This window comes from Triturus cristatus, chromosome 10 (assembly GCF_964204655.1).
Source record: "Triturus cristatus chromosome 10, aTriCri1.1, whole genome shotgun sequence".
Taxonomy (NCBI): Eukaryota; Metazoa; Chordata; class Amphibia; order Caudata; family Salamandridae; genus Triturus; species Triturus cristatus.
In genome coordinates this window covers 1,090,641,124-1,090,785,302 of record NC_140593.1, presented here as the reverse complement: position 1 = coordinate 1,090,785,302, position 144,179 = coordinate 1,090,641,124, and positions in this window count along the sequence as shown.

The window sequence follows — 144,179 nt, the reverse complement described above, 5'->3', positions numbered from 1 at the left end:
TTTCAAAAAATATGTAAGAAGCAAGGAAGAAAGATTATAATAATACAAACAAGAACACAGACTGAGGTAATATACTGTCAAAGTTTATGTTAAATCTTTAATATATTGATATGTGAAGCTCTTTCCTACTTTGTCACTCTTCGGTGTTAGACGCCTTCTGCAATTCTAGGAGCCTTCAGTTCCAAAACCAGTCCCCTGTAATCCTTCTCACTTTGTTTTTTTGAAATATATGTATTGTATTGCCAATACTAAAGGCGGTTTGGGCTTTCCCTGACTTTACTTTTTATGTTTTGTGACACTACGGCACAAATAATGTTTTGCTTAATTACGGAAGCACCTTCTGGCCGCTCTCTACCAGTATTTCAGATGACTCTTGTACAGACTGCCAATGGGTATTTAGTGAAACACTTTGAACTAATAACTTGAAATGGTTCGTTTCAAGGTGATAGGTGCTCTTAGACACAGCTGGAAGATGTGGTGAAGTTTGTTTGAGATTTTACCTATCAAAAAAGTACACTGCACTCTGAGGTCAGTTTTCTTCTTCTTATATATTTAATGACAGCACATCTAATAAAAGGACATGTCTTGAATTGAGGAATGTAGGTCAGCTTTTGTCAGAGGGTGGATTTTAGAACATTTGGTGACCTACAAGAAGAATTCACTATTCCAATACATAATGTTTTTTAAATATCTGCCAGTGAGATACTTTTTTGCAAGAGGAGTACCAATAAATTGTGATGAATACCATAGTAATAATAGATCTAGTTCTTCTGACAGATACAGGTATTAAGAACAGAGATGTCTATATGTGTTTCTGGACATTCTGTATGATGATATAATTCACCTGGCAAATAAATAGACTGAAATTCAGGTACTGATTCACAGGCACAAGAGATACAAAACGATATATATGACAATTTAAAGTGCTAAAGATGTTATATTATACCCCTCAAAATGCATACATGGGACGGTAGGGCCAACTCTAACTGCCCAAGATATTGATTGGGGAGTGCAAGTGATGTACAAAGTGTGTTTCTTGCACTAATTTGGCTCACTTCTAAACAGAGGTGGCAATAACAGTACCTCCTCATACTCAACAGGATGTGTAGTGAGGATATGGACACACCAACGGACATTGCTAAGTTAGCATATGTTAGTATATGCTTGCCCGCCATTTTACTGCTTTTGCTCATGTTACTACATGGCACATTTCTAGTAAACACTTTCACCGCTTGCTTTCACATGAGAACTGTCTGTATTTCATATTTAGTTGAACACTCTGCTCCTCATCTGCACAGAGTGTTCAAGGTCAAAAAACAATGAGCTCTGTTAAATTGCTTTGGTCAGTCTCACGTCCCTAGCCATAACATAGAACACAGCTGCAACCCTGGAAATCTGGTGCTTTTAATATTGTCTTGCATGCATGTTAACACACTTGGAGAAAACGCTTTCCAGGATAGAAGAGCTGTGCTTGTCCGGAGATGTAAATTCCTGCATCTGAACTCGGAAGTATGGGGTCCCCCTGACAAAGCCTGGAGGTCTTCTATAATTATAATAAACTAGCTTCTAGCATGGGGAGGGTGGCAAGGCGCTATAGTCCTGTTTCCACTATCATTATAATATGATTTCCCCTTTTGTTCTATATGGAATTGTAACTATACTGATTTGTTTGATCTTATGCATTTTTGCTGTTAGTATTGGCTCGTGTACTGCATTATAGAGCACGTTAGTTAAAATTAGGGGTGGGCGGAATATGCGAAATCCATTTTCGCAAATTATCGCGAAAATGTTAAAAATTATCGCAAACACGCGGAAATATCGCGAAGATGCGGAAGTTTTTTCCCCGCATGTTCGCGAGATTTTCTGCATGGTTGCGGCTCGCCAATTTACCCATGTGATTGCTCGCGGGCGCGGCCATCTTGTTTTCAGTTGTCTCGCGGTGCATGATTGCGAGAAGAAAGACGTGATCGCGCGACGCATGACGTCACTGCGGGCGCGAACTGTCGCGAGACAGCGCAAATGGCTAAAAACAATACAACATCTCATGGAGAACGCGACCGGATCAAGAAAACTTGTCGGCGAACGCAGGGATTCAGGTAAGACGATCGCGCGCGCGCGAGAATGTATTATTTTACAGCGCGAGCAAGACACAAACTATCGCCAAGCTGCGGAATGCGGAAATTTTGACATTTTCGCGCTCTCCGCGGAACGCGAAAATGTCAAACTATCGCAATTTCCGCAAACGGAATGAAATTTTCGCCCAGGCCTAGTTAAAATAAACATTTTAAACTATACTTCGACTCTATTTACTCATGTTGTGGACAAGTACGAGAGTTTGAACGAAAGAGTGTTCCTGTTCCCACGTATCCTGAGAGGAATGGAGTAGCATGTTCTAGGATGTCTAATCATTGGTAGCTTTGCTGTAGCACGAAGAACGAATGAGACACTATAGCTAGTCGGATAGGGGATCTGGGTACCGAGGTGGGTATATTGGTACACCACTACACACTGAGGTCCTGGTTTCCTGCGCATAGTTCTGTATATGTGCAGAATCCCTGCAACATGGTGCCCAACGTGCAGACAAGGGGCAGAGTGTTCAACTAAATATATGTAATACAGACAGTTCTCATGTGAAAGCAAGCGAGCCAATTGTTTACTAGAAATGTGTCATGTAGTAACGTGTGCAAAAGCGGCAAAATGGTGGCCAAGCATATACTAACTTATGCTAACTTAGCAATGTCCGCTGGTGTGTCCATATCCTCAATACAGATGTATTACTTTCCGCTTAGGGCATCATGCTGGGATCCGATTGAAATACACTTTATGAGGATTCCCCATTTATTTTCACTGGTACAATCATCACTTGTCTTATGATTGGATCATCTTTGCAATACCGAATTTTGAAAAATTATGGTACGATTCATGCACTTTTTTTTAACTTGAAGTGACAGTCCAAAAGGTCAGGGGAACAGGTAGCAGAAAACGATTTATGAGTACATGGGGACCAGTAATGGAAAACTGAAGTATAAGCTAGGATAATTTGGTCGAAATTATAATGATTGATAAGTATATATATATCATAGGTAGAGTGCTTTAATATAATGATCTGTGCTTATGTATTTATATGCATTTATGCATGTTTCCGTACAAAAATAAATTTACAAAGAAATATAGGCTGTATAGACAATGAACAGGAGATGAAAGGGAAGGAGATATAGTATTACAGGAATTTTGGAATGCAGAAATGTGATTGCAGAATTTTGAATCTTCCAATGACAATATTGCATAATATAAAGTGCATGTCTCTTAAATGACTGTGCCTGTTCTTTTAACATGGCTTGTTAGCTAGTCTTTGTTACCTATTTCACCCTATCAATACATTACTTCTATAAACAATGTCCAGTAAATCTGTGCAGTTAGTTTAAAGTAATATCGTTTTAAGACAGCACAGATAAATGTAACAAGTCTTTTATTCTGAAGAAGGTTTGCCTGCATGGTCTCATGGATGTTGGCTGGTAGTTGGGTTCAGGGCGCAAGTCCTAAAAAAAGAAGTGGGGGGACTAACCTAATTAATCAGTATGCAAGTGGCATCACGGCGTATGACATCACAACGCGTGACATCACAGGAAGTGGCATCACAAGAAGTGACATCAGATCTTAAGCCCTCACATATATGTTTAGCAGGTCTATCTTGAGTACATTTGAGCACATTTCGAGTATACTTGCAAACCCTCCTGATTTAGGCAGAAGATTCACACTTTTCTAAGGTTCACATAAACCAATGTTGCCTTTTGTCAGCGTAAAGCTTCCTCTACCCACAGTGCTTTAAAAGAAAAAATAGTGATATTTAAATCATTACAACGCCTCCTTAGGGGTAGTAAGCACTCTGTAAATGTTATTTATTTTGTGAAAATACTGGGAAAGATCAACAAACCTGACGTCGTCCTTACAGGCATGCATATCTCCTAAACAGAGCCTGAACAAAGTGAAAAGCTGCCTCTCTTAAAGTATATGTGAAGTGCTAACAAGGTGTGAGCCTTTGTTTCCCCTCTGCTGCATTTGCTTCTAGGTGTGAGGGTCCTGACTGCTGACAGCCAGGAGACCCGAACAAAAGGAGGCCTGATGCCCCCTCAGATTCGGCCTTTGTTATGGGCCCAGCAGGAGTCTAAAATAAGAGAGCCCCGTCCCCGCCTGCACGTTGTTGCTGATCGAAAGCACATAATGCGCAGGTGCTGCTGAAAGTGTCCAGGTGTTTGGAAATTACACCGGGACGAATTCAGCATCTTTTGCAGAGGGGCCTAACTTCTTGGCAGGGTGGACGGCATCCACCCTGTGAAAAATGTGGGTGGAGGCCATTCACCCGAGTACATCCCCGACTCGTGGCCTGGTTTGGGTTAATAGGCCAGTACGTTTGGAATATGCTGACCTCCACATATTCAACAAGAGATGATGGCAACTAAACAGTTTCACTACAATCACAGAGTTTCTTGAAGTACACCTAAACTACTTTGAGGGAAGGTCTGGCAGGTCTTTTACAGTTTGCATTATTACTCCGCATGTTCCAAATGGAGACTTCCCCATATTAAAATGAACCATTTCATAAAGCTGGGTTTCCTCCAACCCTTATTTATGAGTCTGTCCATATAAGAAATTGGGTTACTGGTTGAAAAGGGTGAAAACCTACTCAAGCAGTAACCACAATCCTTGTCAGGGTGAAGTCACAAGCATATTCTAAATTAACCTGTTCTCAACCCTCGGGTAGCTTGACACAGAGCAGTCAGGATTAACTCAAAGACAATGTGTAAAGTATGTGTGTAACACTTCAAACAGTAACACAGTGAAAACACACCACAAATGGAACCCACACCAGTTCAGAAAAATAGAGTACTTTAAAATAAAATAAAAAGACCAAAACAACAAAAATCCAATCAGTAGAACTGGAGATATTAAACTATAAATATTTCAGTAAAATAGCGCCAAAAAGCACAAAGCGTCAAATGTGGATAGCTGGTCACACCAGACTGGAACAAAGTCACAAGATCAGGGCAACCGCAATGGAGCTGGGGCCGGCTCCAGGGACTCAATTAGGCCAGCTGAACAAAGTACCTTAAATTCTGGTTTGCGGAGGAGGGCGAGGGTCAGCGCCGAAGTCGAATGCGGTGCATCAGTTCCGAGATGCTGCGAAGAGATGTCCTGCACAATCATCAAGGATCTCATTGACAAGGGCTTTCGGTGAGAAGTATGGTGTCGGGAATGCATCAAGTGGTCGGGCGATGTTTCAGTTCCGAGGAACTGAGAGGCTGTGATGGGGAGTCTAGCGTTATTGTCAAGGCTGCCGTCGACGAGAGATGCAAGAGTCTGTGCAGAGATTGTGTCGTGCAGAAGCATTTCCAATGAGGCGATGAGCTGTGATGCGATGCGGGTCTTTGCGATGGAGATGATCCATGCAGCAGAGGCGATGCATCAGTTCTTCTTGGGTTGTGCCTCAGGGCAGAGGAGATGTGGTGGTTCTGCTGGATTTGACTGTGAATGGTCTGATGCACACCCTATTTTAACTCCAAGTTCGTTTTCAACACTTGTGGCAGAAGTATGCATTGTAAAGTTCCCAAAAATTAGTGGTGTACCATATCGCGTCAACTGTAAGCCTACTAGGCTGTGCAACTAGCAGTTGACGCGATATGGCGCGCCACTAATTTCTAGGTTCTGCTGGATTCACAGAGGCTGGCAGAAAACCTTGGGCCCACTTCCAAGGGTCCAGGACTGGGGTAGCTCCACTTGGCAGGGTAGACTCAAGATGGCAGAGTCCAGGTGCAAGGTTGTTGGAGCCTTCTGTCCCTGAGGCTCAAGTCAGGAGGACAGCAAACTAGCCCTTGTAGTCACTCTGCTGGTCCTGGGTTCAACAGATGTGGATCCAGTTCTTCTCACATAGGCCGGAGGGCAGCCAGCAGCAGGTTAGCAGGGCAGAAGTCCAGCAGAGTGGCAGTCCTTTCAGCAGCACAGGAGTCCTTATTTCTGGCCGAGTATCCCCACGTTCAGAAGTGCACTGAAGAGTTGGTGTCTGAGGTCTAATATTTATACAGTGTTCTGCCTTTAGGAAGTGGGAGAAGCTTCTGGAGGTTCCCCTTTGAAATGCACAGGTGTCCTGCCTACCTAGCCCTGGCGCAGACTAACTACAGGAGGTATGCAATCCTTTGTGTGGAGGCAGGATACAATTCAAGTGTAAGGACTATTCAAGCGTAAGTAGGGCTGTGCGCCAAGCCTCTTCCTCCCATCCTGCCAGGGATGGCCAATCTAGACACACTTAAGCACTCTATTGTATGTGGCGGTCTAGGAAGAATACACAAAACTCAACTGTCTCCTACATCCAGTCATGTGACCCAGAGACAGGCCCCAAGGCAGGAAAATGACAAATTTCTAAAAGTGGCATTTTCAAAATCGTAATCAATAATCCGACTTTACCATAAGAGAGGATTTTTCATTACAATTCTAAAGACAAAATATATGAACTGGTTACCTATTCCACTTTGAAAGTTATTGCGTATTAAAGGTAATAAGGTAACTTCAATGTTATCCTATGGGAAAAGTAGGACTTGTAGTAGTGAAAGACGATTTTAAGAGTTTTTCACTATCAGGATATATGCAACTTTAAAGTATATGTCCTACTTTTTAAATACACTGCACCATGCTTGTAGGGGTGACTTATATGTATTAAAAAGGAAGGTTTGGGACTGGCAAATGGTTTATTTTGTCATGTCAACATGGCAGTTTAAAATTGCACACACAGGCTGCAGTGGCAGGCCTGAGACATGTTTGAGAGGGCTACCTAAGTGGGTGGCCCATTCAGTGCTGCAGGCCCACTGGTAGCATTTAATTTACATACCCTGGGTCCATATAGTACCACTTTACTAGGGACTAAGTAACTAAAATATGCCGATTGGGTATTGACATATCTACAATGTTTTAAGGAGGGAGCACAAGCACTTTAGCACTGGTCAGCAGTGGTAAAATGCACAGAGTCCTAAGGCCAGCGAAAACGAGATCAGCTATAATCCCTTCACTTCCATCAGCTTCTCCAGTTTTATAATAAATTCCTCCAGCTGGTCAGTTTTTCACAGAATTTCAGAGCAGCTTATAAATACTAGACCAATAAATGTGGAATGTTCCTATTATCAGCTCTTTTTTTTGTTTAAGAAGTTTTTATTGAATTTTCAGAAAAAAAGAAAAAGAAAAACAAATGATACAATAAACAAATATTCCAATATAGCGCCATAATGAGATAGTATATAAACGATGTTGGTTTACAATAACTGGGCAGACAAAAAAGGATCAATAATAGGGCAATTTAAGGAAAAGGCACTGATAAATGGGATAGGAGGAAAAAAGGGGGGGAGAAAAGAGAAAAGACCAAAGAGAGGAGAGGGAAAGAGAAAAGGGAAAGCCAGAGAGAGAAGAAAATGAAAAGAAAATGAATTATCACATAGGAGGGTGCGAGGAGAGATAAGTAGTAAGAGGGAGCCAAAGAAGATCAGCTTTGATTTTTTGGGAAACAGAAGAGGAGGAAACGGAAGCAATCCTATGTTCGTCACAAATAAAATTCCACCAAGTAATTGACGACAGTTTAGAATTGTCTTTCCATGCAGACAGGATCACTTTAAATGCTAATGCAATAAAAAGATCAAATAACCTAGAACTAGGTAAAACAGTTTCCATATCAGGAGCTAAAGAACCTAAAAAGATATTTACAAAAGTTAAGGTTGCATTAAAGTTGAAAACTGACATGCATACATTCCAAATTGAATTCCAAAAAGATAGAACAGATGCACATTCATATAACTGATGAACTAATGTACCAGTTTCGGTAGAGCAGGACCAGCAGAGGGGAGAGGATGTAGGGGAAAACTTACAAACAGCAACAGGAGTAATAATGGCTCTATGATACAGAAAAAACAGAGATTGGGTTATCCTGGCAGCAGCCGAAACTTTAAATAATTTCGACCATAATTTGTCCCAACTATCAATAGAAAGAGAGATGGATAGGTCCATTTCCCATGTACTTTCAATGTTGGATTTGGAGCGAACATTGGCATTAGATAACAATAACTTATAAACAGTGGCAGCCTTAAGTTTATGCGCCGGGAATAGAGAATATAACGGTGAAGAGGGTATTAAAGGGGGCGAAACTAATGGGAGAGAGTAAGTAGCTAATTGGGTTTGTATAGCATTAGAGATAATAATGTATTCCTTGCAAAAGGAGTCAGGGAGCTGATAACGTGTCTGTAGTTCTTGGAAGGGGATGATAGAAAACCCATTCAAAAGCTGATACACAAAAAAGATCTCCTTTTCCTTCCAGTATTTGTAATAGAAAGATCTACCTTTATATTTAAGAAATTTGTTATACCATAGGGTGGAGATTAAAAAACATTGGATAGGAGATAGATCTTTAAGAAATGTATTGTAGAGTAATTCACGGGGGTATTTTAGTACAGGACTTTTAGACAAAAAGGTGCAGTTGGACATAAATGTAACATGCTGAAACTGAAACTCTTTTAGAAGCGACCGCTCAAAGATAATCCAACGAGGAATAGGCGTATCCCCGAAATCGAAGGCCAATGAGAAAGATTGTTTAATCAAGAAAGCAGAGTGGTATACTTTAAAATTAGGGAAGCGCACTCCCCCCTCTTCTTTGGGGCGAATAAGTTTGTTTAAAGCAATGCGGGAGTGCTTATTGTTCCATAAAAATTTAATACATAGAGAGTTTAATTGGGAAAAGAATGCGTTAGGGATTTTGACAGGGAGCATAGAGAGTGTAAAGGATATGAGGAGTGACCATCATCTTAATAGTATCTAGTCTACCCCACCATGATAAAAATAAGGGGGACCACACGAGGAGAAGAGATTTCAATTTATTCATTAGTGCGTTAAAAGTAAATTTGATAGTATCCGCTATATTAGAGGCAAACCAAATGCCAAGGTATTTAATTTTGGAGGGACACCATGCAAAGGCAGTATCCGCAAACATAAATTGATAACATATCGAATTCAAAGGGAGAACCTCTGTTTTAGATAGGTTAAGTTTGTACCCAGAAATGGAAGAGTAAAGGCGGACTTCCTCTAAAAAAGGGGGAAGGGATTCACTAGGATTGGACATGTATACCAATATATCATCCGCGTAGGCAGATAATTTAGTTTCAACAGAAGCAGAGGCAAAACCTTTAATTTTGGAGTTGGTTCTAATACGTTCAAGGAAGGGTTCCAAGCACAGGATAAAAAGTAATGGGGAGAGAGGACAACCTTGTCTGGTGCCTCTAGATAGGGGAAAAAATTGAGAAAATTGGTTATTAACAAAAATACTAGCCCTCGGACAAGAGTATAACAGTTTGATAAAAGAAATAAAATTAGGGCCAAACCCAAACCATTGTAGTGTATGAAACATAAACTGCCAATTTATACGATCGAATGCTTTTTCAGCGTCCAGAGACAAAGCAGCCAGAGGATCTTTGTAATTTTTACCATGTGACAGGATGTTCATGAACATTCTAGCATTATCGGAAGCCAATCTACCTTTGACAAAACCCACCTGGTCAGTCTTAATCAGAAGGGGTATGATAGAATCAAGCCGAGACGCAATAATCTTAGCGAAGATCTTGCAGTCGTAATTGATTAGGGAGATTGGGCGAAAATTTTTACAAAAAGAGTGGTCCTTATCAGGCTTAGGGATAATGACGATCAAGGCAGCCATAAAGGAGCCAGATGCTTTCGCATCAGTAATGAAGGAATTAAACAGTTGCAATAATTTAGGGGCAAACAAAGATTTGAAAGTACAATAAAACTCTACCGGTAATCCGTCCGGACCAGGGGCTTTTGACTTCTTTAAAGCTTGTAGGGCAGTAAGTATCTCTTGTAAAGTAATATCCGCCTCTAAAGCGGAAAACTCAGCATTCAGAGACGGGGGAGCAGGGAGTCCAGAAAAAAACTTATCAAGGTTGTGGGAGGAGGGGAATGTGTCATCTGAATAAAGAGAACGATAATAGTCATGAAAGACCGCTGCAATTTCTTCATCAGAGGACACCAGATTATTGGTGGATTCATCCATGATCGGACCAATGGTCTTACGTTCAGAGCGAATTTTTAAGTAATTCGCTAGCATTTTACCTGCTTTATTTTGCCCTCCATGAAATTTAGATTTAATTCTAAGTAAAACATTGCAGGCATCAACAGTCGCAATTTTGTTAAGGTTGGTTTTGGCTGTAATTAAATTCTTAAGTGAGTCAGCATTTTTGGAGGAGAAATAGTCATGTTCTAATTTTTTGAGCTGTTGTAATTGGTCCTCATACTTTTTCACATTGGCCTTCTTTTTCCGGGACACAAAGGAAATAGTAAAAGCACGGAGAGCCGCCTTAAAAGCATCCCAATTGTTAGAAGTGGAAGTGTCTGATGGGTTGTTAAAGGTAAAAAATTCGTTAATAAAGGAGGTGGCTTCTTTAAGATAAACTGTATCCGATAGCAGGTGGGTGTTGAACTTCCAGCGATTAAATTTGGTGGAGGTAAGTGAAAGGTCAAAAACAGCATAGACAGGGGCATGATCTGAGATAAAGATAGAGCCAATTTCAGATTTTTGGATAGATGGAAGAAGGGATTTGCTAACTAAGATATAATCAATTCTGGATCGGGTTTGGTGTACATTAGAAAAGAACGTATATTCCAACAAATCAGGGTTACAGGTTCTCCAGACATCATACATTGGGCGAGAGGCAATGGCCGATTGAAAGGATTTATGGGTCTTATCCGGTTGAAATTTGTACTTTGATGAGCGGTCCGAAAAAGGATCCAACCACTGATTAAAGTCGCCTGCTAAAATAATATTAGGACAGTCAGCAGTGGAGAGGAGAATTTTGATATCATTCCAGAATTTTGGATCCGGTTTCACAGGGCCATAAATGTTTAACAAAACTAGCGTTTTATTGTATAAAACAATCTTGGCCATTACCCATCGACCTGCATCATCATTTTGAGAAGAAATAATTTGCACAGATAAAGCTTTGTGGAACAATATGGCAACCCCCCCTTTTTTGTTGACAGCAGGAGAAAAAACAACTTGGCCTACCCACTGCCTTTTTAGTTTCAGCGACTCGACATCATTACAATGAGTTTCTTGAAGAAAGGAAATTTGAGAGTTAAGTTTAGATAAATGAGAAATTAGCTTTTGTCTTTTAACAGGGTTTCCAAGACCACGGACGTTCCACGTAACAAAATTACACATACGCGAGGGTCAGGGGAATGAGATACACATGATGAGGAAAAACTTCAAGGACAAAACGACACTGGAAGACAAAGTGCGCATAGAGGTTACAAAAGGCAGCAACAGAACATAAAACCACGTTACTAAGAAAAATCAACAAGCCTTTAGCAATGTAATAAATAAGGAGAAGTCTAAAAGCGTCACAACCGAGGAGAAATGAAGGGAAAAAAGCAAAGAGGAAACATGGGAAATCTCGAAAGAGGAAAGGAGTGACGCACCAACCAAAGGAAGACTGAAGTAAGAAAGTGTGAGAAAGAACAGGGGAAGGAAAGAAGGTAAGCAAACTTAGAGAGTATAGGAAAGCAGAGAAAGAAAACAGGTCAAGGAAAAGAGTCCAGACCTGAAAGACATCAATAAAAAAGTGAAGTTGGAGCGTGATGAGACCGGAGAGAAGACAGCGGTATAAACCACATGGATAAGATTGGAAGCAGGAATAAACCTGGTACTTGTAAGAAAAGAGCAAGGAAAAGACGATATGAGGGAAAGAAGAAAGAATTGAACAGGAAGAGCCAATAACGAAGAAGAAGAAACGTGATTAACAAACATACAATACGTAATAGAGCATATGGAAAGCTATATATACGAGGTATCTAAGGTAACCAGAAAAAAAGCTGTTGCGAACACCACACAAAAGCAGCAATAAGAAGAAGCACTCAATGATTAGTGTCCATATTCCGAGAGGAGATGTTATTAAGAAACAGTTTCAATTTTCCCGGGTCATCAAAGGATCTTGTCTGGCCGTCGTGGGTGATCTTGCAGATGGAGGGATGGAGAATGCCATACTGGACGTTCAAGTGTCTCATTTGTGGACGCAGTGCAAGGAATTCCTTGCGTCGAGCGTTGGTCGCATTGGAGACATCTTGTGAGATAAAGATATTGTGACCAGACCACGATAGGTGACGTTTAAGTTTAGCTGCTTTAAGAACAGTCATAAGTTCTGTGAACTCCAGAAAAAGCATGATAATACCACGGGGTTTGGTGGAATTCGGTTGAAGGCGACCTAAGCGGTGAGCTCTCTGTATATTCAAGGGTGTAGATGACTGAAGGCCCAAGAGCTCATGAAGGAATTTTCGAAGGAAAAGCACCATATCAGGACCCTCAATATTCTCTGGCAAGCCAAAAAGACGGAGGTTATTCCTTCGATTACTATTCTCCAAGTCCTCAGTATGGAGCTTTAGTTTGTGAATCTCTTGTTCCAATAACGGAATTTTTGTGGCAACATCCTGAACGTCACTGACGCGCTGTTCTAACTCAGTCACCCTACCTTCCATGACAATCCATCGGTCCTCTATTTGTTGCAATTTTTCATTCGTGGCAGCCATAAAGGGTTGAAGACCACGCACTTCCTCCAGTATATTATCTAGAACTGGACTTTGTGACGAAAGAATAGGTGAAGGCGGGTCATTCTTCTGCCTTTTGGGCTTTGCGCCAGAAAAAGACGGTTTACTTGGAGGATGGGAGTCACTAGACATCTTGGCAATTTGACTAGACACCTTCTTGGCGGGAAAAAATATGCGGTATTCTCTCATACACTATAAAATTTGACGAAGAGACTCATAAAGCCATTACAGCATCACCTTAGAACAAATAAAATAAATAAAGCTGAATCGCATCCAGCCTGTCGCTCTGAAAATACCAGAACATAGGGGTTAATCACGGCTCCTCTGAAGAAAAGACAAAATTATGAGACCTTCTCCTGAGAGAAAAACGGAACAGAAGAAGCATGGCCAGGGGATATTGGCAACTGTTGAACTTAGAACAGACTCCCTCTTGGAGAAAAATGAGGCAATGGAGCATCAAAGCATGACTGGATCCAGAAAATGCGTGCGCGGTGCTGCAGAGATAAGATACGGGCGCCTCGATACAAAATGGCCGCCGTCGAGGATTACCTCAGGAATTCAGACCGCCACGTTACGGGTGATAGAAATGATGAAAACAGCCGACGAAGGGCAATTCCGACTCACAACATGTTCCGATGACAGATTCTTCTGGAGACAGCAACCGCAGCTCGCTGGGAAGCCTTCCACACAGCTACATAGCACCGCGTCCAAGCGGAGCTAACGGAGATCCGCCATCTTCCCTCGGCGTCCAAGCCACGCCCCAATCCTATTATCAGCTCTAAGTAAAACAATCTACACATCTCTCTCAACCTCAGTATTGACACAGGGCAACCCCATACCTGTCAACAGACCTGATAACGGCAGGTTACTTCCGATTTCTGAAGCCAAAAATGTTGTCTTAACTGTCTCCTGCCTAAAGTTTAGTCTGCTTCAGTATAAGTGAATTTGGAAAATACACTCCTCCGATTTTTGTAAAGCGTACATTCACCCAAGGGCTTCTTGGCATGGAATAACAGATGTTTTTTGTTACCCAACTCAATGGTACTCATTTTATCGACCTCAGAAGGATGAAAGGCTGAGCGGACCCACCAGATTTTGAACCTGTGACCATGAGGTAGAACACAAGCCTATAGTGGATGCATTAGTCCACTGAGGCACCAGACCCAGCAATGATTTCTGTATGGATTAACTGCATGTATATTTCTGTCATTCAGATATTCTGGTAATCTAGTTTTATAAATCAGATCATCCAAAAGTGGATAACAGGTGCTGTATTATGAAAGTGCCCTGGGGGTGCAACGGGCTTTTGCGCCCGCTTTGCGCGCCCCCAGGCACTTTGGTATTATAGAAGGAGCTGCAGATGCTTGTATGGCCCCTTCTGTAATACTAATAGCGCTGGCGCACTTAAAGCGCCAGCGCTACCTTCAGAGAGAGTTCCCTCATTTGCATGGGGGCATGCTCCATGCAAATGAGAGAATCCCTTTGCCTCTGTGCCAGCGCCGTATTACAGACACAGGCGCAGAGGCAAAGAATTTGTCAGGAGACGCACTGACAGTGTGCCCCCTGAGAGCAGTTATCTGGAGGGGGAAAGAGGGTCCTATGGACCCCACAGACATCCCCTTGCAGGTGGGTATAGTCACTCATGGCACCCGCCTGCAAGGGGATCTCCAATCCCCTTTAAAAGTGCAGGCGGGTTGCCACCTACACAGTAAAACACAGAGCAGCTGCTTTAAAGCCGCTCCGTATTTCACATAAATGCGCTGCCCCCAGGGCAGCACAAGTTAGTAGCTGCCCTGGGGGCAGCGCATTCTATGTAATCGGGCGTACTTTCTCTGTTTGCTCCCGGCACACCTGTTTTAAGGTGCATCGGGCGCAAACAGGGAAAGTGCACCCTAATACATAATATGGCCCCAGGTTTCTCAGCCTGATTTCTGACCTCCAACTAGGTGGTTTGGTGGAGAGCTGCAAAGTGAATCATCCAAGAATGAAGGCAAGAGCCATAACATGAATCCTGGTTCCTTAAGAGTGCCTAAATCATGATAGCTAAGACAGGATTCATACAAGAGTCGATGACAGCCATCATAGCAAAAGTGCTGGTTCTTTATCAGGGGTTTAGTGGGAGGGTTTATGTAATGAATCATCCCATCTTGGGTGACAGGAAGTCCTGGCCTCTCTATGGGCGTTTAAGAGAAGGATCCTATTCAACGAATTGTTCAAGAGTGATGGCAGACATGATAGCATGAATCCTGGGTCCATATGGATGGTGAAGTGAAGTAGCTATGAATTGTCTAAAAGTTGTGTTAGTAAGATTTAGTTGTTTTGTTTAAAATTCTTATGATAAGCTATATGTTGATACAGTGCTTACTGGGCAGAATACCATGTTCCAGGATGTCTCCTGTCAGAGCTCCATGAAAATTAGTTATGGATAACGGGGGATGTTTTCTCTTCACACCGTAACAAAATGAAAGCAGGAATGATAATGGGTATTTTTCCAGGTAAACAAGTGACAAGTTGTGACAAAGGTTGTATGATAATATTTCACCATAGTATGATTTGCACCACTATGTCATGATCGTGCGGAATGCTTAACCCAACGATGTACTGTATTACAATCCTCCAATAAAATTGTCTAAAAGTTGTTGCCTCGCTTCAGAGACCAAATCCTGGTTCCGTATGGGTTGCTAAGTGGGAGAGTCTATGATGTTAATCATCGAAGCGTGGATGACATGTCTTGTAGCCCAAATCCTGGTCTCCAAATTGATGGCTTATTGGGGAAGCTATTAAATAAGTCATCCAGGATTGGGCAACTGACTTTATATCCTGAACTCCCTTCGCGTTAGTGGCTAGTGAGAGAATAGTCTTGATTACCCAAGACGTCGCACCTTGTATTCTGGAAAATGCCAACATGCCCTTATTATGGGTAGGTAGGACAATAACACAGGTGATCTCAGATTTCAGCTAGCCACACAGTGGTGTAGCTAGACCTTGTGCCGCCCGTGGCGGTCACTGCGTTTGCCGCATGTTAGAGGGGGGGGGAGGCCGACGCCCCCAAAACACATGCTGCGGAGGGCGCCCCGCCGCCCCCTTGCTACGCCAGTGTAGCTTCACCTTTACTGTTGAATCCCAACATTCATCACGCTCTCTTTTGCCAATTTCAATTCTTTAGGCTTCATAAAGGCTGTGTAATGCTGCCAGTTTTGTAAACAACTGAAAGAGAAACTGGTCCAGCTCTGAGTGGCTGCTAATGAACCGCATCTGGTGTTGTGTATTAGCCCCTGTGCATCAGAGCAGACCCTGCTATGCCCGAGATGGCTATCAGGGTGGAACACACGTTGAGCTATTGAGAAGAAAGCCCAGTGGCGACACATCAGCATCCTCTCATTTACACGTGAATGCCTTCGGAGAAGAAGGTCCAGGAATAATTGAGTTTTGGAAGGTGTAATTTTCCGTCCGCGCGAGTTCACTTTGCGAAACAGGAAATTAAAAACAGCTCTCCTGCCTGCTTCCCACTTCGCCTTTTGTTGCTAAAGTCATTATTCCAGGCATGGAGGAAATGTCTTGCAGCTGGAAGTATTTCCGAGGTGACGGGCTCTGCCTGCAAGGGGGGATCCTGGCTGCGCCCCATTGAAGCCCCACCTGGCTCTTTCACGGAGGGCTGGTCGCATGCGGTGCTGCAGGCAGCTGCATGCTGCTTCCTTCCTGGCTGGAGTCTTGGAAGGGCAGCTGCTCCTAAGGAGAGTCAGATTTCCAGCCAGACACCCTCGTGTGTGTTTGGAAAGGGGGATTGTATCTGGGGATGCATGTTTAAAACGCATTGCCAATATCAATGGAGCTAGAGCGATTTTTAGAGGGGGTGTCGAAAAAAATACCTGTGCAGGTGAGTGAGCTTGTGCAGCAAGTCAGCCAGTCTGTCCTCTGTGAGAGAGTGAGGGGAGGGGGTAGGAGCCCAAACACACAAACAAACTGACTCAAGTGGTTCCTTTTGGAGAGCATATTCCATGATATATGGAAACATTAAACATATGGCATAGGAGTGTAATAATAGTGTCTCTTTATGGTGGACACATTCCCCTTTTAATCAGCACTCAGCCACCAATAAGTTACCAGAAACGACTACTGTGCAGCTTGGTCTTAATTCATTATGGCAAATTATAATGGTCTGTTTTAAAGACGGGTCTGAAAGCACCTTGTGAAGTCATCTAATGTAAAACCATGTTTTCAATAGTGGCATCTGGTAACCAGTTGGAACCGTGAATAGACTTCAGAAAATGTTTGTCAAACTGGGTCCATCTGAAACAGGCATAGCTCAAGTAAAACCCTTCCAAAATATGATGCCAAGAGAAATATTGGGCATCCGAGTATACTGTTTTATGCATAAAAAAAACTAATGATGACTCGGACATCTGACAAACTATGCCTCCAGGAGCAATAATGCCCAAAGTAACAATGCTTTGTAGACTGAGAACACTTAATACCACTGCTATGGAATGGGCCTAAGGGCACAGGACCACATGTACGAAGCTTTTTTGCATTTGCAAATGACCCGATTCGCAATGATCTACCTCATTAATATTCATGAGGTAGGTCATTTGCGACCCACTGGGAATCGCAGAAAGTAATCAGCATACTTTTGGACATGTGATTTTGTGATTTACTAATTGCGAAAAACAAGGATTCGTATTTAGGGAATCACAAAACGGTTTCTTAGTACATCTGGCCTCCGATGTACGAAGCTTTTTGGACAGATTCTGCGCATCGGTCTGCTTGCAACCAGAAAACTGCTTTTTCAAATGTACAAAGTGCAAAATGGGATTTGGTAATTTGTTATTGAATCGCATTTTGCATTTGCGATTCGGTATTTGGAAGGGGCGTGTTGAGGGTGTCTCTTCCAAATACAAAATTGGTCTGGTATGAAATACTGTTTTGTGGCCAAATTCCTGTTGCAAAACAGTAATACTTTACCACCAGTTTAAAACTGGTAGTAACCCATTCACAAAGAGGAAGAGATCCCCCAGGGACCCCCTCCTCAGAATGTAATAATCATATATTTAGGGGCAGGTTTCATTATTTTCTATTTATAAGCATCCCATTTTCCATTAAGGAAAATGGTCTGCGTTTTTTAAAAAAGATTGCTTTATTAAAAAGCAATCACATACATGGTGGTCTACTGACCTCAGCAGGCCACCATCCATGTGATGTCCTTGATTCCTAATGGGTCGCAAACTGCAATCTGCCTCATTAATATTCATGACGTAGGTCAATTTTCAACCCACATGGAATCCCTAAATGAAACTTAATGAGTTTCATATATTAAGAATACTAATTTCCTAATTGCAATTCAAACAGAATCGCAATTTGAAAATCATTATTCCTAATGTTGTTACATCTGGCCCAAAGTTACTTGAAATATTGGATGAAGACCATGCCATTGTTCTTGGGGGTCAAGATATGTCATGGTAGAGAAAAACACTCAAGCTAAATGCAGACACTTGTATGACCGCATTTTCAACACATATCTCAACAGGCAATCACTGGTAACTACGAGAAAATATAGTTAAATTGAAGGCTGCTCTATTATGGGTAGATTTTACCTGTTTGTTTTAGCTATGAAGGCTCAGAAATTATTACCTGATGGTGCATGTATGATGTGCTGTTCTTCTCGCTTGCTAAAAATTAAGCTGTCTAATCTCTGAATTCAGAATACCCATCCAAGAGCAAACATTGCAATACTTAACCACATGCAGTGCTCTACTCTAAACATCAAAGGGTAGATTTACTAACAGGTTGCAAGAGGTTTTGATCGCAAACGTTTTTCAAACTGGAGCAAATTGTAAAACTGGTAAGACTTCTTTTGTGCTGGAAAGTAGTCCTAAAGGTTTGCAAAGTATCACTTTTGTAACTTTGTGCTACTTTGTGACAAGGAGGCATACCATGGATGGTAGATAGGCATTCCCATGCAAGCTTCCTTGGATTTTGACACAAAGCTGTTTCTACTAAAAAATGGTAGATAGGGCTTTGCACCAAAAATGAACACCTTGTCTAGGCAGGCGTAACGTTGGGAAAAAGTTTTCTTTTCTTCAGACGTTTCGAACTGAAGTTGCATGTGTGCTCGTAGGAAATTAGGTTACCGGTTGAGGGTGGGAGTGAAACCCGACTCAAGAAGCAACCACAATTCTTGTCAGGGTGAAACACAAGCAAACCCCAAATTAATCTGTGTTCAGCCCTCTGGTAGCTTGGCACAACAGCAGTCAGGGTTCACTTAGAGGCAATGTGTAAAGTATTTATGCTGCATACAAACAGTAACAAAGTAAAAAAAAAAAAGAAAAGAAAAATCAAACAGACATTTAGAAAAATAGAGTAAAATTGCATACATTATTTGAGAGCAGAATGACTAAAATCCAATCAGTAGAAATGGTGATCTGTAAAGTTAAAGATTTAGATAAAAATAGCACCAAAAGGCGCACAGCACCAACTGAAGGTATCTGGTCACATTGGAATGAGACAAAGTCACAAGTTCAAGCTGACATGCCGGAGCGCAGGCTGGGCACAGGACCAAGTTTGACCCACTGAGTATTGTACCTTAGGTCCCTGGTGCGCGGTCTGCATGGCAATGCTTTGCCAGGCTTTGCATCGTCCGGTGTCCGTTTGTGTGAAGCTGAAGACTTTGCGGGGCTTTTGTGCTGCTCTGCATCAGTTCCGATGAGCTGTGCCGCAAGGCTTTGGGGAGCTTCATGTCACTACATGTTGGATTTGATGGGACTTTCATTTAGACCAGGAGGACCTTTCCTTGATACCAACCAAGGGCCGAGAACCTGGGAAGGCACCACTTGGGACTCAGGAACTCACCCCAGCAAAGGCCAGCAGGGCTTAGGCAGGTACAGTTGCAAGTTCAGGTAGGTCCAGTGCACCATGTCAGCTGGGCAGTTGCAGGGAGGCCTCTGGAGATTTTTATGTCTCTGCAGATCACACAGGTCGTCAGCCAGCTGGTTATTGGAGTTACTCAGCCTGGGATTAAGGGAGCAGGCCCAGTCTCTCTTCTCATCAAGAAGGGCAGTTCTCAAGCAGCAGAGCAGAAGGATGTCCTTTATCTGTAGTATCAACAGGCCAGGAGTGTACTGAAGAGTTGAGGCTGAGGGTTTAATATTTATACTTTTACCAGCTTTGAAGTGGGAGAAGCTGCTAGGGTCCTCCCTCACAGAGCAGTCTGGAATTTCCTTCATCCTTCCCCTGGCCCAAGGCTGCAGTCATCAAATAGTTGGGACAAGAAAATGTCAACTTTCTAAAACTGGCATTTTTAGAATTGCGACTAAAAACCCAACTTTACTATTAAACAGTGTCCTAAATTACAGATCTTTGGAGACCAAACTTGATATTCCTACCTACTCCCAATTGGAATGTATCGCTTGTTAAATATAATAAGGCAACCCAATGGTATCCTATGGGAGAGGTAGGGCTAACATTAGTGAAAAACCAAGTTAGGAGTTTTTCACTACTAGGGCATGCAAAATGTAAAAGTACATGCCCAAGTTCACCTTTTTACATACACTGCGCCCCACCTTATGGGCTCTTGAAGGCCTATACTAGGGGTGACTTATATGCATTGAAAATAAAGGTCTAGGCCTAGGAAATGGTTTATTTTGCCATGTCAAAATGGTAGTTTAAAACTGTACCAACAGGCTGCAGTGGCAGGCCTGAGACATGTTTAAAAGGGCCACTTAATTGAGCGCCCACGTCAACAGGGCTTGTAATGTGATGTCCAGCGTCAAGGATGCGGCATGGAGTCAGATTGAGGTGTAGCTTCTGAAGAGCTGTGAGGCTGTGATGTGGAGTCCGGCATCGTCATCAAGGCGGCCGTCAGCGAGGGATGCGAGGGCCTGCGCCAAGGAATCGTTGCTCAGTTTGTTGATGCGATGGTTCCGAAGAGCTGCGATGAGGGTCTTTGCGACAGGCCCAATCCACACAGCAGCGTTGATGCATCGGTTCTGTTCAGGTTTGCACTGCACAGCAGAGGAGATGCATTGATTAAGTTGAATCCACAGAAGCTGGTAACGCACCTAAAGCCAACTTCCAAGGGTCCAGGATTGGGGTGACACCGCTTGGCAGGGTAGACTCTCAGATAGCAGAGTCCAGGTGCAGATGCAAGGTTGTTGGGAGCCTGTTGTGTCCCTGAGGCTTTAGATCAGGAGGCCAGCCAACTATCCGTTGGAGTCACTTTGGGTTCATGAGATGCAGGTCCAGTCATTCTCACCTAGGCAGAGGGCAGCAGTCCAGCACAACAGGGCAGCAGTTCTTTCAGAGCAGCAGTCCAGCAGAGTGTCAGTCTCTGTAGAAGCAGAGCAGTCCTTCTTCTTGGCAGAGTATCCACAAGTCCAGAAGTGTACTGAATAGTTGGTGCCTGAGGTCCTTCTTTTATACACAGTTGTGCCTTTGAAGTGGGGAGAAGCTTTTAGAGACATGCCTTTAAAGTGCACAGATACCCTGGCTTCCTGGCCCTGGCTTCAGACTTGCTACATGTGGTTATGCAGACAGGACACAGCCTATTCATGTGTAAGTGAGACTCGACCCAGCTCCTCCCTTTCATCCTGCCAGTGATGGCCCATCCAGTCACACCTAAGCTCCCATTGTGTGTAGCCGTCTAGGAGGAATGCACAAAGCCCAACTGCCAACTACACCCAGACATGTGCTCAGAGACGGAATGTAGGCACCAAATGGCTAAGGCAAGAAAATGCCAACTTTCTAAAAGTGGCATTTTCAGAACTGAAATTTAATATCCAACTTCACCATAAGTTAGTATTTTAAAATGTGATTCCAGAGACACCTAACGTGACCTATGCCTCTCCTCACATTTGGAAATTACAGTTATAAAATGCAATAAGGTAACTCTAATGTTATCCTACGGGAGAGATGGGCCTTGCAGTAGTACAGAAATTAATTTAGGAATTTTTCAATACCAGGACATGTAAACCTTAATAGTACATGTCCAACTTTCTATTTACACTGCACCCTACTGTAGGGCCAGCACTATGGGTAACATATATATTTGAAAAGAAGGTTTGGGCCAGGTAAAAGGTTTATTTTGCCAGGTCAAAAAGGCAGTTTAAAACTGTACACACAGGCTCTGCAATGGCAGCCCTGAGACATATTTAAAGGGCTGCTTAAGTAGGTGGCACAACCGGTGCTGCAGGCCCACTGGTAGCATTTAATTTACAGGCCCTAGGCTCATGTACTGCCACTTTACCGGGATCTTGCAAGTAAATTAAATATGCCAATTGGTTATGTGTTTTCTGTCTGCATTTACTTTTAAAAGTGGATAAATAAATAAAATTGTGCTTCTTTTAAGTGACTCTCTGTGCTGTCTTTCATGAATTATAGACCGGCAGTTGAGCAGATGAACAGCATGGGAAATTACAAAACAGATTGATATTTCTTTAAATAACGGCACATGTCAACATTCATTTATGGTATGATGCTAGTATTTACCAGTGGATGTATTGTTATGTAATATTTGGCACCTTAAATAGCTAAAACATGACAGACATCAAAGTATGAATGCCTGTCTATCAGTTAAATAGCTATGGAAATATACAGTTTTACAACTTAATGATATCCGCAAAACACAGATTAAATATGGATAAATACAGCTACAATGGGCAAAAAATAAATATGATAAATACAGACGGAAATGGTAAAAAAATAAATACCCTAGTTATAATCCGATGTTACTGTGTTTTAGGAAAAGAGCACAAGCACTTTAGCACAGGCCAGCAAAACAAAGGTAGCACAAACAAGAGGTCTGAGGGGGAAAAGGGGGAAACCACAGCAAGGATGCTGGGTCTAACATGCATATTATCAAATAAATGAAACAAGTTAGTAATGAGGCATAAAAGGACAGGCGCTGAAAGAACGTGGACTTTTACAGATGAAAAGACTGAATAGAGTTTAAGTAGAAATTATAATAATTGACACGGTTTGCCAGTAAGATAATTAACCTGACCATGCTATAGAAAAACCAATGTTTTTTTGTTGATCTGTGAAAGACATGTCATCTAAAAATAAAGATATCTACAAAAAGTAAGTCACTCTGACATTACCCTCTTGTGCTTCACAGAAAGTAAGATTAACATGCCATGGTTTGTTTTTTGACATAGCTTTCAATATGTGATCCCCCACATCAAAGAATTAAAAGGTACTGCACCTCTTATCTACCTCCAGTCGTGTATTTTAAAATAACAATCAAGTGAAAAAAAGCTTGCTACCACTTATATATAGCGTTAAGATTGCCTTTCACTCCTGCCTCAAGAAAAAGAAAATAAAATTGTTTAGAAACCCTCAACCACTAACCTGGTTAGTGGCAGCTTTATCATTGGGTTACCACGCAAGACACCTAGTGTATCTCGGGTGTGCTGCGACGCCTGCATATCTGCCTCCAGGTGATCCATCTCTTAGGTTAAAAATTGGTGATAGTGGACACGATGTGAGATTATAATGGTCTCGCATGACCTAGAATGTGGGATACCATTGTGATCTCATTTCACATCCACTATCATGAATTTTAACTCTACCCAAAGTATTCCTGATTAAAACATCCTTACAGGACGGATCAACTTGAGGCAATTTCAACACACTCACAACTCAAGAAGTCGTTAAAAAAAAAACTCTCCAGTAATTCAGGCATCGCAATACACCTGAGATGCACTAGGTGTCTTGGGTGGGAAACCCAGTGATGAACAATCATGCCACTAACTAGGTTAGCAGGTGAGACCTGTCTGGTTTTTTTTCCTCTTGAGACATGAGTGAAAGGCATTCTTTTTTTTTTTTAAAACCTTTATTACAATTCCGAAAAGATACAAGTATGGGCCTACAACCAACAGGCCGGCCGCTAAACGCAGTGTAAACATAGGCACGACTTAACATGCACATCAATGAAGCAGCAAAAGAGTTACTAAAGTGCTAATCATCGCAGTCAGCCACAGCCGCAGTCCCTAAACAAACAGGAAAGGTTTCATATTTTTGAAAAACAGAAAACATCAAACTCACAAGGCAGAGGAGGTTAATGGCAGAAACATGTGCTCCTCGTATCGAGGGAGTAAACCAACCTGGGTAGACAGAGGGGGGGGGGGAGGGGGGCAAGGCAGAAGCGACAAAGTCGCATGTCGCAGGAGCATACAGGAATGCGGGGGCTAGGGAGACAGAGCGGCGTCCATCCCACGCGTCTGGGGCGGGGCGCAAATACCTCCACGATAGGAGTTCCAGGGACCCCACACCTTAATCCACTTCCCAGGCTTGCCTCTCGCCACATACACCGTTTTCTCTCTAAACATACACCAGTCCATGTGTTCCTTCCACTCGGAGACCGTTGGCGGCCTCTGGGAGCCCCACAGTTGTGCGATGTCACGCTTTGCTATCATGTAGCCTAGGGTCACCCATTGCGTCTGCGTCACATTGTAATCAGTCGGCTCCCAGACATTCAGCAAGCATCTACGTGCCTCCGGTAACAAGGCAACATGCGTGACTTCTTCTAACACCGCATGCACTCTGCACCAAAACCGAGTCACCTCCGGACACTCCCACAAGATATGGAGAAAAGTCCCCAGTAGCCCACAGCCTCGCTTACACAAACCATCCACCGAATACCCCATACGCATCAGGCCGGGCCCCGTGACGAACACTCTATGCAGTATCTTAAGCTGGACGAACTGCAATCGGGCCGGGATAGCCACCTCTTTCGGGGAGGCCACCGCTGACACCCAATCCTCGTCGTCCAGTTCTATACCGTCTGCAATCCATGTCTCCCGCAATGAGGCCAGCAAACCCATTCGATCATTGATAAGCTTTTTATAAATCAACGAAATGGTACTATCCGGCACATAGCCGTCCAATATTCTGTCTTCCAACGGGGAATGCTCCGGAATAGCCGCCACGTCTGCGAACACGGAACACAAGGCATGATGAACTTGAACATACCGATAGTATTCCCTATCATTCAACTGGTATTCCGTTTTCAGCATGTCGAACGTCTTGAATTTACCTTTCGTCCAGAGATCCCCTACCGTGCTGATACCAATCGTATCCCACTTCTCGAAGCCTTTCGTAGTATACAGACAACCCAAACGCTGGGACGCGTACAATGGCGTAGCCCGAGTCAAGCGATCCCTCCATCCCATCGCCGCATTTGCTGCATGCCACACCTGCACTGCGACCCGCGTCGGGCCCGTCAACCGCGCATCAAGGGACCCCGAGTATAGTGCTCGATTATAGTCTCCGCCTGGCAGTAGCAATTTGTCCATCTCAAAAGCCGGGTTCAAAGCAGGGCCATACATCCCGTGATTGACGGCAGCCAACTGGGAGGCCCAGTAATATCGCTTAATGTCAGGGAGGGCGACCCCCCCGTCATACCACGGTAGGGTCAGTTTAGCAAGAGCAATCCGCGGCCGCCCATCCCAAAATAATCGACGCTGGAGACACTCCACCTCCCGAAAATAACGGGCCGGCACTACGTCCATAGTATTCTGCAGGGCGTACAAAAAACGTGGTAGCGACATCATTTTGAACAATGCTGCCCGGCCGAGCGGCGAGAGCGGCAGCCGCCGCCAACCCGCCACATCTGCCCTTAGGCGCTGAAGGGGGGGGGGGAGAAGATTCCGTTCATACCGGGCCACCGGATCCAGGGTTATAAAGATACCCAAATACGTGAACCCCGACTCCGCAATCTGGATAGGGCACCCCCGCGGAAGGGGGGGGCCTTCCCGGAGAGAACGTATACACAAGACTTAGCCCAGTTAATTACCAATCCGGAGTTGCGACCAAAGGAGCTCAACACATCCACCAATACAATGAGCGATTTACGCGGAGATGCAAGATACAAGAGGATATCGTCCGCATATAGGGAAACACGATCCTCGTATTCCGGCGTCCATCTAAGGCCACGTATCGAGGGGTGCCACCGCAACCATTCCGCAAGGGGCTCCAAGCAAAGCGCAAAGAGAAGAGGCGATAGTGGACATCCCTGTCGGGTGCCCCTACCCAAAACAAAGGGAGCCGACACCCGTCCGTTGACCACTACCTGTGCCAGTGGGTTGTCATAAAGCAATTTCACCCAACCGATAAACCCCGGGCCGAACCCAAACTTCGCCAACGCCGCCCAAATGTATGGCCATTCCAAGGTGTCGAACGCCATGGTAGCGTCCAAGGACGCCAAGATGGCCGGCTCACGAATGAATGGGGCGCGAGCAAGGACGCCATGCAGTCGCCGCAGGTTCAAAGCGGTATTGCGATGGGGTATAAAACCGGATTGATCCTGATGAATCAGGTCGCCCACAACCCGGATCAGACGATTGGCCAGTACCTTGGCGAGGATTTTGGGCTCCGTGTTTAACAAAGAGATAGGCCTGTAAGAAGTACACCGATCCCGCGGCTTCCCTTCCTTGTGGATAGCAACAATAGTAGCAAGACGTTGGTCAGAAGGGAGGGAGCCCGCCGCCCGAGCCTCAAGGAACATGTCCCGGAGATACGGGGCAATCGCATCTGGGCGCAGCTTATACAGTTCGATGGGAAGTCCGTTAGGACCCATGGCCTTACCCGAGGCAATGGAACGAATGGCCAACGCAATCTCATCTGGCGACAGGGCCGCATCCATCAATACTTTATCCTCATCAGATAGGGAAGGCAGAGTGATGTCTCGAAGCAGCAGTCGAGAGTCTTCCTCCGGTCGCTCTGAGACCGGAGAGTAGACCCCGTGAAAATACTCCGCAAAGCAATCAACAATGTCACCGGGGTCCGTCACACGCACACCATCCACCCTCTCAATCTCTGGCACCACTCGACTCGCTCTTTCCTTCTTATCTAACCAGGCAATCAACTTCCCGGCCTTATCACCCATATCGTACAATCGCCCCTGTTGCTCCCTGCTCATACTCCTAGCAGATTCAGTAACCAGCGCCTTATAGTCGGCCTGCTTAAGCTCCAGCACATGCAATCTATCATCCGTAACACCTTGCTCCAGCTCACTCTCCAACTCGGTGATCTAATTTTCTAGCCGAACAACCTCCTGCGCCTCGCATTTTTTGGTATGGGAAATGAGAGATAGGGCCTGGCCCCGGAGCACCGTCTTAAAGGCCTCCCAAATGGAGATGGCGGAAGACACCGACCCCACGTTATCATTAAAATAGTGTTCCAAAGACTTAACCAGGTCTGCACGGATCGTGGGGTTTTGTAGGTACCAGGGGTTGATCGGCGCCACCCTCCCCTCCGCCCCCAAGGCGATATCTAGGTGTAGCAAAAGAGGGGAGTGATCAGATATACCGCGTGCCAAGTGTCGCACTTCCCCGATCATACCAGCTTGGGCCGCAGGCACTAGCATATAGTCAAGCCTCGAAAGACTACCGTGGGCCCCAGAGTGGAAGGTATACTGCGCCTGTCCAGGGTGTTTCAACCGCCAGCAGTCTATCAGTCCCAGGGTATCCAAAAAGCCCCCCAGCCAGTTCTGGGCCCGAGGGAGGTCCCTAGGGGGGTGTCGATCTTCAACTCCGGAAACCACTGCGTTAAAATCCCCCCCCCAAGACCAAAACCCCCCCCGGAAGCCCAAGTAGCAGGCACCCCAAATCTGCAAAGGTGGCCGTCTGCAGGCCCGGCGGCACGTAGATCGCGACCAGCGAAATCAATCTACCCTCCCACCTCCCCACCAGCGCAGTGTAGCGCCCTCTGTCGTCGTGGAGCACCTCATCCACCACCAGCGGGAGAGAGGTCCTGACTAAAATGCCCACTCCCCTCGAGCCAGAGGTGAAACCAGAATGGGCCAGGAGGCGATATCCTCGTCTGTTCATGGCATGAAAAGAGTTCCCTATGAGGTGCGTTTCCTGCAAGAACACAATGTCAGGCGAAATACGTTTCAAGAACTGCAGGACTACCCCCCGCTTTATCCTGTCCCCCAGCCCATTCACATTCCAGGAAAGAAGTCTCAGTCCCCTACCCCCCATCCCTCCCAGCACAAAATATCCCCCTCCCGGGGAGCACAATCATAATAGCACAGCGAAAAATATTACCCCGCCTTGCGAAACAAACAAACAAACCCCAACCCCCCCCATCAACCCCAACAAAACTCCCCCCTCCCTGCACCCCTGCGTGAGCCCGAACAGCCCCCCCAACATGCAGTGTGCCTGTCGCCCCAATATGGAAAAAGGACAAGAAAAAACCCCAGAAGGAGGAAAGGGCCCCAGCAAGCCTCCCGCAACCTCCAAATACCACGGGGCAAATCGTTACAAACTGGAGTCCAGTGCAGCCACAGGTGCAAAACGTTACCAATACAGTCCATCACCAGGATCACAGTTCCATTCCTACTCCGTCAAACCCGCTCCGCTCTCCGCCATCCGACCCTTCCGATCCCGACTCTTTGGCAGGGCATCCAGCCACTCTCCCACCGCCTCTGGCCGGTCGAAGAAGTGGGAGCGACCATTCAACTCGACCCGCAGCCTAGCCGGGAACAGCATTGCATACTTGAACTCCATGTCTCTCAAGCGCCGTTTGATGGCCGAGAATCCCATCCGTTGCTTTTGAACCGCTTGTGTAAAGTCTGGGTAAAAGCTAACATTAGAGTTCTCAAATCGTAATGGCCCAGCCACCCTCGACGCCTGCAGGATAGCGTCTCTATCCCGAAAATTAAAAAGTCGGGCAATGATAGGCCGCGGGGGGGCACCCACCTTGGGCGCACCCCCCGGGATCCTGTGGGCCCGTTCCACAGCGAAGAACTTGCTCTGCCCTTTGGGTGCTAGATGAGTCACCACTAGATCCTCCACAAAAAGATCCACAGCAGACTCCTCCGACCGTTCGGGCACGCCAATAATGCGGACGTTGTTCCGTCTGGCCCTGCCTTTGGAGTCCTCAAGGCGACGCTCGGTCAGGTCACTGGCGAGCTGCAACCTCCGCACCGTCGTCTGCAAGGCGGCCACATCTACCGTTAGGCTAGACGCTGCTTGGGTCAATGAGTCGACCCGGTCATTGGTTTTCGACAGGTCCGCTCTGACCAAGGTGACATCAATCAGCACCGAGTCCAATTTGTTAGCCAGAGTATCCAATTGCTGGTTCACAGTCACCTTCATCTCCTCAATGGCCCCCATGACATCCAACAGGGTCAATTCGGATGATGCGCCCGAGGCCTCCTTGGGCGGCTCAGGCGATTTACGCGATCCACTAGGGGATCCCTTTGGCTGTGCGTAGCGGTCCATATTGTTGGCCTGGGAATAAGCTCCCCTCCGGGTAGATTTGGGTTTCAGTTTGTCGCCGTCCACTCTCGTCGTCATCGTCAGCGATCAGCAAGGTCAGCACCCTCCAGCACCCGGAGGAAGGCCAGGAGATCCGGGCCGCCAACTGAAAGTGGCCTGTTTACAGTTCAAGACTAGGCCTTGCACTCCGTACTCCGCGCAGCTCTCCCAATGTCCCACGCATCAGTCTCAGTAGCTTAACTCGAAACCGAAAGTGAAAGCACTGGGTCCGGGGCAGGCCCAGCCTGGCATGCCGCTGTTGTTCAATTCGCAGCCGGGCACCTCACCAACCCGAGTTCGGCACCAAGGCCGGAGAAGGCCGCAAACTTCAGATCGCCAAAAAACACGTTCCCGGAGTCCAATTTCGATTTGGAAAACGAGTGGCACCTTAGCGCAAGATCATAAACAAAAGCCCATCGAAAAAATCCGGATTATGTCAGGATAGACGTGGGAGGTTGCGGAGGCCCCCGGGAGCCACAAGCCTACGCGGCCATCTTGGTTGCGCGCTAGGCTCCTCCCCCCGTGAAAGGCATTCTTGATACTGAATTGAGTGGTAGCAAGCTTGTTTTCATTTGATTGTTATGTTTGCAAAGGGAAGAGAAACAAGTTTATCTCAACTTCTCAACTTCTCACTCTCTTGTTTTGTTTTCTTGTATTTTAAACTAAAACAAGATGTTTTCCGCTTGCAGACAAATCTGAAGACATCTGATAATGGAATTACCACTAGTTAATTATTATTTTTTTTTTTACAAACACAGGTTCCCTGTTTTTTTATAAACACTTGTTCCTGGATTTAGCTCTTTTTAAATATATGGAGGCATATTATTTAGAGTCTGCGATAAATATCGCAAAGCGCGCTTAGCGCAATTTTAATCATCGCCGGCTATCGCTGGATTTCATCGCGGTGGTGTATTAGCAACGCTTAGCTGACAGGCGATGTGAAATCCTGCGATAATAAACATTAGCGTGTGAAATCCTGCGATGATTTCACAGCGCTAATGTCAAGCTTGGTAATAGGGGAGTGTGGTCATAACCATACAATCCACCTCCCATAGGCTTTAATGACAAGTCAGGTTTTATTATGGCGTTATGATCCGGCAATAATGGGGGCTTAGCGCGCCTTTTCTCTTTGCTTCGCTGTTCAGGGTCAGCGTTGGTAATAGCGCGATGTTGGTTTAGCGAGCATTACACATGTTGTCCTAGGAGGGAACGCCCACCTTGCATCTCATTAGCAATGTATATCGCTAAGATGCGCGGCGTTAGGAATTCGGCTGCTTACATGCGCTAATGCATGTTAGCGCCTCCTTCCTAATAGGGCGATCAGAATATGGCCGCTTTAGCGGCAAAAAGTGCCGCTAAAGCGGCGATATTGCCCTTTATAATATGCCCCGAAGTGTACAAAAAAGTGATGGATGGAATTGTTGAATTATTCTCAACCTCTGGTAATTATCACAGGAAAATTTATTTTGCACGCAATGCCACCTCAGTTTGACCCTAGCCATATGTAAATCAGTCTTAGGGCCTGATTTAGATCTTGGCGGATGGGCTACTCCGTCACAACGGTAACGGATATCCCGTTCACCAAAATATAAATCCCATCGGATATAATGGGTTTCATATTTCGGCCGTTATGATATCCATCGCTGTTGTGATGGAGTAACCCATCCACCAAGATCTAATTCAGGCCCGTAATACTTCGCCAATTGGCACAATACAGCCCAAACTACAAGGTCAGGTCCTCCCAGAACGGGAACACAAGCAACCCAAGGCAGGTTTCGCCCTATTTAGGGTTCATCCGTCAGTATAGCTTGGTTCCAGTGGAGAAGTGTGCATGGGACCCACGTCCACTCAGTGCGGCACACTGAAGCATTCTACGTAGTTCGAAACCATTCTGGGGTCGTTTGTGGTCCATTCTGGAGAGGGCCTCTTCTGGCAGATCAGGAAAGACTGTGCCCAAGAGGAGCAGAGTCAGTTTTGATTTGCATAAAGTAGGCCTTTGTCTAGAGAGGCATGGTAGGCAAAAACCAATGGACTTGAATGGAGTCATCAGAGATTGCCAGAGGACGAGATTAATTAATCAAACATCCCATCCATCACCTTGTTGTTGTTGCAGTTCTTACTAAATATGAGCAACACACTAAAAATAAAAGACGTTACTTGACCTCATTATTACCCATTAGGCACCTGTGGCATCCCTACGTGCAGGTTCACTCAAGAATATCCTACTATCAAAATATTGGTAGCAGCCCAAGAGCCAGCATCCTAGTTACTTGTATAGGCCATCTCACCATTGGCCACTTCGAGCCTGATCTAGGTTTTGGTGGTATTTACTCTGTCCCTCAGGGTGGCAGAGGACTGTCAGTCCAGCGGTGATTCCTGAAACTTTAATGAACTGCTGTCATGTCTCAGAGCTTCCTCTGAAGATACCAATAGTTTGGTGGATGGCCACCATTGGTTTAGATGGCCAGCCACCAACTTTTATTTTTTTTTAGAAATAAACTCCCAAAGTAGGAGTTTGTTTTTGAAAAACAAATAACTAATGCTCCCCACACGCAGGAAGTTTTTCCCTGGGCTTGAAGGTCATTTGAAGTTTAAAGTTTTTCCCTGGGTTTGAAGGTCATTATTTACATTTTCTCAAACAGAAAAAAAGGACATGAGACCCCCCACCCTGAAAAGAGTGGGTGATGTGATGCCTTTACTCTGACGGACAGCACTCTGTCAAGCCTCCAGAGCAAGCTTTCCATCAGTGTAGCCAATAGGAACACCGCTGACAGAAAGTTGTCAGTTCACCTGACTTGCAATAAGGTGGGCAAACCAAGGCTTGGTGTACAGAGTACCCTGTCACATATATCATGAAGTACCCTGTCTGCCAAACTGTAAGTCAGGCCCTTAATTCAGGGCAGGTAATGAAAGCTATAGCTCCAGGTAGTGCAGAATTCAGTGGCCCGCCTCCTGTTGGATCTCCCCAGAAGGAGTTGCGTGCGCCTCCATATGCGCTCCCTGCATTGGCTTCCAATGGAGGTGCGGATTAAATTTAAAATCTTGTCGATTGCCCATAGTGCCCTGTACGGCCGGGGGCCCAGTTACCTACAGAGGTTCTCCTTTTATGTCACAGCGAGACAGCTGCGTTCCTCCTCCCAATTACTGGCTTAGACCCCCCGGTTCTTTCGTCAAAGGCTTGGCGGATGCTCCCTTGTCAGGAAAGCTGCTCTGGCGTGGAACGCATTGCCATTGGCTCTTCGCAGCATCTAAGATCCCCGGACCTTTAAGAAAAATCTGAAAACCTTCTTGTTTTAAACACTGGCATATGATCCTCTCAGGTTTTGCGCCGCGACACTCTCTGGAGTAGCCGAGTGCGCTACAAATGCATATAACATAACATAACAGATCTGTTTACTTTCACCCAGAAATTCCAGCTGCTAAAATCCAACAATATCTACATGTGAAAGTCTTAGGCAAAGTGAGGCATTACTGGAGGAATCTGACCTGGAAGTACTGACCTCCCTGCTCATACTCATCGTTTCTTGGGGGACCTTTGGTTTCCACCTGTGATCTCTGGTAACTCTACCCCTCCTAGAAGTACCTTCTGCATTGGTAAGTGCGGAGGGAGCAGACCTAACTGGGCCAAATCTGTAGACCGCGTAATCAGGCTCTTGGAGAGGACAACAGTGAATGTGTGAATTTTTGTAACTCTATGGATCTCTTTATGGGAAGAGAATTGGATTAAATGTGTTATTTTAACATATTAGGTCTCATTATGCAGTCTCAAGATTTGACCATGTTAAATCCACCCTCCTAAGTTACCAATAACAGTGGTACCGATAACTCGAGACATCACCCTCGTGGAAAATGGCTTTAGAAGTCATGGAAAATTCTTCTTCCCATCAACGTTACACAGACTAGCATGGCAGATAACATGCGTGTCAAGTCATGCACGCCCAAAGAATACCATAGAAGACAAAATGGCTTCCATGACTCAGCTAGCGTGGCAGATAAAATGTATGTCAAGTCATGCACACCCAAAGAATACCATAGAAGACAAAATGGCTACCATGCCTCAGCACAGAACTGGGTGTTGGCAAGCATTCAGCCTCATCCATGTCCCTGCTTGCTGTCTCGTGCAAAAACACAGCAAAAATCAAACACTTCCAGAGGCGTCAATATTCACAGCAATTAAAAAAAGGTCCCATAATTGAAAGAAAAGCAGGGAGCACACGCTCTCTTTAATAGCTCCTCTGACTCAGAACATTGACGACAAAAGTGGGCCAGACAATCACAAAAACACATGGAGCAGCCCACCCTAGTACATATGTTCCTAGAGCCATATCACCCACTGCACCAAAGGCACAGAAAATTGATATGAAAAAACCGGAAGCATCCCACATCCTTACCCCCAGTACCCACACTCATAACACCCACAGAACAGAAACCTAGAAAAACTAACAAAAGAATGGAGGCTTCTGAACTATTTTACATGCGCATGGAATCATGGCAGCCACAACAAACAAAAAACTGAGAGAAAATCAGTGAGCTTCCAAACCGCTTGTCCAGGCTCATAGTCGTCATGGCCAAAAGGTCCAGAAAATCGAGGAAACACCTGACCCCTCACAAGTCACACACAAATAATGCACAGTAGTCAACATGTCTGCAAGTCTAGGCATACACAAAGAATGCCATGGTAGACACAATAGCTGCCAGGATCCGCAAGCAGAAAGAATACCTTGGCCGGTAAAGCGGCTTTCAGCCAGTGCTTAATTTGCAAAAAAATATAAGTTCCAGGGCTCTCATCAGGGGGCCACTGCAGCTAGCACCATACATTACACCTGCCATGCTGCCAATGACAGCAACAACACAATTACCAACCATCACACTCCTACAAGTGTGACAATCCGGACAATTCCTGACGTCCGAAGCTATAAGGATGGCTTTGGCGACAAGTACATTATTTTTAATGTGTAATGAATTAATAATTGACTGCTGTTGTGGCAATCTCTAAATTAGCCAGACTGCGCCACCATGTGGCAGCCTGCCACAAGCGTCGGTGTTGACAAGTAAGTTCCGGTGCCGAGCACCGGAAACTACTGGCTCAAATTAAGCACTGCTTCCAGCCACAAGCATAGGCCTGCTTCTGTGCTTGATTCCAATGTAGGGGCATTTGCTGGTGCTGCCCCATGCAACAAACATCAAATGACAACATTTTGAGGACAAACCTGGAACTGGGAGCATCTACCTCCCATGTAAAAGCCCCAGAATCATAGCACCCGCAGGAAAAAGCCCAGAAAATCAAGGCAAAAACAGGAAGCGTTACACACCTTTCAACCGACTCATGGAACTCATAGAAAAAGAAGCCAGGAAAGGAAAGGAACTTCAGTGGATATCCCATACTCTTCACATGGTACTAAACCCATAGCAGATGATCCGTCAGCTGCTCGCACCAAATTAAACCTGGCCTGGGAAGGCAGCCCAATTCCACCAAATACTACTAAAAACCGTATTGAAGAAACAAGTCAAACTCCTCTGTAGGCAAGAATACAATAACACACAAGTGTCCAAATCTAACATTTAGGCAATTATAGACTCATATAGAGAAAACCCAATCCAGCATTACTTGAATAGTGCACTAAGGAAGAAAACACTAAAGCATATTCTTCATGCTAGATTAATGCCCCTACCAATAAAAGAGCTACATGCAAGCTGGAAATTAGGCTCCCAGCCGGACCAATGCAGACTCTCATCTAAGAAAAGAAACTTAACGCACAAAGCACTTTACTAAAACCACTATTCTTAGCGTATGGGGCAAGTACATGTAATGAAGCTAAAGAGCTGATCTGTCATCTTTTAACCCCAGCACATCTGGCAAATTTTGAAAAATATATGGCTGCAACCCAGGGCCATCTTAACAACATTATAAGCCCCTGGGCAAAGCAGGGCACTGAGCCCTGCCCATGCAACTACTCTCAGGAATACAAATGTTTAACAGAACTTAGTGTTAAATTCTGGTCTGTATTGGCCCCTTATGCTCATGATGAAGAAGAGCTGCCTGAAACTCAACTCAGAGAAAACAGAAGTCCTCATCCTTGACTCCACCCCCACCACATGGGACAACACCTGGTGGCCCCCTTCCCTTGGAAACTCCCCCGTCCCGACAGACCACGCACAAAACCTCAGCATCATGCTAGACTCATCGCTCACGATGAACTACCAGATCAACGCCGTATCCTTGGCCTTCTCCAACAAGCGCCGCATACTCTGAAAAAGGTTCAGATGGATCCCATCCGAATCCAGAAAAACAGTCAAGTCCGCCCTCATCAGTAGCAGATTGGACTACAACAACACTCTCTATGCCAGAATCAAAATAGAAACATCTTTGCAAGCTCCAGACTGACCAGAACCTGAAGCCATACTGATCCCAAACATCCCCCGTCACAACCACATCACCCAACACCTTCGCGATCTCCACTGGCTCCCCTTCGAAAGAAGAATAACCTTCAAGCTCCTCACTCACGCATACAAGGCCCTCCACAACATCAGACCAACATACCTGAACAACCGCCTCTCCTTCCACGCACCCAAAAGACACCTCCAATCAGCTGACCTCTCTCTGGTCGCCATACCACGCATCTACAAAACCAGAACAGGAGGAAAGTCCGTCTTCTACCTCGCAGCCAAGGCCTGGAACGACCTCCCTCTCCATTTCTGGCAAATCCCTACACTGCTCCAGTTCAGGAAGGGCCTCCAGACCTGGCTCTTTGGATGACTCCATCACTCAACGGAGCCGCCCCCCCCCCCCAGTGCCTTGAGACCCTCGCAGGTGCATAGCGGTGCTTTACAGAGCCCTGATTCCTTGATTGATGGAGCCCCTTGGCAATTGTTTAGCTTGCCCATGCGTTAGGACGGCATTGCTGCAACCCGGGCTTTGCTAAAAAAGCCAAATTGCAGCCGCTGCTGGGGCAATGCCTTGGCATCATCATGCATCATCATGCATTCTGCAAGGCATAGCTTAGCCGGAACACATAGCTACTATTTTCTCTCACACAGCAGAGCCCTCACATGGCACTGGAGGCACCCATCTGGCCAGCCCTCGGCTACAGAGAGCACAGCGAAAGGACCAAAAGGACACTGGCTGCATAGGTGGTAGGAAGGGCTCCAAATGAAAAGGGCTTGTGTATTAATGGCTGCATGGAGAGTGCGTGAAGGGGCATTAAGGACTGAAGTTTACTAGTGGCAGGATTGCTTCAACAATTGTTGGGCATGCGGATTATGGGGCGGGATATTAGCCGACCCAAGAACAACTTACTGCATAACGCGAACAAATGCTGCTAGCCCTGCACGTCTCTTTTTTATGCTTTTATTTATTTTGTGTTTTGTATAAAGGTAAACTTTTGATCAGACTATCGAGAAGCCAATGAATTTTAAATCTGAGTTTTATGCTTATGTGAGATGAGGCCTCTTTTTATAACAATTTGAATTCATTGAACAAATAAAGTTACGACTACTACTTCTACTATTACTACTACTACCATAATACCCACAGCAAATAGGCTAAAAAAATGTGTAAGCTTCTTTACACTCTTCCATGCATCTCCCCCACCCGACTCATAACCCACACAACGAAAAAAAATTAAAAAAACCAACAGGGAAGAATCTGCTAACATCACTAGCTTCTAGACTCATACCAATAACAGCAAAAAAGGCCCAGAAAATCAAGCAAAAATCTAAGACCTGACTAGCCCTTTCATATGCTTCATATGCTTCCAAACTCTTACCATTCATGGTAAAAAAGTTTAAAAAATCAAACATAACTCTCGAACTATGGGGCATATCAGCAACAACCGGCGATTATTATCGCTAAGCGCACTTAGCGCTAGGATAATTATCGCCGGCTAGCGTGGATTTTTATCGCTGAGATAGCGTGCTATTAGCAACGCTTATCTCAAAAGCGATACAAATCCTAGCGCTAACTGCCTAACGTGAGATTATCGCTGGAAACCCAGCGATAATCTCACAAAATGTGGCGTTAGCTTGTTGATAGGGACTCACACACTTAGCTATGATATCCACCTTCCATAGGATATAATGGCTAGGTCAGTCCTGAGTCACTTAGCGACATTTCTCCTGTCATGTCAGGTCAGGAACGCCCACTTTGCATCTCATTAGAGATGCAAAGCTGGGCGTTAAGAATAGGTGCGCTAATGCAAGGTTTCACGCGTTAGCGTGACCTTGCTAATTAGGCGATAAAATTATCGCCGCTTTTCGGCCGAAAACGGTGGCAAAAGCGGCGATAATTTTCTTTTGCCGCCTTGTAAATATGCCCCCAAATTACTTTTTTGTGAGACTTCTATTGCAGTGGGGTCACAGTGAAGCAGATGCAAACATCTAAGGCTTTCTACCTCCCAACGCATAGCACCTGCAGCACAAAAGACCAGAGGCGGAGGGCGGGAATGCGTCATATGTTGGTAAATATGGTGCATTACTGCCCTCTCCCTTTTATGCAGTGTGGTGCCATAAGCTGTCTTGCTGCGTTGGGTTGCGTGAAATAATTAATAATCTGGACCATAGTGTGTAGTGCACTTACGGGTGGTGGCTGGTTGGAATGGGCAATGTGTTCGGCATTTGTGCACCGCAGTGTCGGAGTGTGGATAGAACGTCTCCAGCACTGCACATATTCTGCTGCACCTGTGCACTGCAGGGTCTTGCCCTGTCCTCACTCCTCGCCTCAGCTGTGCTTCTGTGTGCAGAGGTGATGCACTCTGAAGCAGGGTGAGATTCACTCCTCCACAGAGCAGTGGTGAGTCTGGGTGCAAGAGCACTGGAGCAGGATGTGCTATTTGCAGTGCTCAGCTGGCAGTGAAGGCAAGACATGTTCCCACAGCAGCAGAGCTCTCACCTCTCCTATATATTCCATTAGCAGCTTATCCAATCTAGATTTGTATCGTTGCATTCTGGTATCTGCTATTCTCTTAATGCCATTATTAATTCAGGACTACATTTACCACAATGCCGAGAAAAACAATAGACAGGATAATCTACTTAGCATGGAATCAGGGAACTTGAGAGGTCTGCTGTAACTGAGGGTGAAGACTGCTCTTTCAGTCCAGGGCAAACCTGGGATTGTTAAATGGGGGGGTTCTGGTATCAAAGCTAATGATGTCAAACTTTGGGAGTGGTTTCATTCGATTTGGTTTGATTTGCCTGATAGAGAATGAGGACATAAAACTTCCACGTTTAAACCAACAAAACCATAATATGTCTAAGGCTATATAGTTTCTTAAAGATGTGGCTTTACATTGGAAAGATATGTCTCAGGTGCTACAGAGCCCAGGCCATGGGGAGCAAATCTATGTCACAGTCTTAGGCTTCAGACAGCAGAGCTATTTCTCAGGTTACAAAGATTTGACATCCAAAGTCTTAAACACTAGGGAGGCCATCGGCCGAGGCATGGCGGGGCGTGGTTAAAACGTGGGGGCCTCAGAGGAGGAGGTGCTAAGATCGGAAGAAATCCAAGGCACATGCAAGCATCACATTTCCATGCAATGGGCGACACTGCTCCATGCCTTCAAACAGGTAGGAACGGTTGAACCACCCACGCAGGCCACTATATCCCCGATACAGGAGGCACACCAGGAGGGCACACAGGATACTCCCCCCGAAATGGTACACTCAGAGTAATGCGACTCCCAGTATGACCCCGGAAAGCAGCCGCCGCCCCCTACATAGCCTTGCACAAGCCGCACCCTGCACTACAGAACCGAGCGACCGACGTCATCCATTGGATCACCTAGCCCTCATAGACACACAAACACCACTACACAGTGAATCCCAGTTTAAGTTACCCACTTTGAAGAGTTATGTTCATATTACAAGAAAACACAATAGACGGTGTTACCCAACACCAGTATAACAGGTCCACACATGTGTAATAGTACATCCTATAGAGAATAACCTATGTTTGCACGGGCTGTACAAGTGCATCGCCCCTAGATACTAAGATGAAAGTTGTGTAATACCTCATGTTTCCAGTCAATGCTATAAAACCCGGGAACAGAAATGTAATAACCACTTGTACTGTTGATATCATAAAGTATGGACCATGTACAATAACGAAATGCTAATAAAAAGATTTTGCAAAGTCTTAAACACTAGAGCTGCCTTTTAGGTTACACTGCTCCTATTTCTAGGCTAGTTAAACATAACACAGATGAACTCAATGAGAGGCCCAAGAGCCCAATGGGGACCTACAAGGACCCTCACCTAAAGCTCAGCCCTTGAGTCCCCTGTGCACTCTTTGTTCTCCGATGGATGCTGAAGCAGAAGTGCAGAGGTATTTAGAGGTCACTTGGATCATTTTGCCTACTTTTATTTGCTTCAGTTGTGCAGAAAATGTGGCTCTCGCACATTGCCTATACAGCAGGATCACTTACATTTTGTGACTGTTTAGTACCAAATTATGAAAAAAGTATTGCATAAATTATGCTTCCAGGAAACACAAATTTGTGGCATAAATAGGTAAATTATTTATAATAATAATTGCATTTATATAGTGCTTACTACCACTGATGAGGCGTCTTATGAGGTATTTTATGTAATTAATGGCAAATGATTGACTAGTTATTTTGAAATGGTTTCAAACTTTCAGAATGTTGTACTAAGCCCACATTTACGACTTTTCGTACTAAAAGGTGTACCACATCAATTTCCCATCTGTGTTGGGTGCTTCAACCTGTCACATTTCCCATGTGATTGCACTAAAGAGTCTCTGAAAACACCTTTTTTTCTATTAGGAAACAACTCAACAGAACATTAACTACCTTTTATATTTTTTATGCACACATCTGGATAGAAATGAGTTCTAGGACACCTTAAAATGAGATGGAGCATCTTTAGCTGTATTTTAAAAATGTAAGCGTCTTTTTAAAACTTTATCTCAAACAGATAATGATGTTCCCTTAGGGCACGAGTTATAGTTACCGGAACTAAATATAACTTGTGAATTCCAGTGTTTTTGTACATTAAAAGCGTTGCATTGGCACTGCAATTTTCTCCTAACTATAACATCAATTTAACCTTTGGTATTTCAGCAAATTGTGAAATTTTTTTTAATGTAATGTAAAATATAATAACTATTCCTATCTATAACATTATTTTAACCTTTTGTTCGGTGAGTTTAAAAAAAAAAACTTAAAGTAATATTTTGTTGCCATACATAATGCCAACCTCCCGCCGTGCACAGCCTTCAGCCCTGTGACCTACCCACTCTGAGGCTGCCAACCCCACACCACACATGGCCTTTGGTCATCCTCGGCGTGGGGTTGGCCACCAGGCCTGACTACCAACCCCCCCTCCACAGACAGCCGACCCCATTTCACACACTGCCTTTTGACGTGTGCTGCGGGGTTTGTCACAGGGCCTGTCCGCACCCCCCGCAGGCAGCAAACCCCCAGCTTAACATGGCTGCGTCCAACCTCCTGAAGAGAGCCAACCTCATGCCCTGCAAGGCCAAAGGCCAGGCCCTGCGGTGAACACCCAGCAGGCTGCCAACCGCACTCAACCACACCCCATGCTGTGCATTTACAGCATAGTGTTGTCTACTGGCCGCATAGCCCCCCTCCCTGAGCCACTTTGGGCCCTGGAGACCCCATCCCCTGGGGCCTTTAAGGGAAGAGGGGTGCACGGTCCTCCTCCCAGAACCAAATCGTGGCCCTGAGGATCCCGTCCTCTAGAGCCAAAACATATATATTAAGGGGAGGGCTCGACCAACCTTAATAGGCCCCAAGGATCCAATCCCCCAGGGACACATTCTAATAAAAAGTGGAAGGGGCCATGAAGCACCCTACCCGAGAATTAATAGGCCCCGGTTGACATCACCCCCTTGGGCTGAATGGCAATAAAAATGGGAGGGGGACCTCAGGGCACCCCTCCACAAGCCTATTGTGGCCTCGAGGACTCCCCCCGGGCCTCTCTAAATTTTAAATGGGTGCCCTGGCTCCCACCCGGGGCACCCACCAAGCTATACATACATACATATATATATATATATATATATATATATATATATATATATATATATATATATATATTACCTACTGGCGGTCGCCAGTAGGTAGTTATAGTTAGGACCACGTTTCCATAGGAAAACCTCAACATTCTATTTTGAATAACTTTGGCGCCGGTCGACGAATCCTCGCGAATTTCTCAAAATAGGTGGGGCGCTACGCTCCGCTCCTACCCTGAAAGTCTCGGGGGGATCCGTCAAGCGGGGGCTGAGATAAAAGGGGGGTCCCAAAACGCGTTTTTCCCATGCATTTTTCCATAGGACCTTTAGAACGAGCTACAGCCCGAACGGCTGAACAGAATTACTCAAAATTTGGCAGAGAGGTAGTCCCTAGGTCAAGGAAGTGCCTTTTGTAGGTTTGGTGTAAATCTGTTCAGTAGATTCTGAGAAAATAGCCTTTAAATCAATATATATATCTGAGCCCGCTTACGGTACGCTTACCGTACGCTTACGGTAAGCGTACGGTGGCGTGCGCGAGCGCGATTCTGATTGGCTCTTAGATCTTAGTAAACATTCGAATCGGCCGAAACCAGGAAGCGGCGGCCGCCATTTTGTGTATTTCACTCAGAAAAAAAAGAGTGAAAACAAGGAAAGGGGGCAATGAGGAGAGTTACAGACCCCCTTACATTTGTGAGGGGGTCAAAGAAGGACTGTAAAGTACAAAGAAAACATTTATTGATTTTAAAAAAAATCACGGGGTACGCGTACGGTAAGCTTACGGTAAGCGTACGGTAGAAAAAAAAAAAAAAAAAAATGAAAATCAGATTTAAGTGTTTAGATATTAGGGGGCTCTAAAAAGAGCCGTTGTGTTTATGAAATGATTTTTTAGTGGTACCTACAAGTAAGTACCGATGCAGAGTCTAAGGTTCAAGAGGAAGACTCTGTTCCCTTCATCATTGAAACGCAAGTTGTTGTGGTAAATGGCACCCATACCATAGTCACGGAGGAAAGCAGAAACAGATTTGTTGACGTGCTTTCTTGCTTTATCATCGCACCGCGTGCCCACCGTGCGTGCACGGCACTAACTGCGTAAAGTGGGCGCGCGGTGCGCGAAGCGCACCGCGTGCTCACTGTGCGCGCACGGTGCGCGAAGCGCACCGTGCGCGCACGGAACGAACTGCGTTAAGTGGGCGCGCACGCCACGAATGGCGTGAAGTAACTTAGCATTTAAAAAACCGTACAAATTCACTGAAAAAACCATAGGTTTCACACACGTTATAGTTAGGAATTAGCATTTAAAAAACCTTGCAAATTCACTGAAAAAACCATAGGTTTCACACATGTTATAGTTAGCGGAAATTTTACTGATAAAAAAACCAATGAAATTCCCCCGTTATAGTTAGTGCAGGCAACTATAACTCACGCGACCGCAATCTTCTGCTGATGACATATGTGTCTTTATGAAAAAAAAATATTTGTAACCTATGTATAGCTAAAAATTTATGGAAGAAGACATGGGCAAATAAGTGTCTAAATACAGTATTAGCATCAGCAGAGGATTGCGGTCGCGTGAGTTATAGTTGCCTGCACTAACTATAACGGGGGAATTTCATTGGTTTTTTATCAGTAAAATTTCCGCTAACTATAACATGTGTGAAACCTATGGTTTTTTCAGTGAATATATATATATATATATATATATATATATATATATATATTATCTACTGGCGGTCGCCAGTAGATAGTTATAGTTAGGACCGTGTTTCCTTAGGAAATCCGCAACATTCTATTTGGAATATGTGATCAAGGCTCAAGGGGAGCCGAAACGTTATGGCGACATCAAGCAGTTGAGCGAATAAATTCCTTGCACTAAAGAAGGTGGTCCGTGTTTGTGTTGTTGCGCGGGGGTCACGAGGAGGCTGCCCTGCCAGGAATGCAACTGAACTGATATATATATATATATATATATATATATATATATATATATATATATATATATATATATTATCTACTGGCGGTCGCCAGTAGATAGTTATAGTTAGGACCGTGTTTCCTTAGGAAATCCGCAACATTCTATTTGGAATAACTTTTGCGCCGATTGATGAATCCTCGCGAACTTTTCAAAATAGGTGGGGCGCTCCGCTCCGCTCCTACCCTGAAAGTCTCGGGGGGATTCGTCAAGCGGGGGCTGAGAAAAAAGGGGGGTCCCAAAACACGTTTTTCCCATGCAATTTTCCATAGGGACCTTTAGTCCAAGGTACAGCTCAAACGGCTGAACAGAATTACTTGAAATTTGGCAGAGAGGTAGTCCTCAGGTCAGGGATGTGCCTTTTGCAGGTCTGGTGTAAAACTGTTCAGTAGTTCCTGAGAAAATTGCAGTTAAAAGTACATATATATCTATAAGCGCGCACCGTGCGTGAGCGTAATTCTGATTGGTTGTTAGATGCCAGTAAACATTCGAATCGGTCGAAATCAGGAAGTGTCGGCCGCCATTTTGTCTCTCGCAGTCTGAGGCAGTGAAAAAAAAAGGTGGAAAATGTGAAAAGGGGGCAGGATGGACAGTTCCTGACCCCCTAGCCTTTGTCAGGGGGTCACTGAAGGACCCCCAAGGGTAAAAAAAATAATTTATTTTTTCGAAAAATACATAACTTAGCATTTAAAAAAACGTACAAATTCACTTAAAAAACCATAGGTTTCACACACGTTATAGTTAGGAATTAGCATTTAAAAAACCTTGCAAATTCACTTAAAAAACCATAGGTTTCACACATGTTATAGTTAGCTGGACATTTCCCTCGTAAAAAACCATTGAAATTCCCCCGTTATAGTTAGCGCAGGCAACTATAACTCACGCGACCGCAATCCTCTGCTGATGACGTCAGATATTACATCACTGATAACATAGGTGTCTTTCTGAAAAATAAATATTTGTAATATATGTATAGCTAAAGATGAATGGAAGAAGACATGGGTAAATAGGTGTCTAAATACAGTGATGTAATATCTGACGTCATCAGCAGAGGATTGCGGTTGCGTGAGTTATAGTTGCCTGCGCTAACTATAACGGGGGAATTTCAATGGTTTTTTACGAGGAAAATGTCCAGCTAACTATAACATGTGTGAAACCTATGGTTTTTTAAGTGAATTTGCAAGGTTTTTTAAATGCTAATTCCTAACTATAACGTGTGTGAAACCTATGGTTTTTTCAGTGAATATATATATATATATATATTGCCACATTGACGCAGGCACTCTAACCAAGCGGTGCGTTTTTTCCGGCAGGGCCACGCCGGTTTCAATGAACAAGATCAAATCTCCTACCTAACGACAGTCTGATTCTGTTTAGAAAAACGCACTCACTCGTGTTTTCAGAAGTTTAAGGCGGCTTTATTTCAAATCGTTGCCGTACCCAACGCGTTTCACCATTCCTCAAGGCTTGATCACGGGATACTGCACCCTTGAAACAGACGTCTTTTATTTCTAATAGCACCCAGTTACTTCCTGTTTTGAATGTGGTGCATTGTGGTTAGTGTAGTTAACTTTTACAAAAACTTACAAAAATTTGAGTTTATAAATAAAATTTAAAGTGCTCATATTTCTAAGTGCTTAATTAAATAAATTATTTAACTTGGCCACATATGCTTTATGTCCCGTTTTGTAACAATGTTCCTTCAGTTCATGCTCTCTGGTGAGCATTCGTATCCTTGTTCACAATTCACGAGTTATTTAAGTTGCATTCTCTCAGAATTGCAATAGCCTTTTTGTTGCACTATTTCTTTATGTCCCTTCTTTTTCCTTCTCTGGTGAGTTTTTAGGTATTTTATTCTTGTGTAACTATATGTTTTTGTTGTACCAATTGGTATATTCTTTCTTTTTGATTATAGGTGTACATAAAGTTCCTCACTTTGATTGAGTCCTCTGGGGTCAAGAGTTCTAAATGTTACAATGTGTTGTGATTCTTTTTGTCTGAGGACCTTTGTGCGATCCCCTCCTCTCTCTGATTGCGGGATTTGTTCCAGGGCACAATATCTTAATGACTCCCATTTGCCTTAATTATATTTTTCCATGTGCTTTGCGATGGCATTGGACCGATCTTTATGTGTTGTGGCCCGAACATGTTCCAGGATTCTTTTTTCTTTCTTTTTTTTTCACTTCAAAGATTGTACTCCCAATATAGTGCATTTTACATGGGCACTCTACCATGTAGACTACATAGGTGCTTTTGCAAGTTAGATGCTGTCTGATCTTCGTTTTTTTGCCCTTTTTGATGTCAATTTCTTTTGTTGATGCTTCGATTTTGTATACCTTGCATTGTTTACAGGGCCAAAAGCCTTCTCTTTGAAGCCAAGTCGTTATGGGTGCTTCCTGGAAATGACTATGAACAATTTTGTCTCCTATGTTCTTCGCTCGACGGTATGTTATGTTGGGATGGTCACCAATAAGTTTTGACAAAGTTGGATCTAATTTCAGAATTCCCCAATGCTTTTTAAATATTTTTGTCAATTTTTTATTCTCTGCACTGTGAGTTATTATCAATCTTATTGTTGTTCTATCCGATTCGTTTGTCTTTGTAGGTTTCTGTAGAATGTCTTTTCGATTGCAACTCATTACTTTTTGCAGACTTTTTTCAAGGCCTTTTTTCGGATATTTGCGTTTAAGAAATCGATCTCCTGCTTGTTGACTATGTTTTGAGAATTCTGTGTCCTCTGAGCAGTTCCTTCTGAGTCTTAAAAACTCCCCATATGGGATGCTCGACTTTAGAGATTCACTGTGGAAGCTTTCTCCATGTAATGTTGCGTTCGTCGCTGTTTTCTTTCTATGCAAAGTTGTTTGAAGGGAGTTATTTTCAACGTAAATTTCTGTGTCTAGGAATACTACTCGCTTGGGGCTGATCTCATAGGTAAATTTCAAATTCATTGAGCGGTTGTTCAATTTGTCAAAGTAGGTATTAAATTCAATTTCGGTGCCATCCCAAATGATTAAGAGATTGTCTATGAATCGGAGCCATAGAACGATCTTTCACGAAATTCATAGTTTTCTGTGTTCCATGCCACTTTTTGCTCAAACCATCCCATGGTTAAATTCGCATAGTTGGGAGAGAATGAAAAGCCCATGGCACATCCTTTTATTTGTTTGAATATTTGTTTGTTAAATAAAAAAATGTTATTATTTAAGCATAGGGAGCTCATTTCATTCAACATGATGTTATGTTCCTTATATTGTATATTTCTCTTTCCCAGGAAAAACTTGCAAGCATGAGTTCCGATGGAATGTTCAATGTTGGTATATAATGAAACTACATCCATCGTTACCAGTTTGTAGGTCTACTGCCATGTAATTTTTTCCAGATTTTTTAAAAGATCTGTTGTACCTTTTAGATATGAGCTTAGATGTTTTACCAGAGGTGTTAGAAAGTGGTCAACGTAGTCTGAAATAGTTTCCAATAGTGAGTTGTTAGCAGACACTATCGGTCTTCCAGGTGGATTCTCTCTATTTTTATGAATGTTTGGAGACAATAGAAAGTGGCTAGAGTTGGATGTATTTTGTTCAAGTATCGATGTTCATCTTCATCAATCAACCCATTCTGAAGCCACTGCTGTAGATGTGCCATCAACTTATCTTGGATTTCTTTTGTTGGGTCCCTGATCAATTGTTGATAGCATTCCTGGTCCATCAGCTGTCTTCTTGCTTCCGCTAATCTTTTTTGTCAATGATGAGGATATTACCGCCTTTGTCCACGGGTTTTATTTGAATTTGAATTTTTAAAAGTTTATAGAGCGCACGTTCACTATGCAGTTTCATGGCGCTGGAGGGATTCCTGGGCGGGGAAGGGCCCGGGGAGGCTAGGGGGCTAAAGACTAAAAGCTTGCTGGAACAATAGGGTCTTAAGGGCCTTGCGGAACTCCATATAGGAGGGGGAGAGTCGGAGGGTGAGCGGGAGGGTGTTCCAGAAAGTGGGCGCGAGGACCGAAAATTTCTGGCCTCCCGATCTTTGTTTCTTGAAAAGGGGAATGACAAGTAGGGATTTGGTGGATGAGCGTAAGTCTCTAGAAGGACAGTAATTGGTGATGGCAGAGTTGATAAAAGCAGGAGCTGTGCCCGCCCAAGCTTGAAAAGTAAGGCAACCAAGTTTTAAAAGGGCCCGTTGTTTGATGGGGAGTGTAGCGATGGTGTATCGCTTTAAGCAGGCTCGTGAGTAGGAATAGAACCTACACCTGTAATAGGAATGTTATGGGATGAGTGTGTATTCTAACTCAGTGTCCGTTGTACTGGATGAGCTGCTGGTCTCTGGTTGTACTCAGTAACTTGGAATAAACATTGGAGCTGTCACCCTAATCCTCGCATGATTCCTCTTTGCCTGAATGACGTGTAGAATGTCACTACACAATTTTGGCGACGTTTTGGGATCTTTCTTAAAAAAAATTTAAAGCTGGAGGAAGGAAAAAGAAGCAAGCAAACGGCATAAACGACTGTATCCTCGAGTTGAGTGGAAGAAAAAGTAAGCGATAATAACGGATGTATCCTGGAGTCGATCGACTGGTGCATCGTGATCAACAGAGGAGGTTGAACGAACATATTTTTTTTTCTCTCGCATTTCAACTTGGGGAACGTGGAGTTCTATGCGTTTCATTTTTGCCTGGATGTCATCCCCTGACGACCTCTTATGCTGCGGTAGGCTTATTTTACAAGTTTGGAGACTGTTAAATAAATCAAAGACTCAACTCACATTTGAATGTCGCTACTAACGTTTGTGAGCTCCGCGAGTCCATTTCCTCGCGCTCGATCTGCATCCGCATCTTGACGTGTGACTGGCAAAGCGTACGTCACCACGTTACGTGGTTAAATGCTCACAGGACACCGTCGGCAAGCGAGTCTGTTGCCATGACAGCGTCTCACGAACGGAGTTAGACAACGCAGTGAAGCGTACAGCTTAAGGAATTATTTTGACGAGGAGTTTATGTCGCAAGCACTTCGAGGTGAGCAAGAGGGGATAAATTCATTTAAAACTAAAGCAAATAGTAACGAGTTTATCCTCGTGAACACAGGGGATGTGAACCTATTTTGTTGACATTTAAGCAGCTCATTTTTTTTTGTGTTCTTTTCGCTGAGTACACCAGGGAGCTTTATTGAAGTGATGATTTACTAAGTCACAGCATTGACAACTTGATGTGGTGTTTTTTTTCTTCTGAAAATACCAGAGGAACAGTCTGGAAGTTGTGTAGAGTCACAAGCTTACGGGATTTGGGAGTTCATTCATTTACATTTTGCGATTTGTTGTTGCCTTACCTTTCAACAAAATGCCGACCGACACATCATCTTCGGACACAAGAAATGCCGCTTCTGGCGATGGAATTTTCGCAAACCCACACATAAATTCGCCAAAAGAATTTTTACCAACTCCAGGCGAACCAGTAGTAACATGGTTAGTTTGGAAGGAGTACTTCATCAACTATATTGCGAATCTAGAGGACATTAGCGGTACATTTTCTCCTGAAAGGAAGAAAAGGATGTTGATGTATTCATTAGGCCCCGAAGGTTTACGGATTTTTTATGAAATGGTTAAGGTTGAAAGATCAGAGGGGGACGCAGATGTTTTTAAATCGGCCATATTAGATCTGGATGATTATTTTTCTCCTTCTGTATGCATTGCTGTTACTAGACATGCTTTCTTCCACAGGAAACAAGACAAACTGGAAACTATAGAGGAATATGTTTCTGCGCTAAGGAAATTAGCGAGTAAGTGCAGGTTTGCTCAACTGCATGATGAGCTTATCCGTGACCAGGTTGTAATGTACACTAAGAATAAGTCACTACAAGATAAATTGTGGATTGAAGGAGAAAGTTGTCTTAAAGACATAATTGCTATTGTTAAGAAAGGTGAACTTTCAGAGAGGTGTGCGAAAGCCACGCTCTCGAATGACAAAGCGACCACTAGTGAGGTCGTGGGAAAAGTAAGTGAAAAGAAAAATGTGTACAAAAATAACGGTAACACACGGTTTGATAAAGGCAAATCAGACTTCACTACAAAAAAAAACGGATAATGTTGATAATAGAAGGTTGGGAAGTCTGATTTGTTATAGATGTGGAAGTTATTCACACTCTGCAGGCTATGAGAAGTGTCCTGCAAAGTTGGCTAAGTGCTTAGAGTGCGGGCTAATTGGTCATTTCTCTAGAGTTTGCAGACGCAAAAAAAAATGAACACTAAAAATAAGGTGAAATGTGTTCAAGAAGAGGATGATGATAGTTCGTCAACTGCCAGTGATGCAGATATTCAAGTGAATTGCATCCAAAGAAAGAAAGTGGTACTGAATATAACGGGTAGTTCATCTTCTAAACCGTTATGTATGATTTCGTTGGGGGGCATTGTAGTACAACTTGCTGCTGATTCGGGATCTCCATTCACCATAATTTCACAAGAAATATGGAACAACGTGTTTATTGGAAAAATTGGGGAGTGGTTGGAACCTAATGATGTCTCTGCTGAGAGCTTTACAGGGGACAAAATAGACATATTGGGTTTTAGAACATTAATCTTCAGGTTCAAAGAGAGAGAAGCAGTTGGTAAACTATATGTAGCTAAAGAAGGCCCACCAGTGTTGGGATGGAAAGATCAGAAGTCGTTACACATCATCCTGAATCCAAATAGCAAGGAACAAGTTCTAGTCTCGTGTGATGGGGAAGACACTAAGAAGTGGGTTTTACAAGAGTTTCCAGAAGTTTTCACAAATACCATGGGCAAGTTAAAGGGATTTACCCATCGTATTCACTTAAAAGAAGCAGCTATTCCCAAAATTCACAAGGCTAGGAACATCCCTTTCATTGTAAGAGATGAGGTGAAAGGAGAGTTACAGAAAATGTTAGAAAACAATGTCATCGAAACGGTAGAAGCTGCAGAATGGGTTTCTCCATTAGTCGTAGCACGCAAATCGAACGGCAAAGCCCGTTTATGCGTGGATTTGAGATACCTCAACGATAACATACTGGTGGACCAGTTTCCTCTTCCGAGGATTGATGAAATGCTGTCTGTGACTAGGAATGCAAAGTGGTTCTCCACTTTGGACCTGTCAGCAGCTTATCATCAAGTTGTCTTGGAGAAGAGCAGCAGGCACCTTACCACTTTCTGCACCCCTTTTGGGTGTTACAGATTTAAACGCATGCCGTTTGGACTGGCATCAGCCGCTGCAGTATTTCAGAGGCTCATGACAAACCTTTTTAACCACATACAAGAAGTGGCAGTCTTCCAAGATGACATCTTAATCATGGGGAAGGATAGAGCATACCACGACATGATTTTAAGGGAGGTATTGTCCATTCTCCGTGAAAATGGCTTGGAGGCTGAAGGCAGCAAGTGTAGGTTCGCTGAGAAGTCAGTTACGTATTTAGGCCATGAGATTAGTTGTTCGGGTATAAAGCCCAAATGCAGTTTGGTTGAAGCCATTCTTAATGCACCTCCACCTAAATCAAAGGACGAACTTCGTTCTTTTCTTGGTTTGACGGAATTTTATTCCAAATTTGTTTATAATTTTGCGAAAAAAACATATGAAATGCGAAATTTGTTAAAGAATAAGGTTGTGTTTAATTGGACGCCTGCTTGTCAGAGCGCGTTCGTCAGCATAAGAGAAGCAATTGCTCATGCTCCCATATTACAGGGTTTTGATCCACAGGCGTTCTCTGTTGTCACGACTGATGCTAGCGGTACTGGTCTTGGGGGAGTATTGTCTCAAGTATCGGATGATGGTAAAGAAGTGATTATAGCATTTGCGTCTCGTTCGCTTTCTCCTACAGAAGAGAAGTATTCTGTAATAGAACGCAAAGCTTTAGCCTGTGTTTGGGCAATGGAACACTTTAGGAAGTTCATATGGGGTAAGAAATTTTTGTTGCGCTCCGACCATAAACCGCTGATGAAGCTATTGACAACAGAGGGTTTGTCTAGAGCCTCAGCGAGAATCGCAAGGATGTCTATGCGACTCCAAGATTTTGTTTATGAGGTGAAGTATGTACCTGGCGCTAAGAATACCATAGCGGATTTCTTGAGTAGACTTCCGTTACCCATGAAAGAAATTGATCTAGATCCCTGGTGTGAATTCTCGGTGGCAGGTGTATTCGACGACACGACAGGTTTGCGTAAAGATGATTGGCACTTGTAGTGTAGCAAGGACAAAACGTTGGAAACGGTAAGAAATAGAGTCATCCAAGGTTGGTCTAATGAGTGCAAGCAGGACTTGGCACTGAGAGCTTTTTGGGAGGTGCGCGATGAATTAAGCCTTGATGGGGAATTTGTATGTAGAGGAGGGAAAGTTATACCTCCGCATGGTATGAGAAATAAAATTATTGTGATTGGGCACGAAGGACACCCAGGCGTTTCTCGTACTAAGAGGAACATTAAAGCATTATATTGGTGGCCTAGAATTGACTTGGAAATTGAACGGTTTGTAAGGGAGTGTATCAATTGTGAATCTTCGGATAAAGCACAGAGAACACTCAATCCCCCGATGTCTTCAATGTCTTGTCCAGAGTTGCCTTGGGAAGAAGTTGCTTTAGACATTATGGGTCCCGTAGAATGGCAAGATGGTGTTACCAAGTACCTGGTGGTGCTGGTGGACATGTTTTCGAGGTGGATTGAGGTGGAAGTGGTGACGAAGGTGAACACAGAGACAGTTATTTGTTTTTTACAGAAATGCTTTCTTAGAGAAGGTCTTCCTGCACGCATCCTTACTGACAATGGCGTTCAATTCAAGTCTGACTTAATGAGAAAATTCATGGAGAACACTGGTATTCAGCAAAAATTCACAGCATTGTATCACCCAAGAGGTAATTCAGTGGTAGAAAGGGTTAACAGAGTTTTGAAAGGCGTTTTGCAATTGGCGAAGAAAGGTAATAAGAATTGGGATGATGAACTCGACAAGTTGATTTGGTCATATAGGATCACACCACATGACACAATTGGGGAGAGTCCGTTTGGGTTAATGCGTGGAAGATTCCCACATTGTAAAATTAATCCTGGGTGGATAGGTAGAAGTAGGAAGTATGACTGGGATGCTGAACGTGTAAAAGAAGCTATGAAGGCTTCACAAGAGAAGAATAAAACGTATTTTGACAAAAAACATGGTACAAAAGAACCATGTGTCCGTATTGGACAATGGGTAAGGGTTAAGCTTGCAAAAAAATCTAGCAAGTTGCAACCCAGATTTTCGGAACCAAAAACCATCATAAAGGTCATGAGCAACACAGTGCAGCTCGATGATGGCAGTGTCCATCACATGAGCCGCATTGCTATGTAAAATGATCAAGGTGTAGCAAAAAATTGTGTTTCAAAGGGGAGAAGAGACTATTGGTGGATGGATGTTTTCCCGTCGTTGGGAGAATGTGATGAAAGACGAGGGGATATAGATCTTGGCATGAGTGCACAGTCTACAGACCCTTTGGGTTTTCAGACGGAGCAAAGTGGAGCAGGTGAAGTTGTCTCCGATGATCGTGATGACATTGGTGGGCAAATCCCTGAAGGTATTGTGTTAAAGGATGGTCAAGTTCTGGGTAAAAGTGGTGAAGTGGGAACACAGAGTAAAGAGCCTATCAATGAATGTACTACTGGGAGCAGGGTAAGCAGGTTTGGTAGGAGTATTACAGCTCCCAGGAAACTTGAAGGTTTTGTTGTTTTTAAGTAATGTATTATGTAAATTCTGTTGTTTTTATTTGTAACAATGTTGCCTGTGAGTTTCTGTGAAAGTATATTTGTGAACAATGTTTAATTAAGAAGGGAGATGTGTAGCGATGGTGTATCGCTTTAAGCAGGCTCGTGAGTAGGATTAGAACCTACACCTTTAATAGGAATGTTATGGGATGAGTGTGTATTCTAACTCAGTGTCCGTTGTACTGGATGAGCTGCTGGTCTCTGGTTGTACTCAGTAACTTGGAATAAATATTGGAGCTGTCACCCTAATCCTCGCATGATTCCTCTTTGCCTGAATGACGTGTAGAATGTCACTACAGGGAGCCAATGAAGGGCAGTGAGGAGGGGAGAGGAGTGGTGAGATTTGGATAGGCCGTGTACCAGGCGAGCTGCCTGGTTCTGCACCAGTTGAAGGCGTTGAAGTGCATAGGCGGGAACACCATTATAAATAATGTTTCCGTAGTCGATCTTAGATAAGACCATGGCCATTACAATCAATTTGAGTGCAGAGGGAGAGAAAAACCGGGATACTTTCCTAATGATACGCAAGGAGAGGAAACAAGAAGAAACAACAGAACTAATGTGGGAATGAAGTGTCAAATGATGATGGAGTGTGATACCAAGGGTCTTGACTGAATGAGAAGGGGTAGGAGGTAAACCAAGAGAGGAGGGCCAAAATAAGGGAGACCAAGGGTTACCACTGCCGCCAGTCAGTACCAGCTCTGTTTTATCCGGGTTGAGTTTGAGATGGTTCGCATTCATCCAGTCCCGGATAAACAGCATGACGGACTGGAAGCTAGTGATACCTAATGAGGGGGAGGAGAAATAAAAAATAAGTTGGAGGTCATCGGCATAGTTATAGACTGTGACCTCCATTTGTTGCAGTGCAAAAATAAGGGGGAAAATGTAAAGGTTAAATAAGAGGGGGGAAAGAGAGGAACCTTGAGGGACAACACATTGCACTCTACGAGGCGGGGCAGAGAATTCGGCCAGGTGGACAGCCTGGGTGCGGTCTGCCAGGAAGGAGCCTATCCAGGCCAGCACCTGTCCCCCTATGCCCGCCGCCCTGACACGGGACAAGAGGATGGAATGGTCCATCGTGTCAAAAGCGGCGGACAGATCCAGGAGGACAAGGGCCTGGGGGGTGTTGGAATCAAGTTCCTCCCTGAGTTGGTCCATGACTGAAATGATCACCTTCTCAGTGGAGTGGCGGGGGCGAAAGCCCGCCTGGCAGAGTGCAAGGTAGTTACTGTCCTCTATGAAGGAGCTGAGTGCCTGGGTGACATGGGACTCAGCTACCTTTCCCAAATAAGGGAGAAGGGATATAGGGCGGTAGTTTGCCGGGGAAGCAGGGTCCGCTCCGGGTTTTTTTAATATGGGGACGATTATGGCAGCCTTAAAGGGGGCAGGGACAAGGCCATATGTGAAAAAATCATTCAGAAGAGTGAGGACAGGGGATGGGCACTCAGCAAAGATCTGACGGAGAGTGTGTGCCGGACAGATGTCGGCTGGAGAGCCCGACTTGACATGCCTAAGTAGGGGGGACAGAGTTTCTCTAGTCAGTGCGGGAATAGAGGTGAGGGACAAATTATTACCAGGTGCTTGGGGGTGGGTAAAAGTGGGCGAAGGGGAGGGAATGTTGGCTTTAATGCAAACTATTTTTTCAATGAAAAACTCGTTAAGCGAGTCGCATAGGGCCTGAGAGGGGGGGATCTTGGGCAGAGTTCTGTCCGATGATGCCAGCTCGTGGACGATGGCAAAAATCTCGCGTGGCTGGCTTTCTGCAGCTAGAATACGCCCCGAAAAATATTCTGTCTTGGCTGCCAAGATGGCTTGTTTATATTCACTAAATGTAATAACATAATGTAGCCTCTGGGTCGGGCAGTATGCTCTTCTCCAAGCTCGTTCAGTCTGCCGAACCTCCAGTTTCTTGGCTTTAAGGCCAGGGCTGAACCACTTGTTGGCATTGTGGGTGCGGTTGATGGTAATCCGCTTCGGAGGGGCCACTAGGTCGCAGGCTTTGGCAAGCCAGCGATCTAGGATGGTAGTCTGAAGGTGTGGAGCCGAGCCCGATAAATCCGGGCAGGTGGCAGTTAGCGAGTTGCACAAGGATGGAATGTCGACTCGATTCCAATTCCTTGCCCGGATGTTATTGGGGAAGGAAGGTGTTAATTTATGGCTCAGATCCAGGGAAAAGGCGAGCACGGAGTGGTCAGACCATGGACAGGGCGAGATAGTTGGAACGGAAGTCGGGATGTTTAGTGTCCATATCTGATCGAGGATGTGGGTAGGACCATGAACGTGCTGAGTGAAGTTGAGGCTAAGAAGCAATTGAGTAAAATTTTTGGATATGGTATCCTCGGCAGGATCAGTGGGCCAAAAATTAAAATCTCCCAGAATGAGGACAGAGGCGCTATTGACTGCTAGGGTGGCCAATAAGTCCTGAAAGGCCGAGAGAAAGCCGGGGGATGGCTGGGGTGGTCGATATGTTAATACACAGGTGATTGGGATCTTAAAAGAAGTGGAGTGTACTACGAGGCAATCAGCTGCTGGTATCGTGGGCGAAGCGAGTGTCTGAAAATGAAGTCCATTGCGGGCAATCAAGGCTACCCCGCCACCCGCTCTCTCCTCCAGTCGATCTGCACGGAGCATAGAGTAGTGTGGCGGGAGGGCCGTCAGGACGCTCGGCAAGGAGTCAGGCCGGTACCATGTTTCAGTTAAAAACAGTAGGTCTGGAGAGTTAGAATCTAAGAGATCAAATATTTCGGTCTGATGCTTGACAGCGGACCTCGCATTCAAAAGGAGGGCAGCAATAGGGAGAGGGGGGGGACGAGCGTAACAGATTTGGGCGAGGCAATGCCAAGGTCTTGGACGTGAGACAATGTTACAGAGTTGAGAGGCCAATCTTTGTTGAGGGAGCACAGTTGTTCGGTAGTATATGTTAAAAAACGCGCATAGTGGTGTGTCCCTTGACCCGGTCGGCCGCGGACGGGCGCAGACGGGCTTCCCTCGGCGCGCCTTCGGCGCGCCAACGGCGCGCCCGCTGCGCTCGTCCGCTGCGCTCGTCCGCTGCGCGTACGAGGTATGCACATGCTTATAGGGGAAAAGGGCGTGGCCTCGCGGCCGTGGGCGTGTTCTGTGGGCCAGTGGGGAATGGCGGCGGGTGTATATTCAAGCCTCGGCAGTGCTAAGGTCCGCTGCACGAAGAGCTGCCACAGCTGGTGTCAAGGGGGAATGCCCAGAAGGAAGGGTGCAAGTAAGTTAAAAACGACAATAGTTTCCAATTTTAAAAGAAATTTAATTTTTCAATTGTTTTGTCTTCTTGTAAAGTTTTAAGAGCGTCTATTTGTTTTTTGGATAGATTAATGGCAAAAATAATTGAATAAGAAATTGACAAAAATAATTAAAAAGTATTGGGGAATTCTGAAATTAGATCCAACTTTGTCAAAACTTATTGGTGACCATACCAACATAACATACCGTAGAGCGAAGAACATAGGAGACAAAATTGTTCATAGTCATTTCCAGGAAGTACCCATAACGACATGGCTTCAAAGAGAAGGCTTTTGGCCCTGTAAACAATGCAAAGTATGCAAAATCGCAGCACCAACAAAAGAAATTGACATCAAAAAGGGCAAAAAATCGAAGATCAGACAGCATCTAACTTGCAAAAGCACCTATGTAGTCTACATGGTAGAGTGCCCATGTAAAATGCACTATATTGGGAGTACAATCTTTGAAGTGAAGAAAAGAATCCTGGAACATGTTTGGGCCACAACACATAAAGATCGGTCAAATACCATCGCAAAGCACATGGAAAAATATCATAAAGGCAAATGGGAGTCATTAAGATATTGTGCCCTGGAACAAATCCCGCAATCAGAGAGCGGAGGGGATCGCGCAAAGGTCCTCAGACAAAAAGAATCACGACACATTGTAACGTTTAGAACTCTTGACCCCAGAGGACACAATCAAAATGAGGAACTTTATGTACACCTATAATCAAAAAGAAGGAATATACCAATTGGTACAACAAAAACATATAGTTACACAAGAATAAAATAACTAAAAACTCACCAGAGAAGGAAAAATAAGGGACATAAAGAAATAGTGCAACAAAAAGGCTATTGAACAAGGATACGAATGCTCACCAGAGAGCATGAACTGAAGGAACATTGTTACAAAACGGGACATAAACCATATGTGGCCAAGTTAATAATTTATTTAGTTAAGCACTTAGAAATATGAGCACTTTAAATTTTATTTATAAACTCACATGTTTGTAAGTTTTTGTAAAAGTTAACTACACTAACCACAATGCACCACATTCAAAACAGGAAGTAACTGGGTGCTATTAGAAATAAAAGATGTCTGTTTCAAGGATGCAGTATCCCGTGATCAAGCCTTGAGGAAAGGTGAAACGCGTTGGGTACGGCAACGATTTGAAATAAAGCCGCCTTAAACTTCTGAAAACACAAGAGTGCGTTTTTCTAAACAGAATCAGACTGTAGTGAGGCAGGAGATTTGATCTTGTTCATATATATATATATATATATATATATATATATATATATATATATATATATATATATATATATATATATATACACCGACCAGACCAAGACAGAATCAATCCCGTTTTCACGAGGAATTTCAACTGCTCAGGCAAAAGTGGCAACGCGGGGGAGGGCAAACCACCAGATCGCAAAGCCCAAGAAAGAGACGCAAACCGAGGAGAGGAGGCTACAACAAGCAAAGGAATAGCCTCAAACACCAGGATCAAAAGGGGAACGAAGAAACTCCAATAAATAATGAACTTACAATTATTAATCTGACACCTAGAGCACTGACAAAAGAAGAGGCATCTGCGTTAAAGATGGGAATGTCATTCTGTCCCTCAAAGAATTTTGAATACACGCAAACACGGATCGATCTTTTTCATCTAACGAGGAAACTGAAATTGCATAAGTTCTTTAGAATTAAAGGAGCCGGTCAACAACATGTACCCGCAAGCACAGGAGAGATTACAGATGTGCTCACTGGTCAGGATTTAGAAATTTTAACAGTCCTGGATACCCTCAAAGAAGCCCCACAAGAGGAAATAAACAGAGGCATGCCATCACGTCCACTAACTACACTCTGCTGGGAGACCTCAACTTCCACCTGGACAACCAACTGGACACCTGCACCGCATCCCTCCTGGACAACCTCCACAACATCGGACTCCGCCAGATTGTGACCGAACCCACGCACTCAGCAGGACACACCCTCGACCCTCTATTCACAACAGGAAACTCCATCACCTTCAGCCACACCACCGAACTCCCATGGAATGACCATCGATGCGTCCACTTCACCTTCAGAACACCCACCATCCACAGACACCAGCACCTGCTCCAACGAAGAAACTGGACCAGAATCACCAACGACCAGCTAACCTCCTCACTCAACAACTCCACCCCCACCACCACGGAAAATTACGAGCCCAACACCGCAGCCCAAACCCTGCACAGATGGATCGCCGACAGCGCCAACACCATAGCCCCCCTCAAGAAAAACAACAATACCCATGCCAAGAAAGTCAGATGGTTTACCACCGAACTTCGAGAGTCCAGACGCACTTGCCGCCGCCTCGATAAGGCCTGGAGGAACACCAAATCCACAGAAGCCAACAACAACTTCAGAGCCGCCGCCAACGCCCACCACCAACTCATCTGAGAAACAAGAAAAAAAGCGATTGAAGACAGAATCTCCACTCATGCACACAACAGCAAACAACTCTTCAACATCATCAAGGAGTGCGCCCAACCCACCAGCGAGTCCACCGACATCCCTCCCTCACAAGACCTCTGCGACAAACTCAGCACCTTTTTCCACCACAAACTCAAGAGCATTTACGGCAACTTCAACGAAGACAACCAACATACTGAACCCTCACTGACAACCCCCGACACCCTGAAGCCAACGGTCGACAACTGGACAGCCTTCACCACCAAAAACACTCTGAAGACGATGAAGTCAATCCGCTCCGGAGCCCCCACGGACCCCTGCTCCTACCACAACTTCAACAGAGCCGCCAACACCATCGCACCCATGTTCTGCCACACCATCAACCGCTCCCTGGTGACCGTCTCTTTCCCTGATGACTGGAAACACGCAGAAATCAACCTCCTCCTGAAGAAACCCTCGGCGGACCCCCCCCCCGACCTCAAAAACTACAAACCCAGCTCCCTGCTCCCGTTCCCAGCCAAAGTCATCGAGAAAGCCATCAACAACCAACTTGCCACATTCATCGAAGAGCACAACATCCTCGACTCCTCTCAATCCGGCTTCAGAAAAAACCACAGTACGGAAACCGCCCTCCTCACCGCAACAGGTGACATCCGCATCCCAACTGGACAAAGGAGAAACAGCAGCCCTCATCCTCCTCGACCTCTCTGTGGCATTTGACACAGTGTCTCACCGCACCCTACTACGCAGACTCCACGACGCAGGGATCCAAGACAAGGCCCTCAACTGGATCCGCTCCTTCCTCTCTGGCAGAATGCAGCGGGTCAGACTCCACCCTTGCCTCTCGGACCCCATACCTACCGAGTCCCCCAGGGCTCCTCCCTCAGCCCAACGCTCTTCAACATCTACATGGCTCCATTCGCCCCATCGTCAGAACCTACGGACTCAACATTGTGTCATACGCAGACGAAACCCAACTCATCCTCTCCCTATCCAACGAACCCAACACCGCCAGACACAACTTTCGAGAAGGCACGGAAGCCGTCGCCAAATGGATGAAAAACAGCTGCCTACAACTAAACACCAACAAAACGGAAGTACTCATCATGGGCCCAAACCCCTACGCCTGGAACAACACCTGGTGGCCCCCCGCTCTCGGAAGCCCGCCCACCCCCACGGACCATGCACGCAACCTGGGAATCATCCTGGACTCAGAGCTCAAAATGGACCGCCAGATCAACTCTGTCTTGTCCTCCTGCTTCCACACCCTCCGCCTCCTACGCAAGACCTTCAAATGGATCCCTCTCGAATACAGAAAGACCATCAGTTACGCCCTGGTCACCAGCAGACTCGACTACGGCAACGCACTCTACGCCGGAATAAACAAAAACCTCACCCGCAAACTACAGAACATCCAAAACGCTGCCACAAGACTGGTCCTCAACCTACCGAGACACTGCCATTTCTCCCAGCACCTGCACACACTCCACTGGCTCTCCATCGAAGCTTGAATCACCTTCAAGATGCTAACCCATGCTCACAAGGCCCTCCATGACACCAGACCAGCATACCTGAACAGTCGAATCAAATTCCACGCACCCCAAAGGACCCTACGATCAGCTCAGCTCTCCTACGCCGTGATCCCACATGCCAGAAAGACCAGATTGGGAGGGCGCTCTTTCTCCTTCCTCGCGGCCAGAGCCTGGAACAACCTTCCGCTCCACCTCAGACAGACAACATCGCTCCCCATCTTTGCAAGAAACCTCAAAACCTGGCTCTTCGACAGACCCCCTCCTTGCTAGACCGGAACCTGCGACCCCCCCTTCCAACACCTTGAGACCCTTACGGGTGAGTAGCCGCGCTTTAACAAACCCCTGATTGATTGATTGAGGGGAGCTTTTTCAAATAAAACGAATGAGCATTAGACAGAGAACTATCAAAAGTTGCTTCAAACCTAAATCAACATTTATACCAACAGCAGGCACAGACGCCATAGACATATTTGAATAAGCAGTGAAAACTGACCTTATGAATCTAAGGCAGAAGAATACCAAGAACGGGAAATTTAACTTAACTAAAGCTCAACAACCAGCACTTAAAAAATTAGAGAGCGACCCTACAATTGTAATAATGACGAGAGAATACTACTGCCAGGAGGCAATGAGACAATTAGCTGACATCAAACCCTATTGTCCAATAAGTAAACAAGAATACAGTGACAGTATTATTTCCTATCACAAGATGATACAACGGTGGCACGATAAAGGAATGTTGGACACAGAGGAAATATCCTTTTTAAAATGCCCCTATCTGATGATTCCCGCCTTCTATCATCTCCCTAAGATTCACAAGAACAGGTCAACTCCACCTAGACGTCCAATAATTTCATCCATAGGAAGTCTGACAGAACATTTGTCACAGTATATTGACAGTTTTTTTTTGAGTTAGTGAATATTTTACCTGTCTACATTCGGGACACAAAAGATTTCATAAGAATCATGCCAGACATAGTGTGGGAGCCGGATATGCTGATGACAGTACTATAAATCACCAGTCTCTACACAAGTATTTCTCATGTGCAGAGTCTGGCAGCTACACAGTACTTTTTGAAAGGAAGATCCCTCAAGTTTTGTGAGCATAATTCAATGCCGCTAGAATTTATGACCTTTTGTTTGATATATAATATATTTTTGTTTCAGCATCAACTTTATCGACAAACACAGGGTACGGCCATGGGCACCTGCTTCGCCCCCAGCTATGCAAACTTGTTCTTGGGCTGGTGGGAAAAGCAGGTGGCCTGGTCAGAAGCCAACAGAAATTGGGTAGCTTGTGTGGTAGGCTGGTATAGGTACATCGACGACCTTTAAGTAGAGGAATACATCAAAAGCCTGAATCAAAATGAAGTAAATTTACAATTCAGTGGCGAGATTAGCGATATTGAGGTACATTTTTTAGACCTTAAGATCTTTATAGCTGATGGGGAAATTTGCACCACGCTATATCGAAAACCGACCGCTGTTAACTCAGTACTTGAAGCTAGTTGTAACCATCCTCGTCCACTCAAATGCAGCATACCTTACGGGGAATTGCTACGCTTGAAAAGGAACTGCACTAGGCCTGAGGGTTTATGAAAAAGAGGCTGAAAATGCACTTAATAGATTTAGGAACAGAGGATATAATGAAGCGATCTTAAGCCAGGCCCAGGAAAGAGCATCAAAATTGACTCATAATGCTCTATTTAAAAAGAAGATAACTAAGAAGGATGTAGTAAATGAGTTTAGATTCATTACTACATATTCTAATGATGCTGGAGCAATAAATAAAATCTTGAGATGTCACTGGAACATATTAAAAACAGATACAGTGATTGGTAGGACTTCCCAAGATTTTCCTAAGGTCAGCTATAGTAAGAGTCGCTCGATCAAAGATATGATTGTCCAAAGTCATCTAACCTCAATAATGCCCAATCCCAGGATCAATGAGATCACGGGATTTTTTCCATGCCTACAGTGCAAAGTTTGTAAAAGCAGTACTAAGACACTTAGCTACAAAGTACCAGGGTGTAAGGAACTGAAAAAGATAGTAAAGTTTATGTCCTGTAATACACCATTTTGTGTATACTGCCTTACATGTCCATGCCAACTCTTATATATAGGCAGTACAATCCATACCGTCAAGAGTCACATTTTAGAACATGCTAGCGCCATTGATAAGAATGTACCCAGTTGCTAGACACTTCGCCACACGTCATAATAGCAACAGGAATCTGCTGAGATACTTTGCATTGATCATGTTCCCATTAATGAGAGAGGCGGGGACAGAGTTATAAAACTAAGACGCCTTGAGTCCCGGTATATAATAGATCTACAGACAAGAATTCCACTCGGTTTGATTACCGAAGAGGAATTAATCATCTGGGGTAGAAGATTTGACAATGAGAAGAATTAGAGTTGTCTAGAGAATGATGTAGTCGTACAGAAACTCGAGAATGTTGATGGATCATGTGATTAAGATGCAATATAAACATGATAATAATTTGAATGTCAAAATTAATTTATGAAATTGATAAATGAAATAATGAATTTTGGATAACTAGTATATTTGCTCATTCAGAGCTTGATTGATACGATGACTTTAATGAGTTAAATGTCAGAGGACTATTGTTATCTAGAGAGAGATATGAAATTTTATGAACTTTGAGCCGAATAATTCGAACCATATTGTCTAATATGTGGGAGAGTATGCTGGCTGTCATATTAACTAGCAGACAAATGCCTGCCAGAAATTGATGTTTTACCCTTTATATTTTTGCTTTCCTCCTTCCATTTATTTTTGAGATCCTGGGTATGTTTAAATTGTGTGATATATAACGACAAGATACTGTTCATGTGGAAGATTACACGCAATAATGTATCTATGAAATACAGAATTCCTTTCAAGGCTCATTAAGAGCGAGATAGTGAAATGAACAACCGGGTGAAATGCATCTAATTATAAAATGCTAAAAAGAAGAAATTAAGGTTATAAGGAGGATTGTGGATATTCTCATTTGGAAAATTATGTTTAAGGTTAAAACTCTGAAAAGTATTATAACTTTGACATGTTAACTGAATGTTGACAAAGGCGCTTGCCGAAACGTGTTTGTTGCTCTAGAAAACCCAGGAATAAAAACGGGTTTCTTCCTCATTCGAGAGTGCCGTCTCTTCATTTATTTGGAGGATTGGAGCTGGAATATATATATAAACATAAAACATCTGGCCTCGAAACACCTGTTGGTACACATGGCTGAATATTAGGGGTGTTATTTTAAGTAAGACAAAGCCACTGCCTTTGTCAAAGCGTCGGAACATCAAAATATAAACATTGTGCCTATTGGCTTAATGAAGGGGTCAGAATATCAACATATATAAAGCATACATATTGTATGTGTCAGAAAATGACCAATAATTATAATGAAATGTACGTTTCAATAATTCACACAGTTGAATGTTCAATAAAAGTGATTGTCATTAAAAAACTTTAATAAAGTTTATTCAAATAAAATTAAGTATTAGAGTCTTTTTTAAACATTTTCAAGCTAAAAGATGTGACCATAGAACCAATCACAAGGGGGCTCTGCACTCCAGCTAAAAAGCATGGAGCTCAAGCTAGGAGTGCTTTAAAAAACTGTATTAAGCTCTCCAGCAGTCATGGATTTATTGACGCAGGAGACTAACTGATTTTAAAATAAATGTTGCTGGGGGGAGGGCTGAGGCACTCCCTGAATCCCCCCGAAACATACAAAAAATGTTTTTCAGTACTTCTGCCTTTTCTAGGGGCACCACAAGCATGAAAACATATTATGGTAAAATGTACTAAAGCATAGAGGCTGCTCATTGCTATGAGCAGTGAATAATAAATTAGCGGCTCCTGCCAAATCATTTATTCATCGTTTTTTATATATATATTCAGTGTGCACTGGTCATCCTCCTTGAGATTCACAGGTCCTTGGTAACTCATCTGCCTGGGCCATAGTCTTTGTTTAAGGTGAGTTGCGTTTGAGGCCTCCCTCTCCGAGCCTTTACAGGCCCCTGGGACCCAACGCTTCAGGACCTAATGTGAGTGCCCTGGTGCCCACCCAGGTTGCTCACATAAACAATGTTGGGGTTTGCAGGAGAGTCTCAGGGCCTCCATGCGCCTGCTGGCTCCCCTGCATGCAGCCATCATGGGTGCAGCGGGAGCAGGCGTGGTTCCCGCCCAGTGGAAGCATGTTTTTCCCATGCACCTGCAGGACAAGAGCAATCTCTGTTTTGCTACCCCAAAGAGCAAGCAATGCGTGCTCCTACCCAGCGGGATTATTTTTGCAGCTCCCGCTGGGTGGGAGTGCCCATTTTTCCCTGTTTGTGCTCCTGTGGGCATGGAAACTGTGTCCCGGAACACATAATTATAGGTGGCTTTCTGGAATGGAATCCCTAGAGCATTACGAAGCTTCGTGAGTGAGCTGCATGCCTCCTCACCATTTTAACGCAAGGCGGCCCAGGGGATGGTGTCCCCTGGCTTTATGAGGCTCGGTAAGGGTGACTGCGCAACCCCTTCCCTTTTTACGGAGGGGGTCCGCACATCCTCCTTCACTTTTTGAAATATAGTGGCCATTGGTTATGACATCGCCATGGCCTTCCAAGACTCAGGGAGGGACCTCACCCCACCTCCCTTTTCCTTAACTTGGTGGGCACCGGGGGATGGCTGCCTGGGCGGGATTTGGCTCATCAAGAGGGCCCCTTGTAAGCCCCCCTCCCCAATTAATAATATATATGTAGATGTATTTTACCCCCCGGGCCCTGCCCATCTCTGAGTCATTGTAATTAATAAATCAATGGTGCCTCCCCCCATTTTCTTTTGATTTTTTACCTGTGATCCTGTGGGAGTACCACAGGATTGCAGCTAATGAATGTTTGTTACATTTTGGCCTACAGGGATTTCCATTGTGACCCCCCCTCCCCAAAATGGCTTAGGTCTAGAGCATGAGTACTCACAAACTTTCTCTCGGGGGCCAAATTTACAGTGTGGTTTGTGGCCGAGGGCCGCACTGGTGGGGGTGGGGTCAGTGGGGAGGGGGGCAGGGCTAGAGCCACAAAAAAACTGTGACCATGAGCCCACCAGCCGCATTTGTATTCACAAGCCATGGGCACTCCTGGTGCACTTTACTGGGGTCTGACAGTAAACCAAATAAGCCAATCATGGAATCCAACCAACATATACATTTTAAATAGGGAGCACTTGCACTGTGGCACTGGTTGGCAGTGGCACAGTGCTCTGAGCAGCTAACACCAGCAAAACACTTGAGGCACAGCGACAAAAAGTGGAAGGGAGACTCACGCCAAGGTGCCAGATCTAACACTGAGGTTGAACACAGGTCCCTGCAGCAGACGCCTTCGTCCACTGAGCCACCAGACCCGGTATACACACATATCTCTCTCTCTCTCTCTGTCTCCCTCCCTCTCTCTGTCTCCCTCCCTCTCTCTGTCTCCCTCCCTCTCTCCCTGTCTCCCTCACTCTGACTGTCTCACTCCCTCTCTCTCTCTGTCTCTCTATCACTCTGTCTCCCTCTCTCTCCTTCCCTCTCTCTCACTCTGTCCCCCTCACTCTGTCTGTCTCCCTCACTGTGTCTCCCTCTGTCTGTCTGTCTCCCTTCCTCTGTCTCCCTCCCTCCATCTCCTTCCCTCTGTCGCCCTCCTCCCTCTGTCTGTCTCCTTCTGTCTCCCTTTGTCTCCGTCCCTCTGTCTCCGTCCCTCTGTCTCCCTCCCTCTGTCTCCCTCCCTCTGTCTCCCTCTCCCTGTCTCCCTCTCTCTGTCTCCCTCTCTCTGTCTCCCTCTCTCTGTCTCCCTCTCTGTCTCCCTCTCCCTTCCTCTGTCTCCCCCTGACTCCCTCTCTCTGTATTCTTCTGTCTCCCTCTCTTCTTCTGTCTCCCTCTCTTCTTCTGTCTCCCTCTCTCTGTCTCCCTCTCTCTGTCTCCCTCTCTCTGTCTCCCTCTCTATGTCTCCCTCTCTATGTCTCCCTCTCCCTTCCTGTCTCCCCCTGACTCCCTCTCTGTCTTCTTCTGTCTCCCTCTCTCTGTCATCTGTCTCCCTCTCTCTTGTTCTGTCTTCCTCTCTCTGTCTCCCTCTCTCTGTTTCCCTCTCTCTGTTTCCCTCTCTCTGTCTCCCTCTCTGACTCCCTCTCCCTTCCTCTGTCTCCCCCTGACTCCCTCTCTCTGTCTTCTTCTGTCTCCCTCTCTCTTCTTCTGTCTCCCTCTGTCTCCCTCTCTCTGTTTCCCTCCCTCTGTCACCCTCTCTCTCACTCCCTCTATCACCCTCCCTCTCCCTCTGTCTCCCTATGTCTCCATCTGTCTGTCTCCCTCCCTCTGTCTTTCACCCTCTGTCTCCCTCTGTCTTGTCCCTCTGTCTCCCTCCCTTTGACTCCCTCCGTCTGTCACCCTCTGTCTGTCACCCTCTGTCTCCCTCCCTCGGTCTCCCTCTCCCTCCGTCTCCCTTTACCTCCCTCCCTTTCCCTCTTTCCCTCTCCCTCTGTCTCCCTCCCTCTAGATCCCTCTGTCAACCTCTGTCTGCTCACCCTGCGTGTGTGTCAGCCGGGGCTGAGACAGCTTCCCGGGCACACCAACAGCCACACCCGAGCACTTCACAGGTCTTTAAAAGACCATTTGCATGTTAATTGTTGTATTTCACCTCTTCTTAGGCCCCGCAGCTCCACTCTGACTATCCCTGGAACCGCCCGGCCCCCACAGAGCAGAGTCAGAGTCGCGCTGGTGCAACCGGCAATGTTTGGGAACACTCATCAATTATTTTTTTAAAATACAGGTACGATGTCTGCAAGGTCCGCGGGCCGCCAAGGAAGGCTTGCCGGGCCGCAGGCGGCCCGCGGGCCGTACTATGAGTACCCGTGGTCTAGAGTATCCGTATCCTGCCCCCTTAGATTATTTCTCTAAAACATTTTCAGGATTGGGTACTAAGTCGCTGAGTCCTGTTTTGGCCACTACAACATTTGTTTTCATGTTGTGACCAGGCTTTCAGTACTCTCACTCCCGTGGGACCCTCACGAGTTGTCCAAAGGAAAATAAAGCCCCCTCTGCCAGTCATCACACTCTATTTCTTTTAAAGTTGTGATTGTGACATTCTTGTGCACCCAACCATTCAGATACACAAATATATTTGATCCTTAATTTCTCAAAAACTACGGAATGGATTTACTGCACATAAAAAAAAGACATGCTTTCTGAACCAAGATCTAGCTTTTTGGCAAATTTAGTGTAATTCTGTACAGCCAGTTTGGCTGTAGTGTATTCCAAAATTCGCAATTGGAAATTGCATGGGGTTTTTGCATTTCTGGACCCCAATTTTCTCCACCCCTGCTTGATGGATCACCACTAAAGTAAGCACCTGAGAAAAAAAGAGCAATTTTTGGACAGTTTTGGTGAAGATTTGTCTACCAGCGCCGAAGTTCTTAACAAACCAGAAAAAACAAACCCAATGGAAAGCACATCCTAACTGTAACTACCCAGTGGCAGGTATATGTATGGATCGACAGACAGACAGAAGACAGACAGACAGACAGATTTTTTTGTTTGCTAATACCTTTTGGCTCCATGTGATGAATCTTCATTAAACTTTCCAAAAACGTTCATCGACCTCAGCTCCCATGATGGTGTCCCATCATGCTCTGCTTATGACCTCCCAGATTGCACCACCCAGGACCTGTTCAGTGACATCATTGGAGGCATCACTGATATTTCTCATTTAACATCATTGATGACAATACTGAGCATGGTGGGGGCACAGGTTCTAGTTAGTTCAGTAAAATAGAACTGGTTAATTTCAATGTTTTTACAAGTTTAGAATATTACATTTTAACTTACATTTTACCGAACTATAACATCAATTTAACCTTTGTTTTTTTCAGCGATTTTCTGAATTTTTTTTAATGCAAAGTGAGATATTATTATCAAAACTAACTATAACATCAGTATAACTTTTGTTTTTTCCAGTGTAGAAAAAACCAAAGGTTACAGGGACGTAATAGTTAGGCTCAGATTTCATTTGTACAAAACCAGTGAAATTCCGCAGTTATAGTTACCTGAGCTAACTATAACTTACACCCCCGCAATGCACTGCTTATGACCTCTCATATTACACCACTCTGGACATGGTCAGTGACATCACTGATGACGTCATCCACAGAAACACTCAAACCCCATACAACCTCTCAGATGCCCATTCACATACCCTGATGACCACTCACATACCCATTCACAAAACCACACAACCATTCAATTATTCAAAGAGGCTCTCATGCACCCATGTATCCACTCGTAGAGCCTGATCACAAACCGGTCACTCACCCATACAGTCACTCACATAGCTGCTCACTCACCCATACAGCTACTGACACCCCTGGTTATTCACCTATACAGCCATTCACACACCCAGTCACTCAACCATACAGCCTCTCAAGAAAGCTGCTCACTCACCCATACAACCACTCATTCACACACCCATTCACATATCCATACAACCACTCACACGGCCACTGACTCACCCATACAGTCAATTCCAAAGACACTCACTCTTCCATACAGCCACTCAAACACCAACTCACTTATTAAAACACTCACTTAGACAGCCACAAACTCACTCACTCACCCATACAGCACTTGCACACCCAGTCACTACTCATACAGCCATTCAGACACCCCCTCACACTCCCCTACAGTCACTGATTCACCCACTCACCCACCTAACCAGCCCATACAGCCACTTACACAGCCACTTTCTCACCCACCCATACAGCCATGACACACCCACTCATTCACCAATACAGCCACTTACACAGCCACTACGTTATCCGCACAGATACACAGACATCCACTTATACATCCATACAGCCACTCACACACCTACTCACACACCTGTACAGTCACTTAGACATCCACTGACACATGGATACACACAGTTGCACAACGACTCACATAAACTATGTTAAAAAAGGAATCACTCATTAGCAGTACATAAAGTATACAAATTTAACTTTTTTGGTACTTTAGTATATAAGTTTAACACAAAAAACTTTTAGAAAACACTCACAATCACTGCATGATGTCATCAGTGATGTCACTGAACATGTCATAAGTGATGTAATCTGTGAGGTCATAAGCTGGGCATTGCGGGGGTGTAAATTATATTAAGCTCAAGTACCTATAACTGCTGAATATCACTGGTTTTGTATGAGTAAAATCTGAGCCTAACTATAACGTCCCTGTAACCTTTGTTTTTTTTAATTTATATATATATATATATATATATATATATATATATATATATATATATATATATATATATATATATATACACACATTTTAAAAGCAGCAAATATGGTTTCCTTTGTGTTCCCGGCCTCATGGATGCTCCTGGTTTCCCCTTTGAAAAAGGTCTAAGAGACCGAAATGCATCAGGGACTATAATAATACCAGTGCTTTGAATATGCAATTAAACCTGCCAGTTGTCTCAAGATGTGTGCAGCTCATTTCCTTCTCGTTGAGAGGGTTTCTCTTCATCTTTCACGGCTGGGTCCTGCCGCGAGCGAAGCACCCCCAGTAACAGAGAGCGCCATCACTGCCCGACAACGGACCCTTTCTGAGGACTTGCACGAGCAAATAAGGGCAGCGGCACCACCAGGGACTGGACCTTAGTTCTGGGCCTCAGCAAACTCGAAAGTTAGTGTGCACGGGGATCACGAGAAACACAGCTAAAAGCAAAATAAATCTTAAAGCATCACCCACTGAAGGGTATTAATTGCGGGACTGGGAACGAACTACAGGAACCACAATGCTCAAAAGAAAAGTCTATTGTGACGCCCACCAGGGGGCAAACATTTTAAAAGCAGCAAATATGGTTTCCTTCGTGTTCCCGGCCTCATGGAGGCTCCTGGTTTCCCCTTTGAAAAAGGTCTAAGAAACCAAAATGCATCAGGGACTATAATAATACCAGTGCTTTGAATATGCAATTAAACCTGCCAGTTGTCTCGAGATGTGTGCGGCTCATTTCCTTCTCGTTGAGAGGGTTTCTCTTCATATATATAATTACACACTTACATATATGATTGATGTCTTGGCATTTAAATCACGGAGGATTTGCTAATTATATGCGGGCGGGTATATCCATGGATCCAAAATTTCAAATACTATAGGAATCAGATTGGACAATAGATCTATTTTCCCATCATCCCTTTTGGATCTGAACTTTCAAAGTTGGAACTGTAGATCTGAGTGCTGAGTAAGAAGGTTCTCTTGAGTCACTCACCACCATGAAATAAAATGTAAAGGCAATATAAAGGGGCGGGGTGAGCACACCCTGATCTCATGCCATAATAGATGGACCTCCAAAAGCCCATCTTCCCCATAGTTTAAGAAACAAATAAAAAAGAGCAGCAGGTCAGCTAATACATTTTGAAATTTGCATTGCTCCAACACCTAAAATGAAAGACAGGGTACTAAGTAACTAGACAGGTACCACTGACCCCGGGCACCATTGCAGGCGTTGCAGTATGGCAAGTGCAGAAAAAAGGTCTGCGGACACAGCAAGGTTCACGCCTGGGTAAACCAAATGCAAGGCAAGCTTCATCAATCCATGCCTTACCCACGGAGGTTCATGGTAACAGATTTGGAATCACAAATCCCCAGAAAGAGAGACAATGTCCAGAGAAGCTTGCCCTGGGTTCTTGGTACTTGGGCATGGCACCAAACCATGGTTATGAATCCCCCCAAAAATGTTTTTCAAAACAGAACCTGGACAAAGGCCAACCCTTCTAGGCCAGTCAATATGCAGAACAGGGGGTAACCGAATAAATGGTATCCATTTTGCACCTTCGTATATAAACAAAGTATCTGGAGATGCAGCTAATTGCAGCTAATGGTTTAATGAGACATACATGAAATGATGACTTCCATTGTTGCACCGTAAAAGTATTCCTACCACAGAAAAATGTTCATGACTGTTAATCACACTCATTTGCAAATGTCATAGTTACAAAGCCCTAAAAAAACGTCGTATTTTTTAATTGGCTTTTCATGGGATGATTATGCTCCTACACAATATTAATCACGCTTGTGCGTCTCATTAACAGTTATGAGCAGCGTGATTCGTGGCACATTTTAGACAGTATCCTGCTGTGATCCAAGCAATATTTTAGTAAAAATTAATGTCGCGAAACACCTCAGTGTTTGTCATTTTTAGACAATGCATTTTGCTGCATCCACTTACCTCAGTGAAATAGCAATTTAAATTTCTTTAGCAACAATGGTAAAAAGAAAGGGTTAAATAGGAAATTGCAGTTTCATGCTGACTGAAGTTTTTAAGTAGCAAAGTTGAAATTTTTTACTTTGAACACATTTCTTCCCTGCCTGGAGCATACCACTTTCTCTGTCGATTTGCTTTTTCACGTAGAACTTTAACTAGAACAATGTTTTTTTTAAATGTCTTTTTTTTATTTTATTCATGATTCTCATATCTTGAGTTGATCACTATTGGACCAGAATCTCAAAAATCAAAAGTTGACTCTTGTAGATTTACTCTTATGTTTGGACCAACTTTACAACTTATTGAGAAGTCACAGAGAAATCCAGAGCTCCTCCTGAAATGCTGCTTCAGTCACAGTTCCCGAGGAGTTGTTTTGGAATTTTTTTATTTCTTTCCTTGAAGTTGCATTTTGACTTGTGGAATGTAATAGGTATTCATTCAGGCGTGCGTGAATAGTTTACTATAGTCTTTGCACCTTAAAGCATGTTTTTCTCTCCTTCAAGAGATCTCATCTCCGACACTTCTTCCAATTTCAATGCTATTCCCTCTCTCTTCTCTCCATGGACACAGAATTTCTCCTATCGTTACAAGGGGTAGATTTCCAACTTTACTAAGGGTGGGACTATGCCTCGAAAGAGGTTGTGGATGTCTGTAAACTCGCTTTTTTGGGGCTGTCCAATTACTTTCAGCACATCCCAATCCAGGTTTCCACTCTTTTGAACTCATATTATTTCCTTGTGATATAACATTGCCTGCGATGTAACATAACCTGTAAGCAAATCGCTTTACATGTGTAGATGTGTGCATTTTGAAAACCAAACATGATTTTAAATTAGTAGAATCATAACTTTAGAGCCTAGTGATGTAACGCAAAATTAATTTTTCATTTTAGGGGTGCATTATAATCATACCTGTAGACTGCATCCGCATGTACTCTTTTGTTGTGTTAACCTAAGTGTTAGAAACTTGCAACATGGTAACCTGAACGTGATGCATTTAGGCTACTATATAGAATTCATGAAGAATTAATGTGAAGTAATTAAGTGTAACCCGCAGAAAGCACTAACAGGAGCGCACGTGTTGCAGAGCTGACAACCAATTATTGCTGAATGTGTTCATTATTCGTGTCATTTTTCATGTAGGTAGGAATAATAATTGAATGTGCCTCATTTCTATATAAATTCGTGTAAAGCTCATGTTCCATTTCTCTTATGTTAACTGAATTCTGTAGGCCCGAAATGCATTTTCCCTAGAAGCTCTCAAGTTAGAATTAACAATTGTATTTCATTTGCATGTTGGATTCTGTTCTTTCTCACGTTTCTGTTTCCAGGTGGAAGAATTATCCTTGTTAGCTAGAATAATGTCTTTGTTTTAGGAGTTAGATGAGGAGACGAGGAAGAAAGAGGATACATTGAGCGTTGATATTGATTGTGGAGAACTTTTATACTTTCTCATCGGAAAGAGCCTGGAAATCAAGGTCATCTCACCACTGCACTGGAGCATCGCTGCCCAATGGAAAAGTTCCTATGGGAATGTGGCCTAACCAGATGGCGTGATCCGTGAAGGACTCTGGGCAGTCATCTTCTCTATTGATGTATCGTAACTAGGTAAAGAGACCTGTGCACTTCTTCTTTGCCTCGAGAGCGGGAGTGTCCTAAAGTGAGCTCCGTAGCTTCATGCTACCTGACCCAAAGATTATGGGGAGACTTCTAAGAAAGACCTTACTGGCTGACACCTTAACTGATCCTGCCCCGGGAAAATGCTTCTGTAGGGATGTCAGGTTAGTGTTAGTGTAGGTACAGATTAATGCTTTATTCCCACAAACTTTCAATGCAGGAAAACTTGGACGTTTGTTCATTAATCTTTTGCATCCTGATTCTTGCACTAATCATTCTGTGCCTGTTGCACCGCCTTAATTTCATTCATAGAATTGTTTTGTATTCGTCCCAATGTACTTTTACACCCTCATTCTGAGGTGTCTGTATGTTCAATTAGTTTTGACTTTCTAATAATTCATCTAACCCTATTTTGTAGTCTATGATTCTTAAGAGCCATAGAAATTGGAATTGAAATGATTGACCCGCTAACGATTTCTCTCCACCCCATGCTTTCATGCTGAGAACAAGTAACAATGACCATAGGTTCTAGAGCAGATATAGAACGTGATGGAGGGGCGCTAGAGGGCGCACGGCAAGATGGCCACACTTGTGTGAGGCTCCTTGCTGCCCAGGAATAGCATCCTCAACAATTCTGCCAATTCTCCAACCTTATCGCAAGCAACCGTAAGGTACCGTGAGCGGAATGCACCCTGATGCCCCCGGACCCGATATGCGGTGGAGCTGAATACCGGCAGACTTGAGACATCGAATTTGCAGACCGGGCCTACCTTTACTCCGCAAAATGGTGGCGGCTGGTGAACAGAGTGGAACTGTGGTCACCAGGGACGCAGATGGAGACAACAGCAGATGGCCCTCCCTGCTTCCTGAGAGAAGCTCAGCAGAACAGCCATGCACATCCTGGCCCGCGATAGCCGGTGCTAGCTGGAACGCAACCAGCTATGGGAGCAGAGCTCACCGGCCGTCCTGCCATAGAAATCATCGGTGAATGCGGATCCCCAGACGTCACCGGACCCAGTGAGTACTAGCAGCTGGAGGGACCAGAGATGTGCGGACTGCTTTGGGGGGGCTCCAGCCCGCTCTCCTGTGGCAGTGGGCTGCGGCCGGGTGGGCGCGGGCGGGGGGGAAGCCCGCCCGTGTGTCACTACGACTGGTCACTGCCCTGTGGGCGGAGACCACTGGGCCTTTCAAAATAGCAGCGCAAGACTACATCTGCCATGTCAGGATCCTCCAGTGCTGAGGGCGGCCCGGACCTCGGCACTTCACGCCCGCATGGGCTGGGATAGATTGAGCCGCTGCAGACAGACAGCAGTTGGAACTGCACTCTGGGCCGCAAACGTGGCCGCAGTCTATCCGACATAATTGCACCCGGGAGGCTGGCACCATCGGATTCGGACTTCACGGCCTGGGGGGGCTGGAAGACTCGAGGCACATTAACTGATCAAGGTCACATACAAGGGGGCTTGCGCCTCACAATATAGTCGGTCAAGCTCTCTGCTCACGCTACACCTCCATTCTAGCCTGAAGCAGCTTCCCCCATCCCCAGAACGCCTGTTATCCGGCCTTAAGGGAGCAGGGCCCGGACAGGGAAGAAGCCATTACTCGGGCCCCAGGCTGCAGCCTGACTGTCCGCTCGTTATTGACCTACGCTACTGCATCTGAGCCTCGCAGTGCTCAATCCCAGGAGAGCCAGAATCGGCACGCTGCGCCCCCGAACATTGCTTTGACCCTCATTGGAAGCTGGAGATATTGTCAGGAGTCTGGGCTGGCCCTCTGCTATCGAGAACCACATAAGGCCTTTACTGGGGCTCCAGGCTACAACGCGACTGGTCGCTAGTTGGTGACTTCCACTACTGCATTTGAACCTCGTTGTGAGCGGCCCTAGGAGAGGCTGTTGGACAGGGCCCAGCCGCCATTCTGGCTGCAGAGAAGAAGCACTTTTGCCCCCTACTTGTTCCACAGCCATGACTTAGAGAGTGATCTTCTGAGGCCCAAGACCATCACATTTCAGTGAGAAGGAAGAAAACTCCGCGCAGAGACATTGGCTCATTGCCTTGGGAGCGGATTGACCATGGCTGCCCCCAGACGGGGCCTATAGATGTCTGGTACCAAAGTTCATTACCTCAGCTGGGGCCCATTCCCTGACGCAGCTGCCCCTGGACACATGCGGCGTGCGAGAACAGACGCTATGGGCAAAACGGATGGCAAACAAGCCAAGTTGCCATTTGAAGCAACCAAGTCCACCAGAGTTACAACCGAGTCTGCAGATCATGCCATGGAGGAGAGACCTGGCACGACAGCCCAGACCTCCACCGATGATCTCAAAGAGCTACTCTTCATCATTAAGCATAGCCTCACCTCGATCGAGACCAAAGTGGATGCCATGAACACTCGTATCGATACCATCACTCTAAAATTGACCAACACGAGGAACGCATCACTGAGACGGAGCAGAGGATTTCTACCATGGAAGATGCCACTGCAAGCAAAAACGAACAGCTACTCTGTATGGAACATCTCCTGAAAGTTATTGAGGCCAAAACTGAAGACTTAGAATCTAGATCACCCTGCAATAACATTTGCATCCTAGGAGTGACGGATTCCACCAACACAGGCAGGATGGAGGAATATGTGGAGAGTCTGCTGACGACACTTTGAGAGATGCACCTTCTCCACGATGCTCATTATCGAAAGAACGCATCGCTCGCTGGCTGCCTGTCCCCCACTGGGAGCTCCCGCTAGACCGATGATCGCTCGTATCCTCAATTACCGGGATCGAGACACTGTCTTGAGACTCGCCGCTGTCCTCTGAAGGCTCCGAACTGGCTATCTATCCGGACTTCACCATGGCAGACCAAGATGCCCTAGAAAAAGTTCCTACTTGTCAAAAAGAAACTGCAACAGGCCAACATCCCCTATGCCTTGTTATCCCCTGCGAAGCTGCAAATCACCCATCAGGGCAAGCAGCACTTTTTTACCAACCCTAAACATGTGGGCGATTTCTTAATGGTTTACCTCCGGAGTTCTCCTCGGCAGGACCCAGATTTGAGCCCCTCTCAGTCACTAGAATAACTCTGCTGCTAGTAAACTACAGTGGCGCCTAGCATGCTCTTTCAATTCCATCATTTCCTGGAGGGGGGGTGCGGCTACTCGGAGCAACGAGCCACCGCGGACTGACCTAGACGTTCAAAATGGTATTTCAGGGCCCATATGGAACAGAACTCCCCATAAAAACCAGGCCTACACGGATTGTTCCCTATTAGCTGCTAGCCAGTTTTGATGGGTGGGTGAACAGACACAAACCAGACCCTGGGCACCCTCGTACTCAGCGAGGGAGGACTGATGCGCCCTTGTGTGATTCCCCAACAGGACAACCCTGAAATGTGTTTTGTTTCTTGGAATATTATTCTCTTGTTGTTATTGCTGAACTTGTTTGTGGGAAGGGGGGAGGGACCATAGGCCACGGCAGGTTTGGGCTGCCGATGTAGGAGGGTGCAGAATTGAACTGCTGCTTTGGTGGGGAGGGGATGTCGGAGACAGTACCGTACACACTATACGCGAGCCTTACCACCGACCACCGCATTGCATACACAGTACATAGCACACGCTCTGTCCTATATGCTTCCCGCATGCTAAATGATGGGTCCGAACCCCCTAAGATATAACTTCCTCACCTGGAATGTGAGAGGCCTGGGGAACCCTAGGAAACGTCGTCATATCCTGCCCTGTCTAGACCGACACAACATACACCTCGCGATGCTGCAGAAAACTCACATGGGCCCAACATCCCCGAATACGTTTGCGTACCGTTGAGTCTCATACAGATGCTGCTCTTCTTACTCCACTTATGCCCGTGGGACAGTGATTCTCATCAAGAAAAATGTCCCATTTGTACCAATAGGACAACTAGCTGACTCCCAGGGGCACTATTGTATTGCATGGAGTAGACTGTCCTCCCACTCCATCACTCTTGCCTGTTGCTATGGCCCTAACACTGACAACCCTACCTTTTTAGGTCTCGCGTGAGCCAGCGCTTTAGCGCTGCTCTCCCGAGAGCTTTTGTAAAAGGGGGATCTGGAAGTGCAAACTAATGCTTTTCAGGCCTCCAAATACAGTGCATGTGCGCCGGGCGCGCGCACCATTTGGCAGCCTGAAGGCACTAGTTTGCACTTTCAAATCCCCCGTTTACAAAAGCTCATTTCGCGGCCGCTTTCATGAGAACATCAAAGCGGCTGGAAAGTGCTCACCATTTGCCACCCCCTCCCTTATCCCAATTCCCTCACAATGGCGACGGCACGGCTGGACAGCTCGGCAGGCTTCTGTGCGAAAAAGGCCCATACAGAGTGGATTTCATGCGTTTTTTAAATGTTTGATTTACTACATACACTAGATCGCTTCCTTCCAGTTTTGGACAATTCTTACTTTCCCCAAATGTCACTTTCCATGGATGGCGCTCCCTTCCATGAAACCCATCCACTGAAATTGAGGTTTAGGTCACTCTGCCCCCTCACGGCCGGCGTGTGCTCTCTGCCCTGCATCGGACACCGCTTGTTTCAACATCCACTACAGCAGGCCTGGCAGACGCGAGATGCGTGACCCACTAGATGCAACAGCACACGAGATGTGCTGTGTACAGTAAAATCCACTACGCAGCGAAGCCCTGCTGGCAGTAGAGACAGAGCAGAGGGCAAGCGAGTCGGCGGTCAGATTCTCTTCATGACAGCCTAGATTTAAATACAGATGTGTGTGTCGGCGCGGCGGAGAGCGACTTCCTTCCTTGGTGATGCCCTCTCTCCTTTTCCAACTCTGAAAATATTCATCTCAACAGCAGCTGGCCACGTGCCCCCGAAGCCGGTCACCCCACTGTACTTGCCGTTCCAAGTGTGCAAAGATAAATCCGTACTGGCCGCATCCTTGATACCTGGCACTCTGTTTGGAAACGGGTAAAATGCTGGCTGGGCTAGGTTGCCTGAGGACGCCAGCAACAACTCTGCGAGAGAGAATCTGCTGTGCAGTGGTTAGCATGAGTTTTTCACACCGCCCTTCGATTGTTCAAGTCCTCGTTCTCGTTTCAGTTTAGCTTACTTACAGTGGCACACTTTTTAATAATTCAAAATACGTATAAGAAATTTTCACAAATGAGCCTGAAAGCTACATAAACAAAACCCCTGTCCTTTAGGGGTGCAGCGCGTGTTTTTAATACTGCAAAAGTTGAGCGTTTGCTTCTGGATCAAAACAGAGGCATAACCAGGCCTTTAAGTGGGCCGGGTACTGCCGGTGCTCAGCCCCGCAATTCAAAAAAGCAGGTGCTGAGACGGGTCCCTATCGGGCTCTCCATTTTTTGCCATCACCCTCAGAGTTAAAAACACATTTGAACTCGGCAGCATTGCCACTCTTTATTGCCTTTGAGGTAACTTCAGAGAAACGCATTATAGTACTTTCACGGTCTCATCATGTCAGACCAGAAGCATTTTCAATATTATATACAGCTAAGCCATAGGTGTTGCTTATTTATCTTAAGCTAATAACGATTGACAAAGCCAATAATCCTGGATTGTTGTGGGTGTAATGTTATTTGTTGTATTATATGTCTGGATGCAATGACAGAAGCAGCAAAATACCAAAGCTCAGCAAAGATTTTTAGTTTTGGTGTTTTAAGCCAAGCCCATGATTATATCAACCACGCGCCTTTGGGACACCCGCCCCCTCCCTTAGTTTTTCATCCCACTTAAAGCCCTGCGTATGACACAGGCTATAGTGCTTTGAATTCCCTGCACAGGGCGGCCCCCGCTTTAAACTGAAGCCTTTGAATACCTGTGACACATGACACTCTGGGCAGGGGCCTGCATTACATTCTGCAGGGACCCCATCATTTTGTGTTACACCACTCGAGGCTACCCTTTTGTCAATATTGGTTACGTTGGTGACTATAAAGGGGCCACACCGTATCTTTCTCACCTTAGTACCAATGCACACCCTCACTTATCAAGTGCCTTCATCCAGAATTCACTTTTAAGGTTTCTCCATCAGCATTGTTAAATGCAGCCTGGGGCTAGTGCCGCTTGTCTCATGCAGGAGCATAATGTAGGACTCTGCACCCTCTGAAGCACGAGGGCGGTCAGCCCTTCAGGGTTCCCCGAACCCATTCACTCTAAAACCTACTTCTATCAGTGAGATATGGAAGGATTATGGTGCCCTCATCACATTTTGCAGTGTCAGTCCATCATTTGCTTTACGCCACCAGTCTAGTGGTTTCTGTGTGTGATGGCAGGACTCTTCCACACTGCTTATGTGTCTCTACATGTAAGGTGCTTCACATATGCTTATGTTGCTTCAACATTTATTTTTCACTCCGACTCTGATCAACAGAGGGATGCCTTCAATGTACACTCCCACACACAGTAGACAGAAGCTACTGCCGCCTAGAAGGTGAAAGGGAGCATGGCTGTGGTGACAGGGGTTTTTATAGTGAAGATCACGTCTTTTCACCTGTTTAGAATATTCATTATCTAGATTCTACTTCCAAGCTTTAGATCCTACCTGCTAGGGTTCGAGAATCCACATTTATTTCATGCCATATAGATGCACGACTGGAGAGCAAAGTAATAATTCAAACTAGTTCTGGTGCTTTGACAGGTCTGTTAGGGCAGGTCAATAACAAGCATTGGCATAGCCAATAGGTCAGGCCTTTGGGACCTTATAAGTGTTTAGCCATGCAACAGTTAATGTTACTGCACCAAGGATATTGTGCTGCATAACTAAATACTTATAAGGTCCCAAAGGCGAGACCTATTGGCTATGCCAATGCTTGTTCAATATTCTCTGGGGGAAAATTCTGGACACAGGATCCACACACATGGCGTGGGGGGGTGACTTTAACTTAACCTTAGACTGCCAGCACCCGCAACCTTATCACTATACAGGGGTCCAGAGACAAATGGTGGAGATCCTAGCTGCACATGATCTGATAGATGCATGAAGAAGCCTGCACCCTGTAGATAGAGAGGGCACATGCCACTCTTCCACACATTCCACATGGTCGAGAATAAATAGGTGGATGCTATCCAGGGGGCTCCAACCGTGGCTCCAGACCGCTAGACATTTGTCGCGCACATATTCAGATCACTCGCCGGTCTTGCTCACCTTGTTCCCACCCTGCTCCCCCCTCCCTATCAAAACTGGAGTCTACTGGTGAATGACCTTCTGGATATACCATTTCAAACGGAACTGGGCCAGGAGATTAAGGATTTTTTACCAAATAATATCGACTCGTCTCCCAGTTCTCCACTGTCTGGGAGGCATTCAAGGTGACCGTGAGAGGCATCTGCATTGCTAAAGGGGTGGGTGGTATCTTGAGGGACATTTGCTCTACGCTCAGAGGCCTTGAAGCTGAACTTCAACAAATTGAAAATTGAATGAGCACAGACCCAGGTTCGCATTTGAAAGACCAGTTCAGAGACAAACTGTCGGAGTATCAGGACACTGCCGAGCGAGAATGCAAATTCAGAGGAAAATACTTTTGCGCCCGACGGTATGGGGAAGGAGGGCGCCCTGGCAAGGCACTAGCAGAGCTCACCCGCAAATCTAGGTTTTCCAGTACAATACTGGAAATTACCAATCATGAAGGTTGTGTGCACAGGCATGCGCGGTGGGTGGGGACGATGATCTGTGGGGATGGGGAGGGGGATGAGGCCGCTGAAGAGGAGGGGGGGAGGCAGGGTGAAGAACACGCATCTGGAAGTCGGTATATGCTGCTGTTGCCAGTTTCGAGCTTTTGTTGTTTGTTTTTACTTATAACGTCTGTGCATTTGCCCAAACTGTATGATCCGCAAAGACTCTGCACAAAACGCAAATGGAACCACATTAATAATGTATGATGGCTGTTATCCTGGTTGAACACGCACTGTCTGTTGAGATTCAGCTTGTAGCTGAGCCCGCAACAACATCAAAACGTATATCTGCCATATATCGCTATTCAACCGTAATATCTCTTTGACGTGGACGGATGGTACGCTGTATGGTCAACTTTATATGATACATGTTATCTTTCATGATGTTGTAATCTTTAAAAATGAATAAAAACAGATTTTATAAAAAAAAATGAATGTTGTGTGCACAGAGACGCCCCAGATATCGTAGACACCTTCTATGAATTCTACACCAAATTATATACCGTGCACCGGACACAAACGTCAGAGTGTATGCCCTATTTTGAGGGCCTAGCGCCGGGATGGCTTGGAAATGAGGAGATACACTCCGCAATTATGCAGTTGCAGTCTGGCAGCGCTCCCGGGCCGGATGGCCTACCGGCAGAGTTTTTTAAGACCTACTGTGACACATTCCTCCCTATCCTGAAACAAGTCTACAAAGAGGCGCATGAGAAGGGGGTGCTCCTGCCCAAAATGAGGGAGGCACTCATCATATCACTCCTCAAGCCTGGCAAACCGGGTGACAGATGCAAATCTTATAGGCTACTCTTGCTCATTAATTGCGATGACAAAATCTTGGACAAATTGATTGCTAACAGGATCAGTCCTCTGATGGCCGCTCTGGTGTTGCCGGATCAACTGGGATTCATTCCCGGCAGGGCAACCTCACACAACCTTTGCACCCTCTTTGCTCTCCTGCAGGACATTGAGCCGGATCAGGCTGTGGTGGCGATCTTTCTTGACACCACCAAAGCCTTTGATTCTCTCGAGTGGGACTACCTGGCCAGTGTACTGGTGAGGATGGGGTCCCCCCTCCCTTTCTTGCTTGGATCCAATTATTATACACACAGCCTCAGGCAAAGCTATTGATTAACATCCTCTGCTCCCTCAGGTTTCCCATCACGGGAGGGACGAGGCAGGGATGCCCGCTTTCCCTACTCTTATTTGCCCTGGTTATGGAGCCGCTCGCGGCTAAGTTCAGGCAACATCACCATGACTACGCCCTTATTTACCCTGAACGGCAAATTCTCATCTCGTTATATGCCGATGATCTCACATTGTATCTACGCGACCCTGAGGAAAGCTTGAATCCTATTTTGCGGGAATTCTTGAAGTTTGTGCAGTATTCGGGGATCAATATTAATTGGGACAAGTCACTAATCTTCCCCCTCACAGATGCAATGAAGAGATATACCCCAGAATTCTCCCTTGGTTGGTGTGATGATGATATTAAATACCTCTGCATAATTATAACCCAAGATAGGGACAATCTCATGAGAGCCAATTATGGCTGAGCGCTAGACACACTAACGGACTCCATCACAAGATGGATTGCTATACCTCTCTCTCTTGTGGGCCGGGTATCCCTAATTAAAATGGTCATCGTCCCTAGATTATTGTACCTTTTCACCTGCATTCCATATGCGCCTAGAAAAAGCCTTCAAATCGCAACTCATTCGCTTGACCTGGGGAGGTAAGCAACCCAGGCTGCAATGGGAGGTACTAACTCTCCCTTTTGATAAAGGAGGTTTTTTGAGGTTCCAGACATGGAATTGTATTTTTGGAGCGCTCAGGCCCACTTTGGGGTCTATTGGATGCACCCACCACCTTATATGCCACACCTTGCGGTGGAACACTGACCTATGGTTCCGACCCCCTACTCGGCTTACATAAGCGCACCCACTGATCCTAAGTGTGATAACCGAACCACAGTTGAATGCACGAACAGAGGATGGAGAGCTATGGCCAACCGAATGCAGATTGACACACTATACTCCCCACTGTTACCACTAGCAGGTAGATTAGACATCCCAGTCACTAGGGAAGTGAGATGTCAGCAGATGCTTCGAAAAGACGAAATTCAAACCTGGGAAGCCTTATATGGCAATGGGACATTCCGCTCACGCGACCATTTCTTTAGAGACTGCCAACCCCCTGCTATGGAATTAGTTATATACGTGAGGCTCCGACACGACGTAAAGTCCGCCACTCCTGAATTCCCTGCTGAGCCCCCCATATTCGCTCCACTGCATGCTTTATTGCAGCAGACCTCCCTAACGCATGTAGTATTGTTGCTATACAGCACCTCTCAAAATAATTGCCTACATCATGCCCCTAATGCCCGGACTAGGTGGGAAGATGAATTAGGTACTCCAATCACTGACGCTTATTGGATGTATTGTTGCCAGCAAATTAGGAGGATCTCGGTCAGTAGTAGACTGAGAATAATACACTTCAAATTTCTCCACCGCCTATATTATACTCCGGCATGACTCATGGAGGTCAGCGGGTAGAGTTGAGTATGATACCGAGTTGCGGGCGTGGTCAGTGGGGATGGGAGGGCTGCCAAGGGCGGTAGGGTGTTGTCCCATGCAGAGGGGGAGGGTCCGAGGAAGAGGCCATCTGTCTTCTCCAAGTTGAGCTTCAGGCAGCTGTTGCCCATCCAGGATGTGACGTCCTTCATTCTTTCCTGGAAATTGAGTCTGGTGGTGATGGGGTCCTTGGTGAGGGAGAGGATGAGCTGGGTGTCATCAGCGTAGGATACTATGCTGAGTCCGTGCTGTCTGACGATGGTGTTGAGATGGGCCATGTAGATGTTGAAGAGCGAGTGACGATCCTTGGGGTACTCCGCAGTTGATTTCCGTGGGTTCGGAGTTGAAAGGAGCGGATCCAGTTGAGGGCGGTTCCCTGTAAGCCGGCGTCGTGGAGTCTGGCGGCGAGTGTGCGGTGGGATACTGTGTGGAACACTGCATGAGGTCTAGCAGGATGAGGGCCGAGATGTGCCCTTGGTCAAGGAGGGTGCGGATGTCGACTGTGGCGGTGAGTAGAGCAATCTCGGTGCTGTGGTTGCTGCGGCATCCAGATTTGGAGGGGTTGAGGATAGAGTTTTCTTCAATGACTTTTGTTAGCTGGGCATTGACAGTCTTCTCTGTGAATTTGGCCGCGAAGGGGAGGAGGGAGACGAGTCGGTAGTCCTTGAGGTCCTTGGGGTCTGCTGAGGGCTTCTTGAGCAGGGGTCTGACTTCTGCGCGTTTCCAGTCATCAGGGAAGGTGCCAGTCTTGAAGGTGGCTTTGATGGTGCGTCGTAGTTCTGGAGCAATGGTGGCAGCAGCTCTGTGGAAGATGTGCGGCTGGCAGGGGTCCAGGGGAGCTCCTGAGTGGATGCCTTTCATGGTCAAAGTGGTGTCTTCAGTCATGACTGGGGTCCAGGAGGAGATGGTGGCCTGGCTGGCGTTGCTGGAGAAGGAGGTGGTTTCGGCATCAGGTGTCTGGTCGTTGAAGTGGTCACAGTGGCTCTTGATTTTCAGATGGAAGTAGGATCTGAGTTTGTTGCAGAGGTCCTGGGAGGGAGTGATGTCCGTGGTTTCGCTGGGGGGTTGGTGAATTCCTGGATGATGCTGAAGAGTTCCTTGGAGTTGCTGGAGTTGGCGATGATCTTGTTTAGGATGAAGGTCAATTTGGTGGATCTGATCAGTTGGTGGTAATCCGTCATTGCGTTCTTGTAGGTGGTGGGTCTTCTGACATTTTGCTGTTTCTCCAGTTCTTCTCGAGACATCTGGAGGTGCATCTGGATTCTTGGAGGTTGGTGATGAACCAGGTGGCCTTCCTGGGGCGCTGTCTGTTGAAGTTACGTAGGGGTGCGAGCTCTTCTGCACAGTTGGAGATCCATCTGTGTAGTTCTGTGGCTGCGAGGTTGGTGTTGGTCTAGGTGGTCGGGGCATCACAGTTGAGGGTGAAGTTGAGCTGCTCCTCTGTGATTTTGCTCCTCTTCCTTCGTGGAGGGTGTGGTGCAGGTTTGGGCTCCATGGGTTTTTCGATGTGGAAGTGTATGCAGTGGTGGTCTGTCCATGGGGGTTGCGTGGTGAGGTTGAAGTGGGTGTTATCGCCTCCTGCGGAGATTGCATTGAGTGTGTGTCCTGCCTTGTTGGAGAGGTTGTCCAGGAGGGTGGTGGAGTAGGGGGTTCGCTGTGGTTGTTGAGGTGGAAGTTCAGGTCTCCAATGAGTATGTAGTCCATGGAGGCAATGGCTTGGGGTGCAATGAGGTCGGCGATGGTAGTGGCGAACGAGGTGCGATGTCCAGGGGGTCTGTAGGGGAGGGTGCCACGAAGCGTGGTTCTTGGACTGGTCTGGGTCTGGAAGTGGGGGTGTTCGGTGGTGGAGAAGGAGTAGGGCCGGGCTGGGAACCAAAACCGGCCCTGGCAAAGTGCTCGGCCGGCCCCTCGGTGGGTTGGGGGTGCAGCCGAGCTGTTTGCCACGGCCGGTTTCGGACGATTTTGTTACAGCGGTCGATATTGCAGCTAGCTGCAAAAACAGCCCTGTAACAAAATCGGCCCCAGTGGCCCAAAACCGGCCCCCAACCCTAGCGGCCCACCGGGGAAATGCCTGCTGCCTGCTACGGCCAGTCCGGCCCTGAGAAGGAGTCACTCATGGTGGAGGTGGAGAGTCAGAGGGAGCTCTTGTGTGCGATGGCGAGTCCTCCTCCTGGGTGGTTGGGGCAGTCCTTCCTCTGGATCTTTTATCCGTCAGAGATGGCGGTGGCGATGTCGGGGGCAGAGGAGGCATTGGTCCATGTTTCTGTAAAGAAGGCGATGTCTGGCGAGAGGGTGTTGAGGAGGTCCCAGATCTCTACAGCGTGTCTGTGCACGGAGCGCACGTTGAGGAGGATGCACCTCAGGGTTTCGGAGGTGTTGGTGTTCGGTGCTGGGGTGGTGGTCGTGGGGTTGCGGACAGTGTTGAATATTTGGTGGCAGTGACGGTAGGAGAACTGTCCATGGGAGGTGCATGACGTGGAAAGCTCGCAGTTGTTGCTTCTCCCGGGGTTGAGTGCGAGTAGAGTAGCTGTGTCGTAGCGGTGTATAGTTGGCGATTCAGGGTTCCTGACGCTGGTCGCTGTCAGGTCACGAACGGGCGCAGACAGGCTTACCTTTGGTGCGCCAGCAGCTCAGCCGCACAGCGGCCGCCATTAAATAGGGGAGGAGGGAGGGAAAGCTCAGCTGGGAGGTGGGAGCGTGAGCAGCAGGGGCCGCAGGGGAGCAGCGGTGGGAAACGAGTAAACGTGCAAAAAAAGTGACAAACAGTGACAAAATTAACAGGATTTACAATAATAATACCTACATGCCTACAGTGACACAAGAAGGATGACAGAGGATGAAAACAGGCACAATGAGGCAGGTGGCAGCAGAGGCAGGCTCGAACCCTACCGGATCCCTATCAGTGGCAGCGGCACAATGGAGCAGCTACTTGGGGAGACAGAAAGTCCCTGACCAGAGGTCAGAGGTCTTGTTTGCTCATCCCAGCAGTGGCAGCCATTAAATAGGGAAGGAGGGAGAGAAAGATCAGGTGGGAGACGGCAGCGTGAGTGGCAGGGGGAGGGGCCGTGGGGGAGCAACAGCAGGAAATGAGTAAATGCGCAAAAAAACTGTGACAAACAGAAACAAAATTAACAGGATTAACAATAACCATACCTACATACCTACAGTGAAACAAGAAGGATGACACAGGAAAAAACTGGAACAACAAAGCAGGTGGCAGCAGAGGCAGGCTGGAACCCTATTGGATCCCTATCAGCGGCAGCAGCACAACGGAGGAGCTAATGGGGGAGAGAGCAGGTCCCTGCACTTATAAGTGTAATTAGGAATTCCCAATGTTAACATATGAAAGGAGTGTATATATCAATTGAGTGCTGTACTAAAAGGGGCTAGGGGTGCATAACCAACAACAGGGTGGAAGAAAATAAGGAGTAGTTTGATGTAGAGGGAAGTTGGAAAAGTTGTGTAGGGAGTCTTGTGGGTAGGAGTGGAGGAGAGGATCCAGAGGGCAGAGTGGGTGAAGTACGTTGATTCAGGGAAATCTGTATTATAATTTAATGAGTTGTTGCTGGAAGGCTCCCTCCTTAACCGATTTTTTAAGCTATATGTGGAATCACAAGGTAACATCTAAACAAAATGTTTTATCTTCTTTCTACAATTTGGAGATCTCACCCAACTATTGAGGAAGATTGAATGCTTACGCAGTTGAAGACCGTAACCTCCTCCCTTAAGGAAATTCAAAACTGGATGACTAAGAAGAAACTAAGTCCAAACCAGAAAATGCAGATGTTCACCTGCTCTCACTCAACAAAGCCCAGGAACTCCCGTTTGGATAAATCAACATATGGGTGAGGGCTTTATTCCTAAAACTGTGTCTTCAGCAAAATCACTTGGCATCAAACATGACAGACTACTCCACAATGATGTCCTCATCAAACAGATGGCCAGAATTGCAAGATTCCAGTTGCATTTTCACAGCAGTCTCAAGCAGCCCTTCTTCCCAAAGCAAGAACTTTCTGTTAGAATCCCATCCAAGCTTTAGTCATTACATGTAAAGATTGTGGTACTTCTCTCCTGACTCACCAGCCTGAGTATTACCTAGTTACCCTTGCAGGCTCTCAAATAGAATCAAAAATGTGTTCAATGCACCTGTCTCCACATGACTGGGTTGGAAAATTGGATTCTCCTTAAATGTCACTCAGTTTATATGACTGAGTGCATCACCCTCACGGTAGTCCAGCTAAAAAAAACATCTGTCCCAAAACCTACAGATCTTTAACAGTGAACAGAACCTGAGGTTACCAAGCTCTGCCCTACTGGACACCCCGCTATATAGAAAAGCCACCACACAAATTCTGATCTATTGAGATAGCCAGACTATGCTTTATGTTAAACTCTAACATCTCCTGGAAGTAAGCACAAATAATGGGTTTATGTCCATGAGAAATCAACACATTTCATGTGTTGTGCATTGTACAGCACACATCCAATGTGCCTGACCCTTCTGTGGTTGTGTACTGAAACACTATGCCTCCAGTGCAACTTCTAAGCAAGGCAGTGTGTTCTCTCCTAATTTGCTTTGGCCCGCAACAGTGCATCAGACAAGGCAGCCTGTTTGTCCACCCGAGCAGGCTATGACACCAGCAGCTTTCAAGTTGTTATAGATATGGAACCTTGGGCCTGATATGCTCCCCTATCTGGCAGTTGCAAATGCTGCAACTCACAAAATATGTACGTTTGTGAGCGCAGATAAGGTTTTTTCAATGTATTTATCTCAGTTTCGGAGTCGGTAAACGTTGACAAACTCCTTAAGTGTGACTGTGCATGAATACCGAATTGCAGCTTGAAGTGGCGTGTTGTAGGCTTCCCTTCCAAATTGCGAATCGTTATGAAATGTGTCAATGTTTTGCAACTAAAATCAGGAAAATTTACCAACTACCAGGGTGGTAAGCCATTCACAAAAACAGGAAGGGGTACCTATGTTTACTTTAAGGAGAACAGGCTGCATTTCAAACAGAATGGGATCACAGACAGCGTGGTCTGCTGGCCTCCATTCCTGTGGTATCATCCAAACCAAGCAGGTTTGTGACCTACCTCAATAAATATCATGCGTAAGGTTGGTTTTCAACCCACTGCAGCTTTTCAGATTGGCCTATTGAACATGAGTACGTTGATAAAATCCCACAGTAGTCACAAAAATACTGGTCACAAATTGTGAGCAGTATTTTCTGACCCCTACTATGTACATCAGGTCCCCTGTTGTGTTGTCTCTTTTACGCGGTGCTTAATTTAAACTGGTGGTTTCCAGTGCTTGGCACCGACACTTAATTGCCAACTCCAGCAATTATGGTGGTGCTGTTTTTTTTATTTAGAGATGAGCACAACACATGCTTATTAATTCAATATACATTAAAATGACTAACAGCTTCCACCCAAGCCATTCTTGTAGATTTGGGGGCCTGGAATAGGCTGCAGTGCCACACTTGAAGTAGTGTGATGTTCGTATGTGTGTTTGTACTGTCATCGGCAGCGTGGGCCGGGGCAATGGGTAGTGTAAGCTGCAAAGGCCGCCTGATGACAGCCCTGGCACATATTTTTTTTACAAATTAAGCACTGCCTATGCACAACACAGCACAACACATATGGATGCTATGCTGCGTGAAAACTTGTAAAGGTCGGCAAGTGTTTTTCTGGAAACTCATCAATGATAGAAAGCTCCCTATACACAACAGGCAGGGCTGTCAATCACCCCCTACAAAACAAATCTCAAACAGCATATTCTTAAAGACCCTATGTGAAATGTACCTAGCGCCTACATGTGATCATCCTTCATCTAAATATTGACTGTCTATAACTGCATGTTGAATGTTTTTCCCACCTGTATTGCATGCTACACGGCAATACTCTGTTGATACTGTACATTGCCTTAACTCCACTTTTTATGGTCCGTTCTGACAGCGCAGTTGTCACCTTATAATTATGTGATCATCGCTAGAGGGGGGCTTTGGCTCAGCCCACATTGGGAGCCAGAAGTACACGTTTTGATTGGGAAGACAGTGTGTGCTTCCACAAAAAAGTGCTTGTTTTCCATACAGCTGTGATCGTTTTGTTTATTCTTCCAGCTGCCTGAGATTGAACTTTCAGGGGCACACATGACTTTGTAATGCGATAAATGTGTCTTAGATAACTAGATAATTGATGGTGTTTTTCTGTAGCAGCAGCACAGATCATTAACCTACATCGATGTTTAGGTCTGGCTTGACAGCAGCCGCGGTCGGTAGTAGGAGTAACTGCAGGGCGGTGACGTGGGGAGGGGGGGGCAGGGTGGGGGGTAGTAAACTATGGATTACGGAGGTTTACAGGTAAGTTAACAAATAAATTAATAAAACGAATTTCGTTGCGTGCACTGCATCGCATTTGGAGATGCAGTGCACGCAAAGAAATTATTTTTATTAATTTATATGTTAACTCACATGTAAACCTCCGTAATCCATAGTTTACTACCCCCCACCCTGCCCCTCCCTCTCCCCACGTTACCGCCCTGCAGTTACTCCTACTACTGACCGCGGCTGCTTGACAGTGCAACTGTCACCTGAGCTTTTAACCTACACCAATATTATTTTATATGTCCTTGCTTGCACATAAACACATATCCATTCCCATGCTATTTACTTGCAATGCTTCCCATTACCGTACACCATTCCTTTAAAGCCAGACCTATTGGCATTGCCAATACTTCTTCTTTTTATCACTGTAATATTTTTGCAAAGCTATATCACCCTGTGCCCATTGTCTTGGCACGCAGCATCAGGACCTTAAATATAAATAATCATGGGCACAGATTTTTTTGTCAATTATATGTTCTATTAAAATAATTATAAAAATACCTAAAAAATAAAAAATACATTGCAACAAACTCATATGTGTTTGAGAAGGGGAGGGAGGGCTATGCACTAGGAGAGAACCACATGCTCATTTTATATGATCACACACATGTATGCACTATTAGTATCCCATGTAAACCTGTAAAAGAATCCAAGGAACCAGTGTTCACTTTTCATGAATGCCGTCCACGAAAGCATCTATCTGAAGGGCGTTGCAGCAGCGTGCTTCCTGTTTACAAGCGGCAGCATGAGTCAAACGCAGACAATTATAGCAACTCTCTGTAAAATATTTAGCATCAGGTACCCATCATCAGCGGTGTCAGGATCTGGACTGAAATATGCATGACGGTATGTCAGATTCCAGCCTTGCGCTGCACAGCCTGCACGGCTGCTCTGCTGGTATTTCCCCAGGGAAGTGTTATTAAACTATAATGCAAGAGGAGTGTCTCTGTGGCAACGAGGAAACCCGCCATAAACTGCCACAACTGTTTACATCAGCCCGGCACCTTTTCTTCAACTCGCGGGAAACAAACGCTAAATCATCATCGCGCGCCTGTGATGTTTAATCGAGAAACTGACGAGTCTGTCTGGCTTTCCTGAGCGAGACAGGACGCACACAAGCCAGATGTCCTTAAAGAGACCTTTTTATTCGATGTAACTTAAATCTTGCTGATTGTCACCCATTAACCAAAGCTGTATCCGAGTGTCCTAAGTTTAAAACGGTTGGGACAACTCAAAGAGTGCAGAGAATAGAAAAGCAATGCCGTTCGTTAGTCGCGCACCGCTGCAAGCCTTGCACGCTTTCTAATAAAAAAAATACCGCCATTTGTTTACATTTTGCTGTTCTGGACGGGCCAACCGCTGGTGGGTGAAACATATTTTGGGTCGAATTCACTTGTAACATCAATTATTCCTCTGTTTGCTTTAGTAATTATTTAGGAGTAATTTGGACAATTTCAAATACTTTTAAAGTGGTTTATTCATGTGTTTGTTATTGTAGATCTAGATTTCAAAAGGGAAAATAGAGGATTATGGGGCATATGTATCAAGTTCCGTTTTTGCAATTCTCAAATAGCGATTTTTAGGGAATCGCTATTTGAGAATTGCAAAACGGGATGTAATAAAAATTCGCAATTTTTTTGCGATTCCTTGGCATTCCTTAATTGCGATTAGCAAATTGCTAATCGCAAAATGAGAATGCAATTCCAAGGGGGCTAGGGTGTCAAAAGGACACCCTGTTGCACCCCTGAAATATGTATGTATGCACATGTGGCGCACATACATGCCCTAAGGGCATGTCTGTGCGTCACATGGCACTTTGAAAAATGCAAAAAAATGCATTTTTCAATGGAATTGCAAATTAAAACCAACTTGAAGTTGGTGGTAATTTGCGATTTCTTACGGCCAAATTGCAATTTTTCTAGGCTTCATACATTGCATTTAAGGAATCGCAATTTGCGATTCCTTAAATGCAATCGCAAAATAGAGAATCGCAAATTTTGTGATTCTCTAATTTGCAATGCCTTTTTGGGATGATACATCCCAAAAGGCTTATTCCCGTTCGCAAACGGGCCGATTCTGAGAATCGGCACGTTTGCGAACGGGAAAAGGGTTTGATACATATGCCCCTTAATTGCTTATCTACATGCATTTTTTACTGGCTTTATCATAAAACTATAGGGTAAGCAAGTCAGTAAAATAACGAGTAGTTATTACTTTTTCGTGAGATATATATATATATATATATATATTTATTACCTACTGGCGGTCGTCTATAGGTAGTTATAGTTAGGACCTATTATCCATAGGAAATCCGCAACATTCTATTTGGAATAACTTTGGCGCCGGTTGACGAATCTTCACGAAATTTTCAAAACTGGTGGGGCGCTCCGGTCCGCTCCTATCCTGAAAGTCTCGGGGTGATTCGTCAAGCGGGGGCCGAGAAAAAAGGGGGGTCCCAAAACTTGTTTTCCCCATGCAATTTTCCATAGGAACCGTTAATCGCAGCTGTAGCCCGGACTGCTGAACAGAATTACACGAAATTTGGCAAAGAGGTAGCCCTTGGTTCACACTCATGCCTTTTGGTTAAATGGTGTAAATCCGTTCAGTAGTTGCTGAGAAAATCAAAAGTAAAATCATAGATATATCTGGGCGGAGCCTAACCACACATCTCATCGTGAGATCTGATTGGCTGTCAGCACTTCATCCAAGAAGTGTTGGCAGCCATCTTGGGACCAATATACATGATAGCACCTCATTAAAAAGCATTGCAGTTAATAGAAGGTTTTAAGACTTTACTTACATTATAAATCATTTGTTGATTGTACCATACTCATTTTAGGAATTTTGGTGTGTTCTAAGGTGATTTTACCATGTGAAAAAACCTTCTGCTGGGATATCATGAATCATGTTTGAGAAAAACTATTTTCTCATGCTTTTCCCACAGAGGTTTGGAAGGTGATCTATAAGCTAAACTGAGAGCATATTTTCTGTAAATTCACATTATCTTTCTCAGTCATGTGAGAATGAAGTCTGACATTCTCAGTAAAACATGTACATCCAACAAGGGCAGAGACTGTCAGTTGATTCCTTTGTGTTCTACTGCAGCTTCCCAGAGTGTTCTAAAGAACAACTAGAGCGCTAACAGTCCTACTTATGACAAACGTATGGCCCACCTGAAGCCGTCTTGATTGGAATACAGTGGTAACTCTTAAAACATTTAATTTAACAAGCATTGGCATAGCCAATAGGTCTCGCCTTTGGGAGCTTATAAGTGTTTAGCCATGCAACAGTTGCATAACTAAATACTTATAAGGTCCCAAAAGAGAGACCTATTGGCTATGCAAAGCGGACGTGCGGCCCCGAAAGTGATGCATAAGATCTCCTGTTAAAAGGCCTTAAGAATAAGGTAGATAATGGAAGCTGAAGTCCAGCACCATCCACCTCAAATATTCTGGATGTAAAATGAGTGTTCTGGTTATTGTATAGAATTTAGCACAGAGGTTTGTTTTCTTATACATATTGGATTTTCTAGGCACGTACTTTTTTCCTCTCATTGTTTTGAATGTAATGTTCCATTTTATTCATAATGCTAGGAACTTCCAGCCTACTGTTTAAAGTGACTGCCAGTCAGTGCTACGATTACTCATTCCGTTGATTTTCAATCATCTTTACACAGCAGTTTTTACGTGTAATTAGTAACGAAACCTCTGAAGCAGTTTAGTAGCAGTTCAATCGGATGCTGATGTAAAGCAAAGGCTCCTGCTTAATCCCGGCAATGCATAAAAAAGTAAGCAAACAGCACAGCAAGCAAGGGCAGCAGCCAGGGCAATAGAAGAGAAAGCCGACAATGGGTCACACTCACTTTCCCAGGAAGTCCCACACAAAACCCCCAAAGTGCTGCGGTGCCAGGACAGACACCTGAAGCTCGGGGTGCAATTTGAGAAGCGTGCTTTCTGAAGAAAAGTATTTCATTAAAAACACATTGGAAATATACAAATGGAAAGGCAGGCTAAGGAAACATTTGCTTTTCAAAGGAAACGATACATGCGCATCACACAACACTATTTGGCAAACACACTAAATGCAGCACAGACTGCATATCAGGAACATGAGCTAGCTTAGTAGTTGTTATGAAGCAGGGCTTTAAATGCGGATAATCTTGTGGCCTCTCAGACCGACAGTTATTAAAAACCGACTATGAAACAGCTCTGTTTTGATGTCTTTAACTTTACAAGCTAAAACACTGGCCAATTTCTCAGCAACTGTAAAAACTCTTAAAGTATTCCATTTCAGGGGCGAAAGTGAAAGTGATCGCGATCACGATCAAACATCAAAGCGGCCGTGAACGTGAAAGTAATCGCGGTAAAGCGCGCGCCCGCGCACATGCACTGTAGCGCTAGGCTGGCCTGGTAGCACTTTTTGGAGCCCTCTCAATAAGTCTCGCCAGACCAGCGCATGCGCTGGGTCAGGCGAGACCTAAAAAGGAACAAAATGAGGGGGTTCATTTTGCCATAGAAAGTATGATTAGTGCTGCAGAAAGAAAAATTAGGCCACATTTTGAGTGACTTCTCAAATCCTCTTCTATTTCATAAAAAAATTCTGACATGCAGACTGAAACATGCACTTTCAATACCAGCAGCAGACTTCCCTGGTGAGCAGTAGCTTTACTACAGTGATCTAATGAGGAACTAGAGTGCTAACATTCTGAATTTATGGCAAATGTGTGACACATCTGAATGCAAAAACAACAGTTGATGGATAGAATGCAGAACAATGTCATACATTCACCCCAGTACAGAGATCTGGGCCTAAATCCATCGTTTTTTTCTCACCATGCCATTTCAGTTTGAACCCAGCCATATGCAAATTAGTCTTTACCCTGTGCCTCATGGGAACAGTCCAGCCCGAACTGCCAAGCCAGGTCCTCCCTGGACTGGAACCAAGCATCCTAGGACCGGTTTCGGGGTTTCACCCCTCTTCAGCCAGGATAGCTTGATTCCAGTGGCATGGAGAGCACGGGACTCACGTCTGAGCATACCCGTCCCACTCGGGGTGACAAATGCAAAAACAACAGTTGATGGCCAGAATGCAGAACAATGTCATGCATTCACCCCAGTACAGAGATCTGGGCCTAAATCCATAGTTTTTTTGCTCACCATGCCATCCCAGTTTGAACCCAGCCATATGCAAATCAGTCTTGACCCTGTGCCTCATGGGAACAGTCCAGCCCGAACTACTAAGCCAGGTCCTCCCTGGACTGGAACCAAGCATCTTAATAACGGTTTCGGGGTTTCACCCCTCTTCAGCCAGGATAGCTTGATTCCAGTGGCATGGAGAGCACGGGACTCACGTCTGAGCATACCCGTCCCACTCGGGGTGACAAATGCAAAAACAACAGTTGATGGACAGAATGCAGAACAATGTCATGCATTCACCCCAGTACAGAGATCTGGGCCTAAATCCATTGTTTTTTTGCTCACCATGCCATTCCAGTTTGAACCCAGCCATATGCAAATCAGTCTTGACCCTGTGCCTCATGGGAACAGTCCAGCCCGAACTGCCAAGCCAGGACCTCCCTGGACTGGAACCAAGCATCCTAGGACCGGTTTCGGGGTTTCACCCCTCTTCAGCCAGGATAGCTTGATTCCAGTGGCATGGAGAGCACGGGACTCACGTCTGAGCATACCCGTCCCACTCGGGGTGACAAATGCAAAAACAACAGTTGATGGACAGAATGCAGAACAATGTCATACATTCACCCCAGTACAGAGATCTGGACCTAAATCCATCGTTTTTTTGCGCACCATGCCATTCCAGTTTGAACCCAGCCATATGCCAATCAGTCTTGACCCTGTGCCTCATGGGACTGGGGGTGAGTGTTTGATTAGCTCAAACGCTCCATACATCATCCCCTTTGGTATCGCTTTGTTCTCCCTAAGTTGGCAGGGTATGCCCAGACGTGGGTCCCTTGCTCACTTTGCCACTGGATTCAAGATAGCCTGGCTGATGAGGGTTATGAACCCGAAACCAGTCCCAGGATGCTTGTTTCCGGTCCAGGTAAGACATGGCTTGGCAGTTCGGGCTGGACTGTTCCCATGAGGCACAGGGTCAGACTGATTTGCAAATGGCCATGTCTGAACTTGGGTGGTGGAGTGAGCTAAAGAATGATGATGGATTGAACCCAGATCAGTTGACTGGGGGTGAGTGTTTGATTAGCTCAAACGCTCCGCACATCATCCTCTTTGGTATCGCTTTGACACATCTGAATGCCTTCCTGATGGAATCAAAGTAAAAAACTGAAAGTATTTCCTACTGAGGAGACTGTAGTAAATGAGGAAATTAGGAAACTTCATAACAAATAAGTCTCCCAAGATGGCCACCAGAGGCAAAAGAGCCCAAATGTAGCACAAATATCACCCAGATGTAGCCCAAGTATAGTCCAATGACAGAATGTCCCAGAGTGTTCTAAAGAACAACTAGAGCGCTAACAGTCTTACTTATGACAAAAGTATGGCACACCTGAAGCCATCTTGATTGGAATAAAGTGGTAACACTTAAAACATTTCATTTACAAAGGAACAAAATGAGGGGGTTCATTTTGCCATAGAAATTATGATTAGTGCTGCAGAAAGAAAAATTAGGGCACATTTTGACTTCTCAAATCCTCTTCTATTTCATTAAAAAATTCTGACATGCAGATTGAAACATGCACTTTGAATACCAGCAGAAGACTTCCCTGGTGAGCAGTAGCTTTACTACAGTGATCTAATGAGCAACTAGAGTGCTAACATTCAGAATTTATGGCAAATGTGTGACACATCTGAATGCCTTCTTGATGGAACCAAAGTAAACAAGCATTGAAAATGCAATAGGTCTCGCCCTCGTTTAAGTTAGAGCAATTCTGTTAGTAATTAGGTGGCTTTTTAGCTTTGCTTGTATTAGTGTTTTTCAAACTTTCATGTACATAACATGCATATGTATGCATATATGTATATGTATGCATGCATTTATATTTGTATTTATATAGATATGCAGATTATATATGTTTATATATGTATGTATATATATATATACACATACATATATATAAATGCATATATATGCATATATATATGTGCATATGTGTGCATGTAGAGAGAGGTAGAGAGGTAGAGGTGTAGAGGTAGAGGTGTAGAGGTGTAGAGGTAGAGAGGTAGAGGGAGAGAGGTAGAGGGAGAGAGGTAGAGGTGTACAGAGGTAGAGGTGTAGAGAGGTAGAGAGTAGTAGAGAGAGAGGTAGAGAGAGATAGAGAGGTAGAGAGTAGAGAGTGAGTAGAAGAGAGTAGTAGAGAGTAGTAGAGAGAGTAGCAGAGAGTGAGTAGTAGAGAGTAGTAGAGTAAGTAGTAGAGAGTGAGTAGTAGAGACTAGTAGAGATTGAGTAGTAGAGAGTAGTAAAGAGTGAGTAGTAGAGTGAGTAGTAAAGAGTAGTAGAGAGTAGTAGAGAGTGAGTAGTAGAGAGTGAGTAGTAGAGATTGAGTAGTAGAGAGTTGTAGAGAGTGAGTTGTAGGGAGTGAGTAGTAGAGAGAGAGTAGTAGAGAGTGAGTAGTAGAGAGTAGTAGAGAGTGAGTAGTAGAGAGTGAGTAGTAGAGAGTGAGTAGTAGAAAGAGAGTAGTAGAGAGTAGTAGAGTAGTAGAGAGTGAGTCATAGAGAGTGAGTAGTGGAGTAGTAGAGAGTAGTAGAGAGTGAGTAGTAGAGTGAGTAGTAGAGAGTAGTAGAGAGTGAGTAGTAGAGAGAGTAGTAGAGAGCGAGTAGTAGAGAGCAAGTAGTAGAGAGTGAGTAGTAGAGAGTAGTAGAGAGTAGTAGAGAATGAGTAGTAGAGAGTGAGTAGTAGAGTGAGTAGTAGAGAGTGAGTAGTAGAGAGTAGTAGAGATTGAATAGTAGAGAGTTGTAGAGAGTGAGTTGTAGAGAGTGAGTAGTAGAGAGAGAGTAGTAGAGATTGAGTAGTAGAGAGTGAGTAGTAGAGAGTAGTAGAGAGTAGTGGAGAGTGAGTAGTAGAGTGAGTAGTAGAGAGTAGTAGAGAGCGAGTAGTAGAGAGCGAGTAGTAGAGAGCAAGTAGTAGAGAGTGAGTAGTAGAGAGTAGTAGAGAGTGAGTAGTAGAGAGTGAGTAGTAGAGTGAGTAGTAGAGAGTGAGTAGTAGAGAGTAGTAGAGATTGAATAGTAGAGAGTTGTAGAGAGTGAGTTGTAGAGAGTGAGTAGTAACGAGAGAGTAGTAGAGAGTGAGTAGTAGAGAGTAGTAGCAAGTGAGCAGTAGTGAGTAGTAGAGAGTGAGTAGTAGAGAGAGAGTAGTAGAGAGTAGTAGAGTAGTAGAGAGTGAGTCATAGAGAGTGAGTAGTAGAGAGTAGTGGAGTAGTAGAGAGTAGTAGAGAGTGAGTAGTAGAGTGAGTAGTAGAGAGTAGTAGAGAGAGAGTAGTAGAGTGAGTAGTAGAGAGTAGTAGAGAATGAGTAGTAGAGAGCAAGTAGTAGAGAGTATGTAGTAGAGAGTGAGTAGTAGAGTAGTAGAGAGTGAGTAGTAGAGCGAGTAGTAGAGAGTGAGAAGTAGAGAGAGTAGTAGAGAGTCGTAGAGTAGTAGAGAGTGAGTAGTAGAGAGTAGTTGAGAGCGAGTAGTAGATAGTGAGTAGTGGAGAGTGAGTAGTAGAGAGTAGTAGAGAGCGAGTAGTAGAGAGCGAGTAGTAGAGAGTGAGTAGTAGAGAGTGAGTAGTAGAGAGTAGTAGAGAGAGAGTAGTAGAGAATGAGTAGTAGAGAGTGGTAGAGTGATTATCAGAGAGAGAGAGAAGTAGAGAGTGAGTAGTAGAGAGTAGTAGAGTGAGTAGTAGAGAGTAATAGAGAGTGAGTAGTAGAGAGAGTAGTAGAGAGTAGTAGAGTAGTAGTGAGTGAGTAGTAGAGAGTGAGTAGTAGAGAGTAGTAGAGAGTGAGTAGTAGAGAGTGAATAGTGGAGAGTAGTAGAGAGTGAGTAGTAGAGAGTAGTAGAGAGTGAGTAGTAGAGAGTGAGTAGTAGAGAGTAGTAGAGAGTGAGTAGTAGAGAATAGTAGAGAGTGAGTAGTAGAGAATAGTAGAGAGTAGTAGAGAGTGAGTAGTAGAGAGTGAGTAGTAGAGAGTGAGTAGTAGAGAGTGAGTAGAGAGTGAGTAGTAGAGAGCAGTAGAGTAGTAGAGAGTGAGTAGTAGAGTGTAGTAGAGAGTGAGTAGTAGAGAGTGAGTAGTAGAGAGAGAGTAGTAGAGAGTAGTAGAGAGTGAGTAGTAGAGTAGTAGAGAGTAGTCAGTCAGTGTCAGTCAGTCAGTCAGTGTCAGTCAGTCAGTCAGAGTCAGTCAGTGTCAGTCAGTCAGTGTCAGTCAGTCAGTCAGTGTCAGTCAGTCAGTCAGTGTCAGTCAGTGTCAGTCAATCAGTGTCAGTCAGGGTCAGTCAGTGTCAGTCAGTCAGTGTCAGTCAGTCAGTCAGTGTCAGTCAGTCAGTGTCAGTCAGTCAGTCAGTGTCAGTCAGTCAGTGTCAGTCAGTCAGTCAGTGTCAGTCAGTGTCAGTGTCAGTCAATCAGTGTCAGTCAGTCAGTGTCAGCTAGAGCAGCTCTGCTGACCTGTTCTCTGGCTCTAAAGCAGCTCTGCTGACCTGGTTCTCTGGCTCTAAAGCAGATCTGCTGACCTGGTTCTCTCCCTCTAAAGCAGCTCTGCTGACCTGGTTTCTCTGGCTCTACAGCAGGTCTGCGGACCTGGTTCTCTGGCTCTAGAGTTGCTCTGCTGACCTAGTTCTTAGGCTACAGAGCAGCTCCGCTGATCTGGTTCTCTGGCTCTACAACAGCTCCGCTGACCTGGTTCTCTGGCTCTAAAGCAGCTCTGCTGACCCGTTTCTATGGCTCTAAAGCAGTTCTGCTGACATGGTTCTCTGGCTCTAGAGCAGCTCTGCTGACCTGGTTCCCCCCCTCTAAAGCAGCTCTGCTGACCTGGTTCTCTGGCTCTAGAGCAGCTCTGCTGACCTGGTTCTCTGGCTCTAAAGCATCTCTGCTGACCTGGTTCTCTCCCTCTAAAGAGCTCGGCTGACCTGGTTCTCTGGATCTAAAGCAGTTATGCTGACCTGGTTCTCTGCCTCTAGAGCAGCTCTGCTGACCTGGTTCTATGGCTCTAGAGCATTTCTGCTGACCTGGTTCTCTGGCACTAAAGCAGTTCTCCTGACCTTGTTCTCTCCCTCTAAAGCAGCTCTGCTGACCTGGTTTCTCTGGCTCTACAGCAGCTCTGCTGATCTGGTTCTCGGCCTCTAAAGCAGCTCTGCTGACCTGGGTCTCTGGCTCTAGTGCACCTCTGCTGACCTTGGTCTCTGGTTCTAGAGCAGCTCTGCTGACCTCCTTCTTAGGCTCTAGAGCAGCTCTGCTGATCTAGTTCTCTGGCTCTACAACGGCTTTGCTGACCTGGTTTCTCTGGCTCTTCAGCAGCTCTGCTGACCTGGTTCTCTGCGCTCACGATGCACGCACCCGACTTCGCGAAAATATATTTAAAAATAATATACGTTTATTATTATTACAAATATATTATTTCTATGAATATCTTAGATAATTTCTTGCCCTAATATGTATATTAAAGACACATACATATCATTTTGGAACATAAAATGTTTTTGCTGGAGTCGCTCACCCAGCGCGCCCCAGCATGTATATGACGTCACGCGGGACCCGCCACCGCACAAGCATCTCGTACCGTAATGCGCATGTGTCGCGAATGCGCGGGAGCAGAAGTCGCGGACTGGTCGCATACCATTCGCGCACATCACATAATATTAAATGTATATGATGTAACTGAAAAACACGCAGCCGTCGCACACCGTACACGGATCCTTCACAACCTTTCTAAAATGGCAGCTAGAATCCGCACACCCACCGTGATGTGTACACTTTGAGTGCGCAACTCCGAAAAAAAGTTGGAAATTATTTTAAAAAAAGAAAATAATATAAATATATTAAAATAAAAAATGAAAACCAAAAAATTAAAAAACTGTAGAAAATCAGTACACAAAAATAGGTATAACTACTATCACACTTAAAAATTAGCATTTAAATAACCTTTGAAATTCACTTAAAAAAACCATAGGTTTCAGAGACGTTATAGTTAGAAATTAGCATTTAAAAAACCTTAGAAATTCACAGAAAAAAACATAGGTTTCAGGGGTGTTATAGTTAGCTGGCCATTTCACTCGTACAAAACCATAGAAATTCCTCCATTATAGTTAGTTCTGCTAACTATAACTCGCACGCACTGCTGATGATGTCACATATTGCATCATTCATGACATGGTCAGTGACATCACTGATGACATCACTGATGACATCTCAAATGGCATCACTGATAACATCACTGATACTAAAAAGTTGTTTGCTTTTACACAAGCCAAACAACTTGAGACATCCACCTCTTTATGTTTACTCACAACCTTCCCGTGTGTTCAGACTAGAGCCTTTTTGTATGTTAAGCAAATGTGAAAGAACTTTATGCCGCCACATGACTTCAAGGTGGAAACGCCCAATGGCCGTACCGGGCATTGGGCGTTTCCACAGCAAGCTGGAAGGGTGAGGGGCCAGGTTTGTTACTGTTGACAGCACCTACTGCAGAGTTCCTTGTATATCCAGTTTTCAGGCAACAATAAAAGTGTCAACATAACTCTGGTGATTAATGTACCAGCTGGAGAGAGCTGGCGGTTTGTCTAGTGGTAGTTTTGACTCATCGAGGGCATCGAAGAGGATTGATATGTCTGCTGCACAGGATGTATGCCATGCAGATCACAGAACAGTATTTTATGTGCATAGCTCAGTGGGTTACTGCTTTTGTCACAGAGACCCTATTGTTACTTTGCAGTTCCTAAGTTACTCATAATCTAGCACAGTGGGCTGTGAAGTGTCATTAAACAGCTGCACTCAAACTGCACGGTACAGGTTAGAAAGTTATGTTTTCCTTAATGTTGCTTAAAAGGGTCTGTTTGGGTAGAAAAAAATTATTTTTAGGTCGAGCATTTGAGACCTCTTGTATATACTTTAGCATATACTTATATGTATATGTACTTTGGGCTCTGGAGATCAGCCCCAGGACTAGTCTGCTTCCGCTTATGGACTTTTTTTTCTGTTCAAATGCCTCTATTTAACTGTCTTGATAGAAAACGACCAGTAGAGGTCAGTAAAATACCAGAATTGCTTTCTGCTTGTTCAACTGCCTCTATTTAACTGTCTTGACAGAAAACGACCAGTAGAGGTCAGTAAAATACCAGAATTGCTTTCTTCCGAGGAACTTTCTTTTTTTTCTGGCAACTGCCCTATTTAATTTTTTGGATAGAAAATGACCAGCTGAGGTCAGTAAAATACCAGAATCACTTGAGCATTGTTTGGATTCCAGTCCATAGAAATTGTCTTCCACGAGCACCCGTAGACAATAATATTTTTTTTCAAATCTAGTATTTTCAGTGATATGACCACCGAAGGCCCTGATTTTCTATTAAAAACAGCGCTTTGGACTATACTATTTCCCCGCTGAAACGCAATATTTCTCTCCATGTGTTCCCATACCTGGCGTGTCATGCAGTTTGGTGCTTACTTTCCCTCCATGTTAAAGGACAGTAGCTGTTTCGGCACCCAGGCTAATATGCTGCCTAGCTAAACACATAAAATGTCCCAAAGGCGGGACCGATTGCATTGCAAATACTTGTTAGTAAAGCAAACGCTAACCACTGTGTTACATTCTGAATTTTGAGTTTGTGATTCTCAATGGCCAATCACTCTTAAAAAATGCCTACCAGTATGGATGACATGAATCCTACATCTTGTAGCCCCCTTTGTTTCATGTAACATTTTCTATATACTAAATTACACACGTATGATTCATTGTCTCTGTATTTTTGTGAGATTTTAAGTGCTCCGAGCCCCACACTGGTATGAGAGGCGCTATAAAACAAATGAAATACATGTGCGAGAGGGGCTATGGAGAGATGAGGGGCACTGTTGGAGGTTGATAGTGAGGAAATCATTGTAGAGGCCCAACAAATATAGTTAAATCCTGGTGCACTCTAAGGTCATCATTTACTATGCTTTAAAAGCAAATACAATTGAATATATAACGAAAAATGTGTTGTGAATGCACCATTTTGCCCAATTTTTGGGGGGTGGGAGAATCTCCCCAAACCCTCCTTGTAGTGGTCAGGCTTGTCCGCTGCACTCACTATGCACTTTGCGGAGGTTGGTCTGGCAGTATTTCCCAGGGCTGCTTTGGGTTCCCAGTCCAGTCCAATTGTGCATGCTTTACAAAAGTAAAACTTGGAATTTTTTACAGCCGTGAGTGTATTAATGCCATAGCTTAATACTTTGGTAGCAGGGCGCTGTGGGTTGTACCAAAATAATAACATCCATTTATTAGTGATTCCACATATACAGCTCTGTTTCACTAATCAAATTAAGGAATGCTAAAAGGAAAACATCCACATTTAGGCCCAGATTACAAGTAACACAGTACCAGGGTTAAGGTAAATTTGTGTGCGTCCCGGTACCCCGTGCCCACCCCCTCCTCTTATATTTTGGACCTGGGGGATGGGATTCCCGGGGCCCAAGAAGGCTCGGGGGGAGGGCTGCATTCCCCTCTCTCCTTTTTCCTTGTATTAGACCCTTGAGAAATGGAGTCCCTAGGGCCTTTTATAGTTCACGGATGGGGGCTGCATGCCCACTTCCCCTTAATATATATATTTTGGTCTCTGGCAATGGGGACCCCAGGGCTCAAAGACCAACCCTACGCTGCTGACGCCAACGGCCTTAGAAATTCACTCAAAGCACGTTTAAGTGGCATTATAGTTAGGTGAATATTTCCGTTACATCATTAGTGTTTTGAACTCAAAAAGCCACATAAATTCGCCTGTTATAGTTATCAGAGCTAACTATAACATACAGCTTTGCCATGCATTGCATATGACCTCACATATTACATAACTCATGACATGTTCTATGACATCATAAATGACACAGTGCAGCCTTGCACCAACGCAGACAATCTTGCCCGATGGTGTAAGGGTACCAATGTTGCAGGCAAGATTATATTTGTGCAGGAAAGGACACCTTCCTGCACAAAAACAATCCCTAGAGACCTTTACCTCTTTCTATGCATTGAAAGAGGAAAAAAACTAGGAAAAATAAAGCTATTTCTCTTTGTTGAGCCTCCCATTGGATGGCGTACCTTTTAGACTCATTTCCAGATTTAATACTGCTAGTAAATCAGGGAATATGCCAAAATCCATGGGTGGATGCGTGGGGACACCCACACTCTACCCATGGAATGCCTTCCCAGGGCAGAGTAACGCAAGGCAGAGGCTTGTGCTGCGTTACTCCAGACTTTCTATGCCACGCAGTGCCACACAAAGTGGCTCTGCGTGGCATAGTTAAACCTAATTAAGGCTTGCGTCGTCCTTACATTACCTTGCGTGACACAAGGGCAATGCAATCAGTGCACATTGTTAACTGCACTTTGAAGAAAACAGCTTTATTAAGTTAACTGCCCCAAAATAACCATGTAATGTAAAAAAATACATAATGGATAACGCATGTCATATGGTCCTGTAGTCACATCTCGAGGCTCTGAACACAGCCCTTCTGCCTCTTGGTTAACGATTTCACTAGATCAGCCGCGGTCTGTGCAGGTAATAGAGGTGGGGCCGGGTTAGGGAGGTTCAGACTAACGATAACGAGGGAAAATTAATTATTTATTTAATTTTCCCTCTGCATCGTCCCTCAAAATCCCCCCCAACCTGACCACACCGCTGTTACCTGCACAGGCCGTGGCGGTAACAGATCCCCTACCAACCTGCAGAGGGCGTGCAGTGACAGCGGTTCATGAAAGGAGCTTCACCCCACATGTGCCGTTTGATTGGAACAAGCGTCACTGTCAGCAAATGCTTTTGGATTGTTCCAGGAAGACTGCTTCATCTAGCTTGGAAATTCACCAAGTCCTCAAACAAGTTATGTAGGAAGGTGGATATCTGACTATGGTTACCCCCAACTTTTTGCCTAGTGTCTAGCTGGTTTTTCGACTTAGTTGGCCTGAGATCCTGCCATTCAGGATCTCAGCCTGTCTGCTCTCTCTTTAAAATGGACTCCATGTACCCTAGGTACATACACAATTGGTAAGGATCACCTTATTGGACCCTGTACAGTGTACCCTAGGTACCCAGGGCATAGGTGTACCCTAGGCCTCCCAGGGGCTGCAGCATGTATTATGCCACCCCTGGTCTGGCCTTCCAATTTGACACAACTGGCTGATCACTCAGCTGGGGTAAGTTGGTGTATCCACCTCTTACTTAGGTGTAGTATACCATACCTAACCTTAAATGGGACACATGTTAACCTATAAGTCACTCCTATGGCAGGCCTTAACAATCCTGAAGGCAGAGTGCTTGGTTCCATGTGAGATGGTGCTCTGGCATGAGCTGAGCCTGTCTGCAGTGGTAGGAACAACTTCCTTCTACCGTTTCCAGATATCGCCATACCATATACTCTTAAGTGCATTATGAACCTTGCGGTTAAATGCTATCTTTGGTTTTGCTTTATCAAAACATGTCGAGTAAGGTGTCATACGAATTGGAATACTAACCCCTCGCCAATTCTGGCGACGGGGTTAGCATTCCACCCTTCTAGAGGGACACGACATGTACAGAACCTGAAACCCGGGTAAAATCAGACATAGCCTCAGCTCCACAAAATGGACGCTGCCACCACAGACACAAGTCTGCCCTCCTGCTGCTGGGAGTCCTTCCAGCTTGGGAGACGTGGACAAAGGGTTTCCTGCCAGGGGAGGTGCGAGCACCACCCCAGACAGGATTTTGTGTATTGGTCAGGTAGGGCTTGAATAGAATCAGACATGCCTGAGGCTCACAAGGAGCCTCGATGCATATGCCAGTTCAAACCGGTCCTGGGGCACACCAGCCCCGGACCTGGGGCGAGCTGGACAAAGGATTGGGGGTGTAACCACCCCCCTTCCTGGTCCCACCCTTAGGGAGGGACCTAGCAGGTAGTCCGGCCCCTAGAATCCGCTTAAAGGTAGGAGCTGAGTCCTAAGACTTCAGACATCCTGGAATCAACTTGAAACTAAGAAGAAGACGGGAACTTCGACGTTCTGCTGCACAGAAGACTGAAGGAAATCTCCCCTATGGTCAGAGAGTGACCATCTTGCTAACGCAAGCACCAACCAGTGAATCGACGTCTGCTTTGCCGCCGCCTCCCGCCGGAGCCCGAGCCCAGAGACAAACAAGAACTGGACCTCCAGACCTCTCACAGCCCGATCCACAGTCCCTGCAAAGAAGGAACATGTGGAGGCACCGAGACACGTGGAGCCAGCCATCTTGGAAGACACTCGACAAGCTGCAAGCGCGACAACAGAGGCTCCCTCCGAGTTGTGCTTTGGGTCCTGAGAAGCCCAACATCTGAGCAGCATCTGCACCAAAGGTGAGCCCTCCAGCATCTCCACGATCTGCGGGGGGCCCCTCTGCACTTTGCGACTTGACGCGCCTAACCGGACCCTGGCCCGTTGGCTAGTGGCCATCTTGGCGACCATCTTGAAAAACTGACACTGGTCTGGTTGCTCCAGACTGGCCCCTGCTTCCCTCCAAAGGAGCAGCCCCTCTGACCTTGCTGGTCAGAGCTAACAGCTTTCTTCACTTCCTGCAAATCCTGCTTTTGCCAAGGCTTGTTTGCTTTTTCTGAGTCGCCGACAGCGAGAGCCTGCGTGGGACAGCTCGAGGAACTGACTCCTGGATGTCGTCGACCTTCAGGGACCACGTGGCTGCAGAGACAAGCTACACCTCTTCACCTGTTTGCACCCGACATCGCCTGGTACCTACCTGGTGCCACGCTGGTCACTGGCTAGTGACTGTGAACACTGTCCCCTCTGCTTACAGGTCTTCTACACTTCCGATCCACCCTTGGATCCACCGCATCTCTTCTGGACCGACCGCCTGCAGCATCTTTGTCGTCAGGCTCCATTGAACAGATAGACGAAACCCGACGCACTTCGAGACCTATGCACCCGCTTCCTCTGGGTGAGGTAAAGCTGGCACTCCGGTGCCGAAGTATAGAGTAACATCTCTAATGTCTAGGTTTGAAGTCTTGATTTCGTAGTCCAACCAGAAGACCCTTCTAGCAGTAACTTTTGAACTTTTACGCACCCATTGAAAACCTATGGGAGCCCGCGTGTAACTTTCCTCACTGCACACGCGACCCGTGGACCTCCTGGTCACTAACTAAAGTTAGCTCCTTGTAGGCCCAGCGATTCTAGAGGCCCTAGGCCTTCTCCCTTTCCTGTTCGTGGTACTTATACCACTATTTTAGTATATGGTTTGAGCGGCCACCAGGGCCTATCCATATAAAGTGCAACTTCTGTATATTGTGATACTTTCTTGTTTAACGATTTGTGCTCCTGTGCTCATAAAGAGTCTAGGGGATACTTTGAGTAATAAATACATATATATTTTGAATATATATCTGTGTGGTGTCCTTTCATTGGTATAACGGGGGGTTACATATGGTAAAACAGCTTGCTTTACATGCCTAAACGAGTTTAGCCTCAAAGACTGCTTAGCCTACGCTACCACTAGGGCAGCTGGTCCGAAAAGGTTGACTTACAACCACACCATAAGGGTTGCTTGGCATGGTACAAGGTGGTCACTTTAATTAGTGAACATCATATACCAGGCCAACTTCTCACATTGGTGAGCAGCGGTTGGGATTTGAGCTTGCTGTGTTTTACCTCTGTAATCTCTTTGTTACCAATTGAAAGATCATACAGGTACCTTTAGGTACATATAAAACAAGTTAGTTATATACTTAAGTTCTACTGAACTTAGTTGTTGTAGAGAAAAAGGAGTAGCACACCCTGACTACAACTACTAGATAGGTTTAGTAGGAAAACCCAAGTGTAGGTAGTTGCAACACATCCACCCACACTTAAGAGCAATGGCTGGGGCAGAGGGGTCCAACGTACCCATCTCTGTCGAGAGTGACCCCCAGAGGGCACCATCCATCTTTGCTACCCTAAACCAGAATGAGCTCAGGCAGTTGGCTAATTCCAGGAGCCTAAAACAGCCCAGGAACCCTACCTCTGCTGAACTCAGAGAACTCTTGCAAACTGATGAAGATCAGAGAGCTCTCAAGAAAGCTTCCCAGTTAGGCCCCTTAGGGACTGGAACAGGAGGCTCTCCTTCTGAAGATGCTACTGAAGCACCCCTTCCTAACAATCGCCCCTTAGGTGAGAATCAGCCTACAGCTGATGAGGATCAGCATAGGGACAAGGATGACAAAGGGGATGAGTCTGATAGTAGTAGTAATTCTGAGGGGAGAAATAGCCCAGTGCCAAGTGTTATACTTAGCACAGCTAACTTAAGACTATTAGGGAATGACAATGGGTTCCCCCCATTGAATTTCCCCAGTGGACTTAACCAGGGGTTTGGGAGACAGAGGAATCGCTCAGGTGACTCTAATGCCTCTAGAGGCTCTCAGGGTCACTCCAGAAGAAGGATGACCAGCCCTCAGAGGAGGGAGCATGAGGCCAGAATGCAGGAAGCTCAGCTGAGGATCAGGAAACAGGAGCTAGAAGTAGCCCTGATGGAAGAGAAACTGAACAAGGCTAGGCAACCTAGAGAGAGTGGGTCTATACCCACTGGTGGCAGCATTGTCCCTAAGGACAAAGATAGGGTCTTTGATAATAGGAACCTGTCCAAGGTTGTGCCCCCCTACAAAAGTGGGGATGATATCCACAAGTGGATGACTGCTCTTGAGAGAGCCTGCAAAGTGCAGCAGGTTCCTGAGGACCAGTGGGCAGAAATCTTATGGCTCTCCTTTGAAGGTAGAGGCAGAGATAGACTCCTCACTGTTAGAGAGGAGGATGTCAGAAACTACAGAGCCCTGAAGAGTGTCCTGGTTGATGGGTTAGGCTTAACCACTGAACAATACAGGTTAATGTTCAGAGATACCCAGAAGACACAGACTCAGGACTGGTCTGAATATGTTGAATGTGCCACTAAGGCTTTGGAGGGTTGGTTGCTGGGAAGTAAGGTTTCAGATTATACAGGATTGTACAATTTGATGATGAGAGAACAGATTTTAAGTAACTGTCAAAACCAGCTTCTCCATCAACACCTGGTAGACTCAGATTTGACCTCTCCCCAAGAATTGGGAAAGAGGGCAGATAAATGGGTCAGGACCAGGATCAGGCCTAAAAATCAGGGTGGTGACCAAAAGAAAGATACCACCAAACCTCAAGAGAAGGGTGGGGATAAAAAAAAAGAGAAATCTTCCTCAGGGCCCCAAAACTCCACACAGGGTGGTGGGTCCCAAACTCCCTCCTCTACCACAGGTAAAAAGCCTTACTGCCATGAATGTAAAATTCCTGGGCATTGGAAAACTGACAGCAGTTGCCTAAAGGCTAAAAACAAAACTGTTCCTCCAATCACTCCTGTCACACCACCTATTACTGTCAGCAGTAATCCCCCAGGTGGTGGGAGTGCCCCCAGAAATTTGGGTGGGTTTACTTGGGGAACACAGGGGGACCCTGGCTTAGCCAATTCCCCTACAGCAACTACTCTTGTCTGTGATGGTGGCATGGGGTTTGCCAACTTCACTGCCTGTCCCAACACTTTGGGTAGGTACAGACAGGAACCCTACATCAATGGTAGAAAAGCTGAGGCCTACAGAGACACTGGAGCTAGCATCACTATGGTGGCCCATAGGCTAGTTCCCTCTGAGCAGCTTTTGCCTGGTTTCTCCTACCAGGTAACTAACATTGATGGCAAACAGAACAGTCATCCCATGGCAGAGGTATGTCTCAGCTGGGGAGGTGTCACTGGCCCTAAAAGGGTGGCAGTGTCCCCAACCTTGCCTGTAGACTGCTTACTGGGGAATGACTTAGAACTCTCAGCTTGGGCTGGAGTTGAACAAGACATCCATTCTAAAATGGTAGGCCTTTCACCAAAGGGTAGTAGGGTTGTGCCAGCCACAACCCCTGTCCAAGTAGATTTCCTCCCTGAAAAGGTTGGAAGGGCAGTGGTAGCCACAGCCCAGGCAAAGACAGACTTCCCTGTAGAGACTGGCAGAGCTGTGACAGTCACAGCTCAAACCCAAACTGAGTGCCCCCCTGAAAAGGTTGGCAGGACTGTAATGGTCTCAGTCCATACTCAGACTGACATAGGTGTAGTGAAGCCTGAAACTATGGATCACTCCACACAAACAGAGAGTAGCGGGGAGGCAGAAAAGTCTCCCTCCCCCCAGACATTAGGAAAGGGTCAGCCTCCCCAGGGATCTGACCCCACCCCTTGTGAAAGAACTGCCCCAGAGGTAGCCAGGCCTAGCCTGGCAGAGCCTCTGAGGTCAGTGGACCTTTCCAAGGTGGGACCCAGTCTGGTGCAGGTAGCCTGCCTCTCTCTACCCTGCCTCAGTCAGCCCAGGGCTGCAGAGGTCAGGGAGGCCAGTGGCCCCCAAGAGGGCCCCTGTCCACAAGGACCCCCCCCCCCATCAAAAGAATGAGGATTGCCTGGCTAGTGGCCCTAGCCAGGTGATGGGTAAACACATTCCTGTGGGATCCCCTTTACAGGTAGTTAGGGACCTCCCCCAGAGGGATTCTGTTGGGCACAGGCAAACATGGGACCTTAGGGCCCCAAACCTGACCTGTCCCTCCAGTAAGCCCACAAAAGGGACCCAGCCTCCAGCTTTAGGTAGCCAGAGGCTGACCCTGAGAGCACATTGCAACTCAGTTAAAGAAAGAAAGGCATCCATGGTGGAGGATGATTGGAGGAAGCTGAGGCCTCACTTTGAGGACACTCACTTCAGTACTCCATCTCAACACCAGCCTTTTACTTTGCAAAGACACACCAAAGGTAGAGATTCCCTATGGTGGAGACCCTATGATACCTTTAGGGTGAGGGATTGCTTAGTGGACCATGAGACAGGGGGTAACCATGCCAGTGCTGGTTCTTCCTTATATGGCCACTTGGGCAATATAGGCTTACCTGGTCAAGGACAGCCTTATCTCCCTTCGTTTGGGGGGAGTTGTGTAGGAAGGTGGATATCTGACTATGGTTACCCCCAACTTTTTGCCTGGTGTCTAGCTGGTTTTTCGACTTAGTTGGCCTGAGATCCTGCCATTCAGGATCTCAGCCTGTCTGCTCTCTCTTTAAAATGGACTCCATGTACCCTAGGTACATACACAATTGGTAAGGATCACTTTATTGGACCCTGCACAGTGTACCCTAGGTACCAAGGGCATAGGTGTACCCTAGGCCTCCCAGGGGCTGCAGCATGTATTATGCCACCCCTGGTCTGGCCTTCCAATTTGACACAACTGGCTGATCAATCGGCTGGGGTAAGTTGGTGTATCCACCTCTTACTTAGGTGTAATATACCATACCTAACCTTAAATAGGACACATGTTAACCTATAAGTCACTCCTATGGCAGGCCTTAACAATCCTGAAGGCAGAGTGCTTGGTTCCATGTGAGATGGTGCTCTGGCATGAGCTGAGCCTGTCTGCAGTGGTCGGAACAACTTCCTTCTACCATTTCCAGATATCGCCATACCATATACTCTTAAGTGCATTATGAACCTCGCGGTTAAATGCTATCTTTGGTTTGGCTTTATCAAAACATGTCGAGTAAGGTGTCATACGAATTGGAATACTAACCCCTCGCCAATTCTGGCGACGGGGTTAGCATTCCACCCTTCTAGAGGGACACGACATGTACAGAACCTGAAACCCGGGTAAAATCAGACATAGCCTCAGCTCCACAAAATGGACGCTGCCACCACAGACACAAGTCTGCCTTCCTGCTGCTGGGAGTCCTTCCAGCTTGGGAGATGTGGACAAAGGGTTTCCTGCCAGGGGAGGTGCGAGCACCACCCCAGACAGGATTTTGTGTATTGGTCAGGTAGGGCTTGAATAGAATCAGACATGCCTGAGGCTCACAAGGAGCCTCGGTGCATATGCCAGTTCAAACCGGTCCTGGGGCACACCAGCCCCGGACCTGGGGCGAGCTGGACAAAGGATTGGGGGTGTAACCACCCCCCTTCATGGTCCCACCCTCAGGGAGGGACCTAGCAGGTAGTCCGGCCCCTAGAATCCGCTTAAAGGTAGGAGCTGTGTCCTAAGACTTCAGACATCCTGGAATCAACTTGAAACTAAGAAGAAGACGGGAACTTCGACGTTCTGCTGCACAGAAGACTGAAGGAAATCTCCCCTATGGTCAGGGAGTGACCATCTTGCTAACGCAAGCACCAACCAGCGAATCGACGTCTGCTTTGCCGCCGCCTCCCGCCGGAGCCCGAGCCCAGAGACCAACAAGAACTGGACCTCCAGACCTCTCACAGCCCGATCCACAGTCAATGCAAAGAAGGAACCCATGGAGGCACCGAGACACGTGGAGCCAGCCATCTTGGAAGACACTCGACAAGCTGCAAGTGCGACAACAGAGGCTCCCTCCGAGTTGTGCTTTGGGTCCTGAGAAGCCCAACATCCGAGCAGCATCTGCACCAAAGGTGAGCCCTCCACGATCTGCGGGTGGGCCCCTCTGCACTTTGCGACTCGAGGTGCCTAACCGGACCCTGGCCCGTTGGCTAGTGGCCATCTTGGCGACCATCTTGAAAAACTACGATGCTGGTCTGGTTGCTCCAGACTGGCCTCTGCTTCCCTCCAAAGGAGCAGCCCCTCTGACCTTGCTGGTCAGAGCTAACAGCTTTCTTCACTTCCTGCAAATCCTGCTTTTGCCAAGGCTTGTTTGCTTCTTCTGAGTCGCCGACACCGCCGACAGCGAGAGCCTGCGTGGGACAGCTCGTGAACCGACTCCTGGACGTCCTCGACCTTTAGGGACCACGTGGCTGCAGAGACAAGCTACACCTCTTCACCTGTTTGCACCCGACATCGCCTGGTACCTACCTGGTGCCACGCTGGTCACTGGCTAGTGACTGTGAACACTGTCCCCTCTGCTTACAGGTCTTCTACACTTCCGATCCACCCTTGGATCCACCGCATCTCTTCTGGACCGACCGCCTGCAGCATCTTTGTCGTCAGGCTCCATTGAACAGATAGACGAAACCCGACGCACTTCGAGACCTATGCACCCGCTTCCTGTGGGTGAGGTAAAGCTGGCACTCCGGTGCCGAAGTATAGAGTAACATCTCTAATGTCTAGGTTTGAAGTCTTGATTTCGTAGTCCAACCAGAAGACCCTTCTAGCAGTAACTTTTGAACTTTTACGCACCCATTGAAAACCTATGGGAGCCCGCGTGTAACTTTCCTCACTGCACACGCGACCCGTGGACCTCCTGGTCACTAACTAAAGTTAGCTCCTTGTAGGCCCAGCGACTCTAGAGGCCCTAGGCCTTCTCCCTTTCCTGTTCGTTGTACTTATACCACTATTTTAGTATATGGTTTGAGCGGCCACCAGGGCCTATCCATTTAAAGTGCAACTTCTGTATATTGTGATACTTTCTTGTTTAACGATTTGTGCTCCTGTGCTCATAAAGAGTCTAGGGGATACTTTGAGTAATAAATACATATATATTTTGAATATATATCTGTGTGGTGTCCTTTCATTGGTATAACGGGGGGTTACATATGGTAAAACAGCTTGCTTTACATGCCTAAACGAGTTTAGCCTCAAAGACTGCTTAGCCTACGCTACCACTAGGGCAGCTGGTCCGAAAAGGTTGACTTACAACCACACCATAAGGGTTGCTTGGCATGGTACAAGGTGGTCACTTTAATTAGTGAACATCATATACCAGGCCAACTTCTCACATTGGTGAGCAGCGGTTGGGATTTGAGCTTGCTGTGTTTTACCTCTGTAATCTCTTTGTTACCAATTGAAAGATCATACAGGTACCTTTAGGTACATATAAAACAAGTTAGTTATATACTTAAGTTCTACTGAACTTAGTTGTTGTAGAGAAAAAGGAGTAGCACACCCTGACTACAACTACTAGATAGGCTTAGTAGGAAAACCCAAGTGTAGGTAGTTGCAACACATCCACCCACACTTAAGAGAAATGGCTGGGGCATAGGGGTCCAACGTACCCATCTCTGTCGAGAGTGACCCCCAGAGGGCACCATCCATCTTTGCTACCCTAAACCAGAATGAGCTCAGGCAGTTGGCTAATTCCAGGAGCCTTAAACAGCCCAGGAACCCTACCTCTGCTGAACTCAGAGAACTCTTGCAAACTGATGAAGATCAGAGAGCTCTCAAGAAAGCTTCCCAGTTAGGCCCCTTAGGGACTGGAACAGGAGGCTCTCCTTCTGAAGATGCTACTGAAGCACCCCTTCCTAACAATCGCCCCTTAGGTGAGAATCAGCCTACAGATGATGAGGATCAGCATAGGGACAAGGATGACAAAGGGGATGAGTCTGATAGTAGTAGTAATTCTGAGGGGAGAAATAGCCCAGTGCCAAGTGTTATACTTAGCACAGCTAACTTAAGACTATTAGGGAATGACAATGGGTTCCCCCCATTGAATTTCCCCAGTGGACTTAACCAGGGGTTTGGGAGACAGAGGAATCGCTCAGGTGACTCTAATGCCTCTAGAGGCTCTCAGGGTCACTCCAGAAGAAGGATGGCCAGCCCTCAGAGGAGGGAGCATGAGGCCAGAATGCAGGAAGCTCAGCTGAGGATCAGGAAACAGGAGCTAGAAGTAGCCCTGATGGAAGAGAAACTGAACAAGGCTAGGCAACCTAGAGAGAGTGGGTCTATACCCACTGGTGGCAGCATTGTCCCTAAGGACAAAGATAGGGTCTTTGATAATAGGAACCTGTCCAAGGTTGTGCCCCCCTACAAAAGTGGGGATGATATCCACAAGTGGATGACTGCTCTTGAGAGAGCCTGCAAAGTGCAGCAGGTTCCTGAGGACCAGTGGGCAGCAATCTTATGGCTCTCCTTTGAAGGTAGAGGCAGAGATAGACTCCTCACTGTTAGAGAGGAGGATGTCAGAAACTACAGAGCCCTGAAGAGTGTCCTGGTTGATGGGTTAGGCTTAACCACTGAACAATACAGGTTAATGTTCAGAGATACCCAGAAGGCACAGACTCACGACTTGTCTGAATATGTTGAATGTGCCACTAAGGCTTTAGAGGGTTGGTTGCTGGGAAGTAAGGTTTCAGATTATACAGGATTGTACAACTTGATGATGAGAGAACAGATTTTAAGTAACTGTCAAAACCAGCTTCTCCATCAACACCTGGTAGACTCAGATTTGACCTCTCCCCAAGAATTGGGAAAGAGGGCAGATAAATGGGTCAGGACCAGGATCAGGCCTAAAAATCAGGGTGGTGACCAAAAGAAAGATACCACCAAACCTCAAGAGAAGGGTGGGGATAAAAAAAAAGAGAAATCTTCCTCAGGGCCCCAAAACTCCACACAGGGTGGTGGGTCCCAAACTCCCTCCTCTACCACAGGTAAAAAGCCTTACTGCCATGAATGTAAAATTCCTGGGCATTGGAAAACTGACAGCAGTTGCCCAAAGGCTAAAAACAAAACTGTTCCTCCAATCACTCCTGTCACACCACCTATTACTGTCAGCAGTAATCCCCCAGGTGGTGGGAGTGCACCCAGAAATGTGGGTGGGTTTACTTGGGGAACACAGGGGGACCCTGGCTTAGCCAATTCCCCTACAGCAACTACTCTTGTCTGTGATGGTGGCATGGGGTTTGCCAACTTCACTGCCTGTCCCAACACTTTGGGTAGGTACAGACAGGAACCCTACGTCAATGGTAGAAAAGCTGAGGCCTACAGAGACACTGGAGCTAGCATCACTATGGTGGCCCATAGGCTAGTTCCCTCTGAGCAGCTTTTGCCTGGTTTCTCCTACCAGGTAACTAACATTGATGGCAAACAGAACAGTCATCCCATGGCAGAGGTATGTCTCAGCTGGGGAGGTGTCACTGGCCCTAAAAGGGTGGCAGTGTCCCCAACCTTGCCTGTAGACTGCTTACTGGGGAATGACTTAGAACTCTCAGCTTGGGCCGGAGTTGAACAAGACACCCATTCTAAAATGGTAGGCCTTTCACCAAAGGGTAGTAGGGTTGTGCCAGCCACAACCCCTGTCCAAGTAGATTTCCTCCCTGAAAAGGTTGGAAGGGCAGTGGTAGCCACAGCCCAGGCAAAGACAGACTTCCCTGTAGAGACTGGCAGAGCTGTGACAGTCACAGCTCAAACCCAAACTGAGTGCCCCCCTGAAAAGGTTGGCAGGACTGTAATGGTCTCAGTCCATACTCAGACTGACATAGGTGTAGTGAAGCCTGAAACTATGGATCACTCCACACAAACAGAGAGTAGCGGGGAGGAAGAAAAGTCTCCCTCCCCCCAGACATTAGGAAAGGGTCAGCCTCCCCAGGGATCTGACCCCACCCCTTGTGAAAGAACTGCCCCAGAGGTAGCCAGGCCTAGCCTGGCAGAGCCTCTGAGGTCAGTGGACCTTTCCAAGGTGGGACCCAGTCTGGTGCAGGTAGCCTGCCTCTCTCTACCCTGCCTCAGTCAGCCCAGGGCTGCAGAGGTCAGGGAGGCCAGTGGCCCCCAAGAGGGCCCCTGTCCACAAGGACCCCCCCCCCCCATCAAAAGAATGAGGATTGCCTGGCTAGTGGCCCTAGCCAGGTGATGGGTAAACACATTCCTGTGGGATCCCCTTTACAGGTAGTTAGGGACCTCCCCCAGAGGGATTCTGTTGGGCACAGGCAAACATGGGACCTTAGGGCCCCAAACCTGACCTGTCCCTCCAGTAAGCCCACAAAAGGGACCCAGCCTCCAGCTTTAGGTAGCCAGAGGCTGACCCTGAGAGCACATTGCAACTCAGTTAAAGAAAGAAAGGCATCCATGGTGGAGGATGATTGGAGGAAGCTGAGGCCTCACTTTGAGGACACTCACTTCAGTACTCCATCTCAACACCAGCCTTTTACTTTGCAAAGACACACCAAAGGTAGAGATTCCCTATGGTGGAGACCCTATGATACCTTTAGGGTGAGGGATTTCTTAGTGGACCATGAGACAGGGGGTAACCATGCCAGTGCTGGTTCTTCCTTATATGGCCACTTGGGCAATATAGGCTTACCTGGTCAAGGACAGCCTTATCTCCCTTCGTTTGGGGGGAGTTGTGTAGGAAGGTGGATATCTGACCATGGTTACCCCCAACTTTTTGCCTGGTGTCTAGCTGGTTTTTCGACTTAGTTGGCCTGAGATCCTGCCATTCAGGATCTCAGCCTGTCTGCTCTCTCTTTAAAATGGACTCCATGTACCCTAGGTACATACACAATTGGTAAGGATCACTTTATTGGACCCTGCACAGTGTACCCTAGGTACCCAGGGCATAGGTGTACCCTAGGCCTCCCAGGGGCTGCAGCATGTATTATGCCACCCCTGGTCTGGCCTTCCAATTTGACACAACTGGCTGATCACTCAGCTGGGGTAAGTTGGTGTATCCACCTCTTACTTAGGTGTAGTATACCATACCTAACCTTAAATGGGACACATGTTAACCTATAAGTCACTCCTATGGCAGGCCTTAACAATCCTGAAGGCAGAGAGCCTGGTTCCATGTGAGATGGTGCTCTGGCATGAGCTGAGCCTGTCTGCAGTGGTCGGAACAACTTCCTTCTACCGTTTCCAGATATCGCCATACCATATACTCTTAAGTGCATTATGAACCTCGCGGTTAAATGCTATCTTTGGTTTGGCTTTATCAAAACATGTCGAGTAAGGTGTCATACGAATTGGAATACTAACCCCTCGCCAATTCTGGCGACGGGGTTAGCATTCCACCCTTCTAGAGGGACACGACATGTACAGAACCTGAAACCCGGGTAAAATCAGACATAGCCTCAGCTCCACAAAATGGACGCTGCCACCACAGACACAAGTCTGCCTTCCTGCTGCTGGGAGTCCTTCCAGCTTGGGAGACGTGGACAAAGGGTTTCCTGCCAGGGAAGGTGCGAGCACCACCCCAGACAGGATTTTGTGTATTGGTCAGGTAGGGCTTGAATAGAATCAGACATGCCTGAGGCTCACAAGGAGCCTCGGTGCATATGCCAGTTCAAACCGGTCCTGGGGCACACCAGCCCCGGACCTGGGGCGAGCTGGACAAAGGATTGGGGGTGTAACCACCCCCCTTCATGGTCCCACCCTCAGAGAGGGACCTAGCAGGTAGTCCGGCCCCTAGAATCCGCTTAAAGGTAGGAGCTGTGTCCTAAGACTTCAGACATCCTGGAATCAACTTGAAACTAAGAAGAAGACGGGAACTTCGACGTTCTGCTGCACAGAAGACTGAAGGAAATCTCCCCTATGGTCAGGGAGTGACCATCTTGCTAACGCAAGCACCAACCAGCGAATCGACGTCTGCTTTGCCGCCGCCTCCCGCCGGAGCCCGAGCCCAGAGACCAACAAGAACTGGACTTCCAGACCTCTCACAGCCCGATCCACAGTCCCTGCAAAGAAGGAACCCATGGAGGCACCGAGACACGTGGAGCCAGCCATCTTAGAAGACACTCGACAAGCTGCAAGTGCAACAACAGAGGCTCCCTCCGAGTTGTGCTTTGGGTCCTGAGAAGTCCAACATCCGAGCAGCATCTGCACCAAAGGTGAGCCCTCCACGATCTGCGGGTGGGCCCCTCTGCACTTTGCGACTCGACGCGCCTAACCGGACCCTGGCCCGTTGGCTAGTGGCCATCTTGGCGACCATCTTGAAAAACTACGATGCTGGTCTGGTTGCTCCAGACTGGCCTCTGCTTCCCTCCAAAGGAGCAGCCCCTCTGACCTTGCTGGTCAGAGCTAACAGTTTTCTTCACTTCCTGCAAATCCTGCTTTTGCCAAGGCTTGTTTGCTTCTTCTGAGTCGCCGACACAGCCGACAGCGAGAGCCTGCGTGGGATAGCTCGTGAACCGACTCCTTGACGTCGTCGACCTTTAGGGACCACGTGGCTGCAGAGACAAGCTACACCTCTTCACCTGTTTGCACCCGACATCGCCTGGTACCTACCTGGTGCCACGCTGGTCACTGGCTAGTGACTGTGAACACTGTCCCCTCTGCTTACAGGTCTTCTACACTTCCGATCCACCCTTGGATCCACCGCATCTCTTCTGGACCGACCGCCTGCAGCATCTTTGTAGTCAGGCTTTATTGAACAGATAGATGAAACCCGACGCACCCGCTTCCTGTGGGTGAGGTAAAGCTGGCACTCCGGTGCCCAAGTTGTGGAAATTTAGCTCGCAAACTGAACATTATCTGCGCCATCTTGCCCCTCCCCAGCACCACGCGCAACGAATGCACGGCCGCCATTTTAGACACCCCACTCATTGTCAATCGCCAGCGCGGTCCCCTTGGCGCTGCGAGCATCCCCCGCGCGCTGGCCACCCCCGCTCTCTCATACAGGCCATAAACCCTCTCCTTCTGCGCGACCCTGCTACGGAACCACTTCCGACCGACAAACCCATACATGGTCATGCCTCTCCTTTGATAACCCCCTTCCTCTGCGCCCCATTGACCGAACTGGTCCCAGGCCATCACCTAGCCCTGCGGATGCAGTTTATTGCCCCTACTGTAAAGGAAACACCCCACATCAAAGGGATTACAGTAGAATCAAAGCCCCTACCCCCTGAGACCCGGCCAGTTGCACACACCCCCGGGAATTAGCGGAATTCCCTGCTGCGCGATAGCCATCTCCCACTGCGGGTAGGGTGGGAACTTCTACTGTATCTATGTGTGGGATCGGATCTGAACCGGGGCTTCAGGGGATATTTCCCCGCACATCAAGGGAATCACAAGAATGTACTATGTGTAATAAAGCAATAAACCAGTGTATAAGAGACCAGGTCTCAGAGATGCAGTTAGAGCACCTCGTGACGATACCTTGCTGTCTGATCTGATGTGTTCTGCTCCGACGGAATAAAACCTTGTTTCCTGCCTTCCAGTCTCCGGCGCCTGCCTCTTTTATTGGTAAATTATCGAGTGGTATGAGAGGCGATTATCGCCGGGCAAAATACTTGGAAGATATTGACTGAAACTGCCGCTACCATTTAACAATTGGCGTCCCAAACGTGGGGCCCATCAGCGACACGTGGATCCAGTGGGAGAGGTCCCGACGACAGAGTGAACGACTGCAACGATCGGGAGAGCTCCTGCCCAATAGACCCTCGTCTGGCAGCCGATCATCCGAACTTCACTGGTTCCGAGCAGACCTCTCTCGAGTGATCTACGGTCCTGACTGGGAACCATCAGGAGTGCCGCGGCAAATACGGAGAATAGAGGACGATCGGGCGCTGGAGGCGGAAGACGAGAAACTGTCCATGCGGTCCGGGTAAGGTCGTGAAACACGACAAAAGTGCGAAATAATTGATTGATTGATTGAATACTAGTATTGCTCATTGATTGTGCTCATTGATTGTTCTCTTTTGAGATATTCGCTGTCTACAAACGGGGAGGAGTAGAAATACTCTCTCTCTCTCTCCCTTTGCAGATAGTGAAGGGTAGGTAACGCAGACTTTTGTCCCCGTTGAAACCCGTCGTGCCTATCTTTATCTCCCCATTGATTGATTGTCCGAACATTGATTGTTTTGAAGAATAGTGCTTTTTGAGATATTCTCTGTTTGCAAATAACGTAGAATAGGAATATTCTGTCTAGTCTTTGCAAATAGTGAAGGGTAGGTAACGCAGACTTTTGTCCCCATTGAAACCCGTCGTGCCTATCTTTATCTCCCCATTGATTGATTGATTGATTTTCCGAACACTAGTTGTTCGATATTGGTTCTTTGGAGGTATTCTCTGCTTACAAATAACGAAGAATAGAGATATTCTGTCTAGTCTTTGCAAGCAGTGAAAAGATAGGTAGTGCTGACTTTTGTCCCCGTTGAAACCCGTCATGCCTATCTTCTCCCCACTGATTGGTAGTTGGTTCTGCCCGGACCGCTTATTAGAGGTGAACCACCCGGCTCCACTGGAAGGCACCCCTAATAAGGACATGTTCACTAAATATGGACTAGTCGCCGTGGCTTATAGCAAGCTGTGGCATAAATATACCAAGAAGGAGCCCGAAAGTCAGTGGCCACTGATGGGATCCTTCGACGATCGCAAGATAGAAGCGCTAGAAGTAGCTCTGCGTAGCAATAAGACGACGCCTACTATGCTTGACAGTATTGGCATGTGGCGTAAAGAAGCGACGCAACGGAAAAAGAGGGAAGAAGTAAAAGCAGAAAAGGAATTACGAAAGGCAGCTCACCTTGCCGCTAAAAAGTTAGAAGAAGACATAAAAGAGAGAAGGGAAACTAAGCTAAGCCAGGAGCCCGAAACCTCAGGCCAGTACGCTGTTAGGTCCCCTTCTTTGCTCTACCCTGTGTTGTCCTCCAGGCAGCAAACGAATGACGAATTACTGTTAGGTCCCCCGACCATTTACATGCCCCCTCCGTATGCACCCTCCCAATCAGTAGTGCAACACCCACAACCCCCGAACACGAACGAAAGCAGTACAGGGGCCTCGGCCCTCACGGCCTCCGCGCCGGCTGAACCTCTTGTACTAAACCTAACGTCGACTACAACGCTAGACGACCATGAGATAGGAAAGAAAGAGTCCACCAGAATGAATCGGTTAACTAAAGATGAACGAGCAGGAATTGACAAGATAGTAGGGACGCTGGTGGAGCGAAAAGAAAGTGAGGAGTATATAACGGACGTGTATAAATCGTATGCCGACAGCCGCAGACGACACTTCGTCGTACGGCTCTGTTATCGCACCCTGAATACATATGAGAATAGGTACCACGATAAAGGTCCCGAAGGCCTAGCGGCCCTATATAGGAAGGTAGACATTGGGGAAGAAAGAGAGGGCGATGTAACGAACCTCTTCACTCGTACACTCGAGGTCTACCGACACCTTAAAGAACATGGACAGACAACCACAACGGAAACCCCCATGGCAACTAAGCCCCAGGGAGGAAGGGCCGAGGCCATGATGCCCATTAAAGAAGCTGCCCCCTACTGGGTCCCCCCACGGGGTCAGGGAACACACGACGACATCAACCACCAAGATGCGAAGGGAAGGGTTGTATATAACTGGGTCTACCAGCCGTGGGACCGGCAAGATATTTTGACCTTTAGAAAGACCCTACCCGACTTGAGAAAGAACCCGACTGCCTTCTACACTGAATTAGGTACAGCCTTAGGCTCAACGATAATGACGTTAGCAGATATCGACTTGTTCTTTGGGCTATGTCTGCCGGCTGATGTGTGGAAACAAATCCGGAAAGTTGACCACGCTGAGCCGTTCGGATATACCTGGGTACAACTCGATACCATAGGTAAACAGCGAGAACCAGGACAAAAACCCCCTAGAGACCATGCATCTACACCCTACAACGGACGGAGAGACTTAGATGGAAATCAATGTGCATTCTGTAGAGGGTTCGGACACTGGAAATCCCAGTGCCCGGTCCATTTGGAACTGAACAAAAATAGGGACCCCAATAGACACAACCGGAAGTTTGTTGATACCCACCATCAACGTCACCACACTTGATTAGGATCACGTGCAATCGAGCAAATGCCATTTTTTTCCGAATACGCTAACCAGATCACTGATACGTACAACGCTCCAGCGAAATAGTATGGTCAAACATTTTTTAATAAATTACAAGTATAACAACATTCCGGCAAAATGAACAGGATAAAACACGTTTTAAAAAACAACTATTTACATAACAGTCTGCTGCAACCTCCATCCCAAAGCCTTAACGTCCACGTGACACCGTCCTCGCCTCTCCTTCCTCGAAATTGCAACATTGGCCTGTTTTGGGCGGTCCCTCTTAGTTGACTTTGGGCTATAAAAACCATGCAAAAATCCATTGACATCAGTGGCGAGCGATTGTGCGAATAGGCCGGAGGCTATACGAAGCGCCGAAGTTCTGGCAAATACCAAGGCGAAGCCCGCCACGCTGTGCGGACCTTCCCGTTTTCTTTCTTTCTTCAATTATGGCTGCTGCCCTGGCGGGGGGAGGCGACGCGAACGGACCCCCCCCACCTCCCCAGGTGGAGGCTTGCCAGGCATCCCAACCGCCTTTAACTCTCCGGCCAGCTGAGCTGCACCCAGCCATCTTTTTCATCGGCCTGCTGAATTTCACCCTGGCACGCTGTGCGGGTCTTCCCAGTCACTTCTTCCTTCAATAACGGAGGGTGCCCTGGCGGGGGGAGGCGACGCGAACGGACCTCCCCCACCTCCCCAGGTGGAGGCTCGCCATCAGATGAGGGCACCCCAAACCACGCCTTTCACACGTCGGCCAGCTGAGTTGCGCCCTGCCACTTCATTCGCCGTTCGGCTGAGCCGGCACCCCTGCACGCGGCCGCCAGGCAACCACCCAAGGACAGGGTTCACCAGGACTACCGCTAGCACCCGACGCGGGGAGTGGGCCCCCGCAGCCAAGTAAGTAGGGGCCCACTCCGATGATGATGTCCTCCGGATTGCTGTTGTCGCTGCAACTGATGCCACTCCGGTGGCAGCACCACCCGATCTGCTACTGTTACTGCTGCTGGCTCCTCTCCGGTGACTGTACCGAGGAGCTGCTGCTACTGCTGCCCTTGAACTCCGGCGGCCGACCCCTCCGGTTCCAGGCCTGGCCCACCGTGAGACAATTCTGGACTCAAAAGCTTGTTTGCTAGGGCATGGGCCCCACCCTTGACAGAACGCTCCCCTCAGCCTTGCAGAATTGGTTGGAGTCATTTGACATTCGACTCCTGCGGACTTCCGGTAAGGACAAAACCACCGCCATTGCTCTTTTTTCCCCGGGCGGCAGCCGCCTTGCCTCCGCTTGGTGCAGTAAGAAAGTAAAGCGTCGGCGGAAGAACCCGCCTGCTGCCCCCGCCCTAAGAACGAACCATGGCATTGCTACAAGGTTGCAGTGACGCCATGCTGACGCAAAGCTTGACGCTAACGAAGGTTCTCGAACCACCGAAAGGAATTCTGGTTCAACTGCTAAATTCATGGAAAGACTTAGACTGTGCACTGGCCCGACCCCGCCCCAAGATGGCGCTGATGTAGGAGTGGCCTATAACTCCTTGTGGCGTTCCAGCCACGTGACATTTGTGTTAAAAAGACATATATATATGTATGCGATACTTTCACACATGATGGTGGGGGAAAGGGGGGAACCAAATTTTTTATATTAATCTAGTGTTGCTCATGTTGCTCGACGCCTCTCACACCGTGGCCGATCTATGGCGGCTGTAGGCCCGTATTTCCATACTGACATTGTTTTAAATAAAGGGCTTCTTAAAAAAAAAAAAGGAATTACGAAATCAGTGTCATGACTAATCATCTAGGTTGTTGAAAGTTTTTTCCTTTTTGAACAAATGATTGTTACTCCTAAGCGAAAGCATGCCGATAATACAAACTCGATTTGCCTAACACATTTTTGTTTTACGGAATTTGTACCCACCATGCCTGTCCTTTTCAAAGAGTTGTCAAATCAATGATCAACTATAAGGTATATACCGAACGCAAGGTATGATATCTTGCACCACAATATACGACCAATTGAGAAATACATGTACGACCAGGGAACCCGAATTCAGGAAATGAATGAACTAGAACATCTTCGCATCGACCTAGAGAATAATAAGTCCGTGGTATCACACACTCCTGCGGCTAGCCTGGTACATGGTAGGTAGAACTTTTTCGTGTCTACACGCGCTAAGGTATTTTTACTACTGCACCTCCCCTCCCCTCTTATTTTCCCCTCTATAGGTCACGACGAAGTTCCGACTGAAAAGTGGAGTGGACACGGACCGCACCAAGTTCAATATCAGGGAAACCATAGACAAATGTTGCGAGATAGTGCGAAAAATTACAGATCATCATTGGAAACGTGGAAAACTGTATGACATGATTGTGCGTGTATACTACGACTATACGATATGAATGTGTATGCATTTCATGTTTGGGTCACTTGAAGAGAGCGTCATTGTATGATTGAAGTGTGCGTCTACCGATCAAAGGGAGGAGAATAAAAGGGTCAGACAACCCATAAGATAAACTACAAAATACTAAAGGTACGCAGCGTGCATAGGAATAGAGGACAGGAAAGGAGAGGTCCCCGTGCTCGACGCAACCCTGAGTCTCCATCTTGTTGCATGTGCTGTCATACCCTATCCGACATTTGTGTGTACATGATCACCGAATTTATGTCTTTTCCCCGCTTGTGTTTTCTTACATGGAACAGACCCATGCTACCCCATGTTGTATGTGCACCAAGTGGCCTATTATCTTACTCATCTCTCTCTCTCTCGTTTTATGTCGTGTGTATGCCAAAATAGCCTACTTGATGCACATCTCTCTCCCTCTCTCTCTCTCTCTCTCTCTCTCTCTCTCTCTCTCTCTCTCTCTCTCTCTCTCTCTCTCTCTCTCCCCCTCCCTCGCAAAAGGCTCTCTCTCTCTCTCTCGCCCTCTTTTCTTCTTGAATAAATTAAACGACATACACCCCTTTGGTAAGTGTATAATTGGCCTGAACACAGTGGTGTTCGAACAAATTGACAGAAACAAAAACGACCATACTTTACCACGTTACTACCTCTCCTTTTTACAAACATTAAGCCTAATCGGCTGAGAAGGAAAGGACAGGTAAGACGACTGATGTCCCCCAATCTGACCCACAACACGGGGACTATATGTCAGTGGTTTTTGTTCTTAAAGGACACCATCTCCACCACCCAGAATTACTCCCGCCCAATTACCCCGAAGTAATATGTCTAAAGCACCCTGTTCTCCCAAAGATAACCCCAGCCCTATACTAGCCGCCTCAGAGTATTTCGAACGACACAGCTGATGACCTTATTCACTAATAAAACCTCGCCTAAACTGATAAAGGGTTATCTATTGTCACCAGCAAAAATAATGCTTAGCTTATGTTCCTCCCCGAAATGGATACTCGTGAACCCGTGACAGTAGCACCTCGCACTTTCTTTTTATAAACTTAGCAGTCCTCGGAAAGAAATATGTAGTAACAAAACTTGTGTTGGGACGAACGAGCCTCTGCCGGAGAAGCCGGTTCGAATTTCTTTTTTTATATACTAGGAGGTTGACCGATGTCAGGCTTCCTACAACCAGTATCAGGCGCAGGAATCGACACCTAGGGGGCCAGACGATGGACAGGGACACCCACAGAAACTTGCACCACAACAATAATTGATAAGATTAGTAAACGCACACACTATCATCAGAGTTAAGAGACACCAATCATGCAGCAACCGATAAAAACATGTCCGCGACTACTCGGTGGTTGGGAGAGAGGATGAAGTATGTAAATGTCTTCCCTGCCAACTCTCTAAGACTTTTGTTTCTTGTACCCATTTAAAGATAACGTGCTGCCATCGGAAGGGAGGGGTCGGACGTGACGCACAGCCTGGCTGCAGACCTTGGAACATCTATGACATCGACCAAGGGGGAGGCTACGAAGCAAAAGGGGCATGGGACGAGACACCTTTTTCAGGACGATAAGCGCGAGGGGCTACCTCGAGGCCCCCTGCTCACCGACCAGCGCGCCTGAAGTCTCAACCCGTCGGGCCCGATTGATGGGCCCAGTGCTGGAAGATTCTGCTCCCCTTGGTCCACATATTTGATCTGATCCCACTCCACCCCCTCTTCCCTCGGCGTCCCGAAGCACGTCACACCCTTCTCTCTCTCACCATCTTTTATATGGATTATGAATCTGACCCACCCACAGAAGAACAAAAGGCAGGTACCCTGTCTCAAAGTACCTATGGTGAACTGTGTTAAGGAACAGGGCTGTGATCGGAGAACAATGAATGATCACACCCTGCAACGTGAGAAATTGGATTTGAGCTGGACCTTAGCTCCGCCGCCGGTGCTCAACAGTGCCAACGAAAGAAGAACAACAATGAGAGCTTACCAGTGATAGCTCTTTATAAAAAGGACACTGGAAAGAAGAACCCATGTCAAAGTCGAAAATCCTCTCCCAACCACCTTTTTATATTAACTATCTTCTTATCAAGTTTTCATGGTGTTGCATCAATCACTTCCGACTGTACACTGAGAAGTTAAGAAAATGTAACTTTGTATAGTAACATTCATACAACACCAGCCATGTACACAACTATACTGCAACTTTGAATGTACTTCCTCCTCGCCTGCTTCATCAAACTGTATGAGACAATGTACAAATGTGTCAGATTACTCCTGCCTACCCTAAAGACTCTGTATCTTTAAAATGTGTGACGAACATTGACGATACTGTAACTGAAAGGCTAACAAAGGCAAATATTGGCCGGACAAGCTGGCGAGATATGTTAAAAGGGAGGACTGTGGAAATTTAGCTCGCAAACTGAACATTATCTGCGCCATCTTGCCCCTCCCCAGCACCACGCGCAACGAATGCACGGCCGCCATTTTAGACACCCCACTCATTGTCAATCGCCAGCGCGGTCCCCTTGGCGCTGCGAGCATCCCCCGCGCGCTGGCCACCCCCGCTCTCTCATACAGGCCATAAACCCTCTCCTTCTGCGCGACCCTGCTACGGAACCACTTCCGACCGACAAACCCATACATGGTCATGCCTCTCCTTTGATAACCCCCTTCCTCTGCGCCCCATTGACCGAACTGGTCCCAGGCCATCACCTAGCCCTGCGGATGCAGTTTATTGCCCCTACTGTAAAGGAAACACCCCACATCAAAGGGATTACAGTAGAATCAAAGCCCCTACCCCCTGAGACCCGGCCAGTTGCACACACCCCCGGGAATTAGCGGAATTCCCTGCTGCGCGATAGCCATCTCCCACTGCGGGTAGGGTGGGAACTTCTACTGTATCTATGTGTGGGATCGGATCTGAACCGGGGCTTCAGGGGATATTTCCCCGCACATCAAGGGAATCACAAGAATGTACTATGTGTAATAAAGCAATAAACCAGTGTATAAGAGACCAGGTCTCAGAGATGCAGTTAGAGCACCTCGTGACGATACCTTGCTGTCTGATCTGATGTGTTCTGCTCCGACGGAATAAAACCTTGTTTCCTGCCTTCCAGTCTCCGGCGCCTGCCTCTTTTATTGGTAAATTATCGAGTGGTATGAGAGGCGATTATCGCCGGGCAAAATACTTGGAAGATATTGACTGAAACTGCCGCTACCATTTAACAAAGTGTAGAGTAACATCTCTAATGTCTAGGTTTGAAGTCTTGATTTCGTAGTCCAACCAGAAGACCCTTCTAGCAGTAACTTTTGAACTTTTACGCACCCATTGAAAACCTATGGGAGCCCGCGTGTAACTTTCCTCACTGCACACGCGACCCGTGGACCTCCTGGTCACTAACTAAAGTTAGCTCCTTGTAGGCCCAGCGATTCTAGAGGCCCTAGGCCTTCTCCCTTTCCTGTTCGTGGTACTTATACCACTATTTTAGTATATGGTTTGAGCGGCCACCAGGGCCAATCCATATAAAGTGCAACTTCTGTATATTGTGATACTTTCTTGTTTAACGATTTGTGCTCCTGTGCTCATAAAGAGTCTAGGGGATACTTTGAGTAATAAATACATATATATTTTGAATATATATCTGTGTGGTGTCCTTTCATTGGTATAAAGGGGGTTATATATGGTAAAACAGCTTACTTTACATGCCTAAACGAGTTTAGCCTCAAAGACTGCTTAGCCTTTGCTACCACTAGGGCAGCTGGTCCCAAAAGGTTGACTTACAACCACACCATAAGGGTTGCTTGGCATGGTACAAGGTGGTCACTTTAATTAGTGAACATCATATACCAGGCCAACTTCTCACAAGTTATCATTCCGGTGTCAGTGACCTGTAAGCTTTTTTAACCTTTATGATTCGCCTGGTTCAACAAATTCATTGATTGACCAGATATAGGGGTCAATCATAACTCTCTATTCATCGTCCTGAAGATGGTCTAACTGACATTTTTGCCACCAAGACTCAAACGTCCACCAGCTCATCTATTTCCCCAGTGATTCATTTTTTAAGGAATTGTTTTCTGTTGTGTTCAGATTCATTTTCCATTCTGAAAGTATTTTGGAATACATGTTTACATATATGACTCTGAGGTCTCAACTTTTGTACACCATCCATTAACCTCGGTCATTATGTTTTGTTATACCATTTTTGTACCCCTTTTTGTTTGTTCACATTAAATAAGTTTATATTTTGAAAAATGCACACCTGCGTTTAGAATTTTCATTGTAGATTCATCGTGATATAAATGAGTAAATTACATTTTTGATTGTTCAATTGTTAGCTACCTGTGGGGGCTTGATAACAAAGCAATCTATCTAATCGTTTAGACTTAGTTGATTTCACATTTATGCAATTCTTTGTGCATGTGCTTAGGAAATCCCTATTTGTGATTTCCTATTTAGGGAATCACAAAATGTAATTTCTAGTGGGTAGAAATCAAATTTTGCGACAACGTTTAAACCTTTGTACATATTGAAAGGCATCATTGCATTTCCTAACGGACCGAAATTGCGATTCGGTCCATTAAGAAATGCAATTCACTTTTGTACATCTGGCCCTTAGTGTATAATTCAAAGCACCTAAAGTCTCGGTCACATCACAAACACTTATTATTTATTTTTATTTTTTTTAAAAGGATTTTCAAAAACCCTTCACACTAATGTCCTCCTAACAAGTAGCCTGATTTCACTATGCTATAATAACTCAGATAGAAACACTGATTTTGCTGGGTGTGAAAGTTCCCTAAGTCAGTATTAAAAGGTTTCCTGAGTCTATGGGTACACAATTACCAAAAGTTTTTTTCCTCTTTCTGGACAGTTTTTTCCGATGTAAATGTTTCCAGGTTTTTCCTTGCAAAATATGCATTTGTCGCGATAACTGCACACGATTTACAATTCTGACTGGGTGGGCTCACGGGACATGGCGGTGTCTGGGTGTGGCTCTCCGGCGTGAATCGGGGCACTCACGCTACCCAGCTTCTTGACGCGGAATGGAGGTCGCCGGAAGACGTCGGAAGAGGCGCTGGTGCACTTGGGACCCTTGTCGTGTCTGAACGCAGCTGGGGAACAATGTTATTTTTCAAGTAAGCCCCTCTTAACAGAAATGCGATATCGCGGCCGCCATTTTCTTTTTTACCGCATTCGGCCGGCGGTGCTCTTCAGAGGTGAGGAGTTGCCGGCTCAACAGCAAATGTAACTTTCATGAAGAAATTCTCAAATACATTCTGGCTCCTACATTTCCTTTGCTACTTGCCTGATCTATGGAGTCAAGATTTGTTGCTTTGACTCTCATCGTCATTCTCTACTGACTGAGAGGATTATATCATGGCAGCCATTTTGTAAATCACCCTTTCTCATTTCACCTCACTGGATTTACCAATGTTCTCCATAAAAGTGACTTACTTTCTCTTTCTCTTTTTTATAATTTTTTGAAGAATGCTTTGATGCAATGGCTTAATAGTTTCTGTGTTCTGAGTGAGACAACCTATTTATAGAATTTTCAGCCATCACTTTTTACCTCTCTCTCACTTGCTTTAAGTGGGTTTGACTACTTCGCTCATCAAATAGGAGGCGCTTTACAGGTAATTGTGACTGGTACATTCTGGAATATTTTTTCATTTCTCTTGACATATAAGTAGAATTAAAGGCACTACTTTGACGCAATTGAAATCTAAACACATTTTTATTAAAATTCAAAAGTTGTTACTGCATACTCCAAGTTGGAAGACACTTTGTTGCCTTTAGCTCAAAGCTTGGAGGCAACTATGGATCCTCTACAGTACCTGCTGGGAAATCTAACATTAAACGTCTAAAACAAAACCCTCCTTCTCCACCTAAACCAACTTCACCTGTTTCCATGGAGTTGCTATTGGAAGAGATAAGGGCTCTTAGACCCTTTATGGAAAAAACCAACACAAAGTTACAAATCCTTTCTGACAATTGGTCTCAACTGGAAACGAGAGTAGCCACAGTTGAACACAATATGTCATCCTTCAGAGACACAAGTGCAACTGTTACCCATCTTCACTCTCAAGTCTCTACGCTCCAACGGCAGCTCGAAGATCTTGAAAATCGTAACAGAAGAAATAACCTGCAGATTTATGGATTGGCGGAAGGAATTGAAGGATCAGACCCTCTCACTTTCTTTAAATCTTTCCTCCCTAAAGTTCTCCACATGGCAGAAAGCACGTCACTTAATATTCAGCGAGCACACCGATTGGGTAGACCTCCTTCAAACATATCCTCCTCACAAAGACCACAAGGCGCAATCTTATACCTCTTAGAATATACAGATTTGCTAAAGGTGCTATCAGCAGTCAAGTCCTCTCAGAGAATCACTTGGTCTTGTTCAACCTTATTCTTCGCACAAGACTATGCCAAGGCCACCGCAACCAGACGCAAAGCATTTCTTAACATGAGACCAAAGCTTAGGTCATTGGGTGCTCGCTATGGTCTCTTTCACCCTTGTCTTTTCAAGGTCACTTACAATAACAGAACAACTACTTACAAGGATCTGTTGCGGCTGCAAAGTTTCATAAACTCATGCAATCCGAATGCTATGGACGCTTCGAGACATTCCTCCTCGAATGTTATGCTTTGCTTTCAGATAAGTCTATTATCTAAAAATTTGCACATCTTCCTGCTCTGAATTTACTTTACCAGATTGCATCGTTCAGATTCGCTTTGATGTTTTATTCAGTGTTAGTTTAACTACTTAGCTATTTCTTCATGTTGTAGAGTTTCATTATTCTCATACCTGTTAATTCTTCTTTTCCTTTTTAACCTTTTAAAATCGAAATTAAAATTCTTCTTCTTCGTTTCCACCGTTTTGTCTACAGTTATGGTATGATTTCCCCTGGTTCGGTTCGGTCTTGCTTGGACGTCCGTCTATTCCATGTGGCTCCACCTACCCCCACCTACACATTTCCCTTTTTTGTAGGTATGTTTTTTGTCTTGTCTATTGTTATTTGGTTAGTTTTGCATTCTTTGGTTCATTGCATACTTGGTGTCCCTAATGCTCTTCTATTCTCTTATATTCTCACGCTCATTTCCTTTTTAATCAATTTACATTCTTACTTTGCTATTCACCCCTTTTTCCACCACTTACCTATTATATTTTCATTCCTCTGTATTGTTATATACAGTTCTTACTTCTGGCTCCGAACATCTGTTTTTTCTATTCCTCTTTATCTAACCACATCTCATTCTATCTCTCTTCCTTTCACATTTTATCTTATTTTCAAAGAATTGGACTTTTGCTTTATTTTCCTATTTCATTTTTCGTTTATATTTATTTATTTATTTATATTTAGGATACTTATAGAGCGCAGCGAATCACCCGAGGGCATCTCAGCGCTATACCTTGTCGAGTCCTGAGGAGATGTGAAGAAAGGAAGTGGGCAGGAAGGAGAATAGCGGACCAGAGATGATCAGAGCTGGAAGGATAACCGATTGCAGATAGTTAGAATAGAAAGGTTTTCAGTTTTTTCCTGAAAAGGATGAGAGAGGGGCAAACGCGTATGGATATAGGGAGCATATTCCAATAGCGGGGGGCAAGATATGAGAAGGCTCTTCCCCCTGCACGGGCAAGGCGGATACGTGGAATCTGCAGGAGCCCTAAGGAGTTTGACCTACGGTGCCGGGTTGAAATTTGTTTCGTAAGTTTATGTGAAAGATATTGGGGTCCTTTCCCATTGAGGGCCTTATAGGTGAGACAACAGGTCTTAAAGAATGACCGTTTCTTTATCGGGAGCCAATGCAGGTCGGACAGTAAAGAGGCTGATGCCGTGCCAGGAGGGCGGTTCAGTATCATACGAGCGGCTGTATTTTGTAAGGCTGCAGTTTCCTAACCAAAGTCGGGCGCAGGTCAGCCAGTAGTGCGTTGCCGTAGTCAAGACGTGAGATCACCATGGCCTGAACCAGGGTTTTCCGGTGTGCGATGGGTAAGTAGGGAAGGATTCTCCGTAGGAGCCGGAGGCTGTAATTGCATGAACTAGTCGTTGCTGCAATATGATCCTTCATGGAAAGCGCTTGATCAAGTTTAAAACCCAGATTTTTTACCGTTTGTTTGGCAACAGGAGGGGACCCTAGGTTGGTGGGCCAACAGCCCTGGGACCAGCACGCCGAAGCTTTCCCGATGAGCATAATTTCCGTTTTACTGGGATTTAATTGGAGATAATTTTCTGGCATCCAATTTGCGATGTTACGCATTCCTGCTGCAAAACGCAGGTGCTCAGATTTTGCTGCAGGATTGATCTTGAAAATAAGCTGCGTATCATCTGCGTATGAGATTATCTCAAAGCCTGAAGATTCAGCGATTTTTGCTAGCGGGGCCATGTATAGGTTAAATAATGTGGGGCTGAGGCAGGAACCCTGCGGGACCCCTTTGTCCACAGAATACTTATCAGAGTGGTAGGGTCCGAGTATGACAGTCTGGGTCCTGTCCGAGAGGAAGTTTTGTATCGATTTTAGGGCCTGCTCTCGGATCCCACATGAGTACAATCTCTCCAATAACTTGACGTGATAGATGGTATCGAATGCTGCAGATAGGTCTAGGAGGACCAAGATAGCAGATCCTCCGGCATCCATTACCAATCTCAGAGAATCCGTCACTGCTAGGATTGTGGTTTCGGTACTGAATCCTGGACGGAAACCTGATTGAGATGGATCTAGGTGATTGTTGGACTCTAGGTGGAGACTTAGCTGTTTGTTGATAGCTGATTCCAGGAGTTTGCCTAGAGGGGTAGCAGAGATATAGGACGGTAATTATCCAGTATGAGAGGGTCAGCAGCTGGTTTCTTAAGGATGGGGCGGACAAACACTTCCTTCCAAGCTTGAGGAATGATACCTGATCTAATAGAGGAGTTGAAAATTTCTTGTATTTCTAAGGTGCAACTTGGCGCTAACAAGGCCATGATTCTGGCCGGGCACGGATCGCTCGGGGAGCCAGATTTGGCTAAAGATATAAGTTTAAAGACTTCCGTTGATGGGAGAGCTTGAAATTCAGTGAGATTAGTGGAGCGTGGTCAGTGATTTTCTTCAAAACTCCTACCAGAAATAGTGGACCAGATTTGCACTGGAGGGAAATTATCGTAGATCCGAGTTATTTAATCTTGAAAGTGTGTAGCAAGGGAGTTGCAAAGATCCTGCGATTCAGGTTGAGATGACCTACATGCTTGAGGTGAGACAAATTCTCTAACTATATTAAATAGTGCTTTTGATGAATTTGTGGCCTGGTCTATTTGATTTAAAATGAACGATTTCCTTGCTTTTTTTATATTTAGATGTTAGCGGGTGAAAGAAAATAGGGACGGAAAGCCGAGAAATGAACAAGAGGGCAAGATCGGTATGGATGCCGCGTCCTCATACCTGAAGCTGTGTCCCGGTCCGGCCCAGTGTGGGGCAGCTCTTTGCCATGCGGAGCTTCTGAGAGCGTTCTCCGCTTGTTTGGCAATATTGACACCTGGTGGCAGAGAGAAGAAATACTGCCTGCAGAGCTCGGATCTGTACCAGGCACGTTCTTCGATCATGGCTCCAAAGATTCCTGTTGCTACAGGGGTAAAGGGGAAAACGCGCTCGGGAATGGGCACTGGCTCATCTCCTAAAGCGCCAGTACTCTTGGATTCCCATCCGAAGATAGGACCTGGGAAAAAGCAGAATGCAGTGAGTGCCTCACTGAAGGCGGAAGAGAGGAAGAACAGGAGCAGAGTGCAACCAGCAGCTGAGCCAACTGTGCTGGATCTCCTACGTGCAATGCCAGGGGCAAAACAACTACAAGGGCAAGGAGAACAAAAAGGTGAGCAGCACCGGGGGGAGCAACATGGAGAGGGGAGATGTGAACAGGGAGATTGGTGGCAGTCTCAGCTGAAACACTGATCCTGTCCAACCAATATACTCAGACTCAGCCTCCTCCCCCCCTACCCCCACCCCCCCTGCCTGCAACCAAAGACAGTAGACATCTTAAATGTAGGTACTGAATTAGGGACAGAGATTCAAGGAGGAGACTGTACATTGGAGGCTACTGGCTTTAATTCCCTTCTGGGAGGGGCTATGGCTATGACTATGGCTACTATGGCTACGTCTCCAAATCATAGTGAGCAAGAATTTTTTCGCTCTCTGATGGCATCTGGTCAGTTTCGGGCTCAGGTTCGGAGTCACTAGGCGACTCCAGTGAGGAAAACTTGGACGCTGGCAGAAGAGACACTATAGCCACAATGCGCAAGGTAGCAAGGAGAATCAGCCACCCCAGTCCACAAAAAAAAATCTTAGATGGGACTATTCGGGCGCAGATTTACTCAGCACTGGTACTGCTTCACCAACTAAAGGCGAGAATATATCTCCCCCAGTACCCCCAACCTTGGACACGGTTATCCAATGTATACTCTCCCATCGCGAAGACAGCAAACGCGCACAAACGACAATGCGAAAGATTCAAGGGGCTGTCAGAAAAGTCGCAAAGTCCTGCACTGTTATTACAGAACGCCACACAACCCTCGAAGTACGCACCGAAGCCTTGGAAAATGACCTAGCAACTACACGCACAAGCAGTATCTCGCATGATGCTCAATTAAGAGATATTCAATGGAAACTCGAAGACTATGAAAATCGGCAACACCAAAATAATCTAAGGGTCCTTGGCATACTGGAGGGAAAGGAAGGGTCAGATTCCCAGCGCTATGGCTGATATGCTTGCTAAGGCATTCCCAGATCTGGAGGGATGGAATTGGGCACTGGAAGTGCAAAGAGCTCATCGAGTTCCTTTTAATCTTAAATCACCTGTGAAGTCTGATACGAAACCTCGCGCCATATTGGTTTATTTTGGTAACTTTATATTGCGACAGGAAATCTATGACAAAGCAAAACCAACAACAAAGCGCAGTGGTGGGGACTATTCTTTTTTTGTCCAACCAAATCTCTGTCACTTCACGGTGGAAAGACAATGGCGTCTTCGACAGATGATACAGCCAGTGCAAGATCGAGGAGGGCAAGCATATTTGCTTCATCCAGCCCGCCTAAAAGTGATAAAAGGAGATCAAGTCAGTTTTTTCACCTCAGAAATTAAACTGAAAGAATATCTGGAGAACTGGGATATGAAATCATAGACTGATTAACCTAACACAGACTTTTTATGCTTTAAGCTTTCATCTCTCTATAACTGAAAGAATGCTCGAAGAGCTAGGATAGGAAGTCATTTTTTCAATCTGTTATTGACCTGCATGCTACTCCTTTATCCTTTCCGTTCTTCTCTTGTGTGTGCTATATAGCTAGAATGCTCGTGCTTTATTTTCTGTTTTTTAGTTTTTGCTGATAATCTATCTGCCAGATAGGTAAAAATACGAGTCAGGGGGCACCAATCATCGCAACAGACTATTGTCTGAATGCCTTTCTATATGGGATGGGGTGGGGTGGGGTATGTGGGATAGTTAAGGGCATGGGCACGATGGTTGCGTGGGAGAAGGAAGGGGGGGAGGGGAGGGCGGACTGGTGGGGGGCACTTAGGGGGGAGTGGCAGTAAAAAAGGGAGAATACTTTTGGAGAGGATACAATTAAAAAAATGTGAGACAACAGGTATCAGTAGGCAAGGGTGATATAGGCAGAAGATATCAAATAAGCTAAATGAGTAAAATCACTATATGTTCGATTAATGTAGGAGGCCTTAATGATAGGTCAAAGCGTATCAGGACTGCTGATATACTAAGAGATGGGAAAGCTGACATAATATATCAGCAAGAAACACATATTCCCTGGGGGAAACGAGATATGCTGCCTATAAGGGGGTATAATCTTGTAGAGTGTTCTACACATACCTCAACTATTAGAGGGGTCACGATTCATGTAAGAAACTGTTTTGGATTACCTAACCGGGTTCTAGAAGATAAATAGGGGAGATGGGCTATCGCACAACTCCCCATGGGATTCACTATATGCACAATATATGGATCAAATGAAGACGATCCACAGATTTTTTATGATTTAGAAATCGAGCTAGCATCATGGCCGGACCCGTTGGTAATTTGTAGGGATTTGAATATTCATTATGAGAAGGGATGCTACAGAACTCAGAAGTATCAATGGAGAAAACCTCATGTTCATCAAGCCTTATTAGCTTTACAAACTAGCTATGATTTGAGAGATGCATATTTTTCAAACCCCCACAAGAATTTTTTTAGGCTTGATTATTTTTTGGTATCCTCCTCTTTGATTTCAACTATGAGAATAAAGAAATTACCCACATTTTTATAAGACCACAATCCCTTAGTTATGGATTTAATGCTTCAGAATCTAGATTGTCGACCGGTCAGGTGGACATTTATTGGTCACTGTTAGCTAATGAGGATTATCTCAAATATATAAAAGAAAAATGGGTTATAGAATATTATGAGATTAACCATTATAGCTCTTTCCGCAATGTAGTATGGGATAGTTTTAAAACAGGCCTCCGGGGAAAAACAATCAGCTTTGTGGGAAAAGCTATAAAACAAGAGAAGATTAATACATTGATATCTGAATTGGGAGAATTTGAAAAAGAATATATAAAAGCAATCAGACAAAATCAAGGAAGAGATGAACTTATACTACGACAAAAAGTAGCGATCACAAAAGCCAAATTAAATGATCATTATACCAAGAAGGGAGAAGCTATTTTTCAAGTACATAAGAATGAGGGATATGAATATGGGGAGACTGTTGAGAAGGTTCTCGCCTTACGGACTAAGCAAAAAGTAGCTAGAAATAATATAATGGAATTCAAGGGTCAAGATGGAATCCTCTATACAGAAAAGAAGGACATCATTAGGACCTTTGAGAAATTCTATCAGTACTTATATATGCAGGGTAATAAAGAACCTATGCCTACCAATGATACCGAGTTAATCTTCGGTAACCAGCGTAGCCTTAGTGAAGAAATGCAGCAAGAGATGGATAAAGACATTTCTAAAGAAGAGGTTCTTTCTGCCCTGCAAGCTATGGCCTTAGGGAAAGCGGCAGGTCCTGATAGAATTCCACTGGAGCTATATAAAGCAATTCAACAGGAAATAACTCCTTTACTGCTAGATGTGTTTCTTGGAGTACAGTATAGTGGGATTCCCCCAGAGTCCTGGCAAAGAGCGGATATTGTGGTGTTTCTAAAAAAGGGGAAAACCCACAGACAGTCCTGCATTGTACAGACCTATATCCCTTATGAATGTGGATACAAAGCTATATTCAAAAATCTTAGCCACTAGGCTGGGGGGAATCATAGCCCATCTAGTCTCACCATGGCAGCAAGGTTTTGTACCAGCGAGGGGCACAACAGATCACATCAGACGTGCTATAGCCCTATTCGACATCACAGAGACAACAGGTGAGAAGATGGCTATGAAAGCATTCGATCGTGTGGCATGGCAGTATCTCTGGACAACTATGTTATGTTATGTTATGTTATCCGTTCTTGTATAGCGCACAGCTGCCCCAGCAAAGGGGCGTCCCGGCGCTCTGACAGGCAGAATGAAAAAAAAACATAGAACAGAGAGGCAGACAGAGAAAGAGAGAGGCAAGGTAGGAGAATGATGACCTATGCAGTAAAATTAAAGCCAGGGGAAAAAAGATACGTTTTAATAGCCCTCCTGAACATAAGCAGGTCATCAAGGGCACGAATATGAGCAGGTAATGAGTTCCAAAGCCTAGCCGCCAAAAAGCGGAAGGAACGCCCTCCCGCTCTGCAGCGTTTGAACCGTGGAACTACTGCAAGATTTTGGCCCAATGACCTCAGACAGCGAGAGGGAACATAAGGGGTAAGAAGATGCTCCAGGATCGGGGGGTGGATAGCTTAAGGATCTTGAAGGAGAGACATAAAGTCTTGAACTCAATCCTTTGAGCCATGGGCAGCCAGTGAAGTTTCTGGATAGTTTCCTTTGCAGAGCAGAACCTAGGTAGACCCACCAAGGCTCTGGCCGCCGCATTCTGAACTCGCTGCATCCGGATAACTTCCGCCTGATTGGCCCCCAACAAGAGCGAACTCGCGTAATCGAGCCGTGAGAGTATGGTAGCCTGAATTATCAACTGCCTAGTGGGGGGGTCAAAAAACTTCAGGGTTGACCTAAGTCCCCGCAAGACCCCAAAGCAAGCAGCAGCTACTTTTTTTGTGTGTCCGCAAAAACTAAGGGCAGAATCTAACCAGACACTCAGGTTTTTGACCTCGGGGACCGGTATAGGGGCTGGGCCCAGCTCTGGGGGCCACCACTGATCACCCCAGAGATTGCATTGTTTCCCAATGATGAGGACTTCCGTCTTTTTAGCATTAAGTTGTAGGCAGTTGGCCGTCATCCAGCCTGCCACTGCTGTTAAGCCCTCCCTGAACCTAGGGGCCTCAGAGTCGGAGTCCCCATTGAGTGCAACCGCCAACTGCGTGTCGTCAGCATAGGAAACCATAGTCAGGCCCCACTGCTTGGCGACCGCAGCCAGCGGTTGCACATACAGGTTAAACAGCGTGGGGCTGAGTGCCGACCCCTGAGGAACTCCCTGCTCGATGAAATAGGGTTTGGATTCAAAAGGAGGTGTGGCGACCCAAAATGAACGACCAGCTAAAAAAGACCGAAACCAGTCAAGTGCCGGGCCAGAGATACCTGCCTCACCCAGACGCTGCAGAAGTATCACATGTGAGACCGTGTCAAACGCGGCACTGAGGTCAAGTAACACCAGTGCCGCAGTTTGACCGGAATCAAGCACGGTGCGTAGATGTTCCGTCATCGCAAGGAGAGCAGTCTCTGTGCTGTGACCTGCTCGAAAACCGTTCTGGGAGGGATCCAAGATATTAGCGGTCTGAAGATGTTGAGTTAGGATTCCATTAACATTAGCCTCCGCAACCTTGGCAGCCCAAGGGAGAAGAGAGATTGGACGATAGTTCTCCAATTTAAGGAGATCCAAGGCGGGTTTCTTCAGAAGAGGGGTGACATAGGCTTGTTTCCACTTAGTAGGCACAGTCCCTGAACACAATGAAAGATTAATGAGTTGGCGCACAGGGGGGAAACATAGGGCTGCAGAGGACCCGGATTTAACTTTAGCTGCCAACCTATTGAACTCACCCTCTGAGATTTCCGGGAGTGTGGATAGAGCCACATTAGGGGTAGAAAAAGGTCTCTGTCCTTCACACTGAGGGGTGATATTAGGAAAGGAGCGATAGATGGTATGCACCTTTTCCCAAAAAAAGTTGGCAAGTTGCTCACAGTGGGATGCAGAGCATATCTCAGCTGCTGAAGCTCTTTTAGCCGTCAGATCTTTAAGAACTTTAAAAATCAGTTTTGCAGGATTAGGGCTACGTTTAAACTCCTGGGAGTAATAAGCCGCACAAGCTCTACATATGGCTCTATGGTATAATTTAATTTTTACAAGGTACAATATTTTTTTCTCAGCATCATAGGTTTTTCGCCAGTCTCTTTCCGCTTGTTTACATGATTTTTTTAGAAGCAATAAAGCGTCATCATACCATGGGCTGGGTTCAAAAGAGCGACATTTACTCCACGTAGCAGGAATCAAAGAATCAAGTGCACGAGAGGCCCAGTCACAAAAGAGATCATAGCCGGACTCGACATCATAAAAAGAGTCAAGTGGGTGTTCGCTGAGTACCCGATGGAAGTCCTCGAGCATAAGTTTCTTCCAAGGACGTTTAAATACGGACCTGTCTAAGTTTGTGAAAGGAGGGTTTCTGATCACAAGGTTCAATTCCACCAAAAAATGGTCTGACCAGGCTACCGGGGAGGGAGGCAGAACATTGGCCGCAGACAGATTCGTAAAAATAGGGTCCAGGATGTGACCACCTATATGCGTAGGGAGGGTGACCATCTGTCTTAACTGCAGCGCCTTGATCTGCAAGAGTACTACTAATAGCGGGGGTGTGGCAGAGGTCAAAGTGGAGGTTAAGATCACCGAGGACAGTGAAATTAGCCGAGCCTATCGCGAGAGAGCTCACTACTTCAGGAAGAGCCTTTCTGAAGGCTATATCATTACCAGGGGGTCTGTAAATCAGAAGCCCAGAAAAGGTAAGGTGATGATTAATCGTGACACAGAAGTGCGCACTCTCGCAACCATCTATAGCCAATTTCTTCCAAGTGCAAGGGTAGCATGATGTAGCTACCATTGCAATACCCCCACCCCTAGAATTACGATTGTGAGTGAAGATAGAGTATTGTTGCGGGATTGCCAGGTACAATTCCACCATGGCCTCATCATGAAGCCAAGTCTCAGTCATGAAAAAGATATCAGGGCCCTCTGCTAAGATAAGGTCGTGGATAGCAGAATGATGTTTAATCAATGACCTAACATTGAGGTTCCATATTTTAAGAATCCGGGGAGTGGAAGACTCACTGGGCCGGGATGTCATAGGAGGGGACTCACAAAGTGCTCTAATGGGGGTAGGGGAGCTGAGGACAAAATTGCCACAAGGGCACCGGTAAGGACCGCACAGCGGGTCATGAGGGGTGTACTCACAGGACATTAAGGTCTGCCGAATACTGAGTAGATCCTCTATCTTATAGGGACCGGCAGCGGAGTTATGAGACACGTTAGTCCTTGTGCCTTGCGCCTCCTTAGCGCTGACGGGCGCAGACGGGCAGGACTTGGGGACTTGGGGACTTGGGGATTTGGATCAGGTATTTTGACTGCTATACAGGCAATGTACTATAAACCCTTTGCTAGACTAAATATAATGGGTTAGGAATCAATTGCCATCGATATTGCACAAGGGACGAGACAGGGGTGTCCCTGTTCTCCGATATTATTCACTCTGTCTATTGTATCTTCATAGAGCAAATTCTTCAAGATAAGATTATCACTCCAGTTAAGTGCAATGGACATGAAACAAAAATAATGGCCTATGCTGATGATCTGGCAATTGTAACCATGGATCCAGAAACAACAATGCCACAAATTCAAAAACTCGCTGATGAATACGGCCGAAAATCAGGTTATCTATTAAACGCGGGTAAAACTCAGATTTTATGTAATTCTAAAACCCCATGTAACGATCCTCGGAGGTTAACTGAGGTAATTTATCTAGGTATCTATATTACCAGCAATATGGAGGCCATTTGGAAAATAAATATGGCACCAATAATCAATAAGATTAGTGTAGACCTGCACCGTCTAGATAAACTCCGGCTATCACTTATAGGTCGATGCAATATCCTGAAAATGGTTATGCTCCCTAAAATTTTATATATGTTCAGTTCTAGCCCAATAGAAATCGAAGATCACTTTTTGAACCCCTTCAGCGCTGCGCGGATTTCCGCGCAGTGCTGAAGGTTCTGAGCGCGGGCGGGGCCATGACGGAACGGTTCCGTCATAAGCACAGCCCAACCGACGTGCATGACGGAACCGTTCCGTCATAAGCGTCGAAGGGGTTAAAAAAATAGACAGTATATTTAGTAATTTTTTATGGAAGTACTCTAAAATTCGGCGCTCCCTTAAACTCTTAACGCTACCACAAAATCGAGGAGGATGGTCCATCCCCAATCTTAGATATTATTACTATGCATGCTTTTTACAGCATATGGCATTCGTGATCTTACCAGGTATAGGGACTTGACAACGTAATATAGGTGGGGATCTCCCCTCAATATATGAATTAGCTATAGGAGCCAATGCACAAGGAATACTTCTTCGACAATTTGAACCCAGCTATTGTAAAAAAAATAAAATTTAAGGTGGTGATAGCAATATGGAAAATTTGGAAAAGGATGATCGGCCTTGTGAAACTACCCATTTATAATAGATATAGCGCACTCTGGCGATCTCCCCTTTTTCCTATCCCAATGTATGATAAATTGGCTAGGCAATGGGAGGAAAAGGGAATAGTGAGAGTGGGGGACCTCTACTTAATAGAGATTATCGTTTTCTGATTTGCAACAAAGATATGGTATATCTGCTGGAACATACTTTAAATATACACAGTTCACAAGCCTTCTAAACAGAATGAAGGAGAAGGTATTTCCCTTGCATAGGAACTTGTTAATTGAAACTATCTGCCAGTCCCAGACAAAGATCAGATATATTTACAAAATCTTAATCGATACACTCCCGGATGATCTTGAGGCAGCAGAAACTAAATGGGCTATAAAAATCGGAGACGGCGATATTGATCTGGATCGCTCTTTAGCACTAGCAAAGGAAACATTTCTTGCAGCAAACCTAAAAGCCCAACATTACTATACGATATATGACTTATATGTTACACCTGCAAAACTATTTTGATGGGGGAAAAGGGTGGTTGATAAATAGCCCTTCGCTTAGATATCTATATTCCAAATTTATTGGGCAAAGAACAATCTGGCTTTGTTAAAGGGAGGTTTATAACCGATAACACAACTTTTTTTCAACGTTTTATCAAAATCTTCTCACCTCAAACAATCTCTTGCAGCTATAGCATTAGACGCAGAAAAAGCATTTGATAGAGTTGAGTGGAATTATTTGTTTTATACTCTTAAGTGGTTTGGTTATGGGGCGTGGCTTAGCAGCCGACGGGCATGGACGCGTGAGCGAAGAGCTCCGCATCCCGCCCGGCAAAAATCCTGTTAGAAGTGGTGCCCCCGGCGTTCCGGGGCTTCTGGAGGGCTCCCCCCACCTACCCTGTGCTTTTGGAGCGGACCGCTGGCCGGGTTAACAGCGCCAGAGGCGGGAGCCGCGACTGCGACGGAGGCGGAGGCGGGTGGCTGCCGGCCATTTTGGGCGGCCTGTGCGGCGACGGGCGGCCGCGGCCCACAGTACGTTGGTAGCTGGCCGGAAGTGCGGGAGCCCCGGCGGGCGCGGCAGGAAGTGCCGATCGCCGGCGAGTGGAGGACAGAGCGCAGCGGAGGACGCCCGCAGCGGGAGGCTCGCAGCTGCGGGTTGCGAACGGACACTGCCGCTTGGGGTTGCTCCTGAAGTGGAACGGCGGGCCAGAGAGAGGGGCCGGACCGGCGGTGCCGGTGAGGCGGCTCAGAGCGGGTGCAGAGACAGAGACAGAGAACGGCAGACCCTGTGCAGCTGGAAGGCGGACGAGGCCACGGGAGTAGCGACTGGCCCTGTGAGCAATGCTGAGGCACAGAGCTCTCTGACCCGGGGTTGTGGCCCTCGGACCCGGCGGAGTGCACGGCCGCTGGTGTGCGGTGGGGGCTTGAAGTATCGTGGTGCCCCGAGGAAAACGGCGGAGACGCCCTGGTGAGGGGCTTGACCGGCGGCGGAGCAGAGAGGGTCCCAGAAGCGGACGCTGGGCACGCGGGGCCTGGGAGCTGCCAACAGTCTCGTGAACAAGGCCTCGTGCCGACCTGCAGGTACCGGGTGCGGGATCATGGGCAAGCCGCGCCCCAAGTTGGGAGGTGCCCCGGCGGACCCCGCGGGGGACACTGTTGCAGGCCGAGAGATCGGACAGACTGCGGACGCGGCGGTGGGCCTCTAGCAGCGGCAGCTGGACCAAATCCTCCTGGCCATAGCGGACACGAAGTCGGCGTTGCAGGCGGACATTGCCCAGGTGTCCACAGATCTGGGGCTGCTGCGGGCGGATCACCGGAAGCTCGTGGATAGGGTCAAAACTGCGGAGGACAAGTTGGACTCGCTGGCCCCGGCCCAGAAGGTGACAGAGACCCAGACGGCGGACCTCCTGCGGAGGGTAGTGGTCCTGGAAAAGAGGGCCGAGGACGCTGAAGGGCGTAACCGCCGCAACAACATCCGAGTGGTGGGTCTGCCAGAGAAAATTGAAGGGGGTGACATGTTGGCCTTCCTGGAGACCTGGCTGCAGGAGGTGGTGGTGCCGGAGGGGCTCACACGGTTCTACACCTTGGAGAGGGCGCATAGGGTGCCTGCTCGGCCCC